The sequence below is a fragment of the Anolis sagrei genome, chromosome 3 (genome assembly GCF_037176765.1).
Source record: "Anolis sagrei isolate rAnoSag1 chromosome 3, rAnoSag1.mat, whole genome shotgun sequence".
Taxonomy (NCBI): domain Eukaryota; kingdom Metazoa; phylum Chordata; class Lepidosauria; order Squamata; family Dactyloidae; genus Anolis; species Anolis sagrei.
This window is the reverse complement of record NC_090023.1, coordinates 78,753,277-78,897,455: the sequence shown is the minus strand read 5'-3', so window position 1 is coordinate 78,897,455 and position 144,179 is coordinate 78,753,277. Positions and strand designations below refer to the sequence as shown.

Below are 144,179 nucleotides of genomic sequence, written 5' to 3'. Positions count from 1 at the left end.
CACTAAACTACAAACCCCAGAATTCCGCAGGAGGCAGAAACCAGATTTGAAGTGAATTCACTCTCTAGTGTGATGAAGTAGGAATGGAAATGGGCCCCACACCGCATCCCCAAACCGCATCATCTTGATGCTAGCTAGCTTTCTTTGTCATCTGGTGCTGGACCAGTTGTCTTGCTCCTTTGATTCTAATTGAAGAAACAGCCGCTCAGGTTACTGCAAACAGGACGATGGCAAGGTTATTGATTTTTTTTTCTATTATCCAATTTCATATGCCCGCTCAAATGGATCTTTGGAGTGGTGAAATGTTGTGATGCTTCAGATGTTGTTGGACTGAAACTCCCAATGACTCTGACCAGCATAGGCAATGAAGAGGCACAATAGTATTTACAACCCAGCGACATACCATAAAGGCACAGCAAAATGTAAATATAAAACTGGGATGGGAATTTTACAGCCCTCCAAATATTGCTTGACTGCCACTCCCAGTCTGGTTATTGTATGTAGCCATTGGTGGGGCTGGAAATCATGCAGTCTTCGAGATATACAGGACTGCAATTCACAGTTTTCTTCACCATTGGCTACATGCATTAACCAAACTGGGAGTCAAGCAATATTTGGAGGGTGGTTTTGGGGGCCCACAACCTTACGACCCTTGAGGAATCCCAGTTTTATATTTACATTTTGCTGTGCCTTTATGAAAATATCCAAAAGAAACTCTTCCCAGTTTTATATTTACATTTTGCTGTGCCTTTATGAAACTATCCAAAAGAAACTCTTCTTTCTAAGTGACAGAGTAAGCAATTTCCCCATCCACACCTGAACTAGTTAATAAATAATGGAATAATCCCTCCTAAGATGCTGGTAATGGCTGAAGGCAGTCAAAGTCCAGCAACATTTGGTGGCCTCCATGATTCCCACCCTCATTTATTAGATGCCATTACTTTAGAGAGGTGTTTGTCCTCTTTCTCTTGTTCTCTCTCTCATACACATGCGCGTGCACACAAACAAAGTGTGTGTCCTGTGGATTCTCACTCAGTAGGGGAGTGTTTTTCTGTTCTTATTTCCCTCCTTTGGGTCCGCAGTCTTTGCTCTTGCTGCGATAAGACTTGTTTTCTCCGCAAACATTCCTAGGGCTACCACCGCGCTGCTATTGCCACCCACTCCCAGTTTTGATAACATGCTTTGTGCACTCATTCGTTTTGTCTTGGAGATACTCAGAAAACATTGACACTGGTTGAACATTCAGGGGTTTTTTGTTGTTGTTATTGGTGTCTTAGAGATCATTTTTAAAGGTTCCATCTACCTTTCTTAGGAAGTAGTTGCGTATTGACATTAAACCAGAAATAGTAATCTAAGCCTTAAGATTTGCTTCTGCTTTTATTTGCAGAAGCGGTGTCCTCTGCTAAGAATGTCAAATAAATCAATCTCCCAAGGAAACATACTGCTTGTCGAATACATCTGATTCCATTCGCAAATAATGGTTGTCCAATGTCCAGTGGTTCAACAGTGCAGGAGTAGTTCCTCTACACACCCCTACTGAGTGGGAATCCACAGGACACAAACTTTGTATGTGAGTGCGTGCATGTGCACGCATGCGTGAGAGATAGAGAGAAGGGGGGAGGGAGGGTGGGCACCTTTCTAAAATAATGGCATCTAATAAATGAGGGTGGGGATCATGGAGGCCACTAAAAGTTGCTGCTTTTATTAGCGATGTCCTCTGCTAAGAATGTCAAATAAATCAGTCTCCCAAGGAAACACACAGCTTGTCAAATACATCTGATTCAATTTGCAAAGAATGGTTGTCCAATATCCAATGGTTCAACAGTGCAGGAGAAGTAGCAAAGGTTAGTTCTCTACCAGCTCCTTTTTAAAAAGTTGCATTTAAAGGCAATTGGGAGTGAGGTCATAACAAAGAAGTAAAGAGCAACCCATGGTTGTGGTATGAATGGTCTTGAAGAGTTAAGTCCAGAGCTTAGACATATTTATTTATTTATTTCAGGCATTTATACCCCATCCTTCTTGATCTCCGAGGAGGGACTCAGAACAGCTTCCAAACAGGCAGCAATTCAATGCCAAACGTGATAAACACACATAATAAATACATCCATATACATTAAAATAGTTTTAAAAATATACATTAGAACTATTTTACCAGATTAAAATTGCCATATTACAATCCAAGTAAAAAGTACCTTAGCTATTTGTGAAGCACTATTTTTCTTAATAATAAGGGAGCAATGAAATTTCGCCTCAAAACTAAATGTATCAGTAGAGTAAAGGCATTGTACTGAGATAACAAGTAATAATTTTACAAGTAATAGTGTTACACAGCACCTATTTATTTATTTATTTATTTATTTATTTATTTACAGCATTTATATTCCACCCTTCTCACCCTGAAGGGCAGATCACATACATGGCAAACATTCAAAGCTGTTAGACATACAGAACAGACAGACAGAGGTATGCGTTGGCATTTTTCCAACTTCGCTGTCCTGGAGGTTATTCCCGGGGGGGGGGGGTCTGTTGCTCCATCCTCTATGACGACAAGTCTTTTTTATCACAGACTTTCCTTCTGTTCTTTGCTCTCTGGCTTTTTTTATGGTGCCGTAAAATATCTCCTCACTTAAGTGGTGCCTAATTTCTCTACTCAAAGCTCACAGCTGTTTTGGAACTGCTTAGGTGGACAGTAAGCTATGTTGAAGGTCGGGTGCTCACCCCAACCCGGGCTTGAACTGCCAACCTTTCGGTTGGAAAAGATCTATTGCTGTTGGTGATTAACCAGTTATGCTAAAGCCCAGTTTTTCCAAACATAATAATAGAGTTCTTGAAAAATTCCAAGTTCTCTGCTTAAGAAAAGGGTAGTTAGCCCACAAAGGGCAGAGTTATCTATAGCCAGGACCTCAATGGAAAGTGTTTTGCTGCTGCTAATGGATTTGAAGTTTTACCTTTGTCCAATCTTGTGACTATACTGGCATGTGTTCATTGCATGTAATCCTGAATCTGTCGTTTGGTTAGATATTTACAGTTGTCTTCTAGATGCATGGTCCTCCGCAATCAACTCCGCTGGACTGGCCACGTTGTCCGAATGCCTAATCACCATTTCCCAAAGCAGTTACTCTACTCCGAACTCAAGAACAGAAAACAGAATGCTGAAGGACAGGAAAAGAGATTTGAATATAGGCTCAAAGCCAATCTTAAAAACTGTGGTATAGACACAGAGAACTGGGAAGCCCTGGCTCTTGAGCACTCTAACTGGAGGTCAGCTGTGACCAGCAGTGCTGTAGAATTTGAAGAGGCATGAATGGAGGGCAAAAAAGAGAAATGTACCAAGAGAAAGGTGTGTCAAGCCAACCTTAACCAGGAGGGGGGAGGGGGGGAGGGAGGAGGGAGGAGGGAGGAGGGAGGAGTGAAGGGGGGGAACTGGAAGTGGTGTGATGTCCACACTCCTCTTCCACATCTGGGCCCTTCCTGCTGGACCACTCTAGCCCTGAGGCATTGTCTTGCCTTAACCCTTTGTTGTTAGTATTCTAGATATCTAGTACCAGATTGGACGAGTAACAGTAGGAGATTCCATATTATCCGATATTTTAGTTTATCCAATGTTCTGCCAGCCCATTTATGTCAGGTAAGTGAGACTCTACTGTACAACCAAGTCCAGCATCCAGCAATGTTGTTATACTAGTTCAATTAGCAGATGTGCAATGATGTATTTTCAGAATCAACAAAAGGGTGGTATCGGATACAGATTTTCTTGTGAAAATGCTTGTAGCAACAGTTGTGCAAATTATTTTGGTAACAGTTGAATAAGCTATTGTGCCATCAATAGCCACTATAAGGCAATGGTGTAATCCAGCCTTACTGCATTAGCAAAGATTTCCGGTCCCCTAATATTACACTGGATTTATGCCAAGGAGCCTTTTGCCACTTAAGAGGCTAGCAAGTTTATTAAGGCATAAACTTTAATGGCTACATCCCACAAAACCTTATGTCACGTTAAATCAGAGATCAGAACCAATGCATTAATATTATGTTAATTACATTTCTGATATTTCAGAAAATTAAACCAGAGCATAAAGTACTATATTTTTCAAATGAAATGTTGTGTAACATTGACAGCATTTTCCTGGTGAAAATATACAACCATTATGTTGTCTAATGGCTGACATGAGGCTCCATCCAGAAGACAGGGTGAAAGCATCCTAGGATGATTTTTAGGTGAGTGTGATGAGCCTGCTAGGTCATCCCCCTGCCATGTAGATATCAGAACATTCTTGACAAATGGCCATTGAGTCTCCGCTTAAAAACCTCCAAATGGAGATCTTTAGGGCCCCATTTTAGAGTTATTACAGCATGGCCTCATATCCGCAGAGGAGACATTCTTCCATGAATACCTGAAACCATGGGTAATGGTAAACCTTATATTTTGACTACACTTGGGTGGAAAGCAAACTATAGAAGGGGTTACCTTTGAAGACTGTTTGGAAACTTCAAGTAGTCCAACAGGCAGCAGCCAGGTTGCTCACCAGAACAACATATGGGGAGCATACAACCCCCCATTGCATCAGCTCCACAGGTTGCCAGTCTGCTACCGAGCAGAATTCAAAGTGCTGGCTTTAGCCTATAACTCCCTAAATGGTTCCGATCCAGCTTACCTTTCCCCCTCTATGAGCCAACTAGAACATTAAGATCTACCGGGAAGGCCCTGCTCTCGGTCCTGCCACCTTTGAAGGTATGATTGGCGGGAACGAGGGACAGGGCCTTCTTGATGGTGGCCACTTGGCTGTGGAACTCCCTCCCCAGAGAGATCAGATTACCCCCTCCCTTCTAGATTTTAGGAAACAATTTAAAACCTGGGTATTTAAGAAGGCATGCAGTGAATTACAGAAACATGGAAATATGGAAGTAAAGATATCTTTGGGTTTGTGCAAAGCCTAAATGTTCTATGTATTGTGTGTGACTTTTGTTTTATAGTTTTATAATTTTAATGGTTTTAATCTATTAAAATTATAATGGTTTAAATCTATCTCAGGATCTGATCCCAGGTTTTCTGCTTTAAACTGGATTATATGAGTCTGCCCTTACAGATAATCTGGGATAAACAGAAAACTTGGGATCAGATCTTGGGATAAAGGGCCTGTCTGATGTCAGGCACCAACCCTCCCCTCATAATTAAGGGATAGGGATTTATAGTTCTGCAAAGGGCAAGGGCACCAGACTACACAAAAAGGGTTAAGTCTTGGCCACATTGCCAAGGCACTGACAACAACAAGGACCCCATGAGGCTTTTTTTTTTTTTGGGAAATGGCTGGATCTTGGGGCTTCTGCCCTTTCGTGAGAGATCTAGTTCGCCAAGGGCCGGACAATGGATTCTGTTGCTGCCTGACCCAGCGCTCACAACTGGGTTCCTGTTTCCTTTTTTTGTGACTCTCTGACTTATGCACTGGACTATTTATCATATCCATGACCACGAACTCTCTATTGGTGCCTGACTTGAGATACTGACAGCCTCCGTTTCCGCGGATCCTTTTCAAAGTTTATGAAGCCTCCAGTTTGTGCCATAATAAAGATCAAATATTGTAATAAACTCTATGGGGTGGGATGGGGTTCCCCTTATGAACTATGTATAAGAAAATGCCATATATGTAACCCTTGCCCTCTCGACCCTTGCCCCACAAAATACTGTGACCAGGAACTGCCTGAGGGAGAGTCTCTACATCTCCCAAGACTCACCCTTGATTAATTCACCCTGCATGGAACCATAGCCATAATGGACCCTGCCCATTCTCTGAGCATGTCTGATGGGATAAGGGGACTTATGGACGCTCGGAATAAAAAAGATTGTATTTGCATTCATATCCCCCCCCCCCCCCCAGAGCTGCATCAGCTGAAGACATTTTTCCTTTGTTTCGCTGAGCACATGGCATTCCTTTGTCTGCAGATTCCTTTCCCAGATTCCTTTGTGCTCCCTCATCCCGCCCCCATTTCTCCTGATTGGCTGTCGCAACCATGTGACAGAGGTCTCCCCATTGGATCCTACAGACCACTGGAGCTTCCTGATTGGTACAGAGGCGCCAGGGGCGGGAGGGCTGCTTCCCAGGTGTCCGCCCATCACCCAATCACAGCGGGGAACATCAGAAGAGCCGGGGCGGAAGGGTTGAACTCTGGGTTTTCAAAAATTGTATAAATATGCCTGCATCACTGTACTCCGGCATGCTTGCAGCGGAATGATTCCTGCAATGCATCTGATCTCAGCTGAATCACAATAAACCTCGGTTGCTGAAAAACTTCTTCCACTTGGATGAGGCATTATTATTTGTAATATTTTTACTCTTTGGATTGGCTCTCGCTGGCCTCACCAAGGGACCCAGAGCCCTTTAGGCGCGGTCCTCGGGCTTCTCTCTCAAGGAGACCTCACTAAAAGCAGCTCGATATCATTTGGCTTTACCACGAAGGGACTCCTGCTTGAGGTCCAGACTAAATAATAGCCTAAATTTTCAAGCAGGCACCTTGGTCCAGGAGCTTGGGCCAGGCTACTGGGAGGAACAGCTTGGGAAAAGAGGCGCCTCTCTTAATTTGGACTCTTCTTTTTGACAAAACTACAAATTCTCCCACAGCCAATTTCCTCCCAGTCTCTGATCTGGGTTCCCGGTACAAAGGAGTGCTAGGGAAGCCTTTGCCAAAGGACTTCCAGGAAGAGGGGCAACCGACGTGAAGGGGGAAGACGTCTGAAAGGGTAAGCAAAAGCAACCGTGGGCCAGGCCAAGAATTCTCAGGTGGGAGGGGTCTTGGGTTCCTTTGCCCAGCGTCGGAGTTGGACCACTGGGTGTCGGGACAGCAGGGCTCGGTAACAAATTTCCTGAGTGAGGTCTGGGAAGATCTGGCGATTTGGGTTGGGGTATCTGCAGTCCAATTTGCGTTTTGCATACCTGGAACTCTGTTGGGAGGGGAAGCGTCCTTCTCCTCGCCTGCAAGTTGCCAGGCATTGGCCACTCAGTTCTAGTGGAGGGAACTCTTGGAGGAAGGTTCATGTTGCGGTTGGCAGAATGCTTCCCCATTAACTGCTAGGTAGGCAGGGGCTGAGCTAGAAATGGGTGCTTGCGGATCCAAGCTCAAACGTCCTGTCCTCAAGGAGTCACCTTTAAGTAAGTTTCTGGTCGGATGGGGACAGGCTAGCATCATGTGCTTTAGTATAGGCCAGAAGAGTCAGGTGAGGTGTGCATGAGTGGCCCCAGAGGTTTTTGGGAGGTGTAAGCCACTTGGCCTCCTCTTGGTGGCTCTGAGCTCATTCCCTGTCCAGCCTCGGAGTTGGACCACTGGACGGGGGATTGGAGCTCCATACGTGCCGCCATGATTGGGCCAAGTGGGCAGAACTCGCTTGTGTTGCATGCTTCTTGACCAGAGCCGGAAGGGGGGTGGAGGGAGGAGATTGTGCCCAACTTTGACCATGCAAAAGGAAGGCCACAAGCCACCCCCTCCTCCCAGAGACCCCCCTCCAGACCTTTCCCCCCCTCCCTTTGAAAATTGCTTGTTCCCCTTCCATCCCATTCCCATTTCCCTTTACCCAATCTCCCTGACTCCTTCCTTCCCTTTCCAACCCCTCCATTTCCCTATTTCCTATTTATGATATGTCTGAATTTATATGCCCCTTCTACTTTTTACTGCTCCTTGAGGAAATGCACTAGGGATGCGTAGTTCTCTGAAAAAGGGGGCTTTTTTCCCTATTCTTGTTTCTTTTTGCTAAGAAGGGGGGGTGATCAATGCCTCCAAGTTTGCCTTTTCTCTCTCTCTCTTTCACTGGAAAGGAGAGGGGAGGGAGAAGGGGAATGGCTTGTACAAAAAGTGACCCCTTTGTTCCCCCCCACCCTTGAAATCTAGGAGGAGAGAGGTCTGGCCTGTGCTTGTTTTTTTTCTTTCTCCTTTTTTGTGGGAGAGCCCCCAAATGTCCATTTTGGGGGGGTTGCCTGTACCTTTTTTCCTTTGTCTCCTGTTGGCCATGCTTCCCAGGGTTTCCAAAAAGATTTCCTCCTTTCTCAACAGGAAGGGGAGGAGAAAAGGGAGGAGTCTCCCTTTCCTCCTTCCTCCCTTCCTCCCTTCCTTTGTTTGACCCCTTTGTTCCCATTTCTCCCTTGGAACCTGGAAGAAAAAGGGGCTGATCCAGATTTGTTATTTTCCCTCTCTCTCCCATTCTGGAAAATGCAAACAAAGGGAGGGGGGAGAAGGGGAGGAAGTTTCAGCCAAGACTTGTGTTCTCTGGCATGTTTCTTTCTTCTGTGTAGATGGGGGGAGGGCACATCACTCCTTCCCTTCCTCTCCCATCTCTTCTCTAGAACTACAAATCCCCACCTCACCAGAGCACCCCACTTACTTTCAAAAGCTAGATCACCCCCTTTTGCTTTCAACTTCTCTTTCTGACCACCTTTCCCCTGGCCTTGGAGGTTTCTCCTTCCCTCTTGCAAACAGATGGAATTCTACCCCTCTCACATCTTCAATCTCCCCTTCTTTTCTGCGCAACTACAAAACCCATTTTCCAGAGGCGATGATCCTTGCCTCCAAGTTTGCTGTTTTTTTCTTCTCTCTCTCCACTTCTCCCCTTTCTTTCTAAGAACCAGGCATCACAAAAAGAGTTCTTTGTGCTTATGTCTCTGAAGCCCATACCTCTTCTCTCTCTCTCTCTCCTCCCTCCCTTCCCATCTTCTAAGAAGCCAATATTCTGTGAATTCTTTCCTCTATCTCACAGGGAAATCCTGCTGCTTCCTCTTACCTCCTTCTCCTCAAACCTAAGAAAGGGATGTTCCAGAAGCATTCCCTCCTGACATTTCACCCACATCTATGGTTAAGTCTCTCTCACACACACACACAGTCCCTCCAATGCCTTTTTCCTTCCTGGCCCTTCCTCCCTCCCTTTTCCCTGAGCGCATGTATGTGAATGTTTAAATTATCCCATTAACTGCCTTAAATATGAGGAGGACGTCGAGGTCCAGGGGTCTCCTCTGCGCAGTGAAGAGACTACCAGACATCAGATCGACCTGTGGGACCCATAATCCACTCCTGCCGCTGTGGACAACTACCTGGGTGAGGTGAAAAATGGGAGGTCTATGGACTTTCCTGTGTGGCAGCTGGAACCCAGATGGCACAGGAAGATCCTAGGAGAGCAGGACCAGACCCCATGCCGCCCAGAAGAGACAGCCCCTCCTAGAGGCTGATCTGAGCCCCCACGGGGGAATGCCATCGCAGGAGGAGCAACCAGGATCCCACAGCGACCGCCATAAAGGAAGGAAGCCCTGCCCATTCCAGAAGCTGTGCAGAGGAATGGCCCAAAGGAGACCATCGAAGTCCTCACTAGGTATGGAAGTTTTCCCTTTGTTTCCCTACTAACTACCCTTGGGCTGGGAAGGGGGGTGGGGGGGCTGTAAACCTTCTTTCTGACTGTCCTAGACACTACCCCTGAGTCTCTGTGATGATGGAGAGCTGGACCTGTCTGCGGTCACCAGGAGGCGCCACACCAGAAGGAGTAGCAAGGCTGTGCCCCATCTTCTCCTTCCCCCAAGTGCCAAGGGAGGAGCCAGCGCCCCCAGGAGGCCTGAGGACCCCTGCCAGATGGGAGAGTTCCACCATGTCCCATCCTCCTCCGTTGGGGACTCACTTGGGACCCCTGAGTGCTCCGTACTGACTACCATCACTGATCCCATCATCCCCTGCCTCCACCGTCTCTACCTTCTTACTTCATTTCTTATCACTCCAAATCAAAGGACACCCTGCTACTGCTCTCTCACACCCTGTTGGGTCCTGCTGTTGCTTAGATTGGGCCTCAAAATAATCAATGGAATACAATCTAATATGTCTAGAGAGAGGCCCCGGATGCTAAAGAATTGTCGAGGCTTGGGAAAATGAACATGACCATTTTCCAGCCTCGAAGGGAGGAATGATGTCAGGCACCAACCCTCCCCTCATAATTAAGGGATAGGGATTTATAGTTCTGCAAAGGGCAAGGGCACCAGACTACACAAAAAGGGTTAAGTCTTGGCCACATTGCCAAGGCACTGACAACAACAAGGACCCCATGAGGCTTTTTTTGGGGGGGGAAATGGCTGGATCTTGGGGCTTCTGCCCTTTCGTGAGAGATCTAGTTCGCCAAGGGCCGGACAATGGATTCTGTTGCTGCCTGACCCAGCGCTCACAACTGGGTTCCTGTTTCCTTTTTTTGTGACTCTCTGACTTATGCACTGGACTATTTATCATATCCATGACCACGAACTCTCTATTGGTGCCTGACTTGAGATACTGACAGCCTCCGTTTCCGCGGATCCTTTTCAAAGTTTATGAAGCCTCCAGTTTGTGCCATAATAAAGATCAAATATTGTAATAAACTCTATGGGGTGGGATGGGGTTCCCCTTATGAACTATGTATAAGAAAATGCCATATATGTAACCCTTGCCCTCTCGACCCTTGCCCCACAAAATACTGTGACCAGGAACTGCCTGAGGGAGAGTCTCTACATCTCCCAAGACTCACCCTTGATTAATTCACCCTGCATGGAACCATAGCCATAATGGACCCTGCCCATTCTCTGAGCATGCCTGATGGGATAAGGGGACTTATGGACGCTCGGAATAAAAAAGATTGTATTTGCATTCATATCCCCCCCCCCCCCAGAGCTGCATCAGCTGAAGACATTTTTCCTTTGTTTCGCTGAGCACATGGCATTCCTTTGTCTGCAGATTCCTTTCCCAGATTCCTTTGTGCTCCCTCATCCCGCCCCCATTTCTCCTGATTGGCTGTCGCAACCATGTGACAGAGGTCTCCCCATTGGATCCTACAGACCACTGGAGCTTCCTGATTGGTACAGAGGCGCCAGGGGCGGGAGGGCTGCTTCCCAGGTGTCCGCCCATCACCCAATCACAGCGGGGAACATCAGAAGAGCCGGGGCGGAAGGGTTGAACTCTGGGTTTTCAAAAATTGTATAAATATGCCTGCATCACTGTACTCCGGCATGCTTGCAGCGGAATGATTCCTGCAATGCATCTGATCTCAGCTGAATCACAATAAACCTCGGTTGCTGAAAAACTTCTTCCACTTGGATGAGGCATTATTATTTGTAATATTTTTACTCTTTGGATTGGCTCTCGCTGGCCTCACCAAGGGACCCAGAGCCCTTTAGGCGCGGTCCTCGGGCTTCTCTCTCAAGGAGACCTCACTAAAAGCAGCTCGATATCATGTCTAGAAGGGTCCTTGGTTGTTTTGATACGTGTTGTTTTATACATGAAAGGCTTCTGGTCACTTCAAGAGTGAGAGTTCTGGTTTCTTGTTTGTTTTGTTTTGTTTTTAAATACAATACAACTGTTTGGTTCGCTCCTGACATGATAAATAAATAAATAAATACATGTAAGGCATTGAATTTTGCCAGTGATTATGTTGGGAACTGCTTTGAGTCCCCCTAGGTGTGAGAAAAACAGTATATAAGTGCAATAAATAAATACTGGAAGCCCTAAGGAGGCCCACAAACACTTCTGGATGGGGTGAGTGTTTTGGGGAGCATTGTAAGTACAACCATGAATATTGAATCTATGGATAAGGGGGTTGTAATGCCATCCACTTGAAATTCCTTGACTACATCCTATGAAATCCTGGGGTTTGCAATTTACTTAGGAACTCTCTGGGTGATAATTCTAAATAATATCATTCCTCACTCTGCAAATCCCAGGATCCTTTAGGAACTACCATGGCAGTTAAAATGGAATAAAAGTGTTATATCAGTATAGCATGATAGAACCTAATTCATTGGCTTTGCTTCCCATTGCCATGCCCCGTTTTTCATTCTATAGTGGGTTGTGGAGGATAAGCTTGCAAACAGTTTAATAGTGCAAAAAGAACCCCAGATTCATCTCATCTGAACAAATAAATACATTTTTAAAGCCAATCTACCATGGTTAGTAAATAAGATAATTTTGAGACAGGGCCAGTATTAGATTAGGACATGGGCTGGTGGAATAAGTCCTTCTTGGCTCAGGAAGCTAGCTGGTTGACCTTGGGTTAGCCAGGCTGTCTTAGTCTCACCTTCTAATCCTCACAGGTTGTTAAGAGGATAAATGAGATTAGAATGATAAAGCACCCTGGACTCAGATAAAGTGCCATAGCGATGATTAATAACAATGCAGGAACAAACCTCTCTTTTAAGAGATTATGGTATTGTATGCTTGAGTTTATCACACTGGTGTTCCTGTTATCATACGCCAAGTCATTAGGTGCCCATCCCTAGTTTGTAAATATATCTCATTTTAATTACAGTGATTTATGATTTAAATATTAATTTGCATTTGATGAGCCAGCAACACTGCAAGCCTTAAGGCACCGGCAAAAAAGAATTGTTGTTTATCGTAGGAGTTTGCAGTCCTAACTCCCATTGGACTCTGATATCACAATGTAAACAACTCCTTAACCCTTTAAGGTTTAAAAGTAAAGTTTGGATGTAACTATACAAATAACTGTTTGGGTTTAATTAGTTCCTTTTCCAGTAACTTTACAAAAGAATCAGTATAATTGTTACAGATGTAATTTTGCAAGAGGTAACTTTATTCTTTTTTACAGTTTGCTGCTGTCATATGCTTTCAAGTCATTCCTGACATGGCAATCCTAAGGCAGACCTATTATTGGGTTTTCTGGGGCCAAGAATGTGGGAGTCACTCAAGGTCACCCAGTGGATTTCCACAGCTGAATGTGGATGCAAAATCTAGTCTCCAAAATAGTAGTCCAATGCTCAGACCACTACACCTAGATCTTGGATGTACTCATGAACATAGTCATTTGATTGGGTTGTGATTCCGGCCATGAAAGCCTTCGACAATACTTAATCATTTGATTCCCTTTCCCCTTCCTTCCTTCCTTCCTTCCTTCCTTCCTTCCTTCCTTCCTTTTTTTTTTTTTTTACACAAGATGAATTGTTACTGGAGTAGGAAAGCATGTTTTTTAAAAGATATGTTTTCTTGGGATACCACACCATCATTAATTTAGCCATTTGATTCACTTTCCTCTGAGAATATGGAGTTAGAACAGGAAGATATGCCTCTAAATGAGTACTGCCATATTGCAGTCTGGATACTACAAAGGGGTGAATTTTTGTTACTGTAAAACATTCCTATCTAGGCTTTAGTCCTGTATTCTGCCGCCCCCCCCCCCCCCAAGAATATTTCAGAGAAGATGCATAAACTGTCTTTTTCTACTGTTCTGTTTCTCACTAGTTCTTCTCCATAAAGCAGTGGTTCCCAACCTGTGGTCTGTGGACCACCAGTGGTCTGCAAGAACTAAAATATGGTCCACGGTCTCACCGTTACTACACCATTGCAACAAGAGCAACTGGTCTCGCAAAACCCTCTTATAGTGCTGAGGCTTATTAAATATGGTTTTCTGTGGGTGAACAGATGGTGACTACTGGATGGCATATGTTCTGTATCAGAAACTAGAGCTAATGTGGTCTATCCAATGCAATTTTCTGAATCAGCACCCCAAAGAGCCAAACCGAATCTAAAACTGACCAAAGTCTGATTCATAAACCTTTTGGTACTAATGTTGGAGAGTGGTCCCTGGTCAAAGTGATCCCTGGTCCAAAACAGGTTGGGAACCACTGCTGTAAAGCAAGCATGCAAATAGATTGTTTGGGGACTGCTGTCTTGATAGTCCTTCCTATTTTATTTATTTATCGTGTCATCAGCAACCATTGTATTACAATTCTAACAGAGCAAAACAAACACAGAGATTAAAAAGAAAAAGAAAGAAAGAAAAAAACCACACAGATTTTGTAAATTTGGTATTTGGTTAAATGTCCTTTGACCAGTATCTGGCCACTTGGAGTGCCTCTGGGGTTGCCGCAAGAAGGTCCTCCATCGTGCATGTGGCAGGGCTCAGGGTGCATTGCAGCAGGTGGTCAGTGGTTTGTTCTTCTCCGCACTCGCATGCCGAGGATTTCACCCTGTAGCCCCATTTCTTCAGATTGGCTCTGCATCTCGTGGTGCCAGAGCGCAATCTGTTCAGCGCCTTCCAAGTCGCCCAGTCTTCTGAGTGCCTAGGGGGGAGTCTCTCATCTGGTATCACCCATGAATTGAGGTGCTGGGTTTGGGCCTGCCGTTTTTGGACTCTCGCTTGCTGGGGTGTTCCAGCGAGTGTCTCTGTAGATCTAAGAAAACTATGTCTTGATTTAAGTCGTTGACGTGCTGGCTGATACCCAAACAGGGGATGAGCTGGAAATGTCTCTGCCTTGGTCCTTTCACTATTGGCTGCTACTTCCCGGCGGAGTCCTTTCTATGCAATAGCTTGTTGTTGTTCATTCGTTCAGTCGTCTCCGACTCTTTGTGACCTCATGGACCAGCCCACGCCAGAGCTCCCTGTCGGCCATCACCACCCCCAGCTCCTTCAAGGATGCAATAGCTTACATTTGAATAAAATGTGGCAGGTTGGAGAAAGATTCCTTTTGGCAACAATGTCCTTTTATTTCTGGCATAGGACTGAGCTATATTTAAAAAAACAGCATTTGAAGTGCACCCCCTCCCTTTTGTCGTCCCCCCCCCCCCAATCATTCTTTTCATTTTTCTTCAGGACATAAGGACTCCAGGCCAGAACTTGGAAAAGTTACTTTTGAGATAACAACTGAATTCCTCAAATCTTTCAACCAGCACAGCCCCTGGCACCCAGAAATCACTGTAAAGAATGATTGCCTTTCTTATTCCTTACCACAGAGAAGAAAAGAGTCTGATATTTAAAATTTTCATTTGAAGCTGTCTTAGATTAAATCTTGTTCAGTATCCATCTTTCCAAAGACTATTCAGAGTTTTCCAACCCTGGCTGGAAATGTCAGGGGTTGATCATAGACCAACTGCATGGAAAGCAAGCATTCTTGATCACCAGTGGGGTGAATAGCACTTACATTTGGTGCTGCAGTATCTACTTTGGTTTTTAGTCTTTAAAGGAGCTTTGTTGTTTATTCGTTCAGTTGCTTCCAACTCTTCGTGACCTCATGGAGCAGCCCATGCCAGAGCTCCCTGTAAGCTGTGGCCACCCCCATCTCCTTCAAGGTCAAGCCAGTCACTTCAAGAATACCATCCATCCATCTTGCCCTTGGTCAGCCCCTCTTCCTTCTTCTTTCTTTTTTCCCCAGCATTATTCTCTTCTCCAAGCTTTCCTGCCTTCTCATCATGTGGCCAAAGTACTTCATCTTTTCTCTAATATCCTTCCCTCCAGTGAGCAGTCAGGCATTATTTCCTGAAGTAGGGACTGGTTTGATCTTCTTGCGGTCCAAGACACTCTCAAAATTTTCCTCCAACTCCACAATTCAAAAATGTCTATCTTCCTTTGCTCAGCCTTCCTTATGGTATTTGGGGAAAAGGGTTGAGCATCTCTGATAGCTCATTTAAACTTGGAACTAAAAGATCAGATTCACTACTATCCTGACATGAGAACAGCAGAAAATGAATTTAGCTGACAAAATTCAAATCATGCCAAAATGAATAATGCAACCCACCTATACTGCTGTTGGCAATCCTCTTTGTGTTCTTTACTCCCAGTTATCATTGTCACTACATAGTGGTGTTTTTTTAAAAAAATGGGCAAAATGGAAGCCATTATGGCTCAATGGTTTGTGCTGGCAATGGATTTTCTTTAAACTCTGAGGTCCCCTTTGAACTGGCCAATGTGTACAAAGTGGCCAAGATGATGTGGCTATGCAAAGAAACTTAATTAACCCTGAGTCTCAATTAAAGTACATTGATTAAAGAACTAAGCCAGCAAAAACAGATTGGAAATGAGGATTTGTTTTTTAAAAATCAAGGAGGAGGAGGAAAGAGAGAGAAAAGGAGACCCACAGAACTGAATGACTGTTACGGCTTGCTTTCACAAAAATCTGAACATTCATTTCATATCTCAGAGTAGCTTGCAAGTACTGTTTGGGCCCCACTCGTGGACAGGAGGAAGTTCTGGGCCAGTGAAAGAGAAATTATGGAAAAAAACCAGAAAAGTGATCCCCTCTTCTCTCTAGAGCAGGCATGGGCAAACTTCGGCCCTCCAGGTGTTTTGAACTTCAACTACCAGCTGTTAGGAATTGTGGGAGTTGAAGTCCAAAACACCTGAAGGGCCAAAGTTTGTCCATGCTGCTCTAGGGGATGACAGTGGGAGAAGGGAGAATATGACCAATCAGGGGAAGTATAATCTTTTGTGGGACACCTGAAATTACTCTTGTACACAAGGGAAATTGACTTATAGGAAGGTTTTCTTGTCAGTTGCTTCCAACTGGGCCGGATTATTGATAGTGGGCTTACCATAGCCTTCCTGTAAGGCTAAGAGAGTGTGACTTGTCAAATGTCACACAGTGGGGATAACGGATTCAAACAATGGTCTTGTCTGGAACTCAAAACACTGCATCACACCAGCTTTCTAAATTATCATTAGTATTCACCAGAAGTTCAGTTAGGTGAGGCAGGAGAAGAATGGGAAGAGTCCACTTTTCGTGGCAATGGGAGTCAGCTTGAATAAAATGTTATGTATGTGACTTATTTTTTTCCTTTCTCTAAAAGGGGCAGAAAAGAGGGGCTGTGTTTGGTCAAAGAAGGAGGAAACGTTGGATATGGATAGCATGCAAGAAGAACTATTCCATTTTTACCTGCAGCATTTCCTCAGCAAATTCCCATAAGCAATGCATAGCCAGCTGCGACTATGGCTTTCATGTCAGGGGAATAGTGAGTCCATACTGGGCTTTACTCTAAACTAGTGACTCTAAACTGTGCTTTACTCTAAACTAGTGGCTTTTGTTCTTTGGGTATTTTTGGACATCAACACTCAGAAGCCCCAACCAACTTATCCAATGGTCAGGAATTAGGGGAGCTGAAGTCAAAAACACCTGGAAAGAACAATGTTTGAAAACTACTTGTCTAAACATTGAAGGAGAGGAGAGAATCCAACATCTTGGATCGTCACCTTAATGTATGGGCTGAAATCTAGAGGCAACCCACTTCCCCACTTCCATTGAAGCCACTTGCCATCTACTTGTAGCTATGAAAAGTGTCCTTCTTCACCTTTCTGTGACTGGGTGTCAGGTTTATTTAAATTGTTAGGTTTTATCCCTAGACTGCACAAGTTTCTTGTGTCATCAAGTTTCCAGACCTCAATGAGTAGCTAGGCTAGAGATAGGACCAGGCTGAGGGATTCCTTTCCTCATATTCCTATGCATGTTTTCCCACAAAGAGCTTTGTCTTTACTCTTCCTGCCAGCCACTATGTTCTCCCCCTTTGATGATGAAGTAGTGGAATTTTGTGAGGGAACTTCCTCTTTAAGTTTTATTGCCCACACGGTCTCTTCACCATTTTACAGTCTCTTCTGCCTTTTCTTCCTTCAAGTAAAGATGCATTTTGCCTCTCTCTAGGAAAAATGTAGCTGCATGGATCTTTTTACTTTTTACATTCTTTAGAAGCTAATACTTAGTAAGCTAGTTAGCTCAAAGACCTTTTCTATCAAGAATATATTTCTTTTACTTCAATAAATATTTTTGAACCTAAATTTCTGACTCTGCAATTCTGATCCATCCTAAGATATGGAAGGCTATCCTAGTTTGCCACACGTAAGTTTCTGCTCGTTATGAAGTTAACTTCTGGTACTCTGCTATATTTATGGTGGAATCACCCCAACCGAGGGTTATTTTGAGCCTAACAGCTCAGATTCGCCAACAAAGGGTTATGGGCCCAGACACGTGTGTGATGAGTGAAAAGGGAAATAGCTTTAAAGGATAGGTGAAAAAGAGCAGAGAAAGTTTTCTCAAAGAGATTTTGAGTTTTGTGTTTTGGACATTCTTTTTGAACTTTGGTTTTTGAATTTTCTTGGAGCATTTTTCATTTTATTTTTGAAAGCTGAGAACCATGGAAAGGAAGCAGAAATTTCTTTGAACTCTTCCTAGATTGGAGAATGAAGGTGGTAACTACCTTAATTGGAAAAACACTTCTGAAGGTGAACTGTTGGCAGACAATAGCTGGTATAGAGAGGCTATTGCAAAACTACTGTGTATCAGTCAGATAACCAGACCTAGGCTAGAGATAGGATCACCAGCTGAGCGATTCCTTCCCCCACATTGTAAATGACAGAGACTGAGCACAGGAACAAATTTCCTCCTTCCCTGGCCCTGAATTGGGGCCTTGATCCAGTTCAGAGATCAATCATTGATCACTCCTGCCCCAAGAACCCTCCAGGTCTTGAGCTGAAAGAATGAATACATTGGAGAGAAAATTGGAGAGAATTGGAGAGAAAAAGTGAGATATAAATAAAGAGGAGGGAGGAGGAGGAGGAGAGGGAGAAGGGAGAAGGAAAAGGAGATCTGCCTTCTCCAAACAGGATGATCACGAAACACAAAACATCATCATTAAAACAAAAGAATCCTGGAGTTTTAACTCCAAGGAGGCACCCATTTACATCTGATAAAAATCACTTAAACAGCTGAGCTGGCGCTAAATTGATCCTTGAGGAGAATTTTTTTCTTTTTAACATATGCCAATAGCATTTAGCCTTTCAGCCTTCTGGTGTCAAGTATTGGTTTTTGAATCTCACTCAAGAAACTCCTGAGTGGACAGATCCTTTGGAAAGCACCTCATCATATGTGGCTTCTGTGAGCAGCCCTGTGCTCCACCTATAAATTGAAGTACACTCAGCAGAGGTGTAGGGGAGGCAAGGTTTCCAAGATTTAAAGAATGAGGATGCTTGTTTTGCTAAATCAGACAGGTCAATGACATCAGGAACCCTCTTACGCTGTGTAATTATGGTATTATGACTCCTCTTTAACTACCACAGTTCAATCCTTTGGAATCCGGGTTTTGCAATGGGGAGGTATTTCAAATTCTTAGCCAGCCAGTGCACTCTAGTTCCTCTCCCAACTACAAACTCCAGAACTCCATAGGATGCAGTCTTGGTAGTTAAAGTGGGATTATATAGCCATAATTGATATAGTGTGAAAAGCTCCCGTGTGTCGTCTCCTCCAACACCAAGCATTCCTCTGAGCTTAGATGTAATCTTCATAAGTAGCTGTAGTGGAAACTGAATGTTCTGTCTAACTGCATATTATCATGAGCAAAACCAGTTATAATGGTATCCTGGTCTTGAATAGCAATTAAAATCACGTTGTTTTTGTTAAATTCTCAAAAAGACAGAGAAGGGTAATGAATGGTCTAAGAGCAAATCAAGTCTGGGCTCTCACTAGAAGCCAACATGACCAAACTGAGGGTGCATCTAGACCAGGGGTCCTCAAACCTTTTAAACAGAGGGCCAGGTCACAGTCCCTCACTGTTGGAGGGCCGGATTATAATTTGGAAAAAGCACGAATGAATTCCTATGCACACTGCACATATCTTATTTGTAGTGCAAAACACGCATAAAAACAATACAATAATTAAAATGAAGAACAATTTTCACAAATATAAATGTATTCATATTTCAATCGGAAGTGTGGACCTGCTTTTAGCTGATGAGATAGGATTGTTGTTGTTGTTGTTGTTGTTGTTGTTGTTGTTGTGTGCTTTCAAGCCATTTCAGACTTAGGTTGTCCCTGAGTGAGGGCCGGGTAAATGACCTTGGAGGGCTGTATCTAGCCCTCGGGCCTTAGTTTGGGGACCCCTGATCTAGACTGTAGAATTAATGCAGTTTGGTACCACTTAAACTGCCATGGCTCACCAAACTGCCCCGGCTCACCAAATCTAAAGTAGATCTGATTCGTAACCCTTTAGGTACTAATGTTGGAGAGTGGTCCCAGGCCAAAGTGCTCCCTGGTCAAAGTGGTCTCTAGTCAAGTGGTCCCTCGTCAAAAAAAGATTGGGAACCACTGCTGTATAGGAAAGAACTTGTGCAATGTGTATATACCATCTGAGAACAACACATTTTCAAATATTTTGCCATGTCCTTTCTTCACTTAATTAATTACAAGAATTTATACCCTACAATCCAAGCAAATTCCCAAGGCAGCCAGAAATGAGTACACAATTTGGGAGGCTACAGCCAATCATGCCTCTAGATTAGTGTTTAAATGATTCTGTATTTTTAAATCACATATTATTTACTTTATTCTTTAAATCAACCGCACCTATTAACATAATAAAGGGAGAATAAAACATCCGTGGCTGGTATAATGTACTATGCGGCATTACTTTAGGCACTTCCTAAGGCTAGGGAGATCTTATTTGTTTAATAAGTTGCTCATGCATATGCAAATCTGCATCACTGCAACACCTTCGTCCTGTCACAGTTAATGAGTTGCAAATTAATGTGACATCAAAAGAGAAATCTATTTAGCGCCAGAATCCTGGTTCATACCTGATTCAGGGGTGTGGGTGGTTCTAGCCATTGGAAATGCATGGCTATTTCATAGTTTCTTCCACCTTTGTCATTACTGCTATGCTGTAAGCTATACTGCAAAAGATTATCAGTCATCGTTCTATGTACAATCGGGGTGGCTGATAGCTTCCATGTCAGTGGGATGATGAAACCACACTACATTTTCACCAAAGCTTGAAAGGCACTATCCAAGTTACAGACCCCTATGCCCAATTCAGTACTCTATACAGTATGACCTCCTTATCTACAGGTTCGATAGCCATGGTTTCACTTACCCATGCTCCAAAAATATTCTCACTTCCCTAGAAGTACTTGCTTCCTTCTCTAGGTCCCCCAGTGGTAAACTTCCAGCCCAAACACACCATAGAAGAGCACTGGAGGACATAGATTAGCCCACAAACCCTAGTGCTATACTTCCGGTCCAAGTATAGTCAACATATAGGGATCACTATTATCCACAGTTTCAGATATCCACAGGGTCTTGGAATGTATCCCCCACAAATGCAGGCATCATCCTGTATAGCGCCTTCACATTTGAATTCACTGCCCCATTGAAGTAGAAGCACAAGTCACCAATGCCTGGTGTGCTACAGCAACCCATTTACATGTGGGGTGAAGTAAACATACCAAGCCCAAGATCCTATGTAGTAGAGCATAGCATGAAAGTACTACATGCAGAACTTTTCTATGACTCCCTATTCACCACCCTCAGTACTCATCAGTATACTGCTGTAGCTACCACGATTTACATGCTAATTCATATGATAGAGGGGGGAGGATAGGGGAAAACATCTAGCTGTGTCGCCATGGCCAAATGTAGACAGAGGACCTTTTTAATAGAGATCCTATGGGGTCCTCCAGAGATTTTAATACATGATATTATTAGTCTGTGTCTGGCTATGACAGTGGTTCCCAACCTGTGGGTACCAGGTGTTTTGGTCTACAACTCCCAGAAATCCCAGCCAGTTTACCAGCTGTTAGGATTTCTGGAAGTTGAAGGCCAAAACACCTGGGGACCCACAGGTTGAGAACCACTGGGCTATGAGCAAATGACCAGAGATTTCTCCAGTTTTCCCATATGCTTCACCAGCACGGGAATGGTTGTGGGGAAGAACTGTCACATTGCAACAGTGACTGCAGTAGGGGGCTTTGGTCATGTGGAGGATGGAAGAGAACACCTACCTCCACAACAACAACCAAAACATATGTGGGCATAAGATGGATTTACGTCTGGGTGTGTCACCAACAGAATTCCAATCTGAAGTGGTTAGGACAGAGGTCAAGTCTCAGTTCACTATTGTCTCCATCATTTACTCTGCTTGAGCAGGAATACCAAGCAATCCATGCTATCACTGTTCATTTTATTTTGAATGTGACTTTGTTGTCCTGAATGTCCTATTTCAGGAGAAAGATCAAACAAGCAAACAAAGAAATGCTCAGTAGTCTCAGTGAATAGTAGCCACCAGGAGCTTCATCTTCCACAAATGCCAGAAATCCCTTTCTGAGGCTTTTAAAATTGGTGACCATCTCTATGTTGCACAGTTATGAATCCCACAGCTTGATTATACACTAAGTACTTTCCTCTATCATTCATAAATGTCCTACCATTCAGCTTAATTGATTGACCCTGGGTCAGTTCTGCTTCACGTTCTCCTCAGTATGAATAATTCCATATACTCTGCCATAACCCCTCACTTACTTGACTTTTTTCTAAGCTGAAATGCCCCAAACGTTGCAGTTATTCCTCATAGGGGATTAGCCCCAGCCCTTTCATAATTTTCCCCCTTTTGTACCTATAAAGTGGGGGTAGCCAACTACATGAAGTCTAGGAGTTCTTGTCCTATGGTTTAAAGCCTGTCCAGACAGGTCTCTCCTGAAAAGCTCCACAAATATGAGGAAAATGACTAGAAGTCCCACACTGAATGCGATAAATGTAATAGTTAAAAACACTTGCCCACATCAAGACTAATGTTTGTTCTTCATGGGCTGAGACCTTATAAAATAAAAAAAAAACAGCATGGTCTTTCCAATACCCAGCAGTGAAATAATCCAGAATATTTTTTCCATTTCTTTGAAGTGTTGGTATAGATAGTAACCAGCACCTTACATACTAGGAAGAACAGCAGTAGCTGGAATCAGGTTTTGGAAGTTATATGAACCCTAAACGGTTCAGGCTCTGTCTATCTTCATGATCGCATCTCTCTCTACAAACCAGCGCTAACTCTAAAATTTACTGGGGAGGCCCTTTTTTTTGCTCCCACCACCATCATTAGCACAGTTAGTGGGGACGAGGCAGAGAGCCTTCTCGGTTGTGGCCCCCGGCCTCCGGAATGCCCTCCCCAGGTAAATAAGATAGGCCCCATCCCTCTCCTCTTTTCGTATGAGCTTGAAAACCTGGTGGTTTCACCAGGCCTTTGAGAACAGCTAGTACAAGCTCCAGCCCCTGGCTACTATTTAGAATCTGGCCCTTCACCCCCACCTATTACCCCAGTCAGTTCCCCAATACACTTTGGCAATGGGCAGCTACAGGCCCCACTATCACTATTGTTGAGTTTGGTTATTGCACTTTATCCATTTCCCTGGCTTACTTTGCACTAGCCCCAGCCTGGCCATTCCAAATTGCCTAGGCCCTTTCTGAAATTCCAGCACTAACAGTTAATCTTGGCATGAAGAATAAGGTGGAATTGGTTTTAATGTATATGTGTGGTGTTGATAATTTTATGCCTATGATTTTACTTACTCTGTATCTTTTTGTGTTTTTTATTATTTGGAAACTGCCCTGAGTCCCCTAATGGAGATAAATTATTATTATTATTATTATTATTATTATTATTATTATTATTATTAGCAGTAGTAGTAGTAGTAGTAGTAGTAGTAGTAGTAGTCTTAATCTCTCAAGATTCCCCAATCAACCAGACCCATAATTACCTTGGATGGGGGGGGGGTGTCTGGAAGTTCTACCACTGTGACCATTCTGATTCTAACATTAGGTTCTAGGCACTACATAGCATGAAGTCCAAGACCAGCTCCTGCAGCTTGATTCCGTAGACAAGCATAATAGGAAACTATCAGCGGAATCTATTATTTCCCATGGCATTGGGCCTGTGAATCCATTCCAGGTTTTAGTTCGTACTTTAAAGGAGCCATTAAAGGTGCTCATCCTAGTTTTGGCACAGGTTTCAGCAACCTGGAGAGCTTCTTTTTTTCTTTTTCTTTTTAAGGAATTGAATCTTGAGTTTATCTATTGCAGTGGTTCTTAACCTGTGGGCCATGGACCACTAAACCTGGTCCGTGAGCCTCCTTTTCCTTTATTTATTATTTGTTTTATTTCTTCTCCTTTTGTGCCACCTGCCACTCCTTCCCTGTTGCTGACTATGGCATATCAGAAACTAGGGCTGATGTGGTCTATCCGATGGAATTTTCTGAATCGCCACCCCAAATAACCAAACTGAATCTAACGTTGGCCAAAAACTGATTCATAACCATTTTGATATTAACGTTGGAGAATTGTGCCTGGTCAAAGTGGTCCCTGGTTAAGTGGTTCCTGGTCAAGGTGGTCTCTGGCCAAATGGTCCCTGGTCAAAGTTGTCCCTAGTCAAGTGGTCCCTGGTCAAGTGGTTGCTGTTCAAAAAAAGGTTGGGAACCACAGATCTATTAGATACTAATCATGAAGGTCTTTTGCCCCTAAGCTGAGGGGAAACATACCTTCAGAATTCCAGACATGAAGAAACCACGGCCAAACAGGTCTTTTGCCCTTTTGCCAATTTTCTTTTGTTCACAAAGCAAAACAGGATGGTGAATTAGACCTTTAAACACGCATAGCAGCATGTTAATGTTCTAAAATATGAATTTCACCACTGATCTAAGAGTTTAAAAAAGAGTACAAGAATTCAAGTCCTCTTACAGCAGTGGTTCCCAACCTGTGGTCCATGGACCACCATTGGTCTGCAAAAACTAAAATATGGTCTGTGGCCTCATTGTTACTACACCATTGCAACGAGTGACTGGTCTCTCGAAACCTTCTTATAGTACCGAGGCTTATTAAATATGATATTCTGTGGGTGAGCAGATGCCGACTACAGGATGGCATATGTTCTGTATCAGAAACTAGCGCGGATGTGGTCTATCCAATGCAATTTTCTGAATCAGCACCCCAAATAACCTAACTGAATCTAAAGTTGACCAAAAACTGATTTGTAACCCTTTTGGTACTAATGTTGGAGATTGGTCCCTGGTCAAAGTGATCCCTGTTCAAAAAAAGGTTGAGAACCACTGCCTTACAGCATAGCCATTCAAACAGGTCCCTGGGGCTGTACCTGACCCATTTTTAGCACTAGCTGTTGGCTAGATCTGGTCTTCTTCTAAAAAAAATTTTACGTGACCAGCAGTGGTCATCACTGGCTTCTACATAATGGATAGAACGAACTCCCTTTGTTTTATTTCAGACCTTTTCAGATTGATAAGCTGTAGCCAATGGCAAGTCTAAAAGAGGTGGGCGAAGCCAATATAAATGAGCAGGGGTTAATAAGCAGGAAGAGCTAGCATAGTATAGTGATTTATGTGTTGAACTGGGACAGGGTTCGAATCTCTGCTCGCCCACTGAAACCTACTGGGCAACCATGGGTAAGTCACATTCTTTCAGTTTCAGAGACATGCAAAAAGAAACCCAGTCTGAACAATCCAGCCAAGAAATCCCCATGATAGGTTTGTCTTAGGAAAAATGGCCTCAAATTGCATACCAGTCTTGAGCTGGCCTGGCAACCGAGAGGGCAGTCTCATATTGTTGTTCATAAAACACATGAAGCCTGCTATTTTTCCCTGTACTGGAGCCTAAATCTATTTTCAATGGCCTTGGTTGCTTGCAGTTTTGTCTAGCAAACTGCCTCAGTGGAATAGTTTGGTGACGAGATATTTTTAGAAGATTAAAAATACCAACAGTTTTAATAGGAAATGACTCTGTTAAGTTAATCTTACAGGGTAGATAGATCAAAATACCTACCAGAAACACAATATTGACTATGCCCAACTGCACACAAAAACAGAAGATACGGGTTGACTTGACATAAAAACCAATCCAGCCTTGTATTGGCCACGTACTATGCACATCTATGCATGGCCCCGGTCAAGTTTACCTGTCCGAATGCATCTCCCTCTATGAACCACCATGAAGTCTAAGATCTTCTGGAGAGGCCCTGCTCTCGGTCCCGCCACCGTCACAAGTTCAATTGGCAGGGACGAGAGAGAGGGCCTTCTCAGTGATTGCCCCTCAGCTATGGAACTCCCTTCCTGGCAAAATTAGATCAGTTTCCTATTGTTGCAATAAGTCAACAATAGGAAACTTGTTCAGAAATGGTTTTAAACAACTGATTTTAAAATTAGTGATGATTGATTTTAGTGTTTACTAGCTGTACCCACCACACGTTGCTGTGGCCAAACTTTCCTCCCTCTTTCTCTCCTTCCTTCCTTCCTTCCTTCCTCCCCTTCCCTTTTTTCTTTCATTCTCTCCTTCCTTCTTTCTTTCTCTTCCTCTTCCCTTCCTTCCCCCTTTCTTTCCCTTGCTCTTTCTCTCCTTTCTTCCTTCTCTACCTATTCTTGGACTGCATCTCCCAGCAGTCCTCCTGATCTATCTCTCTCTCTCTCTCTCTCTCTCTCTCTCTCTATCTAATCTATCTTACCTATCTGGAGGATTGCTGGAAGTTGCAGTCCAGGAATAGGAAATTAGAAATATGCAGAGATTGGAATGCTCTCAAAGAAATCCAAGGAAAAGAAAGCTTGCATCTTGGAAGCAATGCATTTGGAGCATCCTCCTCTCTTAAAGGGCCTAGTCTAGGGGATTCTGGGAGCTGTAGTATGGAAGAGAGTGTGGAGTGTGGATATGCTATTGTGTGTTTTGTTTGCCAGGGGGAGTCGTTTTGTGTGTTGTGTCCAAATTTCGTGTCAATTTGTGCAGTAGTTTATGAGTTATGTTAATCTCACAAACGAACATTACATTTTATTTATATATATGTATATTTATAGTTTATTTTATGTTCCGGAACTGAATGTTTGCGGTATATATTTTGTGCTCCGCCCTGAATCTTCGGGGTGAGAAGAGTGGAATACAAATGTTTTAAATAAGTAAATAAATAAATCTATACACATCCTTAGCTGTAAACAGGAAAGGGAAATATGTAATATGCAGATTCCCTGGTATATGTGTATCTCTACATATGGAAGGAGAGATGCCAACTGAGTTTGAGGATCACGCACCAGACCAAGTTATTTCAATATTGTTTTCTCAACAGTTTTATTGCCTTTAGATTTTTTTTGCAAAATATAAATACAAAGGCAGAATTTACTTACAAAGTTAAAACACAGATCTCAAACATAAACACACAATTTGGAAAAAAGATTTAGCTTCTGTACAGTTTTAAACAACTTCAACATAGGTTAGTTTTCAATATTTTACAAGGTCCAGAAAAAATAGTTCAAAGTCTTCTTTTAAATAAAGAGCATCAAATGTTTAAACATATATATATATCTATATACAGACATATAAACAATCCACTTTTCTGTGTGAAACTATATTTCACATCTCTTAAATTAAGATATAAAAATTCACACAATTAGTCAATGCACACGGATATGGTTTTAATTTATATTACAGGCTACCAAATTATATTCAATAGCATTTGCCTGGCCACAGCAGGCGATTTTGTAAACAAAAAAGAAAAAAAATACGATGAAGTGCCTTACCCAATGGTCTCCTAAGCCAAGCCAACCATGTCACTGTAATCACATCACCTCTAACAGGTGTCTTCTGTGTCACCAGCGCTTTGAATGAAGCAAAGCCATTTTCTTTATTTAAAAAAAGGTTCCAAGTAAAAACAAATTTATACCAAAAATTTGTGTGCATTTAAAGGAATATTATATATCAATTTGTAAAAACTGAGTGACGCTTCTAAAAAAAATCTTCCAAAAGTCCACCCAACTAGAATTTTTAATATATTTATATATATATATAATATATGTATATATAGGAAAGATATCTTATTTTACAGTGCCCTTTCTTTACAGAAACAATTGCAATAAACACATATACATAAAGAAATAACTTTACAGGGAACTATACATTAAGTGGCTTGGAGCTTCACCAATGATTATCTTCTTCTGCTGCTTCTGCTTCTACTTCTTCTTCTTCTTCTTCTTCATCTGGATGTAGCACCTCAAGCGAGGATCCAAGCAAAGACTGCATCTCACTTGTGAACTCTACCAAGTCCAACAGTTCCTTGCTGTCTGGGTTGAACGCTTCCAGATCCTTTTCGCAAGAGAATAGCTGGCTCAGGGAGACCTGCTTAAAAAATTCCGCTTCTGTGATCCTGACAACCTCCACGCTTGGGAAGTTGCAGTGAAATATCCGGGGTGACATTTTCAGCCTCTTTGCTACATCCGAGAGTAATAACCAGTTCCGTGGTCTGTAGGACAAAGAAAAGAAAGAGGATCAAATTACTAATAAGACGATACAAAGGTTGCCCTCCAGATGATTACGTCAGTGCTAAGTCTGCATAACTGGAGCGGTCACATTCCATTTGCCAGATGCATGGCTATAGCTATATTTTGGCAAAAAAAACAACAACAACCTAGTCTACATGTACACACACACACCTTCCCTTTGTGAAGGCAAGCAGCCAACACTGTAAAAAAAAAACAACAACTAGTTCCAACTCACTTAACCAATGACTACGTAGTAACTGTTGCAATATAGCTATTTTAGTAGAAACTAGCAAGTGGGTTTGAGATCCAGCATGCTTTCATGACTTAGTCTTGGACTAGGATTCTGGACTAGGATTCAGGTTTGAATCCCTGCTTGGTCATGAAAGCCCACTGAGTGATTTTGGGCAAGTCATACTCTCTCAACTTCAGATTAAAGCAGTGGCAAAACCTCTCAGAAGAAATCTTAGAAAGAAGTCAGTCACTTTATAGGGAAACTTGAAAGATCATAATAACAAGAAGCAAGTGGATACGCCTACTCTCCTCTTTTGGACCTTTGGAGATCATGAACATAATGTTTAAGTGCAGCTTGAAATTGTTACTTTTTAAAGAATTTTTGAATTTCCAGAACACCCTCAAGAGCCATGCTTCCGAAGTTATTCCATTGACAGGAATAAAGGTAAAGGTTTCCCATTGACATTAAGTCTATGACATTAAGTCTAGTCATGTCCGACTCTGGGAGGTGGCGCTCATCTCCATTTCTAAGCCAAAGAGATGGTGTTATCCATAGACACCATGTAGTCATGTGCCAACATGACTACATGGAGCATCGTTACCTTCCTGCCAAAGTGATACCTATTGATCTACTAACATCTGCTAGGTTGTCAGAAGCTGGAGCTAGCAGCAGGAGCTCATCCGGCTCCCCGGATTCGAACTGCTGACCTTTTGGTCAGCAAGTTCAGCAGCTCAGTGGTTTAACCCACTGTGCCAGCAGGGGCTCCGGACAGGGATGGGAATGGTTAATTTTTAAGACACAAGAGTTAACCTTATCCTGCACTGTAAAAAACTAAACTAGTATATACAGTACATTTGAACATGTAGAGAGAAAGAGAAGAGATCTACGGTTTATGTCAGTAGATAAATACAGTGAATAAAATAAATAAATAAATAAATAAATAAAGACTGTACCCACAATTTGTTTTTTGTGTTTGAATTAAAATACTTTGCAGGGGGAAAGTAGATTTTTTATATTCAATAGAATTAAAATAAGGAGAATAAAATATTTCTACAAAATCAACAGGAAAAGAATAATTCAACAAAAATATTACCTGCCATTGGTTATATTGAAATTATTAAAAAAATATATATCTACTGGCAGTTAGTCCATTTCCCAGTACAAATTATGATAGTCCTTACCCCTGAGAGAGAGACACCTGGATGTTGAAACAGGGTAAGAGAGGCGCGTCTGAGAATTCAAACTCAAAGATATCGCTAAAGCCATCTTCATCATCACTTGGACCAGGTGGATTAGATAGGATGTCAAATCCAGACTCGCCTTTTGGCTCTTTGAAATAATAAAATATAAAAAGAATAAATGAAGGAGGCTGTAAAACACACATTGCACATCTCGCTCGACTTCTCCTCCTCTTCCACCCCAACTGCCCCATACAGAAACTCCCATGCATAATACAAAAAGGGAATGTTTACTTACCGCACACAGAGCTGCCATAAAAGTCCCAGTGTAAGCCAAGGTCATCAACATCTCGACCCTGCAGGTCAGTTAAATACTCTAGAGAGAAACAATAACAACAAACATCAAGTCAAAACCAAAAAGGGGGGGGGGGGGGGACATTTCCAGACCATCTGTTATACAAGTGTCAGAATATTTATAACTCTAAGAAGTTCTGTATGCCAAGTTCTCAAAGAATATGCCATCAATATTATTGATCGTATCAGTAGAGATCCCAGATGATGCCATTTCTCATATTATTTTCACGCCAAAATCCTTCTCCTTCTTGATTCTATTTACCTCTTCTGACCCATTTCCTGCCCTTAGCTATCTCATTCTTCGTATTTCTGAAACAGGCTCTAAACATACAAACTGTAAACCTTGGATTATTTTATATTTATACACACTAAAGTACAAAAAACAAATCATATCTATATTCATATGCTCTACATGAAACTGTCCAGCAGTGAATATTTGTATTTGAGACCGCTGGCTGGGTTCTCTCAGCTTTTGAAGTTAAATAATAATAATAATAATAATAATAATAATAATAATAATTTATCACCTGTCTCTTTGCAAATTGAGGTGTGGCACAATATATTTAAAACAGTGAAGTAAAACAAAGCACTATTGTTATTATTATTATTATTATTATTATTATTATTTATTATTATTATTGTCCTGCTACCATCTCCCAAAAGGGACTCGAGACGACTTACAAGGCATTTAAGTGCAGCATAACAAGAACGGTACATGAGTATAAACAATATCACATAAAAATTATAAAAACAACCAATATCAATACATATAAAAATAACACAATTTTAAAATACATATACCAAATACACTCAGGTAAAATGCAGCTTGACATTTACCAATTAATGCAGGTTGAAATTCACAAGTTAAAATTGACTGACTAGGCTTGTCGGAAGAGATTGGTCTTACATTGTGTCTTCAATTCTAACAGCTGATGTAGCTGCAGGATCTCTTCTGGCAGCTAAATAAAAGGTCCTTTAGCACCAAAAGTGCATGCATTCACTCCTGGCACCAAGATCATTATCTTTACAATGTCTCTCCTATTTAACATGGCTTATGGTAGTCCTGTGTATAACTATTTTACATGGTAGTCCTGTGTATAACTTTTTTAGGACTCCTAAATAGATTTAATTGATTTCGTACTTATTTTTGCCTTTTTGTTATCACTTTTGTTTCTGCAGCTTCTTTGTCAAAAGAAGTCAAACAGGAAGGAGGGAAGGATCGGTCTATTCAATAAAATGTGGTTGTTTTGTGGGGAAAAGGCTGTATTTTCAGGTATTATTTAATAAAGGCATATGGTAAGGAGCCCCTAGTGTTGCAGTGGCTTAAACCGCTGAGCTGCTGAACTTGCTGACCAAAAGGGTAGCTGTTTGAATTTGGGGAGCAGGCTAGGCTCCTGCTGTTAGGCCCAGATTTTGCCAACCTAGCAGTTTGTTAACATGCAAATGTCAGGAGATTAATAATAATAATAATAATCATCATCATCATCATCATCATTATCATCATCATCATCTTTATTTATACCCCGCCACCATCTCCCCAAAGGGGATTCAGGGCGGCTTTCATGAGGTCAGGCCCAACAGTACATTACAACAAAATAAAAGCAGAATAACAAAACAATTAAATAAATAAGAACATAAGAATGCAATAAAGCAATACAAAATAGTACAACGCAGAATCAATCCCAAAAGGGAGGGCCACATCTGTGAGATAAAATAATAAAATTCGGGATGAGATAGGGATGAAAGAAAAATATTTGTATGGGAGAAGCTCATAGGAGACAGAGTAGTGGAGGTACAAGAGATACTACCTTGGCGGGAGTGTAACAGCGCTCTATGCAGTCATATTGGACACATGACCTTGGAGGTGTTTATGGACAACGCCAACTCTTTGGCTTAGAAATGAAGATGAGCATTCTCCCTTTTGTTCTACTCTGTTCTTCACCCCAAAATCTGGCTGGCATATTACCATCTTAGTGTTTTTACCAGTGTAAAAACATAACTAATAACATTATCCTTAAAGTGCTAATTTGGAAGCAAGTCCCTGGAATTCAATGAGTTCTATCTCCCTTGGAAATGTGTTTGGGAATACAACCTAAAACCTAATAGCCAATCATTCCATAGCACAGTGCTTAAATGCTCATTACAAGCAGGTATTTCTGTTAAAAAATTACATCTCTGGATTTTATTATCATCTGAAGTGTAATGAAACTTTAGTAGAAAAAATCCCAGTAGGATAGCAACAGGCAATTGCAGCAAAGTCACACCGCACTTCCTACGCATGGATTGCAGCCTATAAAAGCTCCTGCCAAATAAATTTTGCTAGCCTTTGAGGTGCTAAAAGACCTTTTGTCAGCTGTCAGTCAAAAAACAACAACACTGCAAATATGCAGTAACTTCCATAAGGGAGGAGACAGACCATATTACCCACCTGTAAGGAATGTTTCCATAAGTTCACTGTGAGTCATTTTCACAATCGTTCTCCCTGAGTACGTAGCCAGTGTTGGGTCAGCACCGTACGAAAGTAACAATCGGAGAATTTCCAAGTGGTCATTTTCGACGGCATCATGGACAGGCCTGGAAATGGGAGAAGAGGGAAACACTTTGATTGCAAAGCTCAAATACTGCAGCAAGGCGCCATTTGTTTACATTTTGCATAGGCATGGGCAAACTTGGGCTTCTCTTCCAGGTGTTTTGGACTTCAACTCCCACCATTCCTGATCTCAGGCCCTTTCCTTTTCCCCCTCAGCCGCTTAAGCGGCTGAGGGGGAAAAGGAAGGGGCCTGAGGTCAGGAATGATGGGAGTTGAAGTCCAAAACACCTGGAAGAAAAGCCCAAGTTTGCCAATGCCTGACTTAGCACAACAAGCATTATTATTGCTTTTACTTTAAAGCATGATGAATGGCCACTATCCCAACATTTCAAAATAAGAGGTTAACTTAGGAATGAGAACTAGGCTTATATGATATAATATATATTAAATACCATGTGCCTTTAAGAGGTAGAAAGCTATTAACCATTTATCACTACTATGAGCACTTCAAGCAAGTACATCCCTCTTACTTTCTTTCTGTTTAAACAAATGCCATTTTGAACAACAATCACATTGTGGAAAAGTGGCATTTTTGGTGGTGAAGTGCATTTCTGTCTGTGTAAACAACAGCTCATATATTCACCTAAGAGTATTCACTTAGACATTTGATTTGCCAAAACATTATTTCTGAAAAAAGCAAAACAAATCGGTGCCTGAATATTTTCTAATTTGTTTGAAAGTTACAGCTTTCGCTAAGCGAACACCCTGGAACGTGAAAAAAATTATTACAAGCCTCTGCTTTGTTGACTAAAGGGGAAGGTAAACTCACAAGTGCACAATATATATATTAGTAGAAAACCTTACAAACTCCTTTTGACAACTGTAACTGTAAATGATGCTATCTGAAGGTACAATCGATGGTGTAATTTGTGTCAGTGTATCTGCATGAACATAAATATCATGCACTCAAGTCAAGGCATTGGACAACCACTCTTGATTTAATGTATTGTCGGAGGCTTTCATGGTTGGAATCACCATGTTGTTGTGAGTTTTCCAGGCTGTATGACCATGTTCCAGAAGCATTTTCTCCTGACGCTTCACCTGCATCTATGGCAGGCATCCTCAGAGGTTGTGATTTATTTTATTATTATTTTTCCTAGAGGTATCCTGATTGATGACATCAAGGTAGCACCTGCAGTTGAATTACCAAACATGGAGCCTGGCTACCTAAGTGAAAAACCTGCTCATGTTGTAGTATTTCATGTTCCACGTAGTAAGAAATTGGGAGCTCTTATGCTATCATCAGAACTGCACATCTTTTGACGGCAGCCCACTTGAGACCCAGTAAATATCCTGGTTTGCCTTTTTGTGTTCAGGATATTAGAAATAGAGAATTGTAACAAGTTGGCAGGTTGCAGGCACCACTGGGAACCTCCTTGAGCTTGGTGAGTCTCAACAGTGCACACTTGCTATGCACTGTGTTCTCAACCAGCTCCTACTGTGGCTGCTGACTTCTGTAGAGCCACGTGTTGAGAGAAAGGTGAGTAATCCATCAAGAAATCAAATAAATGCTATAGTCAAAAGCAGTAATGCAGGGAATTAAGCAGGCAACTTTAATGCCCCATGTGGATGTGTGTAAGCATTTATAGGATGTAATGAAGTGAAGTATACTGTATATTTTCTACAGGAAGTTCATATTGCACTCACACACTGCCTCGACAATTTAAAGTAGTCACCACCAAAGGAAAAATCAAGATGAGGATGGCAGAAACTATATAACTTTTAGTTCTCTCTCAACATATACCCAATATACTTGAATATACTTGAATATAAACCAGGTTTTCCAGCCCTTTTTTTATACTGAAAATGCCCCCCCCCCCCCCCGATTTATACTCGAGTCAAAGTTTTTTACATATATTTTACTCTATCTATTAAAGTATTATTACATTTACATTATTTTACTCTATTGTAAACCGCATTGAGTCGCCTGTCTGGGCTGAAATATGCGGTATAGAAATAAAGCAAATAAATAAATAAATATTGTTGTTTTTATTTTTTATTATTTTACTGTTATTATTATTATTACATTATTATATTATTTTACTCTATTATTATATTTATTATTTTACTATACTTACTCTATTATTACTGTTCTTATTACATTTCCATTATTTTACTCTATTGTTTTTATTACATTTATTATTTTACTCTTTATTATTGTTATTGCATTTATTATTTTTCTCTATTATTACATTATTTTACTCTATTTAGTATTGTTACATTATTTTACTCTATTACTATTGGAAGGATACGTAAGCACATTTACACTGAAGAAGGTTAGAGTAATCGTTTAATCAGAGTTGGACACTCTTATCTTAAATTACAGTTTTATGTAAATATTCAAAAACATTTAAGCTACTGATTCCTCAATTAATGTCATTTTATTGGTATCTATTTTTATTTTTGAATTTTACCAGTAGCTGCTGCATTTCCCACCCTCGGTTTACCCGTCAATACGTTTTCCCAGTTTTTGTAGTAAAATTAGGCGTCTCAGCTTATATTCGGGTTGACTTATACTCGGGAATATATGGTATATGCATACATATGTAGGGGAAGGTTTGATAGCCCCAATTTATGCCCCCTCCACAAAGGTGGGGGGAAATTAGGCCTAGGCTATCTCTTAAAGCCACGGCAGTGATCCCCTCCTCCTCGGCTCCCTGCCTATAGAGATCCCATCACCCTCAGGAGCAGCTGCCTCTCCTTTTTTGCTTTCCACCAGCCTTGCAACCAGCAAGAGCTACTTCCTTTCTCAGCTGCTGCTACAGGCAGGCAGCACAGGCGGCAGCTGCTCTTCAGACCTCAGAAAGCCAGTCTCTTTCACTTTCAGACTTACACACGCATATGCATACATACATACACAACAGGGCCTACCAAAAAGGCCTGGGTTTCCTGTCCCTACTGGCAGATTTATCAGAGTTAAGACAGCCAGGCGACAAGAAAGATAGAGCAGAAACTAGACACAGGAAGTTCAAAGCAGACATAGAGAAAAACTAAAGGGAGGGGCAAACACAATATTAAGAGCGGTTGGTTGTTTTGGGGAGCGGGGGTTCGACTACAGAATACCCTACCAGCAGTGATGGTTGGAGGGTCGAGGGACTCAGTTCCAAAAAGTAACTTCCAAACTCTGCACTCATTGCTGAAAAGTTTTAAAAATAACAATCCTAGAGCAAGTATGCAGCTAGCTTTTTTTTCCGTGTCAGGAGCAACTTGATAAACTGCAAGTCGCTTCTGGTGTGAGAAAATTGGATGTCTGTAAGGACATTGCCCAGGGGATGCCTGGATGTTTTACCATCCTGTGGGAGGCTTTTCTCATGTCTCCAAATGGGAAGCCGGAGCTAATAGACAGGAGCTCACCCCGCTCCCCTGATTTGAACTGCCGACCTTTCGGTCGGCAGTCCTGCTGGCACAAGGGTTTAATTCATTGCAGCTAGCTAATATTGCATCAGATCAGAGGATCACAAAGCTCTGTATAGTCCAGGGGTCCTCAAACTAAGGCCCGGGGGCCGGATACGTCCCTCCAAGGTCATTTACCCAGCCCTCGCTCAAGGTCAATGACTTGAAAGCACACAACAACAAAAACAACAACATCAACCAAAAGCATGCCCACACTTCCCACTGAAATACTAATAAGTTTATGTTTGTTAAAATTGTTCCTTCATTTTAATTATTGTATTGTTTTTAAGTGGGGTTTTTTTTTTTTTTTTGCACTATAAATAAGATATGTGCAGTGTGCATAGGAATTCATTCATGTTTGGGTTTTTTCAAATTATAATCCGGCCCTCCAACAGTTTGAGGGACTGTGACCTGACCCTCTGTTTAAAAAGTTTGAGGACCCCTGCTATACTCATTTTAATCTTTGGATTAAGACACATAAGCTACGTATCATCTCTTTTTGGTTCCTTTCATTCCCATCGGCTACCAAAATTCACAGAAGCACATGGTATCATATAGCTCTGGGAAAACACCAGCATAAGGCAGCAGAAAGGTTAAGCAACATTAAACAATCTAAAGCTGAAGGGCACAGATGTCATTCACCCCAATCCTTGTTTACTTTGCAAAATGAAGCACGTTTCAAGCTTGCAAGGAAGTTGTGTCTTTTGATCTAGAAGAAAAGTCTATGACGTGCCCCCCACTGACCTCCCTCACTACGGCTCCCAGCCAGCATGGTCAACACATCTAAGAGAGACCAGGTACAGACGATGGCATTTTGTATCTAATCTGATGCCCTCTTATTGATTACGACTTCACATATCCCTGGTATTCAAAACATATTTCATGCTGGGAGAGAAGTGGGATACAAAAAAATGCCGAGATCGAGAGATTGAGAGAGAGATTGGGAGTATTAATTTTCTTGGACTATTTATCATATGGGATAATTCAAATGACAAGAGTAATCTCTTGATCCATTTAGGTTGTTCTGATATCTCAGGGCACAGCTTCCTCTGCAAAACATGTCAAAAAGCCTCCCCGCTCTTCTAAAAACTAGTTGCTACAGGATACTATCTTGGCAGGACAAAAACCCAAAGTGTAGGTGGCAACAGCAGGATAAGACTTGGACTGAGCAAGAAAACATGTTTAAAAGGGACACTTGTGAGATCCCACTGATCAAACAACACCCAGACCTCACAACCTCTGAGGATGCCTGCTATAGATGTAGGAGAAACATCAGGAGAGAATGCTTCTGGAACATGGCCATACAGCCTGGAAAACACACAACTACCCAGTGATTCAGGCCATGAAAGCCTTTGACAATACACTGAACATCCAGATAAACAGAGAAAAGATAACATTTGATCAGGTGGGGTTGGGTGTAGGCAACTGTCCTCTAATTATGGGTGGGGAGAAGAGAAGGAGGCTTAATGAAACCCACAAAGCCTCACCCTGGCTCTCCACCCTGAGTTTACCCAATAGCCTTCTGTAAAAATTGATCTTAGGGGTCTTCACAACTCAACTGAGTGCAATCCAAGCAGTGCCAGAGAGTTTTGGCAATCAGTTATTTCACTGAATTTACACAATGGAGGCAACACTGAGACAAAGCAGCCTAAATCAGCCCTAGGAATCAGGCAGCGTGCCAGATCCCTATCTGCATATCCCCAATTGTGAGCTGGAGTCAAAATTGACAGAATAAAGGCCAGTCCAAAATGTTCAAGAATTCTTTTTCATGCTAACAACAGTGCCATGTATAGCCAATTTAGATATACTTAGTCCAATATATGGAAACAATAATGTATACTCAAGGTGAATGTGGACTGAATATATAAGCCGAGTTTTTCAGCCTTTTTTTCTAGCTGCAAAAGCCCCCCCCCCCCTTCCCGGCTTACACTCGAGTCAAAATTATTTATTATTTTACTTTGTTGTTCTTGTTGTTATTATTATTATTACATATATTATTTTACTCTATTTATTATAATAATAATAATAATAATAATAATAATAATTAAATTTACAATATTTTATTCTATTATTATTTTATTACATTATTTTACTCTATTACATTTATTATTTTATTTATTATTATTATTACATTTACATTATTTTATTCTATTATTATTTTACTATATTATTTATTTATTTATGGCTTTTACATCCTGTCCTATCTCAACCTCCGCAGATAAAAGTAATAATAGTATTATTGCTATTATTACATTTTCATAATTTTACTCTATTATTATTACATTTATTATTTTACTCTATTAGTATTGGAAGGATACATAAGCACATTTACATTTAAGAAGGTTAAAATAATGGGTTAATCAGAGTTGGAGAGTGTTTTCTTAAATTACAGTTTTATATAAATATTCAAAAACATTTAACCTACTGATGCCTCAATTAATGTGATTTTATTCCTATCGATTTTTATTTTGAAATTTACCAGTAGCTGCTGCATTTTCCACCCTCGGCTTATACTCGAGTCCCAGTTTTTGTGACAAAATTAGGTGACACGGCTTATATTCGGGTCGGCTTACACTCAAGTATATACAGTAGTTGTAACCATCCTCAGAAATGAAGTAACTAGAACAAGAGATAACGATTTCCTATCCTTCCAATGTATTCTCACACAAGACCTAAAGTATGGATTCTGGCCAATAAGCAATGATTAATATGCTACTCCTGATTAATTAAAGTTTGCTTCCATGCATGGTGTTGCAGCGATAGGCTGCTACCAAACCTTCAGGCACCTTGAGTCCCATTTTGCGAGAAATGGAGGACATAAATCAAATCACTATGCATCAATCAATCAATGAAAATACCTAATGGGCTGTCATGGAGAAGAGAAGGATTTTCTATTGTCCACAGAAGATTAGATCTAATGGTTTGGGGTTATAAGAAATCTAATAATCTCACTCTCGCTGAAAATCTACAAGCAGAGGCCAAGCAGCCACACATAGTTCTGGATTTCCTGCATTGAATATGAAGATAGGTTAAGTGGCCTACAAGGTCCTTTCCAACTCTTCAGCCCCATTCGTATACAAAAGAAGAGATGCTGATACGCTCTGCAATGCAGCAAAGAGGTAATCATTAGATCAGTGGTTCTCAACCTGTGGGTCCCCAGGTGTTTTAGCCTACAACTCCCAGAAATCCCATTCAGTTTACCAGCTGTGAGGATTTCTGGGAATTGAGGCCAAAACATCTGGGGACCCACAGGTTGAGAATCACTCATTAGATGATTCCACCCTGGTCCCTGCTACCTTTCAATCCATGTTAAAAGGGATTGGAAGATTTCCAACTCAAAAAAGTGGCTGAAAATCAGGATCTAAGGAATTCTAATTAGATGAGGGAATAATAAGTCAAACACAATGACTACATAGGGCAGTGGTTCTCAACCTGTGGGTCCCCAGATGTTTTGGCCTTCAACTCCCAGAAATCCTAACAGCTGGTAAACTGGCTGGGATTTCTGGGAGTTGTAGGCCAAAACATCTGGGACCCACAGGTTGAGAACCACTGACATAGGGGAAAATGTAAGACACCAATACAATGAGTTACCTAGAATCCCTTTGATCAACTAAGTTGGACTATAGCAATGACTAGAAGTGGGTGACTTTGACCATCGCTTCTTGTGCTTGCCATTGCCAGTGTAGAAGACTGACATTTTTCACACCAGAGCTTTGCTTTCTGTAGAGCCTGTTAGCTCCTCAATCCCTGGCTCCACAATGCCTTGGAGCCAAGGCATTATGAGAATGCTGGCTTGGAAACTGTCTATGACTTTTCCGAGCCACCTGAGAAAACCTTGGAGCTAGGCATTGTGAAACAGACACATTACTCTAATGTAAACTCTAATGGCACTATTGGGGAAGCAGCAGTACAATTACAGTTTACAACGTAACTCCACTAGAATTTTTCATATTCTGAGGGCTGAACAGATTCTCAGACATAATATCCCCATTACAAGATGTCATATTAATTTCCCCCAAAATGTTATGCACAGCTGCCAGTCACAAGATCATTGTCAGACTCATCCCAGCTCCTTTTGATGAAGAAAAACACGGGAAAGGAAAGAGGGACTTCCAGTGGCCAAAAATATGGCAATTCTGTGATGACAACTAATATGGCTTCCCATTCTTCTAATCATAGAATCATAGAGTTGGAAGAGACCTCATGGGCCATCCAGTCCAGCCCCCTGCCAAGAAGCAGGAAAATTGCATTCAAAGAACCCCCAACAGATGGCCATCCAGCCTCTGTTTAAAAGCTTCCAAAGAAGGAGCCCCCACCACATTCCGGGGCAGAGAGTTCCACTGCTGAACAGCTCTCACGGTCAGGAAGTTCTTCCTAATGTTCAGGTGGAATCTCCTTTCTTGTAGTTTGAAGTCATTGTTCCGCGTCCTGGTCTCCAGGGCAGCAGAAAACAAGCTTGCTCCCTTCCTCCCTATGACTTCCTCTCACGTATTCATACATGGCTAATCCAGAATAGAAGCATATATACACAGCACAGGTAACATCAGTGCAGACTTGAGTGAAGTGATGGCTGCTTCTGATATGTAAATTTCTTATTTTATAATAAGTGGGGGAATTTCCTAAGAACAAATGCAGCAAGTTATAATGCTACATGAAGAAAATAAGTGAGAGCAAGAAGCCAAAGTGAGAGTTGAGAGTAAGATGCCTGAAGTCCTAGGTCATTTCACTAGTCCTACATGGATAAATATATGAAATGCTTAAGATTTTTTTTTTTTCATGTCAGGAGCAACTTGAGAAACTGTAAGTTGCTTCTGGTATCTGCAAAGACGTGAATTGGCTGTCTGCAAAGACATTGCCTGGATGTGTTACCATCCTGTGGGAGGCTTCTCTCATGTCCCCGTATGGTAAGTTAAGCGATTTTTTTAACCCATTACCCCCAGTGGCATAATGGGTTAAACCCTTGTGCTGGCAGGACTATTGACTGATAGGTCAGCAGTTCTAATCCGGGAAGAGCTGGTTGAGCTTTGTCAGTTCCAGCTCCCCATGCGGGCACTTGAGAGAAACCTCCCACAAGGATGGTAAACATCAAACATCCGAGCGTCCCCTGGGCAACGTCCTTGCAGACGGCCAATTCTTTCACACCCGAAGTAACTTGCAATTTCTAAAGTTGCTCCTGTCATGAAAAAAAAAGCTAGGGCTGACAGACAGGAGCTCACCCCACACCATGGATTGGAACCATTGACCTTTGGGTCAGCAATCCTGCACAAGGGTTTAATCCATTGCACCACCGGGGTCTTAAGGTTACAGATAAGATTACAGATAAGGAGAGAGGCGGGAGAGAGAAATAGATCAGGTGAGAACTTTTAAAACTTAAGAGCCCACAAAGATAGATTAAATCGCATAGCAATTAGGAAAGGGAAAAAGGTACTAATTTTAATCCCAGTTCCTATTTAAGAATGTTTCTGAAATAGCAATGCAGCAAACAAAAATCACAATAGGCAAATCCAACCAGGGTCAAGGGATATATTGCTCCTGGGATCAAAGATGTATACTTTCCTTTTTTAAAAATGCCTTAGCAGAGAAATCCTTGATGTGTCCTTTCATGGATCTTAACTCTTTAGCAGGATATCCCCTGCAGTTATCGCAGGAAGAGGAGGAGCAACAAAGAACAAAGTGTTCTCTTATTGTGGTAGACCCAAAACAAATAGGGCTGTGGACACCAATATGGGACCCAATGACTGATTCCTGTTCCACTACAGTTGCTGCAGTCCCCAATCAAGACATCACCTTATCTGCACCTCCTTTCCTTATAAGCATGGAGAGAGACCTTTCCCACAAGGTCATTCTGTGCAACATTAACTGCTCTCCATTAACTTTGCCATTGCAAAACAGTGACTCTTGTGGAAGATCTATTTTAGACAATCCATTCCTGCACTCTGCTTAGGGAGATCTGCAATACCCTTGGCCAGAGCAGAGTTGCCCATGCATTCAAGCAGGCAGGAGGGGCCGGCTCGTTTCATTCCAGCTGAAATCTGGCTTCCTTTCGTAATAAAATGGGGAATCGTGGTCAAATCTAAGTGAAGGAGAATCTGGATAGTATAACACAGGGGCAGGGAGACTTAAGTACATGCACAGAACAGGAATATGCTTTCATAACTGTAACTAGAGTCCACCAATTATTTGTCTGTTTTCTCCTCAGGCTATTTGGATTTCAACGATCGATGTAGATTAGTTACCTTGTATCTATTATTAAACTTCCAGATGGAAGCCCACCCTAATATATGCCCTTGCAGATGGTCAGTTCTCTCACACCAGAAGCAACTTGCAGTTTTTCTAAAGTCACTCCTGACAACAACAAAAAACCATGCCTACTTATGATGATCCCATGAATTTCATAGGTTTTTCTTATCAAGGAATACTCAGAGGTGTATAGTTAAAGGCTTTCATGATCGAAATCATTGGTCTGTTGTGAGTTTTCCGGGCTGTATGGCTATGTTCCAGAAGCATTCTCTCCTGATGTTTTGCCTACATTTATGACAGGCATCCTCAAAAGCTGTTTTTGCAAGTTTCGTTTTCTGAAATATAACCTAGAGCAGTGGTTCTCAACCTTCCTCATGCCGTGACCCCTTAATACAGTCCCTCATGTTGTGGTGACCCCCAACCATAACATTATTTTCGTTGCTACTTTATAATAGTAATTTTGCTCCTGTTATGAATCATAATGTAAATATCTGATATGCAGGATGTATTTTCAGTCACTGGACCAAATTTGGCACAAATACCCAATACACCCAAATCTGAATACTGGTGGGATTGGGGGGGGGGGGGGATTGATTTTGTCATTTGGTAATGCTGGAGTTGCTGGGATTTTTAGTTCACCTTAAATCAAAGAGCCTTCTGAACTCCACCAATGATGGAATTGAATCAAACTTGGCACACAGAATTCCCGTGGCCAAGAGAAAATACTGGGAAGGTCTGGTGACCGTTGTCCTTGAGTTTTTGGAGTTGTAGTTCGCCTACATCCAGAGAGCATTGTGGACTCAAGCAATGATGGATCTGGATCAAACTTGGCACAAATACTCAATATGCCCAAATGGGAACACTGCTAAAGTTTGGAGAAAATAGATCTTGCCATTTGGGAGTTGTAATTGTTGGGATTTATAGTTCACCCACAATGAAATAGCATTCTGAACCCCACCAACGATAGAATTGGACCAAACTTTCCACACAGAACCCCTATGACCAACAGAAAATACTATGTTTTCTGATGGTCTTTGGCGACCCCTCCAACACCCCTTCGCGACCCCCTCAGGGGTCCCGACCCCCAGGTTGAGAAACACTGACCTAGAGCATCTGAGATTTGCTGACAATCTCCCATCCAAATGCTAACATGGGCTAATGCTACTCAACTTCAAAGATTAGGTGGGATCTGGTGCTTTTAGATATTTGGACAATATTATTGTAACAACATTTGACCACAATTTCCAGGGCTCCCCATTATAACGTGAGGTTTTCAGTATGCAGCCAAAGAGGTGAAGGAGCCATACAGTGAAGATATTGTGCATGAGAAATCCAGGAATTTCTCCCACTGAATTATGGAAGGACATGTTACTTCACCAGACCATATAAATATCTTGTGTTAGGTAGGGAAGGGGGTCTTTCATATCTTATTTGAGGGGGTATAGAAGGCAGCTTTGGCAGGAGCCCCCAGTGGTGCAATGGGTTAAACCCTTGTGCCTGCAGTACTGAAGACCGACAGGTCAAAGGTTCGAATTCGGGAGAGCACGAATGAGCTCCCTCTGTCGGCTCTAGCTCCCCATGCGGGAACATGAGAGAAACCTCCCACGAGGATAATAAAACATCAAAATATCAGGGTGTCCCCTGGACAGTGTCCTTGCAGACAGCCAATTCTCTCACACCAGAAGCTACTTGCAATTTCTCAAGTCGCTCCTGACACTGGGAAAAAAAGGCAACTTTGGCAAAATAAATTCCTTAGATAATCCCTTAGGGCAGATTTACATACTATAGAAAAGAGATGGCTGCCAAGCTGCTTTGGAGCCCATGTTTTGTATCAACCACATGTGGCAAATGCTGACTTGCCTCATTGTGTAAAGTGACCCTTTAAAATGCAGCCCTGGTAGACTGACTACTAAGGTTAAAAAATCCCACACAGTGGGGTGCCTCTCCCTCCAGAGGATTTTTTTATTTAGTTAGATAGAGGGAAGGAACAAACACTCTAGATGCTTTTGTAGACCTGATGAGGTGATAATGACAAAGTGGTCAGAAGTTTCTAGTAGGTTTTGTTTTTCTAGGAAGCCTTCTCACACTGACTGACATTTTATGCAAGGGACAATAATGAAACGACTATTGGCTTACAGGCATGTTGATTTTAAGTCTTTGGGCTGCTAGATTTGGTGATAAGATATACAATATTCCAAGGAGAAGAATCCTATGGACATTCCCAATTTAGCACAGTATTTTTCAGATAAGGAAATTACAAACAACAACTAAAATGTGTTGTTGAAGGCTTTCATGGCTGGAATCACTGGATTGCTGTGAGTTTTCCGGGCTGTATGGCCATGTTCCAGAAGCATTCGCTCCTGATGTTTCACCCACATCTATGGCAGGCATCCTCACAACTTCTTTTAAAATGTATAAAGGTAAAAGGTGGATGTATGGACTTTTGCAACCATTTAATAAATCTGCATGAAACCTTCCAATAATGTATGTAAATATTTTCCTTTTATAAGTAGGAAGGTGCAGAATAATTGAAATGTATCAACTATGCATGCAGTACATGTAACATAAAGGAAACAATGAAAGGATATCAGTGCCCACAACAATATACAGAGGAGTGATAAAGGATTTCTTTATGATCTGGCAACAAAAACCCTGACAAATGGAGACCGTGACCTGTGAATGTTTTCCACTAAAATCAGCAAAAGAAGTGCTATGTTAAGCATACATGGTATTCAAGGATGGCATTGGATTCCTTTAAAAAACACAGTACACATAATATATGAAATTAGCAAGGGAGCCTCAACTTCTCTAAGGACAGAATTTGAGAGTCTAGACCAGAGCTAGGAACCATTTACTACATTTCCCAGAATCCCAGTGGACCCTCCTGGCTAAAGGATTCTGGGAGTTATAGTACGAAATGATAACTCTCTTCTGAGCTCTGCTCTAGACCTCGGCTTCTGGAGAAATATGCCACTTCTTTTTAAATGATTTCAAACCTGCTGGCACCTTTAACCCAGCTGCGTGTTGTAATGTGGTACAAAAAGCAAAGGCCGTTTTGTCATAGTAAACAGAGTGCTGCTAACCTAGTTCCATCCTGAGCGCTGCAGTTAACGTCGGCTCCATATTCGAGGAGATGTCGCACAATGCTCAGCCAGCCTCTGGCACAGGCCTCATGCAGGGCACAATAACCAGCATTGTCACGATGATTTACATCACAGACTTTGTTTTCCAAACAATATAGAACCACTTCCTGGAAAAGAGAAGCAAGAGAAAACAGACCAAGTTGTTTGTTGCTGTGGAGACATGCATACCTTTACTTCTAACATGCTGGGAATACCCCTCTGATTGGGCTATTAACAAGTTATAAAGGGAAGAAAGAAGACACCATCTAGCTATCATCTCAGCCCAAGGACTCAAAACTTTGAAAAACAAAACCAGCCATTAGTGAAAAGGAAGAGCAGCATATCCCAAACAGTGCTGGCTCTCAATACATTTAACTTCCCAGATTCCAACAAAACATACAATTTAGATTGAGTTGCAGCTCATCTTCAGACCATAATTATTTTTGCAGATTAACAAAAGGAAACAAAGTGGACACATACTTTAGAGCTGCTATTATCATCCTTAATTTGTTCTCTGTGAAAAGTTAAGTCCCAAGAGTGTCTCTCACAGCACTTCTTGTAGACCAGTGGTTCTCAACCTTCCTAATGCCATGACCCTTTAATGTTATGGTGACTCCCCAACCATAAAATTATTTTTGTTGCTACTCCATAACTGTCATTTTGCTACTGTTATGGATTGTAATGTAAATATTTGATATGCAGGATGTATTTTCATTCATTGGACCAAACTTGGCATAAATACCCGATACACTCAAATACACTGGATCAAGACCCTCCCTATTTTGTAAACATCAGGATCTGGAGACACTTGTGGGAGTTTCAGTAAAAAAAAAACTGTCCCCATGCTCTGACAAACATCACAAGATATGATGAATACAAATGATTATTTTGGCAGTTTCCCTGCCTTTGCTCCATATCCATGGTAACACCTGCAAAGGCCAAAAAAAAAAAAAACACACAGCACTGGGATGCCGCATTGTCCTGGGAAATGTTTGTGCACATTCGAGCGCATGGTAGGAATTCATCATAACGAAATATGCATTTCACCAAGAAGCTGTGTGGAACAGTCTCCTTGCTATGGTGGCATTTCTCCAATATTTCCAACCTGCTTCATGGAGGATTCTTTAAGCACCAAGATCATGGCCTTAGACTTTTTACAATGCTTTGGCACTACTGGGGACCTTCATACACAATCCAAATGGCAAGCAAATGTGCAATTTCTTATTTTTCATAACTGAAATCTTGGATGGACACAGGCCCATCCTATCTCCTAGCTCACAGATCTGGGGTAGTTAATAGAACCCCCTCTTATTTCATAGAATCATAGAGTTGGAAGAGACCTCATGGGCCATCCAGTCCAACTCCCTGCCAAGAAGCAGGAAAATCACATTCAAAGCACCCCCGACAGATGGCCATCTGTTTAAAAGCCCCCCAAGAAGGAGCCTCCACCACACTCTGGGGCAGAGAGTTCCACTGCTGAACAGCTCTCACAGTTAGGAAGTTCTTCCTAATGTTCAGGTGGAATCTCCTTTCCTATAGTTTGAAGCCATTGTTATTTGCCCTGAATGGCTGAACAAATGCAGAGAAAAGATGTGATATAAATGCAGAGAACCTCCACATATGGCGATTTCCTCTCTGAGACAAAAGCAGATAAAGGGAACATAGAAGAAAGAGTTGTGAGACACCTTAAGATTTTATTACAGTGTAACGCACAAAGTGCATTTCCCCGGGCCAGCCAACTTATCCTTTCAGTTCCAAATCTGCTGGAAAGCCCACTATAATTGGGAGCCTTCGCATATCTGACCAAAGGAGTTGGTAGCTAGGATACAGCATGAAACTGCTTGCTTAGCAGGCCTTTACTAACCAGGTTAAAGTGGACGGCGACAAATGAATGAACCGGCAGTCTAAGCAAAAGAAAGGAACCCAGTCACATGCCTGCGATTAAGTATATCAGACACACTGTGAACAAGGCTTGCCTTTTCAAAAGCTAGAGTGGGAATCATGCGGCTGTTCAGATGCTCCTGGATGTCAGCTCCTAACCTTCCTTCCTCCTTCCTTCATACCTGCAGACCAACAATATCTTCTGACTTAAAGCTTCTCCCAGAAAGTAGGAAATACACAGAAAATCCACAAAAGGTACCGGCACCCATGCTGTCCACCAGCACTTAGAAAAGTGCTTTTCTGGACAAAAGAATCCCCAGGTGGCACGACTTGTAGAGAAGCCCACAAAGGTTCTGAGAGCTGTAGACCAAAAAAAGTCATTCTTCCGAGCTCTAGTTTTTATTTACTACTCTAGACTGTAGCACTCTGGAGAAAGTAGACCACAGGAAAATACACAGGCTACAAACAAGCTAGGGGAAAACCTATGGAAGTAACTTTTGATCCCCCAAAAGGAGTTTTGAACCTAGGAAGCTAAATTTGGGCTGAGCCAATCCATCTGGCATAGATTGTACAGAACACACATGAGTGCATATGTTTCTTCTTGGATGGCGCACAAGGCATTACTTCCTAGCCCTGTGCACAACATCATGAACTCCCTGCCCTACAACTGTGGAAGAGAGGCCATTGCCGCTCCTGCTTATTGGTGGGGCGTGGAGAGACTGGGAGATAACTCCACCGTAGCTATAAGGAGAAGGGATAAGACAGTGTACTCCATATCTGTGAGTGCATTTCCTTCCCTCTCCAAGCTGAGTTGAGCCGGTTGGGTGAATATCTGAATTGCCTCGCTGCTCTCCCCTGTGGTTACTGGTAATCAGCAACTGCAGCATTGGCCCTTCCTAGGGTTCAACAACTGGTGCAGAAAGATTTTAGATGGAGAACAAAAGATGATAATCCCTTGGGACCCATCCCCCCCCCCAAATTCATATATGGGAGGGAAGGAAAGCGACGAAATTGCACATTTTGCTCCACTTGCTTGATATGGGATTATTGCATGGTCTGCTATGCAATCTGGGTGCTTCCAGATGTTTAGTCTGAACACTTCCACTATTTCTGACCATGCTGAGCCAAAACATGTGGCCAAAGTATCTAGAAGAGCCAGGTTTGGGAGAGGCTTGACTACTCCCCTGGGAAGACCATCTAACAAAAGTCATTTCCTCCCAGCCTACTTTCAATCCTCTCATATGTGTTATTGAAGGCTTCCAAAGCCAGAATCACTGGGTTGCTGTGAGTTTTCCAGACTGTATGGCCATGTTCCAGAAGCATTATTTCCTAATGCTTCATCCACATCTATGGTAGGCATCTTCAGAGGCAACCTCACAACCTCCGAGTATGCCTGCCATAGATGTGAGTGAAACGTCCGGAGATAATGCTTTTGGAACATGGACATATAGCCCGGAAAACTCACAGCAACTCATAGTTTGCATTTGAATTTAAAAAAGAAAAAAAAGGTCCAATGGACAATATAGAAGTTGCCTATCTTTGAATGGCTGAATGTGTGTAGGTCAGAAATTGCTATGGTTTCTCCTCTGTGGTGCATATTCTTGCTTAGTTTCCATTCATTGGACTTGCACGGAAGCCCCTGGTGGACTGCACCCATTCTGCAAACATCTTCTGCCCACAGAACTGGAGAAGTTCCCAGTGGATTTTATCCAATGTCATTAACCACGAAATGTAACAATGTAGAATTTTATGGTTAATTAATTAAATGCCTCATTAAGTCTTTAAACATGATTTATTCAATTCATAGAATTTTCAGTCCTCTCAGTAGAATTCCAGAACATGTGGCTGAAAGCACATGACTATCAAAGGCTATGAAAGTGGAGATCTCTTTGGGGGCAAGGGGATCATTTGCACAGGACAATTTAGATCTGGATTTCAGGAAGAAAGAGAGCCAATGTGAGGTTTGCTATGACTCTAGGGCTCAAATCCTCACTTAGTCATGGAAACGCACTGGTGACCTTGGGTGGGTCACATTCTCTTGGCCTCAGAGGAAGGCAAAAATAAATCCATTCTGAACAAATCTTGCCAAGAAAACTCCCTAATAGGCTCACCTTCCAGTCGAAATGGCTTGAAGGCACACAATATCATGGAGAAGTAACTGGCAAACCCAGTTCAAAAACATCCTAAGACAGTGGTTCCCAGATGTTTTGGCCTTCAACTCCCAGAAATCCTAACAACTAGTCAACTGGATGGGATTTCTGGGAGTTGTAGGCCAAAACATCGGGAGACCCATGGGTTGAGAACCACTGTCCAAAACATCTAGATCAGTGGTTCTCCATCTGTGGGTTCCCAGATGTTTTGGTCATCAACTCCCAGAAATCTTAACAGCTGGTCAACTGGCTGGGATTTCTGGGAGTTGTAGGTCAAAACACCTGGAGCCCACAGGTTGAGAACCACTGATCTAGATGATTGCATTGACTTTGATGCCTACTGGCCAAGCACCATCCTACAACCAGTCACAATCCTACAACAACTGGATGGCTGCACAATTCCCTCTCCCACATACACACAAAAAGATGCATTTACTTTGATGCCTACAGGCCAGATCACATTCACGCTACAGCTGACCTCCCACATTTGCAGGGTTTCCTTTTTTAAGGATTTCTTCATTTGCAGATTTGATTAAAATGTTCCTACTAGGAATCTTCGTCCTGTGCAACTCTATAGTCAACTCTCACCAGATGTTGACCACAGAGTCATGCTGAAGGACCTAGAGATTTTTAGAGAGATCACCTCACTCGCAATCTCTAAGTCATTCAATGCAGTTTCCTGGTCAATTTCTGGCAGATGTTGACCACAGAACCATGCTGGAGAACCTAGAGCATTTCTTTTTATTAGTTTTTCACTTTCACACGGGTCTTGTGTGCCAAACTCAACAAAAGTGGAGGGTTGTATGTCCTTTCATGCACCTACGCAGTTTACTTGAGACTATTTGTCTGAAATGTCTACCCTAAATTTGCACCAGCCAATTCTCAATGCTTTTTGACAAAGTGCAAATGTCGTGGCTCGGTGGCAGAGAGGAGGCAGGTTAAGCCACTTCTAAATCTCATCTTCAGGAAGAGACCAAAGATGCATTGAAAGTGTGTGTCTGCGTGAGAAAAAGGGCGGATGTGGCGAGGTCTCGGCTTGCTGCTTGGGTACGTGTGGCAGGCTGCCTTTGTAGATCCGCAGCTCCTGAGCCTGGACCCACAGAGCACCATTCTCTACCCGAGCCAGCAAAGAAAATCGCTGAAAGAATAATGTGCCTAAAGTCTCTTTACAACGCCAGAGACTTTCCTGTCACAGTGATTTACATCACAGGCCTTGTTTTCCAAACAATGCAGAACCACTTCCTGGAGAAAGACGGGGAAGGGTGGGGAGAAGAAACTGTTTGTTGCTATGGAGACACCTTTAACATCAGAAGCTGTCACTTAAAGAAAACAGGAGGGAGGGGCATGCTTGATCTGGAAACATTTCGCTTTAACATTGAGGAAAAGGGAGGGGGGGGGGGAAGGAGACCAAGTCTAGCAAAATTCCCTTTAAGTATTTGAAAATAAGAAAGCCTAAGGTGAATAGTTTGTGGCCAGAATACCTTACGTGCCCCCCTAATTCTCCACCATGAAAGACTATAAAGCATTCTGCAAGACAGACCCCATTCCTCTGGGGAAACCTTGAAGGAAACCTCAGATTTCCTGTCTATAATCCTACCCACACTTTCTTTCTCTTGCTCCCTTTCTCTCTCTCTTTCTCTCTCTCTTCGCGCACACCTCACTCACAGATCCATGGATGTTTTGGCCATGCTTTCTGTACTGCACAGAGGGCCCTGCCGAGAGGCTGGCTGCATTAATCAGGGAGCTGCGGTCCCAAAAAGTTATTTTTCCAAGCTCTGGTTTAAATACACACAACTGCACCCATCACATCTTGTTTATCCCTGTGTCTGCGCAATGAAAGGAAAGAAACATTTCTAGTGGAAACACTGTCCAAGTTTTGTTTGGCCTATATTTTTAATTTGCGCTTCATGAACAAACAGGCAGATCTTAATGCTGTACAGTTCATCCTTTAAGACTCTGCTTTGTGATGTAGTTCTCGGTTCACAAGATGACCGTTATAGGAGCACAATGTATATGCTAGAGAAAGTTGTGTACAGAAACAGATGTCAATTTGTGTCATCATGGGCTTTTAAAATAAATTCACAGCATGACGAAATTGAACAGGTACAGGAGCGACTTGAGAAACTGCAAGTTGCTTCTGGTATGAGAGACTTGGCTGTCTGCAAGGACGTTGCCCAGGGGACACCCAGATGTTTGATGTTTTACCATCCTTGTGGGAGGCTTCTCTCATGTCCCCGCATGGGGAGCTGGGGCTGACAGAGGGAGCTCATCCATACTCTCCCCGGATTCAAACCTCTGACCTGTCGGTCTTCAGTCCTGCCAGCACAAGCGTTTAACCCATTGTGCCACCGGAGGCTCCTATAGCTATATTGATAAATTTCTAGATATATACATATCTATACTATAATACAGGGTTAGTCAAAATGCATAGGCCAATAAGCCATTCAATTGAATGGCTTATTGGCCTATGCATTTTGACTAACCCTGTATATCTATAATATATATATACTATTATATATAGAGAGATAGATAGATAGATATTGATATATTGCTATATCTATAGCTATATCTAGGAGCCACCAGGGGCTCTTATAGATATCTTGATATAATTCTCTCTCTCTCCCTCTCCCCCCCCCCCCTCTCTCTCTCTATATATATATACACATATAATATTGATATACCACTAGGAATTTATTTTTTTGTCATGTCAGGAGCGACTTGAGAAACTGCAAGTCGCTTCTGGTATGAGAGAATTGGCCGTCTCCAAGGACTTTGCCCAGGGGACACCCAGATGATTTGATGTTTTTATCATCCTTGTGGGAGGCTTCTCTCATGTCCCCGCATGAGGAGCTGGAGCTGATAGAGGGAGCTCATCCGCCTCTCCTCAGATTCGAACCTGCGACCTGTCAGTCTTCAGTCCTGCCAGAACAGGGCTTTAACTCACTGCGCCACCGGGGGCTCATAGCACTAGATATAGATAGATAGATAGATATGAACCTTTATCTTTACTTTACTTAGATATATTGATAGAAATATATATATATATTGCTGATTATGAGGAAAGGAAACACAGGACGGAGATGGACTGATTTGCCCCTTCTAATTCCCTAGGTAAAGGTAAAGGTAGTCCCCTGACATTAAGTCCAGTCATGTCTGACTCTGGGGTGTGGTGCTCATCTCCATTTCTAAGCCGAAGAGCCAGCGTTGTCCGTAGAACCTCCAAGGTCATGTGGCCGGCATGACTGCATGGAGCGCTGTTACCTTCCCACCAGAGCGGTACCTATTGATCTACTCACATTTGCATTCTAATTCCCTAGGTACATTTAAATCATGATGGAAAGTATGCACATATTTATCACTTCTTTCAATGCTTGTTCTTTTTCCTTTGCGCTGTGCATTCAGTGCAGCTAGGAGGAATTTTAATTTGGTTTTTGTCGCTGTTTGTCGCTGTTTGCTCTAGAAAATGGCCTTCAGCATTGTCCTTATTTGTTTTCACCGAAGGTCCATGGAATACAGTTTGAATTAATTAAGCCACGCAGCACCCTATGGAAGTCGGAGGCAAGGTTCCCACTGGCGTGTGGCAGCCAGCTGCGCACTTGAGAGCGAAAGCACAAAAGTTCAGGAGCGGAGGGGCGGCCGACACCCCCGGCTTATGTGGGGACACGGTTGCTTTGGCTACGTAAGAATTGGCGCTCTGAAAATGCATTCACGTTTGTATTAAAGAGGGTGACTCAGCCCTGCACATTCGACAGCCAAGAGAGGAGGGACCCGGGCAGAAGAGAAGCGGGCAAGGAGGCTGAAAGGAAGTCTGTAGCTCACCCTCCTTCCTCCGTCCCAGCCACCCACCCAACGCTCTCCTCCCTGGGCATGACATCATCTGCCCAAGTTGGCTTAGAAAGCTGTCTCCTGCCACAGTCTTCCTCGCCACCATGCCAACAGAAGCAAAGGAAGGTTGTAGGAAACCCTCCATGCACCTTTCTGCCTGCCACGATGTTCCATACTGCCTCACAACAGGCATATTGTCAGGCTCAAAGGAGCCATAGGCAAGAAGAGGCGAACACTGTCCAAGTTGATGCTTTCCTCCCCACTCCCCATACACAGAGCACAGTTCTCGCTGCTCTTTTTCACTCTCCTGGTTGCTCTTTCCTCCCCACACCCCCATAAGCTCACCAGATGTCAAACAAGGGGTTCTCTTCCAAAATATTTTATTGCATTCATGTGGCTAGTAACATTCAGAACAAATCTCCAGGTTTGGTCACTTTCATTTCCCTTTACTGACCATGGATTTTGTGCCTTGGCAGCTGATATCAGAGCACGAACATATCCACGTTTGGGCTGACTTCTCTCTCAACCCCCTTCCCCATCCCTAAACTGTTCCTGGTGGTTCTTTGGGGATCCCTTAATGGACCTTGCATGCTAAACATACACTTTGCTGAATTCTAGCCCTACAGCACAACTGCCTTTGCTGTTATCACTGCAGGGAAACAAGACAAAATGCTTAAACAAGCTTAGGACAAAAAGACAACGATCCTTTTACCCATCATTCTGTCCTCACAGCTGGCCCTGATGTTACACTGTTCCCTCACTACTTTGTGGTTCGCTTTTTGCAGACTCGCTGTTTCGCAGGGAAAGAGGAGAGGGAGGAGGAGGAGGAGGAGGGCTTGCTTCCTTTCCTTCCTTATAGGTTAGTCCATACTTCCTGTATATGTTAAACCATACTAGAATAGTCCAAATGAATCAACAAGCTGAGTCAAACCACAGTTGACCCCCATGGAGTGGAGCCGCAGTGGCACAATGAGTTAAACCCTTATGCCGGCTGAACTGCTGACCTGAAGGTTGGAGGTTCAAATCCATGAGACAGGGTGAGCTCCCATCTGTCAGCTCCAGCTTCCCTTGTGGGGACATGAAAGAAGCTTCCCACAGGATGGTAACATATCCGAGCATCCCCTGGGCAACGTCCTTGCAGACAGCCAATTCTCTCACACAAGAAATGACTTGTAGTTTCTCAAGTCGCTCCACACACACACACACACATACACACATGGAAAACTGGGAAGAGCCAGGAAGCCTTGTTAAACTGTTAGGAAATCTTGCTTGATCTAAACTCTATAGTCTAACATCTTAGCAATTTTATACATATGAGATACTGATTGGATGCCTTGCTGGTCTACAACAGAACTATTATGGCTATATTATGAAGTAGTTTGTGTTCCCACATAAGGAGTGCTCTCTCTAACACACTTTTTGGCTAGACTTTTACTTTTCCCCGTCTGATAAAATGTACCAGTTTTTCACTAATAAAAAAATCCAATTACATAGCTAAAGAAAAAGGAGTAAGATGCTGTCCAAAGCCCATTAAATCTACAGCCTGGGGCACATTCTTCACTGAGGTTTGCATCTATGCTCTGCTACACAAGAAGCCAAATACACCATATATTGCCAATCATTTGGATCACAATCTGCTATTCTGGTTAGTTCCATAAGAAAAGCCTCAGTACACTGAAACTAGCTTTGAATCTAATCAAGAAAATTAAGGTGTAATAAGTTGGTTGTCTCATGATTAAAATCTTAGAGCTGATCAGCTCACATTTTTTATATTTCCATAATGCTTTGCTTTTGACTAAGGTAAACATAAAGATTTCCCCTGACATTAAGTCTAGCCATGTTCAACCCTGGGGGTGGTGCTCATCTCCATTTCTAAGCTGAAGAGCCGGCACTGTCCATAGATCCCTCCAAGGTCATGTGGTCAGCATGACTGCATGGAGCACCGTTACTTTCCCAGAGAAGCAGTTCCTATTGATCTTCTCACATTTGCATGTTTTTGAACTGCTAGGTTGGCAGAAGCTGGAGCTAACAATGGGAGCTCACCCTGCTCCCCAGATTCAAACCACCAACATTTCAGTCAGCAAGATCAGCAGCTCAGTGGTTTAACCTGCTGCGCCACCAGGACATTAAGTAAGCAGCACAAAATCTATTTTTTTCTTAATTTTTCCCCTTTTGTTTTCTGCCACAAGCCGAAATGAACAAAACGTTTCCACTACAACAACTTGTGTTGGGATTTTTATGAGGCAAAAATGAATCATTTTCACAAGCAGCGTCCAATGTCTAAAAATGTATGTAGTCTCCCAAAAAAACAATATCTGGCAACAGACACCTCTATTTCAAAAGCCATGATTGCAAAGTGACTTTTCTAATACAGTCCATCTGGGTCAGCTGTGTGGATAATTATTTAAACCAGTAGTTCCCAACCTGTGATCCATGGACCTCCAGTGGTCCACAAGAACTAAAATATGGTCCACAGTCTCACAGTTATAGTGCCGAGGCTTATTAAATATGGTTTTCTGTGGGCGAGCAGATGCTGACTCCTGGATGGCATATGTTCTGTATCAGAAACCAGAGCTGATGTGGTCTATCCAATGCAGTTTTCTGAATCAGCACCCCAAATAACCAAAACGAATCTAAAGTTGACCAAAAACTGATTCGTAACCTTTTTGGTACTAATGTTGGAGAATGGTCCCTGGTCAAAAAAAGATTGGGAACCACTGGTTTAAACCTTGCAAAGACAGTCCATTGCCCACTGAGATCTATTGACCCTAGATGTTTACCAACTATAAACTGCATTCTGTATTTTGCTAACATAGGAGCAACACTCCAAACACATTGAAAATGCAATGTTTAAAAGCAAACTGAAAACAAAGCATATTTGTACGTTTCCACTGTCCAAGCCATGCAAGTCATTAACCCTCCTTCATAAATACTTGTCTTTGCTCCATAGCAGTGTATGTATGCCCACCCTCCACATATCCTGGGCTACTTATTCAGGACTCCAGGCTGGCCAAGGGCATCATACTCTGAATTCTTATTGGCCATGACAGGCATCTATTCAGGTTGAAGGTTATTAAATTACAGGAGTTTATATGGTTTCTCTCCTCACCCCACTCAGAAAATATACTAATTGCACGCTTGATTGAAGAAACAGAACAGAGAGCCTCAAGATATTCCACCATGTGGAGAATGGGCACAAAGAGAGACTCTAAACATGTGTACAATTAAAATCATATGTGACACCAAGCATCTCCCCATATTCCAATTCAAAATAGAGAACTTAAGAAAGAAAGAAAGAAAGAAAGAAAGAAAGAAAGAAAGAACAATGCTTGCCTCGTATCCCAGTCGAGCTGCCCTTTGCAGAAGAGTTTCCCCAGCATTCTTATTGACAATAAGCCTTCGGGCTTCCGGCGGCATGGGACGGCTTGGCGTAGTCTCCTGAGGGGTGCTTCCAGTCTGCAGCTGCGAGGGTTGAAGAGACAGGCAATAATGAGGGATTCTGCTCCTGCTGCTGCTCCTGCTATTACCGCTGCTGCAGGCGATCGTACAAGGCCCGCTCATGTGATTTGACTGGTGAAGAGTCCCCATCTGAAAGAGCCTCTGGTCGCCTCCAGATTCCCCTCATTAAGTATGACCTGTCACAATCATTACACACCTCCACCCTTAAGAATTCACTGAAAATCTTTCAACCTTTTGCTCATTCCGTTGAAAGGCATCTTCTGGATTTGCTCCACTTAAAACTTTGAGGTCAAAACCCTCAAAGAACAGAGTGACAATTATAATAATATAAAACTTTATTTATACCCCGCCACTATCTCCCCAAGGGACTCGGAGTGGCTTACATGAGGCCAAACCCAACAACACATCAAAAACAACAAGCAGTAATCAAATAACAAGCAATAAACAAAATAAACAATACAATTAATATAACTCACAAGTAAACAATAAACACAAGAATTTAAAAACCTATGCCTGGGCCAAATGTAATAGTTAAAATTTTAAAAATAAATGCTGGACATGAACAGAGGATGTCTCTATTTGGAGGGTTTTAAATCAAAAGTAAAGTAAATATTGTTAACTACGCAAGAAGACACATTAAGAATTCAAATTGGCTCTCTTTACCAAAACTAATGTTAGTAGCCACCAGAGTGGAAATAAAAATACCTTCTCCTCTGCGCTCTCGATATCTGTAATGTCATCCCCCGTCAGCGATGACCTCCTTCTCCTCTCCTGCAGTGCCAAATGTTTTGTTTTACACTGACGCTTCCCTGGTGGTTTCTCGCAGTCACCGTGTTTCTGCAGCAGGGATGCAGTTTGGAAATCCTCTTCTTCGTCTGTGCACAGCACATCTGTCTTCCAGTTTTCTTTAATTTTCTGCTGCTTGGCAGCCAACCTTGAAGCTGGAGTACAGCTTGGATGAATTTGCCTTTTGCTGTTTGTATTGGGGGATGAAAGATTCTTCATATGCGGAGATGCCGGGAATAGCGGAATACCTAGATGGGAGGAAAGGAATTGCACATTGCACGGTATGCTTAAAGACACATACACACACACTATCGTAATGCAAGGCCTTCCTTTGTTAAAAAATATATACAACTATTATATTTGCATTGCATTTGCATAAGAATTCTATATTCTGTATAAGTGTTAACCCACTAAATGGGTTCACATACTACCACCACCACCCCTTGCTTTCCCCAGCCTCGAGATATTTTGGACTTTAGTTCACAACAGCATTCACCAGTATGGCAAATGGTGAGGAATTAAAGCAAGCTTTCATCAAAAACCCTGATGTCTAAGAATGGTACACAGTCACACAAAGCACTTCACCATCTGGACACAGTGGCAACGTAGATGAGGAATCACTCACTCCATGTATTACTTTCTGTGGATGCAAATGAGAAAAGTGGCTTCCTTACCTTTAACCTTATTCTACAAAAACAGAAATACACTGTGTTGCCGAAGCTTTTCATGGCCGGAATCACTAGGTTGCTGTGAGTTTTCCGGGCTGTATGGCAGTGTTGCAAAAGCATTCTCTCCTGGCGCTTCGCCCACATCTATGGCAAGCATACCTCTGAGGATGCTTGCCATAGATGTGGGTGAAACATCAAGAGAGAATGCTTCTGGAACATGGCCGCGCAGCCTGGAAAACTCACAGCAACCCAGAAATACACTGCTTTTTCAGGAAGAGAAGTGCCCTTTTTGTTTTGGGAAGCCTGTTTTTGCTTTTCTGGGCAGCAGCAGGACACAAAATTGTAAAGGCAAAGAAATGACTTCCAAAAGGCAGCAATGGTGTTCAAGACCTTAGTTCCTATTTCTGCCTTTTAGAAGTCTCCCTTTGGACACCAAAAAGTAGCATGCTTCTTGCAGCACAAATGGGCGCATAGATCCAGATGGCTATTTCTTGGGGTTGTATGGCTTTCTACCAATCCTGCCTCTTCTCTCTAGTACTTCACAAGTGCCTAAATTTCAGTAGCTGCTGTCTTGCAAGGATGCCATGTACTTAATCCAACTGGAATCTAAATACATTGACCCTGCATGACCATTTTAGCTTCTGCAAAACACCAAAATATACTCTCGTAGTTAAGGTTCATTACACTTTTGTAATACCCTTGTGGCCATGCTTGAGCAGGGGAAATCATGAAAAAAATGTGGCAAGAGTACAAAGATTTTAATAATGGGTTTGTTAATTCAGTTATTTTGTGGATTAAAAACTAGCAAAAATTAAACTTCATTTGAATCTAAAGGGATCAATAGATCCACTTATCTATTGAATGAATGACTAAATGGCATTTTAAATAAAGAGAGTTTTAGAACCTGAATAGTATCAGGTCAAATCAAGATTGCTTCAAGTTCTAAAAGATGAAACAACAAACAAATGGGTTGGAAACAGTGTCTAGACCAGACAAGAGCAAACTTCAGCCCTCCAGATGATTTGGACTTCAACTCCCACAATTCCTAACAGACTGTAGGCTGTTAGAAATTGTGGGAGTTGAAGTCCAAAACACCTGGAGGGCCAAGATTTGTCCATGCCTGGTCTAGACCCATAGCATTTGGATCTGTCTGCCTAAGAAGAAAGTCTCTTTTTCTCTCTCCACAAAAACTGAGGAGCTTCTTGGAGAAGATGGTCAACCCTTTGGTTTGTCGGCCAACTCTTTTGGCTCAAACTAGTGTCAACCACATTGTCTAGAACTCTGAAGCTTTAGTAGAGAGAAATACATTCTTGGCCTTTTCATTGGAATATTTACCTCAGACCTCTTTGAGATATGGATGTAAAGCAGATCTGACCTCAGATTTTGGGGGCCCAGGTCTCCTTAATACTGACTGTTCTCCTGAATGCCTAGTGGCCATGTGAGCCATCTAGATCACTGGTTCTCAACCTGTGGGTTCCCAGGTGTTTTGGCCTTCAACTCACAGAAATCCTAACAGCTGGTAAACTGGCTGGGCTTTCTGGGAGTTGTAGGCCAAAACACAGGTTGAGAACCACTGACCTAGGGCAATAGCCCTACTGCAGCCACTAGCCTGAGCTTCCTGCACTACAGAACGCTTCCATGTAAGCCTTCAAGCATGGACGAAGCTGCTCATCTCCCCCAAGGCTTACCAGTGGCAGTGTAACGATTGAACATTTGATCTATTCCCAAAGGCAGGTTCCAAAAAACCTTTCCTAAAGGCCTGCTCCCACATTGGAAACAAATGATAGTGATATCAATGTTGCCCCATGTTACCTTATAATTGTTAATAAGTACTGCAGAACGTTGCACAATTTTTGCGGCTGAACAGAAGGCCTTAGCTATTCTCAATTTGACATGCAAAATGTAAATGACTGGAAATATTTGTCACTTCTCCCCGCAGAAAAAGAATGGAACACGAGGCACCTCCTTTCACCGCAAGCCAGCTCCAAAAAATGCGCGCACACAGCGAGCCCAAGTTCATAAGCAGCCTATTCTCGTAAGCACTGAAGATTCAGAATTCTTCATACATTGCCTAATTTACTCCGATTTAGTAGCCCATTTTACATACACATTAAAAGTGAAAGCCATTCCCAAAGAGTAAGAATGCTATACATACATATAAACACACATACATCTAGCATGTGGCTTTAAAAGATAATTAACACCACACAAAAAAAGTTGGCAAAGCAAGCACAAGTGAAGTTTAATAGTGGCACTTTAAGTGTTTCCATAACAATAAAAAAATTTATACTAGATATAATATAATACTTGTACCCGAAAGAAAACTACGAGCAACCTCTTAGCACGGGTGGCGGCATGCGTCACTAAGTAATGCTAGAATGTCCCTAGTAATCTCTGCATACCTTGTTCATTGTCACTGGTTTTGAGGGACTCTTCAGACCAACTTCTATTGCTTTTGACCTCTGACCTTTTCTTGGTGTGCCTTTCTTCTGTGCAGTCTTTGACCTTTGCAGTGGCCTCGGGCTGAACAGCCTCAGCTAAATCTTTCCTGCTTTGCCGGCCCAACTTGCCGGGTGGGGATCTCTCTGGTGACACCTGCTGCTCCCATAGTTCCCTAAGATGCTGCAGGTGACGCTGCTTTTTGGGATGGAGCCCTGTTAATTCAATGCACACCTTCAGGTTGGTCACCTCATTACAATTGGGCTCTTCTAAGTGGTTAGAGGAATTGTTTGTCATTTCCCTCTCAGGCCAGTCATCTAATGGAAAAATAACTAAAAATTAATCAAAAGGCCCTCAACTCGAAACAAAAGCTATAGTTCACTTGTGGGGGCAGATTTATTTTTTTCTGCTTCACCACCACACTATGCATTTAATAAAAAAGCAATTAGCTCAGTTAGGGGGTTGCATGCACTAGAGCCATTTGCATTGTCCAACGATTACGTTGTCCAATGACTGTTAAGGTAAACCCAAGCATCATTCAGGTGAGTACTTAGGATTCGCACAATCAAGGTCATAAACAGACTTAGGTTAATTTAAAGAGTGGATTCATTTCACAAGCCATGCCTGAAGGGTTGCCAACTGGGTCTGGTTACCTTGGGATATCTTCTGGTTTTTTGCTTTGGGTGCAAATTCGTCTTCCAGCTCCTCTATCGCGTTTTCTTTCACGCTTCCATCATTCTGCATTTGCTCACCAGAATGTTTTCGTTTTCTGTCCAGATGTGGGCAAGGTGCTTGGCTGACATCTTCCGTGAGCTGGTCACTTGCCTTTTCGTGGATAGCAAGTCCCTCCGGACAAATGTCTGCTGGAGAAAATTTGTCCTCTTGAGCCTCAAGCCTGTGCTCTTGGGCACTCTCTGGATTACTGAAGTCGCCTGTAAAAGAACAAAGAGAAACAACATCCCACATTGGTTGCGCAAGAATCAATTGATTGATCTCTTGATAAAAGTTGTTGCCAAACTTTTATGTTTTCTGACACACATCAAATACATATCTAAGATACAGCTTCTTAAAAGGGAAGCTATTTAAAAAGATGCAAGCAAAAGCGAACAGGAAAAGCAAGTCATCAGAAATATTCCAACATTTTTCTAGGAGGTAGTTGTTGTGTGCTTTCAAGTCATTTCTGACTTATGACAACCAAAGGTGAATCTATCACAGGGTTTTCTCCACAAGGTTCATTCAGAGTGCATTTACCTTGGCCCTCCTCTGAGGCTGTGAACATATGACTTGCCCAAAGTCAACTAGTGGGCTTCCATAACTAGACAGGGTATTGAACCCTAGTTTCTGAAGTCATGCTCAGAACCACTACACTGCATTTGCTAGGCAAATTAATTCCAGATCATCTCCTCAATGTCACAAAATAACTAATAGTTCTAATAAAATTACCTCAGATTTGGCCCACTTGTGATGCCAATGCAAACCCAGTGGATGACTGCCACTCTGACTACTTTCTTCAGAATGAGTAGTTTTCCAGGATGTTTATGAAAGGTCTTCCATTTAACGCGCCCCCCCCCCCCCTGAAAATTGGCTTCAAGCTATTTTGAAAGTGTTGTCCATATCCATGCACAGATCTGGGGAAATAATCTGGACATGCTAGTTATGGGACTCTCTGAATTGTAGCCCAAAAATATAGTTTTTTAATCTCTGCACACATGTGGAGGGATTACTAGCATAGTTAGAACATAGTTAGTCCGCTGTGGCACAGTGGGTTAAACCGCCGAGTTGCTGAACTTGCTGACCAAAAGGCCAGCAGTTCAAATCCAAGAAGCGGGGTGAGCTCCCGCTGTTAGCCCTAGCTTCTGCCAATGTAGCAGTTCAAAACATGCAAATGTGAGTAGATCAATAGGTACCACTTTGGTGAGAAGGTAACGGCACTCCATGCAGTTATGCTGGCCACATGACCTTGGAGATGTCTACGGATAACGCCGGCTCTTTGGCTTAGAAATGGAGATGAGCACCAACCCCCTGAGTCGAACTCGACTAGACTTAATGTCAGGGGAAACCTTTACTTTACTTTAGAACATTGTACTCAAAACTCCTTTCAAAATTATATAGGTTTCTTATTTTACATAGCTACAACACCCACGTGCAGGCTTTGAAATCCTGAACATTTTGTATCTTAAAGATTATTCTTAACCTTAACCCTAACCAAGAACATATCCCATACAGCAAAGGGTACTTTAGCTTCTCTTGTTGGTTCATAGATGCATCCTTCAACAGTAAAAGCTCCAGTTTAACAACGCATAAGAAGAAACCTCATCTTAAACCTGAAATGTATGCACTCCTTTATTTAAGGGAAAATGTCTCTTTTGCTTAAACTTCTGACTCCTTCCTATATGCTTTCTCTCTTGAGTTTTTTTTTCTTTTGCTGTGTTGTTTTGAAGACTGCAGCTGAACTTTCTCCCCTTGCATATCTGCCTCTTGTCTTCTTTCTTTGTCCCATCTCCCCCACACATTCCTCTTCTCATTTATCCCATCAATCTTATCACCTCCTAACTTCCTCCTCTTCCATTTGCTCACAGGGCTAATCTTCTTCAACATACTTCTTAAAATGTTTGGCTGATACCTGCTAGTTCCAAAGGCAGGCTTAGAAGAGTTTTAAACTCAGCAAGGGACGCTTTTCAAAAAGGGAAACAAATGTTAAACTGAGTCTATTTCCGCAAGCAGCTGAATTCATGATGAAACTTATTGGTATTAAAAAAAAACAAAGAATCTGCATCATCTTTAATGTTAATGCAATTAGTCTGATTGCTATGTAGATTATGACCTAAATGGAAAAGCTAGCCCTGAGTAGACCAGCTAATTTACTAGGTGTTGAGTTATCATTCAGTAATTGATTTAATGGATCAACTTTAGCTAGGAATAGCAACTGGATTTAAGCCAATATTTATCCGACTGCCCTGACTGTTTCTCTTTTTTTTAATTCCATCACAATATTGTCAGTTGTGCTAGGACAGCATACATACAGATCTGTATTTGACATGTGTTTGGATTATGGGGTACACAGGGGTGGGGGAGCCAGAACAATAATGTTTGGATGAGTTCATTATGATCTATCATCCAAACCAATGTTGTAAACTCAATTGGAGGCTAAGATCGTTGGGGAAGGCCCTGCTTTCGGTCCCCACCTGGCGAAACTGGTGGGGACGGGAGACAGGGCCTTCTCAGTGGTGGCCCCTCGTCTATGGAACTCCCTCCCCAGTGAAATTAAATCAGCCCTCTCCATACTGGCCTTAAGGAAAGAAAACCTAAAACTTGGCTTTGGGATCAGGCCTTTGGCCAGTAATGGGAGCAGTGCAATAGGAGATTATAAATTAACATTGACCTGGATTATGTGATTGTAAATTGTTGTTTTAATGTGCTGTTTTTACTGAATGGATTTTAATGTTTTAATGTTTTGTTTATTAACCAATGATATGTGTATATGCGGCATCTAATTGTTGCCTTTGTAAGGCCACCCTGAGTTCCCTTCTGGGTCGAGAAAGGTAGGATATAAGTGCGGTAAATAATAATAATAATAATAATAATAATAATAATAATAATAATACATTACACAGTCCTGGACGCTTGGGAAGTGCTTGACTTGTGATTTTGTGATATGAATTCCAGCATATATATCTCATTTGCTGTGACATACTGTGTTTTTGTGTCAGTAAATAATAAAACTTTGTTTTTATACTATCCTCTCTCCCCCAATCTTTGTAAATAAATCAATAAATCTTTGTTTTAGTTCTAGGTGATTCTAAAACGCAAGATGTTTTCAATAAGAGATTATGGAAATAAAGCCCTTTGACTGAAAAACTTTGACTTAGGTAAATAAACATAGTAAGGGGTGCATAACAGTTAGCTGGGTCAAATCTGCAATCTGCCTATCAATACATAGCTACATGCAAAGTTTTGACCTACTGGACTCACGCTAATAGATCTGACTATTTAACTAAAACACGAAAGTCCTCATCCATCATGTAAGACTCCCAAGTAACCCACATTTGTTCCAGTGGGGCCTTGAACCAAAGTTCAAGTAAACTTCAAATGGATTAAACTCAAGGTTGCTAACCTGTTTTTGACCTAAACCTTTTCTGAAAAGGAAATAAAAAAACTGCTGAATAAATGTTCTGCCATCTCCTCCCCTTGTTAACTGTTTGAGTGTCTACACAACAGTGGGTTGAATCATATCTGTAATCTAGATCCAAATCCACATCTAAGACAATTCATACACAGAGCCCCAACACAACAGGTTTTAGTACCATGCCTTTGCAGCATAATCAAAACAAAATGCAGAAGTAAAAAAGAGCCGGGAGAAAGAGATGGGGATGAGGCAGAGCGGGTAGGGTAGGGTCCAATAAATCGTTCAATCTGAATCAGGACTAGGAGAAACACTTGATCGATGTGCATAAGAACCAAACAAAGACAAACATGCAAAACCACACAGGACCAAACATAAGCCAGCCACACATCGCACAAGATGGATTGCTGCACTGTGATTCCACTAACTAGAAGTATCAGTGACATTTTATATTATTCTATCACAAATGCTAGGAGCCCCCAGTGGCGCAATGGTTTCAAACCCTTGTGCTGGCAGGACTGAAAACAGGTCGGAGGTTTGAATCCAGGGAGAGCGCGGATGAGCTCCCTCTGTCAGCTCCAGCTCTCCATGCGGGGACATGAGAGAAGCCTCCCACAAGGATGGTAAAACATGCAAAACACGTGCCCCCCCCCCCTTGGGCAACATCCTTGCAGATGGCCAATTCTCTCACATCAGAAGCAACCTGCAGCTTCTGAAGACACTCCTGACACGGAAAAAGAAAATATCAAATGCTGCTGGGGGGAGAAGGAGAGACCACCACTAAGTTCTCTTATCACTTTCCTGCAGAATTTGGAGAAGGTACTTTTTAAAACTACATACTGGTTGGAGATTCTCGGAGCTATAGCCAAAAAGAATAATGCTGCCAAACTGTGTTTTAACTGCCAGAACCATTCAGACAGGAATGCCAGCAGGAAACAGGAACATCCCACTCACACATGCACACACCCGGCACATACACAAGTATTCGGAATTTCCTAAAGATCTACACAGAAAGGAAACCCTGACTTCACAAAATTGTGCAATCGAGCAACAATCAATCTGCTGTAGCTGCAAGTTTTGTGCAAGCTTTTTATTTAATTACAGCCATGCTGAATAAGATGCTTTCTGGCCTTTCTTGAATTAGCGCCTCCAAGTCGAACAACATTTATTCTCGTCCCGATCTTCCTGGTCCAACCACACCATGATAATGCACAATCTAAACACAACCTTGCATTCCACTGCAAAAACAAAAATAGTCCTTCAAGTACTGTTTGTTGTCCACAGTTCACTGATATATGGATGAGTTTTAACTTTGCCTCATTATACGTAAACAGGAAATGGGAATCTTCATTTTTGTGCTACAGCACTTTATCTTGTGCAAATTTGACAACAAAGGCACATTTTAATCTCTTCTTCAGTATGTTTTTCAGTTCTTACCTTGACACCCTCTTTAGGAAATGCTTTCGCACTATCTCAAAAAAGCTGAGCAAAGGAGGCACAAATCACTCTCTGCTACTCACAACTAAGACCATGAACAATGAACCTAGATTGCAAACCTACACAAGTTTACTCCGATCAACAGGAACTATGTCTAAATGAGACTTGCATCTGAATAAAATTGCAGAAACATCTAATTCTTTGGGTTGTTGTAGGTTTTTTCGGGCTATATGGCCATGTTTTAGAGGCATTCTCTCCTGACATTTCACCTGCATCTATGGCAAGCATCCTCAGAGGTAGTGAGGTAGAGGGAATTCCTAGCCAAAGATATATCAATATTAGTCTCTTTTAGCATGAAAAGACATAAAATAATTAATTTGCACTAAAGAGATAGCCATATTAAAGCAGACCAAACATTAATATCTCTTTGAATACATTGACAACAAAGCAGCTATACATTAACTACCATTATTTTTACTGATTTTACTGATTAAATGTCAAAGGACATTTAATAAGATGCAAAGTTTTCAAACTTTGTGGGTTTTTAAAAAAAAATGTAATACAATTATTTGGTTCGCTCCTGATACGATAAATAAATAAATACTGATTTTGAAATCCCCTGAATAGGATGAAAGGTGTTTCCCTCTATATCTCATTTTGCATTTTCAGTTGGAGGGAAACAAACTACTGTATATCCTCGAGTATAAGACTAGTTTTTCAGTCCTTTTTTTAGGCTGAAAAAGTCTCCTCCGGCATACTCGAGTCAATGTAATTTATTATTTTACTTTGTTGTTATTATTCTTATTATTACATTTATTATTTTATTATTGTTGTTATTATTACATTTATTATTTTACTCTATTATTGTTATTGTTAAATTTATTACTTTACTGTATTGTTATTATTACATTTGTTATTTTACTCTATTATTACTGTTATTACATTCCATTACTTTACTCTATTTATTATTATTGGAGGACATGTAAGCACATTTACATTGAAGAAGGTTAGAATAATGGTTTAATCAGAATTGGACAGTCTTATCTTGAATTACAGTTTTATGTAAATATTCAAAAACATTTAACCTACTGATGCCTAAATTAATATAATATTATTGGTATCTATTTTTATTTTGAAATTTACCAGTAGCTGCGGCGTTTCCCACCCTCGGCTTATATTCGAGTCAATCCATTTTCCCAGTTTTTTGATGTAAAATTAGGTGCCTCGGCTTGTATTCGGGTCGGCTTATACTTGAGTATATACGGGATCTAGTACACAGTGCTCTTCAACTAAAATATCATTAAAATGTCTTCAAAAAACTTTCCCCCTTATCAATGAGTTCGTTTTTTAAATTAAGCCAAAATCAAAAGAATTATTGCTGCCTTTGGAAAGTTTTTCTCCTTCTCATCCTCTTCCTAATCCTAATCTGCTTGGGTTCACTGAAGTATGAAGGTGGGATAAAAATAAAAACAGTAAAATGAATTGACTCCTATGTCTCTTGCTGGCATTGCATGGAATAGCACTGCACGACCTGTGTCACTTCACTGGAACCATGCCACCGCTTAAGCCCCTTGCTTGGTGGCATAGAAATAATTGATTATTAAGGATGAAACCACAAAGACTTTGGTGAACCCTTGGTGGCTAAACCAATTAACAATCGCTGCCTGTGTACAGCTCATTTCACCTTTGCATCAGATGAAGGAGTCAGACGTGGCATAAATAAGCTGGAAATTGCCAGTAGGCCTTCCAGCCCGTCCCTTACGGCATTAGGTATGCTTGAGAGTGCACTTGAGGAGGCCGCCAGCTGCATCTGCACCGCGTCTTGTGTGCTTGAATGATGCTCTGCCCATGTGCAACCGTTCCATCTGTACTCCGCGAGACCAGGAACAAAACTTGCTTTCACACTCCTCTAAATTCACAGTAGTCCTAACTATTCTTAGGGAGAGGGGAGAGAAGTCTCAGTAGTAGCTTCAGACATGCATCTTTCTCTATATCCCTCTCCTCATCCTTACTTTTCTTCCATATAGGCAGCTTCATCCATAGCTACAGAGAAGCTGGGGCTAACAACAGGAGTTCACCCCCCCCCCCATATTCGAACCACCAACCTTTCGTTCAGCAGTTTAACCCGCTGCACCACTGGGGGCTTCAGCAAAACCCCTACTGAAAACAAGGGGTAACAGTGCCGTTTAACAACCACTTGAATCCCACACAGTAGTACCTACACATTCATGCATGTGGAAGAATGCATGAAGTGAGTTTCAATGTACAAAAAAGCAACATCTGCAGTTAACCCACTTCACTGCACTGAGGAGTAAAGTATCATTTAGCAATAAGTCTTCTGCTTCTGCTTTCCTTGACCAGCCCTTCCTCAATTCGTGGCCCAAAGTCAATTCTTTTTCCCTACATGAGATGAGGATGAAAACTCGTTTACTTAGCACATCTGTCTTTGCTTTGTCTTGTTGATATTGGGGAAAGGGCCTCAGTAACATTCCATCTGATGTCAGGCTGATAAGACAGACAGAACTGCTCCCTTTCCCAAAATGGCTAGTTGATGGGAAAAAACCGAAGGATAACGTCTTGTTTTACAAAATAATTGCACACACACATCCATCTTAATCACCATGAATGCTACAGGGCCTGACCATAACAAACAGAATGCTTTCAAGGACACCAAGAAACTTAACAACATACAATTCCCACTCTGTCCTATATCACCTACTATTAGCAAACTCACTCTCCGAATGCCTTTAGGTAAGCATATTCACCAACAACACACACAGGATTGGTATCATTTAACATGGGAACATATCAGTGTTTTCAAATGTAGCAGAATATCTGGGGGGGGGGATTAAAATCCCCCCTCCAAATATCAGAGCCCAATGAGGATTGACCATGTGGCCAAAAACATGGAGTATCTGTGGTAAGGGAAGGGGCCACAGGGGAAGGAGGAAAAGAATAGAGCTACAGAAACTGAAATAATGTGGGAAAGTGCTACAGCTGAGACCTTGAGCACAGCAATATCTTGTGATTCACCATTTAAGCCACTTGTATGGTTCTCAAGATGGCTCATAAGAAGTGACACTGAAGAACAGAACTACTACCGCCATGGCAAAAGAATGTTTGTCCACATCCAAACAAACATTTATTTTCTTTGGGATGGTAGCTGTCCATTTCTAAGCCCAATAGCCGGCGTTGTCCATAGACGCCTCCGAGGTCATGTGGTCAGAATGACTGCATGGAGCACTGTTACCTTCCCGCCAGAGTAGTACCTATTGAGCTACTCACATTTGCATGTTGTCGAACTGCTAGGTTGGCAGAAGCTGGGGCTAACAGCAGAAGCTCACCCCGCTCCCCGAATTTGAACCACTGACCTTTTGGTGAGCAAGTTCTGCAGTTTAACCCGCTGCACCATCGGGGGCCCATTAAGTTAATCCCTAACTAAATTTAAATCAGGGGTGGACACTGGCCCCATCTACATGGCTATATAATGGAGTTTCATAATGCAGCTTAGCTGCCTAGAACTACATTATGAGTCTATACTGCCATAGAATGCAGCTCAATGCAGTATGACAGGATCACTATCTTGCTGCAGCTCCCAGCATTTCTTCCCATACAGTTGGATGGGAGATTCAGTTCAACAAAAGCTGGAGATCCACTCAGCGTTTCTCAACCTTCCTAATACCGCAACCCCTTAATACAGTTCCTCATGTTGTGGTGCCCCACAACCATAATATTATTTTTGTTGCTACTTTATAACTATAATTTTACTACTGTGATGAATTGTAATGTAAGTATTTTATATCTATTTTCATTCACTGGATCAAATTTGGCACAAATACCCAAAACACCCGAATTTGAATACTGGTGGGGTAGGGATGGGGGGTTGATTTTGTCATTTGGGAGTTGTAGTTGCTGGGGTTTATAGTTCACCTACAATCAAAGAGCATTCTGAACCCTAAAAATGACAGAATTGAGCCAAACTTCCCACACAGAACCTTTTGACCAATAGAAAATACTGTGTTTTCTGGTGGTCTTTGGCAACCCCTCTGAGAAACGCTGCTATAAAGCCAGTGCTTACAGCCCTTATCCTTTATGAAAGAAAGAGCTGCTTGCCACACATTATTGTACTTCATGCTAGAGATCGCTAAAATACAGAGACTTTCTGCAAAAAACAAAATCAACAATCTTAACAGTCACACACATCAAAGAATTAAGTGGAATAGTTTACGTTTGTATTAGGCAATTCAATCATCCATCACCTGTCTTAATTTTTGCCTGTCTATGACAATACTCTGTAATTTTCTCAGGGACAACACACCAAGGGCACACACAACTTTTGGCTGCAAAACAACAATGAGCTACAGATAGCAAACAACATTACCATTTATTTTTTTTTGCCTACTGACAAGGAAAAAAAGCTTTATATGCTTTAAAGATTTGTTGTGGCACTGCCATGCTTTGCTCCAAACCGATGGAGGAGGCATGCAACACTTCAAAATGCATTTTAAAAATGGCTTACATCTGTCATTGTCATTTTGCCCAGCCATGGCATCTTCCAAAGTGACAGACTTGGGTTTCTTTTCATTGTTTCCTTTGAAGTTTTCCCAGTCTGCTTGGCTGAATCGGCAGACCTCCGGGTCTTTGGTCGCTCCGTGGCCTTCTCTCTCTTTCATCTCCAACTCTGAGAAGCGCATCATGGCCCGCTAGAAAGAAAATTGATATGAACAAACAAGATCTCACAGGAAGGCCTACTTCATTTTACCTTACCTTCTATGAAAGTAATTCCAAAAGGGAAAAGGTTCTGTTCAAAACCAAGGACCCAAATCCAATTACTAGCCCCAACTAGAGCAAATTCACTGAAGCAATGGGATTTAAATTGAGGGTCGGCTTCTCATCAACTAAGGGGTCAACTCTAGTTGGACTAACAATTGGACTTAAGCGACAATTGGATATCTATAAAATCATACAACATATTTTAAAATCTCAGTGTTGAACATACAAGGGTACACTGTATACACAAATGTACATACACATATATATACATATACACACACACACAGTTCTTCCATATATAAATGTAAATGGCACATTATATATTTAAAATTGTTGTATTTGGGGGGGGGGGGTAAAACAAACAAAACAAAAACAAAAAAATACCACACAATGAATAAAGACAACCATGGCCCACAACTTCCCTCTGTGTAATTTGAAATGAAATTTTTAACTCAAAGGTTTATGCAAGATTCTAGTAATAAAAATTTGAAGAACTGACCTCACAGTAAGCAGCAGGTAGACATAAAATACTGTCCTCTTGTAATCCTTCCATCTATGTAATTAAAATGGGCACTCAATGGATCATTTAGATAATTTCATCCATTTTTATAAGCATCAACTAAGTCTTTTCTTAACAATGCAAAACAATTTGGCTTAACTCGCCTTCCCACAAAATGCTAAAATAGCCTACAATACTTGCCATCATTCAACATCTAATTCACTTTAACTTCCTATCCTCTATGCTATCTTTTCTTTTCGGTTTGCTGCAAAAGTTGCACTAAAATAGCTTGCTAAAATTATCCTCTTTTATCAAATGCCACATATGATAGATTACTTGTTATCATTTTGGCCAAATGCAGGTAAACGACTGCAAACTATCTTTCCCTCTTGTAAATAAACAGGTCATGCATTCTTCATCTCCCCCTTAATTATTACATATTATGCTTAGGAAATTAAGGCATTTAAATACTAGTTAACTACATATAATTAATCGATCAATGTTCAACTATCTCTGACTTCATAATACAACCAAAATATTTTTAAGTACTATAGCTAGTTGTGTCAAAGTAGTCTGACACTTCTACAGGTTGAGTATCCCTTATCCAGAAATTTGAAATAATCCGAAATCCAAACGGCCCACATCAGTATCTGAGATAATGACATCTTTGGATTCTGATGGTTCAATATAAAAAAAAGTTTGTTTTATGTACAAAATTACTGAAAACATTGTGCATAAAACTACATTGGGCTACGTGTATAAGGTACCGCATATACTCAAGTATAAGCTAAGTTTTTCAGCCCTTTCTTAGGCTGAAAAAGCCCCCCTTGGCTTATACTCGAGTCAAGGTTATTTCTTATTTTACTCTAGTTTTTATTTTTTTATTTATTTATTTATTTGGGGTTCTTTTATCCCGCCCTTCTCACCCCAAAGGGATGAGAAGTAATAATGTACATTATTTTACTCTATTATAAAATGTAAAGAGTAAAATAATATACATTATTTTACTCTATTATTACTGTTATCATTACATTTTCATTATTTTACTCTACTATTATTTTTTACATTTATTATTTTACTCTATTTCTTATTATTATATTTATTTTACTTTAGTATTATTACATTTATTACTTTACTCTATTTCTTATTATATTTATTTTACTTTAGTATTGTTATTACATTTATTATTTTACTTTAGTATTGTTATTATATTTATTATTTTACTTTAGTATTGTTATTATATTTATTATTTTACTCTATTATTACTGTTATTATTACATTTCCATTATTTTACTCTATTATTATAATTACATTTATTATTTTATTCTCTTTATTATGATTGGAAGGATATGTAAGCACATTTATATTGAAGAAAGTTAGAATAATCAGAGTTGGACAGTTTTATCTTAAATTGCAGTTTTATTTAAATTTTCAAAAACATTTCACCTACTGATGCCTCAGTTAATGTAATTTTATTGGTATCTATTTTTATTTTGAAATTTATAAGTAGCTGCTGCATTTCCCACCCTCGACTTATACTCGAGTCAATACGGTTTCCCATTTTTTTGTGGTCAAATTAGGTGCATTGGCTTATACTGGAGTAAATACGGTATATATGAAACAGAAATGAATGTCATATTTCGACTTGGTTCCCATTTGCAAGATATCTCATTAAGTATATTCAAGTATTACAACATTAAAAAGTGAAAAACAGAAGACTTCTAGCCCCAAGCATTTTGGATAAGGGAAACTCAACCTGCACATACATTCCCAAACCTGCCAAATATAATTCTCAACTGCAACCTTATCATACAAGAACGCTTCAGTAGTTAACTCTCAGTGACTCACCTGCAGGGCCCGCTGTTCTCGACTCAGCTGGGTAGAATCTGCATACAGTTCAGTTGTAACGCACTTGAATCGGTCACCTACGTAACCGGCAGAGTTTGCAATTCTCTTTGCCACTTTGGATGGCTTAGGCTTCACAAGTTTGCCATCGTTAGATTCTGTGCCCTCGGTCCCCTCTTTGGCATACGTCTGGTTGACTTCAATGCTCGGCTGTGCATTTCCAATGCAAAGTGGTTTATTGTCATCGGGCATTTTGCAAAAAGACATCGCCAGGCCATCAGTCCCATGCACAGGCTCCAAGAAGACAGAGGAAGGGGGCACCGGCACTCTCTCTCTGTTCTGGCTAATTGACATGTCCTCTTTTCTTAAGTTGAACATTGCTGTGTGTGGGCTCTGGGCTTGCTTAAAGTTGTAGACTTCGTGGAAATTATTTCTCCCACATTCTTCTCTGGTCACAATAAAATCTCTGGGCTGAAAGGCCTGCTCTACCTTGTGCTTTATGGGCTCGCTTGCTTGAGTGCCGCTTTCAGCGGGAAAACTGGGTTTTATTATCATGTTTGTTTCACCTTTCACGTCCTGCTCTTCTCTCAGCTCTGCAAACGTGTGCTTGTCACTTTTGGCAGGATTCTTACTATGACCTGAAATCTGTTGTGGTTTTGCATTTCTGTCTGTAGCTGGTACCTCAAATTGTAGCTTAGTGCTGGTTTCCAGCACCTCCGGCAATCTGCTTCTTAAAATAGGATCCTCATAACGGAGCCTTTCATGTGATCGAGATCTCCTTTCCGATTTGTCATCTTTCAGCTCCAAAGCTGTTGTGTGTGGCAACAGCATTGGGTGCACCATCCCTATGCCTAATGTATCCTGATAGGTCACAAACTCACCTCTGCTCGTTGGCAGGCTGTATGGGATTGTAGGTTTGGGGGCCAGATGACCAGGGAAAAGGCTGCCGTTTGGTAAGAGAATGGGGTGAGGATATACGGGTGCTTTTCCGTGCAGAGACAAAGGGCCTATAGCTAAGCCTTCGGGAACAGGATATGGGAGATAGCTCCTCTGGTAGGGCAACGGTGGAGACCGGAATGCATCGTTAGGAGGAAAAAAGATGGACGTTGGTGTTGGTGTGAGTGTGCTCTCGCTTGCTTTGAAGACAGGTTCTTGATTGTTGCATTTAGCTGCCTTACTACTGTGCTTGGAAGATGGCGTCGCTAGAGGCTGCCCAACATGTTGGATGACAGACGCAGCAGTGGTCTCGACGGAGCTGCTCGTTTTAGGGCAATCCACATTGGCATTCGGGGCCGGAGAAGCGGATGCTGGCCGACCCCCGGTTGATACAGACCCTGAAACGTTACTGACAACTGCTTCTGTCCCTCCCATCCTGGGACACGAAGAGCTTCGCTGTTGTGGCGTCCCCCAGTCCAATGCTTTGTTTTTCAATGGCATGTTTTTTGCACTGCTATTGTCTTCACTCGGAGCTGGGCCGGGAACCACCCAGGAGGAAGGTGCGGTGCTAATTATTTCAGGTCTATAGACAGGACAGCAGTTTCCAGGAGAAATGGTTTCTTTGGGAAGATCACTTCCAGGTAAAACCAGTCCGCTTCCAGCCCTGCTATGAACTAACACAGTCGGTGTCATTTTCTTAATGTGATCCAGTTTGGCTGTCTCTGCATCCACAACCTTAGATGACAAATCCAGTGGTTTGTCTATAACATCTTTGGTAACAGTTTGTTGTTTCTCTAACAATGGAGGGGATCTGCTCTCCTTCCTATCATGACTGGTTTTCCTTGCATGCACGGTGGGTTGCTGCGAAATGTCAGCCGTCTCGTGTGTTTTGGGGGCCTTCCCAGTAGAGACCCTGGAAGGAAAGTCACTGCTTACATTCATGTATGGCTTTGGGAGCACAACTGAAGAAGGAGACGTCGAAATCCTAGAGAGGTGCTTATGGAACTCTGAGTAAGCATCTCCAGGCTGCGGCTGCAAATGAACTCTCGGCGAGGGTCGTGGCGAATGGGACAGGAGACCCGCAGGCTCTGTGGGCATGCTGTTAGCGGCCGGCTTGGCAGATGGAAGCCGAGGCGGCTTGCTGTTCTGGATATGTGGGTAGGCGTGAGAGTCCACAGGATTCCCAGGACTGACTCCCATCTTCCAAGACAAGCTTTTCTCTGGACAGTGTCCCAAAGGAGGAAGTACGGGGGCTGCTGCTGCGGCGGAGAGCCTCAAAGGTGAAGCCAAGGAAGATGGAATGTGAGGAGTGACGTAATGAGAAGGTGGCAGGTACAAAAAACGCTCGCCATTGGTACAGACAGGGGAGTACGCCAGGTGCTGCGGCAAGCTGTAGCTGGATTGCTGAGGTAGCAAGGTCTTATACATGTTCAGCGAATACTTATTTGGTGATTCAAGAAAAGGATAAATAGCACCCTCCATGTAAGGACTTACCCAGGGTAACCTTAGGTAACTAGCACCATTGACATTGAGAGGACTTGGTTTGTCGCTAGAGGTTCTGTCCAAGCCCAAGGTTTCCCCGGCAGGCGGAACAGAACTCTTTTGTATTCCAGGTGGTGTTTTGTATATAGCGCTGAAGCCATTTGGGGGCTTTCCAGCCACATTTTCAATTGTTTCAGTAGGATTCGTCTTGAACTGTAACTCTGGATTTCTTTCAGGAGCAAATCCAAGGCCAGCAATTGCACTTGCAGCATCTCGAGGCTTGTCTGAGCCAAGTCCACATAAGCTGGGAAAGACAATACTACCAGGGACTCTGAGTCCTTCCCGCATAAGTCCAGTCCGGTCCATGCTCAGAGCAGCAAGACTGTCAATGCGATGCACGCCTGTTGCATCCACCTCGGTAGAAGAAGAAAGATGTTACTTTGGCATCTAGTCCAAGTACAACTCTATACATTTTGAAATGACTAGAAACAACAAAAAGTGAACACATTTTTTCATTATTAGCAAGAGGTGTGGGGTGATTAAACAGATGCACGCAAAGGAGTACAGGAAATCAAACATTTAAAAGTATAGGCTGCTTTATGCTTGGGTGTAAAGGGTCTGTCAGCTGCCAAATTAGATTTTTCAGGAGCCCCCGGTAGGGCAATGGGTTAACCCACTGTGTTGGCTGAACCACTGACCGAAAGGTCGATGGTTCAAATCCAGAGATCGAGGTGAGCTCTCATATGTCAGCTCCAACTTCCCATGCGGAGACATGAAAGAAGCCTCCCATAGGGTGGTAAAACAACCGGGCGTCCCTTGGGTCAATTCGCTCACACCAGAAGCAACTTGCAATTTTTCAAATTGCTCCTGAAAAAAAAATAGATTTTTTTTAAAAAACTAACATTATTAATTTGATTCGCATCTAGAATCTTCTATATCAAGAAAAATATCTACATTGGTTTTCTCTTTAAAGGCTCTTAGCCTTTGGTCTTCCAGATGCTTTGGACTTCAGCTCCCAGAATTCCTGACTATTGCCCAAAAATTCTGGTTGGGACGTATGAGAATTAAATATTTAGAAGATCAATACCAATTTAAACAGCGGTTTCTTAATAATACAGACCCACTCTCCATGTCTACGGATTCAACCACCGTAATTAGAAAACATGGGTTCTTTTTTTTTATTTCCCAAAAGCATACCCTGATTTTGCCATATAATATAAGGAGCACCATTTTATTACACTATTGTCTCTACTGGAATTGGGGCATCCATGGATTTTGGTATGCATCGGGTCACTGTAACCAAACCACAGTAGATGCCAAAGGCCCACAAGGCAACACACACTCCCATTAAAATAAATAGACTTCAACAATTACATCCTTTTCTACTGCAATTCTTTTATGGTTATGTTCCCAGCAGAAATCTCAGGTGCACACTTGTATATGCCACATACCCATATTTCAAAAATATTGTAAATCAGAGATAATGCCCCTATTACTTCTATTCCACAGCTAATTAGTAATATTTAGACCACAATTCTATGCACATTTCCCTCGTCATAAGTTCCACTGAACTCAGTAGGGCATTTGTCTAGATACGTGTATATAGATTTGCACAATTAGTAACTCCAAAGGCCATCTTCTCCACAGAGGGCCTCAATTACTGCTTTCCCCATATGTAAACAGAATTGTTTAGAGGACAAAAAAGATCACGCCTGTAATAGCACTACTCCTTTGGTCTCTTATGTACTTAATATGTTGCCTTCTGACTAAAATGAGATAAAGTAAACTACTCACTCCAGGAAAAATGCATATGACAGAACAAGGGTGGGCAACTACACGCAGGGGGGCAATTTTCACCCACGTCCGTCCCCAAACAAGTTACATAAACTAAAATGTTTCTTACCACGCTATGGTTCAGGTGATTTTCCTCTCTTAATTCCAGCCTGTTTTTTGAAGCGTCTCCATCATTAACTGGAATTTTTCTATTTTTTAAAAGAAAGACACACAAAAAAGTAAAGACATAAACACTTCCCTGCAAAGTTTTGACTGAACTGTTTTATTAGTACAGCCTAGCTGATAAAGGTGATGGCTCGAATCCAGTTGGTGTCAGAGACACGTAAGTTTTCTTACTCATGGTTGTACTTTTTAGGTTGCTGCACAACTGATGTATTCCATGTCGAAGCCTTTCATGGCTGAAATCACTGGGTTGCTATGAGTTTTCCGGGCTGTATGGCCGTGTTCTAGAAGCATTCTTTCCTGACGTTTCACCCATATATATGCCAAGCATCCTCACAACTTCAGAGGATGCTTGTAATAGATGTGGGTGAAACATCAGGAGAGACTGCTTCTGAACATGGCCATACAGCCTGGAAAACTCACAACAAACCACAGTTTATATACTTTGTATGGGAGTCCAAAGGACTTGTACCATATGGATGCCTGTCATAGATACAGGTGAAATGTCAGGAGAGACTGCTTCTCGAACATGGCCATACAGCCGGGAAAACTCACAACAAACCACCTTTTATATACTTTGTATGGGAGTCCAGAGGACTTACGCCATATGGATGCCTGCCAGAGATACAGGCGAAATGTCAGGAGAAAATGCTTCTGGAACATAGTCATACAGCTGGGAAAACTCACAACAAACCACAGTTTATATACTTTGTATGGGAGTCCAAAGGCCTTATGCCATATGAATGCCTGCCATAGATACAGGCGAAATGTCAGGAGAGAATGCTTCTGGAACATGGCCATTCAGCCCGGAAAACTCACAACAAACCACTGCATCTGCAACCCAGTGATGTATTCATGGTTGCATATGAAGAGGTTTGAAAGTGCAACCATTTCACACATATTTGCACATTCTTGGATGGATCCCACATATTTATTGTGGTCATCAATGCACCACTGCATTCACTAAGATTGCAGAAGTGATCTTTGTGAGATTCGACAATAAAGCAAATGCAGTGATAGATGTAATGTCAATTGTACAATATCAGAGATACAAAGCAGTATGTAAATCACGGCCTTATAGCCCCTTACTTATAGCTAGCAAAAAAAAGTGTGTGGTGCCTTTAAATCTCTCCACGACATACATATATATAGCGTCCCTACTTCGTGGATTTTCACTTTTTGCGGGTGGTCCTGGAACATAACACCCACAATAAGTGAGGGAACACTGTACAGGAAAACAACGTTATGTCGTATTTCACATTCCTGTATTCTTAAGACACTCCAAAAATGTAGGAAGAGGATTAACACATACTTCTAATATCATACACATGTCAACTGCTCAGTGCTGAAGAGGGAGCCACACATCTGTGACTTGGTTGCGTTGCAGCTCTGGGACTTGTTATCACAGAAAACACCGATAAAGAATGCACCTTAGTGCCAAGCTTGCAAATCCCAGGGACACAATTGCTGACATGCAGCAGAAGGGAAGTTTCATCATTCCCCAGAAGGGCAAGCTCCACTCCTATTATATTTAAAGTGGCACTATCAACTTTCAAGATGAAAGCATCTCCCACGCTTTGGTCCAGCTCTCATATTTTATTGTTCCAACTACCTGCAAAATGCAGCTGAAGGAAACAGAAAAATAGCATCCTGCTCACATGCATCCCCTTTCTTCCCTTTTCTCTCCGTTTTGGTTGTCAGGCATGTTCAGTACGGGATTCGAGAGGTAGATAGTTGCTGCTTATCCTGACTCTTCTAGGCAGGAACATGCAGCTATGGGAGGAAGAACTAAAGCTTGCTCACTTTGTTTATTCCAGATACACTACTACAAATTAACAGTGAAGGTCTGTGTTTCTCCAGCCTTCTGTCACCATCCTCCCATTGCAGATGCTGCTAAAAACTTCTAGCTGGACAGAGAACAAGGATAAAAAGTGGAGCTAGGGACACATAAAAAAGGCTTTGTAAAAAGGAAGGCTTTATTAACAGAGGTATGCCTCTGTGTCAGTGGTTCTCAACCTGTGGATCCCCAGGTGTTGTGGCCTACAACTCCCAGAAATCCCAGCCAGTTTACCAGCTCTTAGGATTTCTAGGAGTTGAAGGCCAAAACATCTGGGGACCCACAGGTTGAGAACCACTGCTCTATGTAATTGTAACCATGGTCTCGCTAAATTGAATAGGGCTTAAACAAACAACTAACTTGATCTGTTGATTTCAATGGAACCTAATCATGGTAACGGTAAAGGTTTCCTCTTGACATTAAGTCTAGTTGTGCCTGACTCAGGGGAGTGGCGCTCATCACCATTTCTAAGCCCATGAGTCGGCATTGTCCATAGACATCTCCAAGGTCATGTGGCCGGCATGCAGTTACCTTCCTGCCAAGGCAGTACCTATTGATCTACTCACATTTGCATGTTTTCGAAATGCTAGGTTGGCAGAAGCTAGGGCTAACAGTGGGATCTTACCCCGCTCCCCGGATTCAAAAAATCAACCCATCGGCAAGTTCAGCGGTTTAACCCGCTGTGCCACTGGGGGCTCTCCATGGCTAAGGCCAAATTGTCACATTTATCATAGTATAACAAATAGTATTACAAATTTTAACTGCTGGGCAAATTATTTCTCTCACTTTGCAGATCATACCACGTGGAAACTCACACTAATTCAAAAGGAACACAATGCCAGGTTTTAGTACCCTATTTCTCACAAATATAATGAACTCCAGTAGCAATGTAAAGGCATATGCTTGGTAATATCAGAGAGGCATACATTTAGATCAGAGAGACTTGCACACATACGTTTGTGTGCATAGACAAAACAGAGAAACAGGTGACTCTGGGAAGTAAATTTTTGAAATAGTAGGTCCCCATGCAAAAAGGCGAGAGGAAGGCAAAAGGAAAGCAATTTCACTCTCCAGAAACAGACCTTTCAGTTTAACTTAAAGCTTAAATATTTACCTGTCTTCATTAATGCCACACATGCGGACCCTCTCATTGCTCATCCAACTATGAACGTTGCTATACAGGGGGGTTGCAGAAAGCATGACGTCACCTTAAAACAGCAGCCTTCCTTCACAAGTATTTAAAATCTGTTTGAAAACAAGAAAAAAAGGGAATTGAGAAGACTAGTTTAGGAGGAAGCAGGAAAATCACAAGGAGAATCATGAGCCCCCTCATTTGATAATTAATGATAATTAATAAGGAACACAAGATTGGTATGGGGTTTGAGATACTGAGTTAAAACACAGACCAAGAGTGCTGATAGATCAGATAACATGGGGCCTTTTCCCCAGCACACTTCCTTATCCCATGCAATGGAAAGATCAACCGTTACTCAATTTCAACCTCTACTTGCATTGAGTTTCATTAGAAATGGAAACAATTATGTATCAATGATCAAGAGTCCCTTGTCTTGTACTCAGGTAACAGACACTTCCTGGACTCTCCAGCAGAATACACCTTAGCAATGTCTTTAATGTTTTAAGTTTGGAGTGATGTGTTGGACCCTATTAAGGTGGTATACACTTTATAACACAATTCAGCTGCTCATAAGGACTTCATGCAGGACTCTGGTGTAAGATCTCCAACTGAACTAAACACAACCTGTCATAATTGGTGTCCCCCTTTATAGAAGGGCTGGACAAAGTAAGGTCTCAAAGGACCATTTGCTGATCCTCAAAGCTTCCGGATTCCCTGGACAATCCTTTTTCTGCCCAATCACCCTGAAAAGGCCTGTTCCGGGAATCTTTTCGATAAGATACAGACGTCTAACATCCAACCTTCACTCACTCAATTTATCCAACCAGGAAGGCCTTCTAGCCACTTCTGTAGCCCATGAGACCCCAGAAGAAACTGGGCCCTGGATCCCCCGCAGTTGCCCACCCTAGTATTGTTGTAACACATTTCCCAACCAGTGGTCTACAAGAACTAAAATATGGTCCACAGCCTCACCGTTACTACACCATTGCAGCTGCTGGTCTCATGAAACCCTCTTATAGAGCCAAGGCTTATTAAATATGGTTTTCTGTGGGCAAGCAGACAGTGACTACTGGATGGCATATGTTCTATATCAGAAACCAGAGCTGATGTGGTCTATCCAATGTAGTTTTCTGAATCAGCAACTCAAATAAACAAACGGAATCTAAAGTTGATCAAAAACTGATTCGTAACCCTTTTGGTACTATTGTTGGAGAGTGGTCCCTGGTCAAAAAAAGATTGGGAACCACTTTGCCGCCCTAATGATTTCAGAATACACGACAGGCTCCAGGAAACTTTTTACTGAAGGAAGAAATACAAAACTTCCTTTGCATATCTCAAGGTTTTTTCTTCTTCTTAAAGACTTAGAAGAAAATAAATTGCTTCCTCTGTGATTAGCATCGGCCCTCCACGTTTGCCAGGTTTATGTTTGTGAATTTGATTATTCATAGATTTGATTAGAATGTTTTCTCCAGGCATTTCACAGAGTGTCACTGGAGGACATACGAGATTCCCAGAGATAATGCTCCTCTAGAAATCCCTAGGTCCTCCAATGTAATTCTATGTTCAACATTTGGCAGAGGGTTGTTTCAGAGGACTTCCTAGAGACGTGTTCTCTCAGGTGAAAAAGGTGATATTTTTATTCCCATTTTTTTTTTTCATTTTTGCAGGGGTCCTGTGCCCTTAACTCCAGAAAATGCAAAGAACTGACTGTACTGACCACCGTGAAGTTTCTTTTCCCCATGCAAGAAAACATACCACCTTAAGTACTAATTTTTTTTTTTGTCATGTCAGGAGTGACTTGAGAAACTGCAAGTCGCTTCTGGTGTGAGAGAATTGGCCGTCTGCAAGGACGCTGCCCAGGGGACACCCAGATGAATTGATGTTTTTATGATCCTTGTGGGAGGCTTCTCTCATGTCCCCGCATGAGGAGCTGGAGCTGATAGAGGGAGCTCATCCACTTCTCCCCGGATTCGAACCTGCGACCTGTCGGTCTTCAGTCCTGCCGGCACAGGGGTTTAACCCACTGTGCCACCGGGAGCTCCTTTTGGTACTAACATTGTAGAATGGCTCCATGGTCCAAGTGGTCCCTGGTCAATAAAAGGTTGGGAACCACTGCTCTATACTGACTGCTTAGCTCATTGTGAAACTGACAGAGAAGGAAACAATTTCACTGTGCAGATGATTACATGTAAAATCCTAGAACCAGTTCCAGGATCCTCAGAATCCGTGGTTTCATGGAAGAATTGGGAAAGAATTGGGATTTTTTTCCAAAACCCCTCCACAATACACATTTGAGGTTCGGTGCGCTCGTCCCTTAATTGGTTTCACCCTGCAATTGGTTTATACTTAGGTCAGCTGATGCACATTGATTTCATCCAACATTCGTAGCATGATTCATCAAAACCAGTGGTGCCCAACCTGTGGTGCTCCAGGCGTTTGGGACTCCCACGCCAAGAAGCTTAGCCAACTTATCCAATGGTCAGGAGCTGAAGTCCAAAACACTTGGAGGGCCAAAGGTTGTGAACCAGTGATAGAAAAACAGTGCTGCCTCCTGAACGCATTTTGTAGCCAGCATAGATGTGCCTAGACAAGAGAAAGAGAGAGAAATCTTTCCCAATGTATTAATTTTAAGGAAAACGAGGTGCCCATTTGCGTTTTCTGAAGGAGACCTTCCAAAGGCTCCAGCCTTCTCCAAGAAAATAAAGCAAAACTTGGAAGCGCTCTGGAGGTTCGGAATGCCATTGGCACACAAGAGGCTCTAATTTTAAACCCAGCAGCCACAATTTCGTTTTCCTGGAGCCGGAGTCCGCATCCCGGCCCTGAAAGGGGTTAAAAATAGTAAGTAGGTTGGTAATCTTGCTCTCCTCCCTGGCTGGCCCCAGCCTTCCCCCCTCCCACCCCCATTTGATTAAGTAACCAAACCCTGGTGGCTTTTACCACTGGAGCTGCTGTTGTTCCTGCGCTGCCGCTCTGAGTGCTTTCAGTAATTCAATGACGCCTGCTCACTCCAGGGAAAGAAATCATTAGCGGGCTCACTGGAGAAGCATTAGCAGTCCGAAAGGATCGGCGCTGCGTGCAATGGGGGCGGAGGGGGGATGCTGGGGGGGGGTGCAGGTGAAAGGCAGGCCGGATTTTCGCATCCAGCCCCAGAAGGGCCTCCTCGCCCGGCCTTTTTTTATTCCCTCCCCAAACGAGCCCATCTCCACCCGCATTAAATTCTAGTTTGCTGCATGAGTGAAGTGTCAGGACAAGCTGCGTTTTATTAACACGATTATCGCGGCGCATGATTTATTCCAGGGCTGGATTTTAATTGCTCTTTGGAGGTTCAGTCGTTTCTTTTGACTGAGCTTCAGCCTGCATCCCCGCTGTTAAATGCCGGGTTAATAAGTAGGGGGAGCCTTTAATGCACACAGGATACCCCCTTCAACCCTTCCTCTCGCCAAAAAAATAAATAAAAGGAGATTGAAGGAGGGAGAGGGAGGGAAGCACATGCCAAACACAGAAGCCTTTGCAAAAGGCAAGGACCAGAGGTGCTGTCCAGGGCACATCTCCACCAGGCATGGGCAGACTTGGGGCCTCCACATGTTTTGGACTTCAACTCCCACCATTCCTAACAGCCTCAGGCCCTTTCCTTTTCCCGCTTAAGCGGCTGAGTAGGAAAAGGAAAGGGCCTGAGGCTGTTAGGAATGGTGGGAGTTGAAGTCCAAAACACATGGAGGCCCCAAGTCTGCCCATGTCTGATCTACACTGTATAATCAAAGCAGTCTGGCCCTGCTAACTGCTAGGCCACAATGCTATGGAATCATGGCACTTCCAATTTCACAAAGGCTTTGGCTTTCTCTGGCCAAGAGTGCACCGAACTACAACTCCCACGATTCCATAGCCATTAAAGTGGAGCCAGACTGCCTTCATTCTACAGTGTAAACTTGTCCTTTTCACACCCTCACTCGTAAACATAGCTATCCCTGAAAATGCTATCCGGATTTCAACTATATCATCACACTAGAGAAAAAATATTATTTATTTATTATTTCAAATATTTGTACCCCACCCTTCTCTACCCCTGAAGGGGGACTCACGAGTGGCTTACAACCGGCAACAATTCGATGCGCCATATATACAACAGTAGACAATAAATTAGATTTTAAAATCATTTAAAATAGTACAAATAGTCCGAGTTCAACAATCAACAACTTAATCTAAAGCCAATCCACAGTCCATTTTCCATTGAATTGTCATCATTTTTTATTGTCAACCTGCTATCCAAATACCTGGTCCCATAGCCACGTCTTCAATTTTTTCCTAAAGGAAAGGAGGGAAGTAGTTGACCTAATTTCGCTGGGGAGCGAGTTCCACAAGTGGGGGGACACTGCCGAGAAGGCCCTGTCCCTCATCCCACCAAGTGCATTTGCTACGAAGGTGGGATTGAGAGCAGGGCCTCCCTGGAAGATCATAAATTTCGAGTTGGGACGTAACGGGAGATACGTTCGGACAAGTAAGCCGGGCCAGAACAGTATAGGGCACCAAAAATCCACTTAAAATCCGGTGTCTGCCTCCTGCAAAATTCTGGGGTTTGTAGTTTAGTGAGGTTGTTAAAGGCTCCTCCCTAAACTACAAACCCCAGAATTCTGCAGGAGGCAGAAACCGGATTTTAAGTGGATTTTTTTCTCTCTCGTGTGATGAAGTAGTTGGGTTGAAATCAAGAGACTTTTCACATTCTAGTGATATTTGGGCCCCATCTACACTGACCATTCAATGCAGCTTAAAGCTACCTTCCAACTGTGGTGGCCAGACAACAAAAGTGCAGAAAACAAAGCCCTTAAGGAGCATCAGTGCTCTGTGGTTTGTGTCATCACCATCCAGGTCTCCAGCAGGATTTCCTCCATAATGGTCTGCACAGAGAAATCACTTTAGTCAATATCATTTTGAAACTGCTTTACATAGTCAGTGTAGATGTGCCCAAAAGTCAGGTTAGGACTGGGTAGTAGTGGCTGGTTGGAGAGCAGCAGCAGTAGTTGTGACATGGGCCTGGACTTTACACATACACACAAAGAGAAAAACACTGTTCTCATGTGCCAGCTACAAAAACTGAAAAGTCCAGCACATACAAATTAACCCAACCTAGGTAGGGCATGCCTATAGTGACCATTTAGATCTGTGTGAAATTGGAAGAGAAGGAAACGACTTCATTGTGTGGATTATTACATGTGAAGTCCTGGAATCAGTTCAAGGCCTGGGGGTGTTTTATACACTGCAGAGGCTGAACTCTAATGAGTCCCAGTGCTTTGAATGTGTTTTTCCTGCTTCTTGGTCATGGAGAAATTGGGTGTGTTTTTCCACTTTCCTCCCACTGCAATGCACATGTGTGGGTTGCTAGAGCACTTGCAATGTGGTCTCACCTTGCAATATGGTTTACACCTAGGTGCACTGATGCGCACTACTCTTTCGGAGCGCCCCCTACTTTGCTTATCTCTATTTAATAATAATGCATATACCTGTGCTGTCAAGCTGTCTTCAAACTGCATTCAGTGGTCAGTGCAGATATGCCCTTACTTAAGATGGGAAAAGGGAGGGACCTCCAGAAGCCTTGTACCTCACACAAGGCTTCTGGAGATGCACCTACACACTGTAGAATGAATGCATTTTGGTACCACTAGAATGGCTATGCCTCAAGCCAATGGAATCATGGGAGTTATATTTATTTATTATTTACTTATTTCCGGTATTTCTACCCTGTCCTCTACCCCCTAGGGGGGACTCAGGACGGCTTTCAACAGGCACCGATATGATGCCGATACATGACAATCACAATAATACAATCACAATTGAACATAATTCATAATTAAAACAGTACATAAGCAGTAATTAAAAACAGTAAAAAGCAGTAAGAACAGTCTCATTAGTTATAGCTTGGGGAAGCACTTTGGCAGAAAAGGCTAAAGACCAATGGGCTAAACCCTTGTGACGACAGGACTGCTGACTGAAAGGTCGGTGATTTGAATCTAGGGAGTGGGATGAGCTCCTGTCTGTCAGCTCCAGCTTCTCATGTGGAGACATGAGAGAAGTCTCCCACAGGATGGTTAACACATTAGGGCATCCCCTAGGCAACGTCTCTGCAGACAGCCAATTCTCTCACACCAGAAGCGACTTGCAGTTTCTCAAATCGCTCCTGACACAAAAAATAAAAAAGCTCATATGTTTCCATAGCATTGAACCTTGGCAGTTCAAATGGTATCAAACAGCATTAATTCCACCGCAAAGATGCTTCCTAGGAGATCCCAGAAATCCCTTTTTACAGGACCCCAACATGAAATGGCAGGGCTCTCTGCTCTCTCCTCCTTGCACATCATACTCACGAAGTAGGCCCAAAGTGCTTGGAGAAACAGAGAAAGGAAGGCACCCTTCACCCCCACCTCGCCTTCCTTCCTTTCAACCCACTCCCAGCCTGCCTTCCCACCACCATAGAAGTTAAGAGGAAATATGACACTATCATTCTAAAGGAATTCTTCCGCTGGGAAGACGGGTTTCGCAGAACAGATTTACTGTTTTCCAGATGCTGGGCTCGTAATGTTTTCGCGAGAGCACCGCCACCGCAGCCTGGAGAATGATTTAGAGTTTTACATCCAGGCCTCCGCTCCCAGGAATGAATAGCACGGACACAAAGGCCACTGCGATAGGGAGGACGCCACATGGGGGGGGGGCAATCTCCTCATCTTTTCTTTCCCTCCTTCCTTCCTTCTTTCCCTCCCTCTTTTAAAAAGGAATGGAGAACTGCGCTCTCATGAATCTCTCTGTTGGAAAATGTCTCTGTGCCCACCAGCTCAGAGTTCAGCCTACAGGAAGGTGACAATCCTGCTGCAACTCTATGGGAGGGGTCCCTCCTGGCCTCCCACTGGGCTTAGGCGAGGAAAGCCACTTCCTAGATGTAAAGGTCAGCTGCTGCTGAAATCTAAAGGTCAAAGACAAGCCTAGAGTGCATCTATGAGGGTAGAATGAAAAGTAATGCCTCCACCTTCGTTACTTGGGTTTGAATGGGAATATTTTAATAAATCAAACGCAGAAATAATCCTTAGAATGTGCTCTTTTAACTACCACTATTCACTTTTCCACATAATCACCAGACAATTGGATACATTTCTGCCAATGATGAACAAGTTTTCTAAATCTGTCACAGAAAAAGTCGACACTGTTTCCGCAACCCATTGTGCACAGATCTTCCGATAGCCAAGCAAAGCAATAATGCACCCACACATTCTTGTGAAATGCCGATTATGCTTGAAATCTATCTCACTCAGAGATAAATCAACCTGTCAACCTTTTGCTTTTGAAACTTGGTGGTTGCTGTCACAGGACGTCCAACTCTTGGTTTGACACGCAAGTCAGATGTTCCCACCTCAACATGTTTAAACTTACTTGCCCAACAACGCACAGTACTCACATCAACACAATCACCATAAACAGCTTGCATTCTCTGATGAATCTCCTTTGGGGTGACACTTTCTGCTGTCAAGAATTCAATGGCTGCATGTTGCTTAAGTTGCATTGACTGACCATCTGTGCAGGGTTCCATACTTCTCAGTTTAACAACACAACCATTCAATGCTAATGCTTCCTGCCAAAATGGAACTGTAGAGGAGAGTCTACTGAATAAGTCAGTACCTGCCACATACCAGTACTGCCATCTGTTGAGGAATTATGAAGGTGGAGGCATTACTTTTCATTCAACTCTCATATACCAGGCATGTGGAAACTTTGATCTTTACTCTAGGTGTTTTGGACTTCAACTCCCACAATTCCTGGCTCAGGCCCTTTCCTGAGGGGGAAAAGGAAAGGGCCTGAGCCAGGAATTGTGGGAGTTGAAGTCCAAAACACCTAGAGAGAAGGTCAAAGTTTCCACATGCCTGGTCTATACTATAGAACTAATGCTGTTTTGCATCACTTCGCTGCCTTGGCTCAATGCTATGGAACCCTGGGAGTTGTACCTTGGCGAGGCCCCAGTACTCTTTGGCACTAGACGCCTGGGAAAACCACAACTCCCATATTTCATTCCCCTTAGCACTCAACCAATGCAGTTCAAGCAGGCGTCAAAGTGCATCAATGCTACAGTGCAGATACGTTTGGTGTTATCTTGTTGCAGATAAAGGGCCCCAGTCCTCTTGCCAATGCCCTTACAGTGGGGGGAGCCAGGACACGAGGCCAGAGGCGAGGATTGGTCTTCCAGAGGCCTTTCTGGGAAGCCTGGATGGGTGGGGCAGCCAAGCCGGTTTTCGGGGCTTGTGCAATGAAGGCGCCGCCAGAGAGAAAGCAAGAGAGCCCGGCCTTGGCAAAGCGGGCAAGGCCAGACGTTCAGGGTCCTGCTTGTTTCTGTCTTTCCAGCAGGACGCATGCATACGTTATTTATAATCGCCGCCGCCCTGATGAACTTTTTGTGAACTGTTTAAAAGTAGAGGTCTGTTGAACAAACAGCGGCGCCACTGCCAGCCCTAATTTCATTGCAACCAGCAACATGCTTTTAACCCTTGAAGGAAGGGATCCACCAAAGCAGAATGAGTGCACTTTGACATCGCTTGAACTGCCACGGTTCAAAACTCATTGCGGTTTTTAGAAGGTCTTTAGCCTCCTCTGCCTAAGTGCTGGTATCTTGCAGAACTGTAAGTCCCAGGGCTCCTTGGCAATGGGCCAGGGCTGTTAGTAGTGTCAAACAGCATTCATTCTAGAACAAGCATGGGCAAACTTGGGTCCTCCAGGTGTTTAGGACTTCAACTCCCACCATTCCAAACAGCCTCAGGCTCTTTCCTTTCCCCCCTTAGGGTCAAAGAGGGAAAGGAGGAAAAAGAAAGGGCCTAAGACTGTTAGGAACGGTGGAAGTTGGTCCAAAACACCTGGAGAGCTCAAGTTTGCCCATACCTGTCCAAACTGTCTTTGAGGGATACTCTCACCTCTGCAGAAGTCTACCTTACACCATGCAGCTGTGGACAAGCCTACATAGGGAGCACCAAATGCAGCATGGCCCAAACATGAATCAAGGAACATGAAACTAATTCAACTATAGCAGAGCACCTGATGAACCAACCTGGACACAGCATATTATTTGAAAACACAGATATGCTGGACCACTCTAACAACCACTATGTCAGGCTTCACAGAGAAGCCACTGAAATCCACAAGCAACAGAAAGAAGGAAACCATGAAAATTGCCAAAATCTGGCTACCAGTATTTTAAAAACTCTAAAATCAGGACAGTAAATAAAAAGCAACACTCAAAAAACAGGGCAATTCCAGACAACAATCAATCAGGGCCAGCTAGCACCTCCCAACAAGAGATTCCCTCAGGCAACAATCAGGTGGGCTTTGATGCCGCAAGGCCATTAAATGCTAATCAAGCTGGCCAATTGCAACATTCACACTTGCCTCAAACAGACAAAGAGTTTTTTCTCCCACCCTGGACATTCCACAGATATATCAACCCCACTTGCCAAGTTTCCAACAGACCGTACAATCTCTGAGGATGTCTGCCATAGATGCAGGCGAAACGTCAGGAGAGAATGCTTCTGGAACATGGCCATACAGCCCGGAAAACTCCCAGCCACTCAGTGATTCGACAAAACATTGTCTTTGGGGTACTGATCAGCCATGATGAAAGGCACAGGGGTTGCTTTGCAATTAAAACTTAAAAACACTCTTGGCAACTGGCCCCAATCCCCATTGCCAAGTTTAGGGTCTTTCCCACTGGTTTTGAAATATTTCCCAAAGATCCACTGGGCCTCTAAAAACCTGGTGTTTTGATGGCATATACCGCAGTCTGTTGGATTTTGGCCTGCAATCTAAAACGCTCCCTGAAGTCACCAACACCACTATATATACAAGTTTCCTCCTTCCATGAATGTAGGGTCCCTCCTAGATCTATATTTATTTTCTATATTTATATCCCACTCTCTCTCACCCCAAAGGGAACGTAAAGCGGCTTACAATATGGTAACATTCAATGCTGTACATACAATCAGATAAAATAAGATACATCATATACAAAAAAAATATAAAGCATATAAAACTGCTAAAGCCATGGTACCTATTCCAAAAGTCGTTGTTTGTGTTGCTAGTTGTGCCAGTTCCATATTGCGCTATCCAAATGCCTGATCCCACAACCAGGTCTTCATTCTTTTCCTGAAAGCCAGGAAGGAGGGGGCCAGGCTAATATCACTGGGGAAGGAGTTCCACAGCTGAGGGGCCACCACAAAGAAGGCCCTGTCTCTTGTCCCCACCAATCACGCCTGCGAAGGAGGTGGGACCGAGAGCAGGGCCTTCGTCACAGATTTTAACTCTCTAACTGGTTCATAGGGAGAGATACGTCCGGATAGGTAAATTGGACCAGAGCCATTTAGAGCTCTATAGGCTAAAGCCAGCACTTTGAATTGTGCTCGGTAGCAGACCAGCAGCCAGTGGAACTGACATAACAGGGGAGTTATACGCTCCCTATACTCACTCCGATGAGCAACCTGGCTGCCACCTTTTGGACTACTTGGAACAGTCTTCAAAGGCAGCCCCACATAAAGCGCATTGCAGTAGTCTATTCGAGATGTAACGAAAGCATGGACCACCGTGGCCAAGTCTGACTTCCCAAGGTACGGGCGCAACTGGCACACAAGTTTTAATTATGCGAAAGCTCCGCTGACCACCGCCGAAATGTGGGGTTCAAGGCTCAGCAACAAGTCCCAAGCTGCAAACCTGTGTCTTCAGAAGGAGTGTAACCCCCTCCAGCACAGGCTGTAACCCCTATACCCTGTTCGGCCTATACCACAGGTGATTTATATAAGTTGAGTATTCCTTATCCAAAGTGGTTGGAACATAAAGTATTTTGGATTTCCTAACATCTGTATTTGCATATGCGGACATTATGAAAAAAACACCTTAGGAATGGGAACAAAGTCTAAACAGGAAATTCATTCCTGTCTCATGAATACCTGAGGTCAGAGATCTCCAAACATTTCATGTTGATGACACATTTAGACACACACCATTTTGCAACACTGCAGGTTCGGTTTTACTAGCGAGACAAAGGTAAAACCGACCCCTTATCACAGATATGGACAGAGACCTCAATCGGAATAACAAAATATCTAAGAAACACAACCTATTTCATGAAAACCTTTCATTTATATTTTTAAAAATATGATTGTTTAGATCACGCAGACTCAGAGATTAGATTCACATGACACACCTACACACTGCAGACAACACACTAAAATGTGTCGCAACACAGTTTGGAAAGCTCTGCCTTACTATTGCCTGAAAATCATTTTATACAAAATCTTACAAAAGTTTCTACACATCACACCATCCAAATGCAAAAGTGAAGCTATCTCAGCTATTCATGTGGATGTGTTGTTTAAGGCTTTCATGGCCAGAATCACTGTATTGCTGTGAATTTTCCGGGCTGTATGGATATGTTCCAGAAGCATTCTCTCCTGAAGTTCTGCCCACATCTATGGAAAGCATCCTCAAAGGTTGAGGGGTCTGTGAAAACTAGGAAAATGGGGTTTATATATCTATGGTGGGTGTCCAGGGTGGGAGAAAGAACTATTGTCTGCTTGAGACAAGTGCGAATGTTGCAATTGGCCAGCTTGAGTAGCATCAAATGGCCTTGCAGCTTCGAAGCCTGGCTGTTTTCTGCCTGGGGGAATCTGTTGGGAGGTGTTAACTGGCACTGGGAGCCCCTCGTGGTGCCGGCAGGACTGATGACCAAGAGGTCAGAAGTTCGAATCTGGGGAGAGCAGGTTGAGCTCCCTCTGTCAGCTTCAGCTCCCCATGCGGGGTCATGAGAGAAGCCTCCCACAAGGATTGGGTTGGTGGTTAAGAGGTGGGGAAAGACAGCGGGGGGAGGACTGGGCCTGGATGAAAAGTATCTGGGCGTCACGAAACGCGTTTGCCTCTCGCCTCAAACCCTTTTTGCGGGGAGTCGCTTGAGCTTCCGCCTCGATACAAACACGCGGGAAAGGAGGGGGAGCCATTGAAGTATTGCAGCCTCTCTCTCTCAACCCCCCACCCCTTCCTCCCCCCTTTTCCGAGCCCCTGGGTCTGACTGCGCGAGGAGGGGTGGCCCCGGGCTGCAAAAGCCAGGGCTCGGATGGCAAAGAGGCCACGGGATTTCCTTTCCCGGAGGTGCCTGGCTGACAAAGCCGTCAAGCTCGGGCTCCTCTCTCAGGAAGGAAAGAGAGGAGAGAGAGGGAGAGAGAGAGAAGCACGGCAGGGTTTCGCTGCGAGAGGAGGGAGGGAAGCGGAGGAGGGAGAGAGGGAAGCGGCTGCGTGCAAAAAGAAAGAAAAGCAAGGCGCTTGCAAGCGGCAACCTGCTCCGCCGCGTCTGCAGCCGAGCGCCTCCCTCCCCCCCCCCCCCCTCTCTCTCTCCCTTCTCCCTCTCTCTGCAGCCAGGCCTCTCGGGTTTCAGGGCAGACTGCAAGGAAGCCTCCCCGGCTCTCGGCCTGTCTGGCTGAACACCCAGTTCCGGGCCCCGCTGCTTCAGCCGGGCGACACACAAGTGAAGCCATTGGAGCCTCTCCTCCTCCTCCTCCTCTCCCCCTTCTTTTCGAGGGTCTCCCGACTTTTGGCACAAAGTTTTTGCTCTTACAAACACGACCAACCGGGTTCCCCAGCCAAAGGAAAAGAAGGAAAGGAGATCGGGGAAAGAAGGCAGAGAAGCCTCGCTTTGCTCTCGCCTCCAAAGGGAAGAAGAAAGGGGGTTCAGGGGACGCCATCCGCCGCCTCCGCGCGCCGTCTTTGGATCTCATCACACAAGAGAATGAATCCACTTTACATGTCTCATCACACCAGAGGGGAAAAAAACCATTTACATTCCGGTTTCTGCATCTTGCAGAATTCTGGGGTTTGTAGTTTAGGGAGGGGCCTTCAACAACCTCCCTAAACTACAAACCCCAGAATTCTGCAGGAGGCAGACGCCAGATTTAAAGTGGATTTTTTCCTCGAGTGATGAAGTGATAAATGCAGGCTCTTCACAATGGGGGGGGGGGGGAGAAAACTACTTAATTAGATGGATCCACTTTAAATCCAGTTGCTGCCTCCTGCGGAATTCTATGGCTTGTAGTTTAGGGAGGAGCCTTTAACAGCCTCACAACAACTACAAACTCCAAAATTCTGCAGGAGGCCGAAACAGGATTCAACCACTTCATCACACTAAAGAAAAAAATCCATTTAAAATCCAGTTTCTGCCTCCTGCGGAATTCTGGGGTTTGTAGTTTAGGGAGGCTGTTAAAGGCTCCTCCCTAAACTATAAACCCCAGATTTCTGCAGGAGGTAGAAACCGGATTTACCACTTCATCACACTAAATAAAAACTCCACGTAAAATCCGGCTTCTGTCTCCTGCAGAATTCTGGGGTTTGTAGTTTAGGGAAGCTGTTAAAGGCTCTTCCCTTAACTACAAACCCCAGAATTCTGCAGGAAGCAGCAACCGGATTTTAAGTGGATCCATTCTCTAGTGTGATAAAGTAGTTTTCTCTTTCCCCCTCTCTCTTGTGAAGACGCCCTTGGATGAGGCTCCAGAGCGTAGAGAAAAGGTGAAAGGAAAAGAGGAGGCGGGGGAAGGAAGGAAGCAGCAGCAGCCAGGAAAGAGAGAGGTTGAGAAAGAGAGAAACGGGTTGCAAGCGAACGAGCGTGCGCACCCGAGTTCCCTTTTGGCGCCTTTCCTCTTTCCACCTCCGGCTCCTTTCGGGCGCCTCGCCAGTTTCCACTGCATCAACCACAGAGCCGCCGTGTCAAGCTACAAACGACGGGAGCAAGTGGCGCGGAGCGAAGCAGGCCGCCAAGAAACCACCAAAGGATGGGCCGGGGGGGGGAGGGAGGAAAGAAGGAGGGAGGGAGGGAGGGCGGCTTTCCCCTTTCCTCCTCTCCCGACCTCGGCCACCTTCCCCTGTTCCAGAACATGCCAAGAAAGGTGGGGAGGCCTCTCTTCTGCGAACGCGCTTTGACGAAGGTGCGCGGAGATCAGGCCGCCCACTCGTGACTCACGAGTCGTGAGGAGCCTGGCAGGCGCTCTCTCCCGTCTGCCCTCCTTCCCTCCCTCCCAGGCGCGAGACGCTGCCTTCCCTGCTCCAAACTCTTGCAAAAGTGTCTCCATTTGCAGCCAGTCTCGCTTTCTTTCAGCCCCGCCGCATCACAACAAACCCGAGGAGGTTGGACCCAGGCGGAGGGAAATCTAGGCCAAACGCCATTGGGACACTCTGTCCTTTGCTGCAACTCACTTGGCGTCTCGAGGCTCTTCCACACAGCTCGATCACGCGGGGCCCTTCCACGCAGCCCTATATCCCAGAATATCAAGGCAGAAAAGCGCCCACATTATCTGAGTGTGCTTAGATAACCCAGTTCAAAGCAGATAATGGGGGATTTTCTGCCTTGATATTCTGGGATATAGGGCTGCGTGGAAGGGCCTCCACAATGTCTGCTTTGAGCTGGGTTATCTTGAGTCCACACTGCAATAGAATCCAGTTCAGAGTGGATTTTGTACAGCTATGTGAAAGGGGCCTCATAAAAGCGGGATACAACCGAATAATTAAAGTTCCGGCTGCGGCCCAGTGTTGCAACACCTTCCCATCCAAGCCCACATTTCCTCTGAGGCCCCTTCCACACAGCTGAATAAAAACCCACATTTTCTGCTTTAAACTGGAATATATGGCAGTGTGGACTCAGATCACCCAGGGTTCTTCCACACAGCCCTAAATCCCACAATGTCTACTTTGAACTGGGTTATCTGAGTCCACACTCTGGGCCCTTCCACACAGCCCTATATCCTTGAATATCAAGGCTGGAAATCCCACATTATCGGAGTGTAGATTCAGATAAAAGTAGATATTGTGGGATTTCCTGCGTTTTTTATTCTGGGATATAGGACTGTGTGGAAGGCCCCTGAGGCTGAGAGAATGTCACTGGGTGAGCTTCCACAGCAGAGGAAGGGAGAGCGAATAGGAGCCCTGCTTTGCAGAGGCCTAGGGCGCATCTACGCTGTGAAATGGGTGCAGTTTGACGCTACTTGAACTGCCAGGGCTCAATGGGAGTAGCTTAGCCAGGCCTTCCGCCTTCTATGCCATAGGGCGCTGGTTCCTCACCAAACTACAAGTCCCCAGGGTCCCATAATCATTGAGCCATGGCAGTTGTGGTTCACCTTAGCACAAAGCCTTCCCAAAACCAAGTGAGGCCTTCATCACACTAGAGAATGGATCCACTTTAAATCCTGTTTCTTCCTCCTGCAAAATTCTGGGGCTTGTAGTTTAGGGAGGGGCTTTTAAACTGCTTTGCCAAGCAGGTTCTGGGCCTTTAACAGCCTCACTAAACTACAAATCCCAAAATTCTGCAGGAGGTGTAAACCGATTTAAAGTGAATCTATGCTTTAGTGTGATGAGGCTGAAAGTGGCTCATAAACCCCAGGGCCCTTCTACACAGCCCTACATCCCAGGATATTAAGGCAGAAAATCCCACATTATCTGAGTGTGGACTCAGATAACCCAATTCAAACCAGATATTGTGGGATATTTCTGGGATATAGGGCTGTGTGGGAGGGCCGCCAAAACATGGCGTGTGAGAGGGGAAGGCAAAAGGTCAGACTTCACAACTTCCCCCAGGCAGGAAGCAGCCGGGCTTTGAAGCTGCAAGGCTATTCAATGCTAATCATGCTGGCCAATTGCAATATTCACACCTGCCTCAAGCAGACAAAAGAGTTTTTTCCTCCCACTGTGGGCATTCCACAGATCTATAAACCCCACTTGCCGAGCTTCCAACAGACCTCACAACCTCTGAGGATGCATGCCATAGACGCAGGTGAAACGTCAGGAGAGAATGCTTCTAGAACATGGCCATATAGTCCGAAAAACCAACAACAACCCAGCAAAAGGTTGTGTTTGCGAGGCGGCGTTCGAGGAATGGAAAGCCCCCTCCCCGCTTCTCCGGCGTGGGTTGGGCCCCATGGGAGGATGGGCACGGAGTCACTGACCTTTCGCCGCGGCGGGTGGCCTTTCGCTGTGACCATAGCGCGAACTAGAAAGCCCGGAGAGCTTGCCAGCGGATTTGAAACGCAGCTCGGGCTCACGCCTTAGGAGCGCGGCGCCGCTGAAACTTGGCCAAGCGACGCAGGGAAAGAGGGAGGGAGGGAATGGGAAGCGGAGGGGGCTCTTTCCCCTTCCTCTTTCCGCCTTCACCGGCACGCATTGTCCGTTGCCTTCCCCGGGAGGCTTCCGGCGCCGCCGCCGTCACGCGCCACGGGAGGCCCGGAGTTTCCTTCCCAAGTCGAGAAAGGAAACAACCACAAAAGAAACCTATAAGGCAAGCTGCAGGCTGAGATTTAAAGGGAAGGGAGGGAGGGAAGGAGGGAAAGAGTGGAGCAGGGAAGCGGCTTCCTCCCCAAAGACCGCGAGGATTTATCCTCAGCCCTGGCGCGAGCGGGAGGCGAACAGTTAAGGGGGAAGGACGCCCAAACACCCACCCGGCCACCGGCCTTTGCAAAGAATCCCTCGCAGCTCCGAAGGGCTTCCCCTGCTCCTCCTTGGATCTCGAGGGAGTCTCCCCCCACCCCTCGCGCTGCTTTGACCTTTGGGCCTTTCTCCCCCCCCCACCCACTTCAAGGATCAAATCGTGGTTTCTCCTTTCTCTCCCGCTCCCCCCATTTCGCAAAGCTCGCCGTGAATGCCTCCCTCTCTCCCTCCCTCCTGGGCGCCTCTCCCGCTCCGTGTGTGTTGCTTTCCTCCGCAAAGAAGAGCCTCCGTATGCACGATATTTTCAGATGTATTATGTACTACTACTACTATTATGTATTATTATAGATGTATCATTATGCACTGCAGATCCACGCTTTACTGGGTTGTTGTGTGTTTTTCCAGGCTGTATGGCCATGTTCCAGAAGCACTCTCTCCTGACGTTTTGCCTGCATCTATGGCAAGCATCCTCAGAGCTTGTGAAGTCTCTTGAAAACTCAGCAAGTTGGGTCTATATATCTGTGGAATGTCCAGAGTGGGAGAAAAAACTTGTCTGTTTGTTGCAATTGGCCACCTTGATTAGCATTGACAGCTGCAAAGCCTGGCTGCTTCCTGCCTGGGAGGAATCTGTTGGGAGGTATTAACGGGCCCTGATTGTTTCTTGTCTGGAATTTCCCTGTTTTTGAAGCAGGTGTAAATGTTTCAATTGGCCACCTTGATTAGCATTGAATGGCCTTGCAGCTTCAAAGCCTGTCTGCTTCCTGCCTGATGGAATCTGTTGGGAGGTATTAACGGGCCCCGATTGTTTCTTGTCTGGAATTTCCCTGTTTTTGAATTGGGTGTAAATGTTGCAATTGGCCACCTTGATCAGCACTGAATGGCCTTGCAGCTTCAAAGTCTGTCTGCTTCCTGCTGGGGGAATCTGTTGGGAGGTATTAACGGGCCCTGATTGTTTATTGTCTGGAATTTCCCTGTTTTTGAAGTAGGTGTAAATGTTGCAGTTGGCCAGCTTGATTAGCATTGAATGGCCTTGCAGCTTCAAAGCCTGGCTGCTTCCTGCCTGGGGGAATCTGTTGGGAGGTATAAGCGGCTGAGGCTGTTCAGAATGGTGGGAGTTGGAGTCCAAAACACCCGGAGGGCCCAAATTTCCCCATGCCTGTTGTAAACGAACCCAGGGTTATGTCTCAAGCGTAAACTAGGTTATATTTCAGAAGAATGTATGTATATTTCTGGACACTCGGCCTTCCTTGCCTATGAACACGCTCGGAAAGCCAGAAGTTCATGTGAAATAAAACATTTAAATAGAATCCCGTGTAGACCGCTGGTTTTGGGAAATACCCCGTTTGGGGTGCACTCCTCCAAGGCAGCAGCAACAACAACAACAACAACAGGAGGGGAAGCGCTGCTTTGGCTCGCTTTCTGTCTCCCTCCCTGCTGCCTTTCCTCCGGATCAAAGGCGCCCTCCCTCCCCGCTCCCTCCGCCTTTGATCTCCGGGGCCAGGCGCGCCATTTTAGGCGAGCGGCGGCTCGGCAAGCGAGGCTTCCTCCTCCTCCTCCTCCTCCTCCTCGGCTGCTTTGAGAGACAACAAGAGGCAGGCGGCGAGGAGGAGGAGGAGGAGGCGGGAGCAGAGAGCAGAGAGATTCGCCCTGCAGACACAGCTCCGCTGGCTTCCCAGCCATCAAGACGCGCGGCTCCTTTTCCGGAGTCGGAGGAGAAAGCAGGGCAAATGCACCACCCGAGGACTCGGGCCACTTGTAGGCCTCTTCGCCGCCTGCCCCCATCTGCACTGACTGCTTCATGCCCTTGATGGAAGCCAGCCTCAAACTGCGCGGCCACAGACAACAACAAACTCCCACAAAAGCAAGCACGCGAAAGCAAGCAAGCAAGCAGCCCAGTTCGTGTCGTCAACCATCCGGGCCTCAAAGTGGTTCCAGCACTGTATTGTCGTAGGCTTTCGTGGCCGGAAATCGTTGGGTTGTTGTGTGTTTTCCGGGCTGTGTGGCCAAGTTCCAGAAGCAATCTCTCCTGACATTTCTCCTGCATCTATGGCAACCACCATGTCAGACTACACAGTGAAGCTACTGAAATCCACAAGCATGTGGACAATTTCAACAGAAAGAACAAAATCTGGCTACCAGTATTATAAAAACTCTAAAATCAGGCAGTAAATAGAGAGCAACACTTAAAAAGGGGGGGGGGGATTCCGGACAGGAAACAATCAGGGCTAGCTAACACCTCCCAACAAAGGTTTCCTCCAAACAGGAAACAGTCTTCGGAACTTCAAGGCCATTCAGTGCTAATCAAGGTGGCCAATTTCAACATTCACACTTGCCTCAAGCAGACAAGAGTATTAATCGGGAGAGTAAATAAAGAGCAACACTCAAAAAAATATATAGCGGAATTCAAAACAAGAATCAATCAGGACAACTAACACCTCCCAACAAAAGATTCCTCCAGGCAGCAATCTGCCAGGCTTTGGAGCTGCAAGGCTATTCAGTGCTAATCAAGCTGGCCAATTGCAACATTTACACTTGCCTCAAATAGACAAGAGGTTTTTTCCTCCCACCCTGGACATTCCACAGATATATAAACCCCACTGACCTAGTTTTCACAGACCTCACAAGCTCTGAGGATGCCTGCTATAGATGTGGGTGAAATGTCAGGAGAGAATGCTTCTGGAATATGGCCCTACATGCCGGAAAACTCACAACAACCCACTGTTGAGCCAGTTAATACCTCCCAACAGATCCCCCCAGGCAGGAAGCAGCCAGGCTTTGAAGCTGCAAAGCCATTCAATGCTAAACAAGGTGCCCAATTTAAATATTCACATCTGCCTCAAACAGACAGGAATTCTTTCTCCCACTTTGGACATCCCACAGATATATAAACCTCACTTGCCTGGTTTCCAACAGACCTCACAACTTCTGAGGATGTCTGCCATAGATGCAGGTGAAAGGTCAGGAGAGAGTGCTTCTGGAACATGGCCATACAGCCCGGAAAACACACAACAACCCAGGTTCCAGCACTTCCTGTATATCTGTTCCTCTGCACATACCGAAACCCCTGCCTTTGAAACCGTATCCAATAGTCAGTGTAGTTGGAGCCCCTGAATAGTTGGAACCCCAGAAGGTCATACAGTTTGGGCTGGATCTATGCTGCCATATAATGCAGTTTGGGACTGCACAAAATGATCAGTTTAGGCCCATATAAGGCATTATAATATCCTTTGATCCAGGGAGTGAAGTTGGTGGATGTGAACCCTCACCCACCCAACTTCCCTGGACTCGAATAGGCCCCACCCACACTGCCATATAAAATCCAGATTATCTGCTCTGAATTTAAAAGAGTCTTCCCGGCCATCCAAGTTCAAAGCAGATCACCTGGATCTGACATGGCAGTCTAGATGGGGCCTAAGGTCACTTCCAGAAAGGCCCTATATCCCAGGATCTGATCCCTGGTTTTCTGTTTATCCCAGATTATCTGGCAGTCTGGACTCATAATCCAGGTTAAAGCAGAAAATCTGCGATCAGATCCTGGGATAGAGGGCCTGTCTGAAAGAGGCCCCGTTGCAGTTTGTTGAGGCCCTGGCACTCTTGACTGGCTCAGAGGCTGAATCTATAGTGCCTTTTAATGCAGTTTCAGAATGCAGATAGAGGGCCTCCTCACAGGGGGAAAAATCCACTTAAAATCCGGTTTTCTCCTCACACTAGAGAATGAATCCACTTTAAATCCGGTTGCTGCTTCCTGCAAAATTCTGGAGTTTGTAGTTTAGGGAGGAGTCTTTAACAGCCTCACTAAACTACAAAACCCAGAATTCTGCAGGATGCAGAAACCGGATTTTAAGTGGATTTTTTTGTAGTGTGATGAACTATCTTGAACTGCATTATATGGCAGTGTAGACCCAGACCATGCAAAACTACAACTCCTATGAGTCCATAGCATTATTATTCTTAATAACTTTATTTCAATCCCACCTTTCTTTCTCCCCATTGAGGGGCTCCTTGAGCTGCTGACGCGGTGTCGATCTGCATTCATGCCACACAGTGCAGGTACACCCAAGGACTTGAGTGATGGATCCTGGCCTCCTCCCTCCTTCCCCCTCCGCCCTAATTAAAGCGACGGGTGTTCCAGCATTTAGGACGTAGAGTGAGAGAAAAGGAAGAACCCACGCAGGAGATGTGCACCCAAGTTGTACAGAGATGCGACACGTAGGGAGAGATGTGTATAAATAGGCCCCAAAGGGAGAGCTGAATGAAGCGGGGGAATCCAACGCCCTCCGCACCGAAGGCCGAGGCAGGCACTGACAGCCGGGGTGTGTGCATGTGTATGTGATGTGTGTGTATATGTGTGCCTGGGCCTGGAGGTGCTTCTCCATCCACGCGCGTGTCTCTCCCGCCGCCCTGTCCCCACCCGCCCTGGCTCCTCTGCCTCTCCGAGGATCCACCGGGGAAAACGAGGGGGATATTGATCACGGGCGAGTTGATTTGGCTTAATTGCGGCTGACAGGGCCTGTGGTTTCCTCATTTACGGCGCAACGGCATCGGAGGGGCTGATGGATGGGCCTCCCGCTCCCTCGCCTTCCTCGCGCTCACCAAACAGCCCACGCACGCAGCCACCTCCACGAGGAGGAGTCCCTCGGGAGGAGGGGGAGAAGGAGGGGGAGGAGGAGGGGAAGGGGAAGGAGAGAGCCAAAAGCAGCAGCAGCAGCTTCTCATTATTCAGCAAATGGCCGGCGCGCCGACAACGAGCTCCGTTCAGCTGGGTTGGGAGCGCTCCGCCGAGCTTAACTAGCCTTAAATCCTCTCGCTCCCCCCGCAGGACCGTCTGCCTGGCTTCTGCCTGCGTCGTTGACGGCAAGCGTCGGCCCCTCCGCCTCCCCCCATTTGCCTTCTTTCCTCCTCCTTGCTTGCTTTCTTTCCTTCCTTCCCCCGCCAGCCACCAGATTGGTCCGGGAGTTAAGCATTCGCAAATGGAGACGATTTTAAACAAGGAGGGAGGGAGGGAGGGAAGCGTTGGGGGCTCTTCTTGGATGGCGTTTGAAGCCCTGCAAAGAGACGCCGCTCGCGGGGATTTACTCGGGAGGAGCAAAGGAAGGACGCGACGGGAAAAGCAGCTTAAAGGCGCAATCCGGCGCAGCGGAGCCGGGGATTAAGCGCCAGCGGGTCGTCCTCCTGCCCTGAGGCTTCCACTGGGAGGGAGGGGAGTAGGGAAGGAGAGAGGGGCGGGCAGGAAACCCCCGTTACCTCCTCGTTACTTTCCCGTTACCTTCCCGTTACTTTCCCCGTTCAACCCTGTCACCTTCGCCTCCGAAGCCACCGTGTGCTTCAAATAAGGCATTGCCTTTCGGAAACAGAGCGATAGGCTTTAATACGTATCTTAACCCTCTCCATCTGGGAACGTGGCGTTGGAGGTGAACTATAAACACACACAAAGGCGTCCTGCCGACCTCGCAAACGCGGGAGGTCCCTTTCATAAGAAGAAAACACAAAAAAAGAACCCTTTTCCTTTCCCCCACGTTTGGCGGAGCTCATATTTCCGGAGCTTCCCACTCCTTTAGCTGTTTTCATCCGCAGGCGTGTAACGCATCGGTGGCGTTGTTGGGTGCCTTCCAAGTCATTTCTGACTTCTGGGGAACCCTATCGCTGCCGAGGTTTGTTCAGTGGGAGTTTGCCCTTGCCTTCCTCGGAGGCTGAGAGAGCGTGACTCGCCTAAGGTCACCCAATGGGGATTTGAACCCTAGCTCAGCATGGCAACCGCTAACCCACCTGCAGTGCCCTCCTCTCTGAAATAAACCCCACTGAGATCTATGGGACTTAGCCCTAGGTGGTAAGAGCAGGCCTAGGCAAACATCGGCCCTCCAGGTGTTTTGGACTTCAATTCCCACAATTCCTCAGAAGCTCAGGAAGGTGTACTGTGTCTCTCTGTCTCCGTGATGGGCATTCCCAGTGTTAGTTCTTCTCCGTATTGTGGAGAAGTACCCTATTTCTTGGGGCTTTACTTCACAAGTCTTGAATTTTTGGGGCCTCTCGCCTTAAGGTTCTTTGTCTCGAAAAAGCCCTTGGTGTGACTTCTCAGGCAGCTTCAGGTCAACCATTTACTGAGCCACAAAAGTCTAAGTTTGCTTCAGTTCCATCAAATTCTGCCTACACCAGTGGTTCTCAACCTGTGGGTTCCCAGATGTTTTAGCCTTCAACTGCCAGAAATCCTAGGTAAAGGTAAAGGTTTTCCCCTGACATTATGTCCAGTCGTGTCCGACTGGGGGTTGGTGCTCATCTCTATTTCTAAGCCAAAGAGCCTGCGATGTCCACAGACACCTCCAAGGTCATGTGGCCGGCATAACTGCATAGAACCCCGTTAAGGTACCTATTGATCTACTCACATCTGCATGTTTTCAAACTGCTAGGTTGGCAGAAGCTGGGGCTAACAGTGGGAGCTCACCCCGCTCCCTGGATTCGAGCCTGCGACCTGACCATCAGCAAGTTCAGCAGCTCAGTGGTTTAACCCAATGCGCCACCGGGGGCTCCCCCAGAAATCCTAACAGCTGGTAAACTGGCTGGGATTTCTGGGAGTTGTTGACAAAACCACCTGGGGGCCCACAAGTTGAGAACCACTGGCCTACACCACTGTATTGATCGTTTACTCCCATCACTTCCACATATAATTCTACTTTCTCTAGACCAGTGGTTCTCAACCTGTGAGTCCCCAGGTGTTTTGGCCTACAACTCCCAGAAATCCCAGCCAGTTTACCAGCTGTTAGGATTTCTGGGAGTTAAAGGCCAAAACACCTGGGGACCCAAAGGCTGAGAACCACTGGTCTAGCCCTCCTTCATCACCAATTGTTGAAGGTCCATCTAGTCACCCAGTACAGGTTTGTCACTTAAGCAGACTGGAGGAACTGATAACCAGTGGCTGGGGGAGAAAAGGAAAGGGCCTGAGGCTGTGAGGAATGGTGGGAGTTGAAGTTCAAAACACTTGGGGTGAAGGCCGAAGTTTGTTCATGCTTGATCTAACGCTAGAGAGAAACTTAGTCCCCGCTTGATGAATTCCCAAACAGCCGTGGACTTTCCAACCTCTTGCCTACTGACAACAACAAACCTTGTTCATCTGCGAGGCCCCACGCGAGCCACAAAAGCGTGCGAGCCTTGAAACCACGCTTCCCTCGCTCCGTTGGGCCGCGCGGTGCGTTTAGGGAGGCCAAACCTGACTCAGAGGCTGCTTAAAACTGCGAGCGAGAGGCAGGGAAGGAGAAGGGGAATCCCGGTCACGGGTGGAAATGGAAGAAGCAAGGCAGTCGTAAGCGAAAGGCGCCCTCCCCTCGGGGCCTCGCCGCCCACGACGCTTCGTGGCTCGTGGGGAGTGTTGCCAAATCCTCGGGGTGCAGGAGCAGCAGACAGAGAGACAGACAGGCAAGGCAGCCTTTCCATCTTGGAGAGGAGGGGGCTGTGAGCAGGGAAGCCGCTGCGGTGCAGATGGGCGGCGATGGGTTTTGCTGCTGCTCCTGCTGCTGCTGGGAGCCTTAATTACTGGCTCTTGATCCGTGGGACTCCGACACGACACCGCCAAGGTTAAAATGCCCGGAACAGCTCGGAGCAGATGTGAGCGAGTTGGCAGACGCGCAAATGAGGTCTGCCTCCAAGCACGATAACAAGTGACTAATACATTGCATATCGCTGAAAGAAAATGATTTCCCCCTCTCATTTGCATGAGCTCTTTCTCCCCAGCCCGCACCCCCCCCCTTTGGAGAGAGAGAGAGAGGAAAAGAAAGCAAGCACCCAAGCCTTCCCTTTTCCCTTTCTCCCTCCTTTGCCAGCCTTCCCTTCCCTTCCCCTCTCCCTCCTTTGCCAAGCCACTTCCTCGGAGGCATCACACGCAAAAAAAAAAAAAAATGATAATAACACAACACCGGGTGACTTGAAGAGATTTGCGGAAGCAGGAAAAGATTTGCCCAGGGTTCTTGGCGAGGTTGCCCTGTTTATCTTTCCGCCTCTGCTCCGAGGCAAAAGGGAGTTTCGCAAGCCAGGAAAAAAAAATGGCAGGCGTCACGTTAAAGCCCGATTTATAGCCCTGGTGCTTCATGAATGACTGCTGGGAGGGGGGGGAGGGGGGGGCTTCCACCACCAGGAGGGACCGGAGAGTGACAGATCCGCCTCCCGAGAGTGACAAGGAATAACATGTCGATGTACATATGCCAGTTGCCCCTTAAACAAATCCGCCTCGCCCAAGAAGAAATTAAATTCACGCGCCGGGAGAAATATATGGCTGGAATTTTAACGAGACCCACTCCACGCACGGAAGGTATCTTATGACGACGGATTTCTTCTTCTTCTTACCACTACTATTTCCCAAGCACTGAAAAGAGGCCCATTAAGAGTTAAACAGAGGCTATTCTTTGAAACGGATCCGGACGAGAGACAGGGCCTTCTCAGCGGTGGCCCCTCGGCTATGGAACGCCCTCCCTAAGGAGATTAGCTCAGCTCCCTCGCTCTTAAGGTTTTGGAAACAAGTTAACAAATGCAGAGTAGCTGACATAGGAAATGGAATCACTTGACAATGGAATTGGACAATATTTTAACTAGGACACACTAATGTTGTTGCTTTTATTGTTTCTATTGTGGTTTTATATTATTTTAATGTTTAATTTGTTTTTGATATGTGTGCTGATTTGTTGTAAACAGCCCTGAGTCTCCGATAGGCTGAGAAAAGCGGTATACAAGTATAGCAAATAAATAAATACAGCAAGCCCATGGAGTGCACTTCAATTGGTCAATGGGACCAATTCTCCCAAATCTATTGGCAAACTCTTCCCCCGCTTAAAACTGGTTTGCTGTTCCTTTGGAAACGAATCAGGGCCTTCTGGCACGTGACATTCTCCATCCCTTTTCCATTTCCCAGACTTCTGGTTCAGTTTCCACACTGGAAATTAAGTGGAGTGTGATAGATAGATCTACAACACCCAAGGAGAAGAAGCTGCTGGAGAATAGGTTCAGACATGACAGAGAAACAGGGGAAGGGAGTGCATGAGTCACATTTCCTGAGGAATGTCCAAAGCAGGAAACTGCACACACACCACAAGATGCACCAGAGACAGATGCTGGGACAGTTCTTGCATTTCTGTGCAGGAAGAGATAGGGACTTTCTCTCCAAATATGACTAGAAATATGAAAGGCCCTGAGTTGTTGTAAGTCTTTCAGGCTGTATGGCCATGTTCTAGAAGCATTCTCTCCTGACGTTTTGCCTGCATCTATGGCAGGTATCCTCAGAACTCACAACTTCTGAGGATGCCTGCCATAGATGCAAGTAAAACGTCAGGAGAGAATGCTTCTAGAACATGGCCATACAGCCCAAAAAACCCACAACAACCCATGAAAGCCTCCGACAATACAATGAAAGGCCCTGCTTGGCTGGAATGCCTGAAGGAGGGGTGAGAATCAGGCTGACATCTTGGTGTCCTTGGATCTCCAAATCCCAGCAGCCCTGACCAGCAGAGCCAGTGATGAAGATGATTGGGTGTTGCAGTCCAGTGTCCTCTGAAGGCCTAAATGATTGCCACCACTGCTCTGAATCCACCATGAATCATTTGGAGGAATGCCCTGGTTCTCTCTCTCTCTCCAACTGGAAAATGTGCAGATGCTACAGTTTGGCCTGAAGAATCTTTTTTTTTCCCTCCTCAGCCTTAGAGGAGCCATTCTGTAGAGAGCTAATCTGTAATATTCAGGATGCCTATTTATTTATGTATTTATTTACCACACTTATCTCCTGCCCTTCTCACCCCAGGGGGAATTAGGGTGGCTTACTTAATTGGCATTATTCCATGCCCAAACAACAACAGCAATTAAAAGCAATTAAAGAACAATATTAAACAATATTAAACAACATATGTAAAAATTAGACTGCTATTGTGCTAGATCCAAAGCCAGATAATCAAATAATCATATTCATCAATCCAGCATCAATTGCAACTGTATTGCACAGATAATTATGCTGAGCCAAACGCTTGCTCCAAAGTCAAGTTTTCACTTGTTTGCAAAATGACAGGAGAGAAGGGGTAAACTGAATCCTACTAGGGAGGGAGTTCCACACCTGAGGGGCCACCGCTGAGAAGGCCCTGTCTTTTGTCGCCACCAGTCAAGCCTACGAAGGAGGTGGAACCAAGAGCAGGGCCTTCCCAGAAGATCTACACCTTTTCCAACCTGCTTTATACCTTTGGAGCTGTGGCACAACTGAGTGCATCTTGAAGAGTGCTGTCTCAAGATGTTTTGATACCTGAAACACAACTCATCTCCCCCCACCCCCAATTCCGGATGTGAAACCTGCAATGGCTGTAGGCTTATTGGGAGAAACAGCATTAGGAAGCCTGTCCTCTAACAAACAAGAATGAAAGTGAAGTGGGGGGGGGGGGGGGAGAGAGAGAGAGACTTTCTGAGAAATCCCTCTGCCAAGTGGTAGGTTAAGACTTGCTTGTGGACTGGGTATGTAATCAAAAGATCATTCCAGGCAACTCATTCTAATTCTAGCAGAAGATGCAATCCTGTACAACATGAAGCAAATTAAATAACACTGCAGACAAACTCCTTAAAGCAGGCATGGGCAAACTTTGGCCCTCCAGATGTTTTAGACTTTAACTCCCCAAAATCTCAGCCATCTTACCGGCTGTTAGGAATCACTGAAATTTAAGTCCAAAACATCTAGAGGGCTGAAGTTTGCCCATGCCTGCCTTAAGTAAACATCATAGAAGACCCCTTTATATAGTTAGATATTGCATTTCCAGTGCCTATGTGTAGCTGGACAGAGAAGATCTGGTGCTAGAAGAGATGCTGTAGACCAGTGGTTCCCAATCTGTGGTCCGTGGACCACCAGTGGTCCGTAAAAACTAAAATATGGTTCATGGCCTCACTGTTACTACACATTTGCAACAAGACCGATTGGTCTTGTGAAACCCACTTATAGTGCCGAGCTTATTAAATATGGTTTTCTGTGGGTGAGCAGATGGCAACGACTGGATGGGCATATCTTCTGTATCAGAAACTAGAGCTGATGTGGTCTATGCAATGCAATTTTCTGAATCAGCACCCCAAATAACCAAACTGACTCTAAAGTTGACCAAAAACTGATTCGTAACCCTTTTGATACTAATGTTGGAGAGTGGTTCCTGGTCAAAGTGGACCTGAGTCAAAAAAAGGTTGGGAACCACTGCTGTGGTAAAAACATAATGCATCCTAGAACCAATGAAGCCCAAACTCTCCCTAGAAGTCAAGATTACCAAACTGAGACTGTCATATTTTGGACATATCGTAAAACATAACTCACAGAAAAGACAATTACACTTCCTAAGGTAGAAGACAATGGGGGGGGGGGGGGGAGACCACATTAGATATACTAAATCAAGGAAGCCATTGAATCAGCAAGACCTGAGCGTATCAGTTGATGATAGGGTCACTTGGAGGTCTCTCATTTATGTCACTCTGTGGGAGGCTTCTCTCATGTCTCCAAATGAGAAGCTGGAGCTGACAGATGGGAGTTCACCAGATTCAAACCACTGACCTTTCGGTCAGCAGTCCTACCAGCACAAGGGTTTAACCCATTGCGCCACCTGGGGCTCCTAATTGACTAGGTAAACAGGTGTGAATTTTTGTAAGTATAATTCTCATTTGTTTTCAGCAAGGTGCCTGTAAACAAGAGAGTCATTGTGTTATTGTGCTTTGAGATGTACTAGGACTCTGGTAAACTACGGTAAACCCATTAGATAACCCTGAGTAAGTCACACCCTCTCAGAAAAAGGTGAGGGCAAACCTCCTCTGAACAAAGCTTGCCAAGAAAACTATCATAATCAGTTCATATATGTTAGTTCATATGAGTTGACCATAAAGCAGAAAGGCATTCAACAACTTGCAAACAAGCATTATGTGTATTTTTAACAGATAAACAAGCCAAAAAAATTTTTTTTCAAGATAATAAAGCATTTCAGAAAAATAGAGCACTGAAAGTTTTGTATGTGTCCATGCCAACAGTGGTATCTTGATAGTGGGATATCCAAAAGCTAGAGCAGAATCCAAGCCATGACCACATTCCATTTTCTTTCTTTTTTATGTTTAATTTATTTTATTTTATTTTTGGCTCACTTTTGTGCTGAAAGCAAGAGCTCATTCAGAAAGAAAGCCAACACAGGAAGAAACATGCAAAGGTTCAGTCTATTGTCAAAGTGGTTCTGCTCCATCTGCTCCACAGATTTATCAGGATTTATCGCAATTTGTTGCAAACTTTCTCATACAATAATTAAAACAATATAAGATGCACACTTTGTTTGATAAGTAAACTACTGGTAAGTGCTGATACACACTTTACAAGGTCTTCTCTACCAAATCATGCCAATCCAAGATTCCACAGCATTAAGACATTCAAGAAAAAGTAGTGTCAAACCACATTATTCCTAGTGTATTGTGATGATATACTGGAGCAAGTTAACAAAGGACTCTTGTGCTAGGGTGAAGCATTCCTACATCCAAAAATAATGTTAAAATGCATTAACTTAACCTCAAATAATTCCCCCCTTAATAAACCTGTTTCATAAAACCATTGTTTGCCTGAAATCATCCAATTTCTACTGCTTTTACTTGAGAATATCCTAAAGGTATCTGATTCTGTATTGTCTTGGAAGCAAAGCAAGGCCAGCCTTGGTTAGTACTTGGATGAGAGATTGCCAGATCCTATGAGCTATAATTCAGAAAGCAGTGGCAAAATTACTTCTGAGCATTCCTCGCCTAAGAACACACTCAGGAAATTTAAGTCTAGAGGCTACTTCAAATCAAATACACACTCCCTGAGGAAAACTTGATTTGAAAATATGGAATCTGATCGCGATGTTCCTATACATAAATTCTGTTAAAACATCTATCGGTGACCTGGTATCTCCAGCTAATAGAGGGCAGTGACTCAGGTCTACCAGCTTTCTTTCCAGAAGGACATATTCTGAGTTTGGTGGGGAGGGGCAGGGGGAGGAAAAACAAGCTGCCTCAGTGCTTAATATCAAACAGACCTCTTCCTGGGAAGAACCCAATGGCACCAAGTTCAGAAACACTTCTGAGTCCTGGGACCACAGTTTGGCTTTAACTGTTTTGTGCCTGAATCCAGGCCAGAGTGGAGAGTCACACATGTAGAGTGCATTTGGAAGGAGAGCAAAAGGCTTTCAGGTATGAAGTTGCTAACACTTCAGCATTTTCTGGCACTTCAAACAGGTCAAGATCCTCCAAGAAGGCCCTTCTCTTGCCTCAAGCACCCTTGGAGCACATTTGATGGAGATACTAAGCAGGGACTTCTCAATGGCTGCTCCTAGGTTGTAGAACTCCCTGGTAATGGAGACTTGGGGTGCATCTACACTATAGAAATGCAATTTGCCACATCTATTGCAGGGGGGAATCCTGGTATTCATAGTATGGTGAGGTACCAGTATGCTTTGGAATCACTGCTATGATTCAATTGCAGTAAGTCATGACAGTTAAAGTGGTGTCAAACTGCATCAGTTCTACAGTTTAGATGCACCCTAGGCTGTCTCCCTTCCTTCTGCTGCCAAGATCTTTTGTGAGCTGGTTGCCTTTTGGACTGTATTTGTACTAGGGAAAGAGTTCTTAATGACGGCCTCTGTCTCGGCCTCTGTCTCATTTCGTTGTCCCCATTATACCTGATACTCTCATTTTTCAAGCATTTGCTAAGACATCCACTGATGACCCTGTGGGCTCTATTTTCTAGGTATTTCACCTCTTTTGTTATAGTCAAATTTGATCTGGATTAATTGTTGTTACTTCCTGAAGAGGCTGCAGTGGGGGGGGGGGGGGAGCTTGGGAAACTTCCCTTCTAGACTACAACTCCCAGAATACCCATCCAGCTGAGTAGGTGAGTCTGGGCACTTTAGTCCAAAAAGTAACTTTTGAAAAACAGTATTCATCCTTGAAGTCAGGGGCCTGCTCTAGTATCCTTTGCACTCCATGTGCAACTAAGTGGTGCGTAAGTAAAGAGGGTGAGACAACCCAAACCTTAAAAAGTCAGAACTGGTCCACATCTGTTCCTCACTCCCCTCCTTCCAGGGAGAGATAAAGAGACAGACTTTGAATAGGGTGCAATCTACGGGTCCCTTCTGCACTGCCATATAATCCAGTTCGAAGGAGATAATCTGGATTTTATATGGCAGTGTAGAAAGGGACTCCATTGTTCAAGGAATGGACTTAACATCACTTTAAGGTCACTGGCTCAATTCTATGGAATCAAGAGAGTTGCCTTCCTGCCAAAGTGTGATCAGGCCTCCTCAAACTACAAATCCCACAGCATTCAGCCAGGGCAGTTAAAGTGGTGTCCAACTACATCCATTCTACAATGTAGATTCCCCTTGAGTAGAAGTTCTAGAAACCAATTTTCTCCCTAAGGATCCCTGGAAGTTCCTGCCTCAGGCCAACCAGTGCTTCTGCAAAGTAGTATAGAATCATAAAATCATGGAGTTGAAAGAGACCACAAGGGACAGCCTGTCATGAAAGAAAATACAATCAAAGCACTCTTGACTGATGGCCATCCAGCCCCTACTTCAAGGTCTTCAAGGTAGTATATTCCACTCTTTGGGGCCCTTCCACACAGCCCTATATCCCAGAATATAAAGGCAGAAAATCCCACATTGTTTGAGTGTGGATTCAGATAACCCAGTTCAAAGCTGATATTGTGGGATTTTCTGCCTTGATATTCTGGGATATAGGGCTGTGTGGAAGGGCCCTGGGTGGAATCTCTTTCCCTGTCATTTGAACCCATTACTTCCTGCCCTGGTCTCTAGAGCAGGACCAAACCAGCTTGTCCTCTCCTCAATGGGGCAACCTTTTAAATAAAGTAAACACAACCCAGTCCTCTCACAGGACTCTAGAGCAGACACGAGCAAACTTCCCGGCTGTTCGGAATTGTGGGAGTATATTTATTTCGTATCAAAAGCATTGCTCTTCGATACCATATTTGCAGAATGAATAATACTAATTGGGTTGGTTTGTTTGGACAAGAAGAGTAAAATACAAGGATTGACTGATAAAAAAATAGGAGGAGCACAGGCGGTTAAATATCTTTTGACCAAAAACGGGCAACAGCAAGGGCATTGTCTGTAGCCTCCACCAATTCTTCCTCCCTACATGAGGCAGGGCATAATGGACAAGCATACAGATGCGGAGTTGTCTGTTCTGCTCCAGTCACACAAGGTGTGGGGTTCTTTTGTGGACGTTGAAGAAGTCCAAAACACCTGGAGGGCCAAAGTTTGCCCATGCCTGCTCAAGCCCTTTGGAAACACGCTGTGGGAGAGGGAAAAGGACCCTCCCCTGCCCAGTTAAAGGTGCCAGGCCTAAGCCTGTTCAATTCCCTCTACGCCACCCTAAACAAAAAATAAAACCCATGGCAGGAAGTCTTTGAAGTCACCTCTGGGAAGGCCCTGTGCGCTAAGGAGGAGAGGAGGCAGCCTTTGTCGGAAGGCTCCGAAGCTTTCTTTGCAAGAGCCGGAGCGAAGCGCCATCCCTGCTCACCCCCTCCCTCGCCACACACACACGCACACGCACACACAGAGCCCCCCTCCCTCCCCCTGCTCGCCATAGTGAGAGCTTTGTGTAAAAGCCGGAGAGGCGCGGGCTGCTCGCGCTCCAACAGCTGTCACATTATTTGCACTCGCCGTAAACAGCCTTCAACCAACGTCCCCCCCCCCCCCTTTGCCAACCCCTCCGCTCCCTGCGGGCGCTTCTTTTCCCCCGCCTGCCTCCCCCCACCCACCCACCCCCATCGTTAAACCCAGACTAACAATCCCCAGTTAGAGATCAAACCAACAACAGCAGCATTGTGTCTGCCTTCGTCGCTGGAGCATCGCTCCTGCAGCTGGTTGACTCGGAACAAGGCGCTCCCTCTCTCTCCCCGGACGCCGCCCGCCTCCCCCCAGGAGCCATTTGTATCAGCCGGCCTTGCCCTGCCCTGCCCCCCCCCCACCCTCCCCAGGACTCCCCCTCGCCAAGGAAGGGGCTTTTTGAACATTACTCCCCGCATACGGTCCCTGGCCTAAGCCTGGCTTGACTTTGGGGTTGCCGTCGCTTTCATTTCCTCTCCGAAAAGCCCGAGGCCTCCTTCACCATGGCTCCGACTATACACTGAATGCAGGATAGATTCAAATGTCCACAAAAGCGCGTGAAAGAAAGCCCTTCTCTATTGACATCAGACTTCTGCGTAATAACCCCGCTCCCTATGTAATCCTCTACACCAGGCATCCGCAAACTGAGGCCCTCCAACTGTTTGGGTTTTGGAGAGTGACCACACACTTCTTTCTTGTCCTTTCTCCCATGATGTTGTCCTCATATTGCATTTCCCCCCATTTTTTGGATGGCCTGTCCCCACTGTTCCATCCACTACGAGTTCCTCCCTTACATATATCTTTTTCATTCTTATCTCATCTAGTGTTTTATTATTTTATGTCATACATCTGGCCCGCCCATTGTGTTCGATTTTTCACTTTGTTATTTCGTACTGTTTTTATTTGACTCTTATGTTTTACTTATTTTATTTTATTGTGATGATATTTTGTTGTTCTGTATTATTTTGCTGTTATGTATTACCGAGCTTGGCCTCATGTAAGCCACCCAGAGTTTGTGGGACATGGTGGTGGGGTATAAATAAAGTTTATTATTATTATTATTATTATTATTATTATTATTATTATTATTATTAGGGCCTCCAACTCCCAGAAGCCCTAACGAGCTTGTTCAATTGTCAGGAATTCTGGGAGTTGAAGGCCCAAACAGCTGGAGGATCGCAGTTGAGGGTGCCCGCTCTACACAAAGGAACCACTTTTCAATACTGTATTCAAGGGTCAGCATAAGGTGGGGTCGACATCAGGCCTCCAACTGGATCCAGGGTTTACAAACCACCTTCTTCATTACTGGTTTCAAACTGACCTAAGTGGTCAGTTGAAGAAATCCCCCCCCACCCCCACACACACACACACAAACATTCTCCAGCACTCTTCAGTGCAGATTTCCAGATGTGGCCTTAGGGGCCTTGGTTCCCCTCCCCTCCCTCTGAGAGGAAGGCTAAAGACTTCTGAAGGCTTTCTTGGCCGCAATCACTGGGTTGCTGTGAATTTTCCGGGCTGTATGGCCCTGTTCCAAAACCATTCTGTCTTGACGTTTTGCCCACATCTATGGCAGGCATCCTCAGAAATGTGAAGTCTGTTGAAAACTAGGCAAGTGGGGTTTATATATCTGTCCAGGTTAGGAGAAAGAACTTGTTTGAGGCAAGTGTGAATGTTGCAATTGATCACCTTGATTAGTATTTAATGGACTTGCAGATTCAAACCCTGGCTGGTTGCTGCTGGGGGAATCCTTTGTTGGGAGGTACTAGCTGGCCCTGATTGTTTCCTGTTTGGAATTCCCCTGTTTTCAAAGTGTTGTGTTTTTTTTTATCACTGTCCTGATTTTACAATGAAAATGAACAAAATCTTGCCACCAGTATTTTAAAAAACACTCTAAAATCAGGACAGTAAATTTTTTAAAAAAACACTCAGAACAGGCTTCCCTCAGGCAGGACACAGTCTGGTTTTGAATCTGCAAATCCATTAAATGTTAATCGTGGTGGTCAATTGTAACATTTCCTCAAACAGACAAAAAGTTCTTTCTCCCAACCTGGACTTTCCACAAATATACCAACCCCACTTGCCTGGTTTCCAACAGACGTCACAACCTCTGAGGGTGCAGGCCATAGATGTGGGTGAAACGTCAGGAGGGAATGCTTCTGGAACACGGCAGAAAACACAGCAACCCACTTTGTGGAGCTTTTAGGCTTCTCGGGCTTTTATTTATTTATTATTTATTTACCATATTTATATACCTCCACATACTCAGCCTGCCTGCATAGCATGCCTCTATAAGTTACAACTAAAGGCCTACAACCGTGTCCAATCAACCTGGACCATCACCTTGCCTTCAGCGACCTCAAGAAACGAAGCGAAGTGTTGGGGTGGGGAAGGAACGACTGCCCTGCCAGCCTAGCAACAACTTGGGAGCCCAGCTAGCTGCCTTTCATTTTAATCGGTTGCCAATCATCCGGAATCTTCCAATACTTTCTCCGTCCTGGGTCCAGAAAGGAGCATTCATTTTGCACGGAGGCTTGGGGAGTTTTCCTTTCCCTTCCCTTCCTCCTTGACCTGCTGGGTTTTATTCTGGAACAGCGACAAGAGTCGTTAATCCAGATTAAACGAGACAGGGGCGCAATCAGCTTCTCGCTCCCCGCCCACCCGGCCGGGCCTGCAGCAGCCTCCTGTGCAGCCCATCCAAATTTCCTCGGAAATAAATCCCTTTGTGCGCAAGCAAGCGCGCTTTGATCTGAATCCAAGAGGACTGGCTCGGCTCGCCAGATTCCTCCCCAGGAGGTTTGCCCAGGAGGGAAAAGCAGCTCCCATCCGCTTCTAGGATGCCTGCGGGTGGGCTGCCTCAAGCCCCGAGTGTTTAGGATGCCGCGAATAAGTGGGTCTCGAACAATGTAGCCCTCCTACCATGGAAACGGCCTACTTTCCTCCTCCTTTTAGGTGAAGAACAAGGCAATCGCTCCAATCCTAGGGTTACTCTTGACTAGAGGAGGCCTTTTTCATCAATGGGATTTACCTACCTATTGAGTCACCACTCAACAATTCCTTCCCTGGGTCTACTCTCACAGCCAACAAGATTCCAGCCCACATAAAGCGGGATTAGAGTCGGAAGAAGGAGGCGTGAAAATTGGAGGACGGAAGATCAACCATTTCAGATATGCAGAGGCACCACACTGCCAGCAGAAGAAAATAGCAAAGGCTTGGAACAGATACTGGAGGAAGTGCCTAGGCTGTTTTGCAGCTGGCCATGAAGAAAACAAAAATAATGACCATGGGCGATTTACATAAGTTTAAACTAGACAATGAAGACTTTGAAAGAGTCAGACATTAGTTATACCTTGACTCACTCATCAATCAAAACACAGACTGCAGCCAAGAAGTCAGAAAAGGGCTGGGACTTGGAAGAGCAGGTATAAAGGGAGGAGACAAGATCCTGAAGTGTAAAGGTATAGCATTGGGTACCAATCTCAGTCTTGCTCATGCCATGGTGATTCTGATTTCAGAGTATGGGTGTGGAAGCTGGGCTTGAAATGGAGACCAGAGTTGGAGTAGCTGCCAAAAAGACAGATAAATAGGCCCTAAAGCAGTGGTTTATGGAGATATGACCAAAGTAGGACAGCTTCATGTTAGTCACCTTCTAGGGGGAGTTCAGAATTGTTTTGCTTTAGGGCAGTGGTTCTCAACCTGTGGGTCCCCAGGTGTTTTGGCCTACAACTCCCAGAAATCCCAGCCAGTTTACCAGCTGTTAAGAATTGTGGGAGACCAAGACCAAAATATCTGGAGGAGCACCATTTGAGAAGCTCTGAACTAAATAGAAACACTACCACAGTTCTCAACTTGAGGTGGGTGGGACATGGATAGAGCTGAGATCTTCCAACATTGATGTTCCAAACTTTAACATGTGCCTAAGGCCAATGAAAATGATGGGTATATGGCAGTGGTACCCAACCTATGAGCCCCCAGATATTTTGGCCTATAACTCCCAGAAATCCCAACCATATAACCCAGATTTCTGGGAGTTGTAGGCCAAAACATCTGTGTTGAGAACCACTGCCCTAAAGCAAAACAATTCTGAACTCCCCCTAGAAGGTGACTAACATGAGGCTGTCCTGCTTTGATCAAATCTCCATTCCAGATGAATGGCCCCAACCAAGGACAAGCCTCCAGTAGGACTGTTGCTGAGGAGAGGGCAAATTCAAGGTCTCCTATTCATGGGGTCATCATGAAGTGGGCTTCTGGGGCAATTAACATCAAACCTGGAATATGAATAGGAACAGCTGGACTGATGGTTTGCTCTTTTGAACCAAACAGCTGGCCAAGTTTGGACTTTGCAGCTTAAAAAAAACCTGTTGGGCTGGAATTTGATGCAGACTGCTGCCATGGACTCAGCACACAAGTAACCATTCACATACCCAGGACTCCAGTTTTGCACTGGGATTTTTTCATTGTCTTTGGGTGAGCTATATCTGGGGAGGGGAGATCTAACAAGTAACCTCTCTCCACAGCCTTATTTTTATTTTCTTCTGCCCTCTTGTCACTATTTTACTGAAATATTGAAAAGATAGGCTATTAAAGGCAATCCCAGTCAGAAACATTTCAAAGAAAGGGATGTTTTGTTTGACAGGAGGCAGCTTTAGTGGTTACCTGCCTTCAAATCCACTCCAGCCCTTGGCAGCCCTATCCTTGGCAAGATCTATTAGTAGGGATTTGCCATTGCTTTCCTCTGAAGCCTGAGGGGGTGTGATTTGCCAAGGACACCAATGACTGAGCAGAGATTTGAACCTTGGACCTTGAGAATCCTAGGATTTCATTATCTTTCCACTATAGGTACCCATTGGGTGGCCTTGGGCAAGTTAAACCCACCCACCCTCCTCTCTCCCTCTCTCCTCCTTCTCTCTCTCTCTCTCTCTCCTTCTTCCTTTCGTTCTTTCTTTCCCAACCTAAAACAGCCTTTTTAACTGCTGAAAACAAAGTCCTCCAAATCCTCCTGAGGGCCCTTTCACGCAGCCGTATAACCCTGAATATCAAGGCAGAAAAACCCACAATATCTGCTTTGAACTGGGTTATCTGAGTCCACACTGCCATACATCCCAGGTCAAAGCAGAAAATGTGGGATTTTCTTCAGCTGTGTGGAAGGGGCCTGAACAAATCTTGCCAAGAAAACCCCACTGATAAGGTTGTCATTAGTTGGAAAGGGCTTGAAGGCCCACACAAACAATACACTTGCAGGAGAGCAGAACCCAATTCCCTATGTACTGATGTATGGGATAACGACAGCAATCATATATGATATACTCTCCTTCAAAGGAAGTCCAATTGCAGGAAGGAAGCCTAGAATCTGGCTGGTGCTGTGGCTTCTGTGGGCAACCACCTTCTCCATTGCCAAGGAAACACTGGCCAAACCACATTTTGGTGCCTCAAAGGTTAGCCCTGTTTTTGGGTATCTTTGACCCACTGGTTCCAAAAATGGCACCAGTTTTCCCCTATGGCCTCTAGTTTTTGAGATACAGAACAAATGGCATCTACCAGTCTGCCTGTCCATAGGAAACCATCATCACTATATCTTAAAAAATAGAGCTGATGAGGCCTAGCCAATGAAATTTTCTGAATCAGTGCCCTAAACAGACTCAGGAACAGGCCTAAAACCAAAACACTCAGGGCCCTTCCACCCAGCCCTATATGCCAGAATATCAAGGCAGAAAATCCCACATTATCTGAGTGTGGACTCAGGTAGCCCAGTTCAAAGCAGATATTGTGGGATTTTTCTGCCTTGATATTCTGGGATATAGGGCTGCGTGGAAGGGCCCCAATAATTTTTTTGGGGTTGTTGTAGGTTTTTCGGGCTGTATGGCCATGTTCTAGAAGCATTTTCTCCTGACGTTTTCACACCTAGCTCCTAGCTCCAACACACCTAGCTCCAACAGACAAGGTTGGACCTTCCACAGATATACAATCCCAATTTTCCTAGTTTCTAATAGACTTCACAACCTCTGAGGATGCCTGCCACAGATGCAGGCGAAATGTCAGGAGAAAATGCTTCCAGAACATGGCCATACTGCCCGAAAAACCTACAACAACCCAGTGATTCCGACCATGAAAGCCTTCGACAATATATATTTTTGTTTTTTGTTTGTTATGCTGTGAAATCGGTGTGGGGCTTCTTTCTATGGAAGCTACAGCATTCTTTGTTGCGTGACTCCAAGTCATTTCTGACTGAGGGATTTTCTTGGGGAGCTTGATTTATTCCGAAGGGATTTGTCATTGTCTTCTGCGGCTGAGAGTGTGACTCGCCCAAGGGGCTTCTCTCGTGGCCCAGGAGGGATTCATAACTCGGGTTTGGGAGTTATCATCCAAGGTTCAACTCCCTGCGACGACACCATGCTTGCTTGCTGGCTGGCTGTGACACAAGATTCCTCCCAGCCCACCACTCCCCCTAAATGGCCCCAGCCGGTAGGTTTCCGGCCACGTCCTGCCGAGCAAACAGCTGCCTTTGGGGTCTTTGGGGGAGCGAGAGCCGCCAAAGGGGGAAAGGTTCCTCCCGCGCTGCTCGGAGACTGCAACTTCCGAGCCAAATTCCCCGATAAGCCATTGCGAAGAGAATTGAGGAGGGGGAAGGGGGGGTCACAAACACTGCCTCGCCTGCCTGCTTGCTGGGGGAGGGAGGAAGGGGGGACCATTGATAACCCAATAACGCGAAGCGGCGCAATCTTGCAAGGGAGACGCCGCGATTGCTGCCTCCTGAAAAGCACAAAGGCTTTTAGAGGAAGGGGGGGGGGAGGGGAGGGGATGAAGGAGCCCGATCGCGCTCGTGTTTCAGGGCGGCTGTCCTCCAGGGAGCCCAGAACCGAGCGCAGCTTCAATCAAACGCTGACTTCTCCTTCGGGAGCTCAGCAGGAAACCTGATCTCACAAGTCGATGCCTGCCTCCATTTAGACGGGCAGGGGACGCCTCCCCCCACCACTTCGCTTTCTCTCTCTCTCTCTCTCCCCCACTCCGCTACCCACAACCAAGCTTTTCAGAACAGCGATTTGGGTATGAAAGAGCAGCTCTCATCTCGCCTCAACCAGACTGAAACGCGCGATCCAGTCAAGATCGGAGCTCCTTCTCTCAAGCGCCTTTCAAGAGCCACGCGGGGCAAGGAAGCCACGCATGGAAGACTCCACCTGCACTCACTGTTTCATGCAGTTCCAAGCTAGCTTCAAACTGCAGTGGCCAGGCAACACATTTCCACAAAACCGCATGGAAGAAAGCCCTTAATGTATTGTCGAAGGCTTCCACGGCCGGAAGCACTGGATTGCTGTAAGTTTTTCGGGGCTGTATGGCCATGTCCCAGAAGCATTCTCTCCTGACCTTTCGCCTGCATCTATAACAGGCATCCTCAGAGGTTGTGAGGTCTGGTTGTGAGGATCGCACAACCTCTGAGGATGCCTACCATAGATGCAGGCGAAACATCAGGAGAGAATGCTTCTGGAACATGGCCATACAGCCCCGAAAACTCACAACAATCCAGAAAGTCCTTACTTTATATCACTGTTCTCTGTAATCACCACCGGAACCTCAAATTGGTTCCAGAATTCCCTATGTAGCCATCTCCACAGCGAAGCTACTTTCTTCCAGACTGATTTGAAACTGCATTAAATGGCCAGTGTAGATGTACCCGAAGTTTGACAAGAACCACAACCAGCACTGAAGCTGTCTTTCCAAGTGCAGGGAAGAACCTCTCATCTCACGTGGCAAGAGACAATGGCTGTATCCACGCTGCCAAATCATACAGCCTAAACTGCATTATATAGTCAGTGAAGACCCATATAATGGGGTCCAGACTGTAGAATCAATGCAGTTTGACATCACATTGACTCTTAGAAGCCCTCCAAGCAGATATAAATCAAAGTCCTTTCCGTGGAACTTGAAGGCGAGGGTTTTCTCCCAGCGCAGGGAGAGAAAGAGGGCCGAAGGAGATCAATGTGATGGGGACCCTCTTGGGAAGACCCACAGCAAGACCCGAGTGGGGCTGCATACAAGCCGCCCAGAAAAGAAGCAGCCGGCGAGGCGAAGGCGAGGACGGGAAGCGAGAGTGGCGGGGAGAAGGGGGAAGTCAGCCACTTCCTGCTGGGAGGGTCTCTCCCCTCGAAGGAGAAGGAGGCTTCACAACCCGACGGGGCCTTTTTTCCCCCCTTGGCAACCCAACTCGCTCTCTCGGGTGCCTTTTTGGAAACAAAGCAACAAGGGAAAACACGATCCCACGACTGCCTTCAAAGCACTGCGGACGAGGGGAGGCTGGGGGAGGGGGGCTTCCTCATCTGGCCTCAGACAATCGCCCGGCCACAAGGAAAGAAAGCAGAAGGCCCGGAGGTGCCACGGGACTCTTTTGTGGCTGCATTTCTGCAACAGACCCATACTTCTGCTTTGGCGTGGAAAGACATTTCTGGGGCACTCATGCCTCCCAACCCACCTCCCTCTATCCTACCCACAAAGTGCCTTCTCCATGGGCCTAGTGTGGACATGGGCAAACCTGGCCCCTCCAGGTGTTTTGGACTCCAACTCCCACCATTCCTCACAGCCTCAGGCCCCTTCCTTTCTCCCCTCAGCTGCTTTGTCTGATCAAGCCTGAAGCAGTAACAATCAACCAAGAAAGATATATTTGGGATCCTGGGTAACAAATAAAATAACCCTGATCAGTGAGGGGTAAAGATCCATTTGCCCTGCAGACCTTCCCTCTTGAGACACTGACTTCTGTCCTTAATGTCACACATACACATTTAGAGTATCACAATACAATTCTGATCATCTCATCTCAGTAAGGATACCATCAGGACAATTCAATGATCAATAGATTAACATAAATCCTTTACTAACAAAGTCTGAAGTGTATTTTTCATTTCAAGGGAAAGATAACTAAAATGAGGATGAACATGACAGAGGTTTATAAACTTACAACTAGTATGGAAAGATGTAATTCAGAAACAAATACCAGGTAGGTGTTTTCCACTGCAACTCCCATAATTCCTTATTACTGAGTTGGATTTCTGGGAAAAGAAAGGGAATGTGGCAGCACTTCTAATATGACCTGGTTTTTATTTTCAGAAGAGGTTTTGTGGCTATAAACCAGGCATGGGCAAACTTGGGTCCTCCCAGTGTTTTGGACTTCAACTCCCACAATTCCTCACAGCCTCAGGCCAGAGGCTGCGAGGAATTGTGGGAGTTGAAGCCCAAAACACCGGGAGGGCCCAAGTTTGCCCATACCTGATATAAACCCACTTTTCGCATGTGGTACAGAGTGAAAATAAATATTGAGATATAAAGCATATTCAAAGGTAACCAAAGAAATTGATTGGTGATTGATTCAGGCCTGACAAAAAGAAGCACTCTTTTCCAAAACATCCAGTTAATGTATAGAATCGACTGTCACAGAATGTACCAGTGGCTGCTGGCTTGATGACTTTTGAAAAGGATTCAGCAAATGTGTGGAAGCTAGAATGGGGTTTTGCCATGACAGCTAAATGAATTAAGGCAGTCTATCTCTGAATATCTGGTATTCAGCATTCCTGCTTGTATGTGACTCAATAACATCTGTCTGTCTCAGAACTTGGGAAAGTTCCTTTTTTGAATCAAAGGCCCTACAATTCTCCTCTGGGCAAACTTGGCTAATTCTGAGAGGTTTAATTCAAAAAAGGAAGAATTATCTATATAAATAAAAATGTAATGTTCATTTGTGGGATTAACATAACTCAAAAACTACTGGACGAATTGCTGCCAAATTTGGCCACAAGACACCTACTAACCCAAGGAGCGACCAACACTAATAATTTGATTTTTGTCATTTGGGAGTTGTAGTTGCTGGGATTTATAGTTCACCTACAATTGAAGAGCATTCTGAACTCCACCAATGATGGAATTGAACCAAATGTGGCACACAGGACTCCTATGACCAACAGAAAACACTAGAAAGGTTTGGTGGGCATTGACCTTGAATTTGGGAGTTGTCGTTCACCTACATCCAGAGAGCACTGTGGACTCAAACCTGTTCCATGTGCCCAAATACAAACACAGATGGAGTTTGGGGGAAATAGACCTTGACATTTGGGAGCTGTAGGTGCTGGGATTTATAGTTCATCTACAACCAAAGAGCATTCTGAACCCCACAAACGACAGAATTGGGACAAACTTCCCACACAGAACCCCCATGACTCAACAGAAAATATTTAATGCCATCCAATCCTACTCCCTTCACCAGGGCAAGAAAACGTAATCAAAGCCCTCCCTACAAAGAGCCATCCAGCCATAGATATAGATAGCTATATATGATTCTCTCACACACAGAGAGATATAGTATCATAGATTTGAAAAGGACTCCTAAAGAAGAAGAATGATATGCTGCATGTTCCAGAGTAGGCAAACCAGGCAATCTACACATCAACTCTGACAAAAAAAAACCTAACAAGAAATACTGTTTACCCACAAGCATAAAGAAATTACATATATTAGAAACCAACACTTTCTCATTACTTTATTTTCTAGATCTCCAGACTGGGCCACAGCAACACGGGGCAGGGGACAGCTAGTAGAATCATAGAATCGTAGAGTTGGAAGAGACCTCATGGACCATCCAGTCCAACCCCAAGCCTAAATTGCCATGCCCTATCAAAGAGGGCTACTACTATGGCTTGAGCAATGCTTAGCAGGCCCTATCAATAATTTAATACTTCAATTTCTATGAGGCTGGATTCCATGGTGCATCATCTGAGCTATCCCTTGCAGAACCTATTCAGGGAAATGTTATAAGACGCTCTTCCAAAAATGCTTGGATAGCCATTATAGTACAGCCAAAGGATGCAAGAAGCTGCAAGGCCATTGCATGCTACTCAAGGTGGCCAATTGCAATATTGGCACTTGCTTCAAACAGACAGGGGTTCTTTCTCCCACCCTGGACATTCCACAGATATGCAAACCTCACTTGCCTAGTTTCCAATAAACCTCACAAGCTCTGGATGCTTGCCATAGATGTGGGCAAAACATCAGGAGAGAATGCTTCTGGAACATACAGAAGCATTCAACCCAGAAAACTCACAGTAACCCAGTGATTCGGGCCATGAAAGTCTTTGACAACAAAGGATACTTAGTGGGAAACACTAAAGATTTCAATGGGACTTCTTTCCAAAGAAATGTTCACTGGATTGCAAATATGACCTACTTCCAGGGAAACAAGATTTCCCCCCTTCTGTCTTTAGTGACATCACCAAAGTCTTCGGAAAGGCATAAGCAAGATTGTCTTTCTGTAAGGCTGCAATTCACTTCCTTGATGGAAGGCAAAGTCTTAAAGCACCAAAATAGACAACATCCGCTTATTTCTGTCCCCCTCCCCCTCCTTACCATAAGAGGCACAAAGTAAAAAAAAAAATAGTCAGAAGTCAACGAACCAACAGAAACAAGCACTACAAACACGCTGGACCACTCTAACAGCCGCCATGTTAGACTACACAGAGAAGCCATTGAAACCCACAAGCATGTGGATAATTTCAACAAAAAGGAGGAAACCATGAAAATGAACAAAATATGGCTACCAGTATTTTAAAAAACTCTAAAATCGGGACAGTAAATAAAGAGGGGAGGGGGTTCAGACAGGAAACAATCAGGGTCAGCTAACACCTCCCAACAAAGGATTCCTCCAAACAGGAATCAGTTAGTCTTCAGAGCTTTGAGGCCATTCAGTGCTAATCAAGGTGGCCAATTTCAACATTCACACTTGCCTCAAGCAGACAAGAGTTCTTTCTCCCACCTTGGACATTCTACAGATATATAAACCTCACTTGCCTAGTTTCCAACAGACTTCACAACCTCCAAGGATGCCTGCCAAAGAAGTGGGTGAGATTTCAGGAGAGAATGCTTCTGAAACATGGCCAAACAACATGGGAAACTCACAGTTATCCAGCCTTTGACAACACAAAACACCAAGGTCTTCTAAAATAGAAGCACCTCAATATGTCTTTGCTGAAACTTCCAGTCCTCCCATTTTTGCAGGTTTATTCAACTAAGGTGATCAGTCCAGATAACCGGATTTCAGAATAAATGTTTCCGCACAGCTGTGACATGGTGGAAGGGTGAGACACTAAAAAGGAGTCTTATATTAGCTGTGTTTGTGTTGGTCACTTTCCCTGCCTCTTTTCTTGGGGAACCCAAACTCTCTTTAAATGCTGAATCGACATTTAAAGTTACTGCAACACTAAAATTGCAGTATTGAAGGAAAATTTCACTTGGAGCAGGCAGAATTTGTATTGGGGGCCACCTAATACCTAATCCTATGTAAATAATACTCTGGGGAGTCTAGACCAGCCATGGGCAAATTTGGGCCCTCCAAGTGTTTTGGACTTCAGCTGTCACAATTCCTCACAGTCTCAGCCCCCTTCCCTTTCCCCCTCAGCTGCTGTTTATTAGTTCCTCCAGTCTGCTTAGGTGTCAAATGGAACCTGTACTGGGTGACTAGATTGACCTGCAGCAATTGGTGATGAAGGAGGACTAGAGACAGTAGAATTATATGTGGAAGTTATGGGGGTAAATGACCAATACAATGGTGTAGGCCAGTGATTCTCAACTTGTGGGTCCCTAGGTGTTTTTGCCTACAACTCCCAGAAATCCCAGCCAATTTACCAGTGGCAAAGTGGGTTAAACCAGTGAGCTGCTGAACTTGCCTATGGACAGGTCGCAGGTTCAAATCCAGGGAGTTGGGTGAGCTCCCACTATTAGCCCCAGCTTCTGCTAACCTAGCAGTTCGAAAACATGCAAAGGTGGGTAGATCAATAGGTACCTTAACAGGGCTCCATGCACTCATGCTGGCCACATGACCTTTAAGATGCCTATGGACAACACCATCTCTTTGGCTTAGAAATGGAGATGAGCACCAACCCCAAGAGTCTGACATGACTGGACATAATGTCAGGGGAAAACCTTTACCTAGGATTTCTGAGAGTTGAAGGCCAAAACATCTGGGAACCCACAGGTTGAGGACCATTGGTATAGGCAGAATTTGATGGAACTGAAGCAAACTTAGATTTTTGTGGCTCAGTAAATGGTTGACCTGAAGCTGCCTGAGAAGTCACACTAAGGGCTTTTTCTGAGACAAAAAACCTTAAGCGACTGAGGGGGACAGGGCCTGAGGCTGTGAGGAATGGTGGGATTTGAAGTCCAAAATACCTGGATGGTCCAAGTTTGCCCATACTTGGTCTAGAAGAACCCAGGGTCACAAAGGCAGTCCTAGGGCTTCGAAAGGCTACCCAAATGAAGGCTATGTTGCAATACATTGTGTACTTGGACACAGTTGCAGACTAGGACCCTTTGCCAACAAAAGAGCTTCTGGCACAAAGGTCCACATCCCTGTTGGTTCCTTTCCTACCTCCTTCCTTCAGAGAGCTGCGCACACCACAATCTGGAAGGAAGTGTGCTTCCTTCCTGAACCTTTCCCAACTGAGACTAAATAAAGGCGAGGCCAAGTGCCAGGAATGCTTCCCTCTTGAAGGAGAGATGTGCCGCAGAGAGGAACGTGCAGCACACCCCCCCCCCTTTCTCTCTCTCACAGACACAACCCCTTTCCCTGAATCGGCCTATACTATAGCCTACGACACTCTCTCCGCAGAGGCCAGTTTCCAGGGAAGCAGCAGCGGGATTCTGTGCCTTCGCCTTCCCTTAATTGCTTCTTGCATGAAGACCTTGTCCTTGCTTCCCTCCGTTTCCTCGCTTCGCGCCCGCCCCACTTGGCATGAGGGACTGCGTCTCCTTGAAGGGTGGGAGCCCTTATAAGGAGGGCTGGCAGGCCTGGAGTGGGCTTGTGGGGGGGGGGCAAGTCCCCCTTTCCTTTCCGGAGGTGTAGGGTGACTATTCAAAGCCAGCAAGAAGCCTTCCACTTCCTCCTCCAAGTTTCACAGGCCTAAAAATAGACCCCGAGCAGCCCGGGAGTGAGTGCAGCCGGTCTTTTCCGTTGGTACCTTTCTCTCGTGTGAGCTTCCGGTGTGTAATTTTACCCTCCCTCTCCCCCTCTCTCTCAATCTCTCCCTCCCCCTCTCCTTCTCCTTTTTGGCATGCAAATCAATATGGCAATTACCATCTAAAAGCTCGCCCAGCCCCAGGTCAATGTAAATTGATCATTGTCCGCCTCCTTCCAAATCACACCGGGAGCCTGGGGTGCATAATTAGATTATGCCGGGACCTGTCTTGCAGATCACCCAAACCCATTTCACGCCGTCCCAAGGAGGGCCTCGTCGGGAAGGTGCCCCAAACAATGGCCGCCTTCCCCTCCTCGTCCTGGCCAGGCCTTTCAGCCCTCGAGGTTGAGCTCCCCCTCCACAATGGGTTGCAGCAATAGGAAACAACAGGAAGAGAGCTCTTCTATGTCATTGCAAGGCCCCAAGAAATATAATCTTGGGTTGCTGTGAGTTTCCCGGCCGTATGCCCATGTTTCAGAAGCATTCTCTCCTGGGGTTTTGCCCACATCTATGGCAGGAATCCTCTGAAGTTGTGAGGTATATTGGAAATGAAGCATGGGGGATATATATACGGTATATCCCCAAAGGCTTTCGTGGCCTGAATCATGGGTTGTTGTCAGTTTTCCGGGCTGTATGGCCATGTTCCATTCTCTCCGGACGCTTCGCTTGCATCTATGGCACACCTCACATCTGCTGATGCCTGCCACAGATGCAGGCAAAACGTCAGGAGAGAATGCTTCCGGAACATGGCCACAACAACCCAGAGGTTTATATATTTGTGGAAGATCCAAGGTGGGAGAAAGAACTCTTGTCTGTTGGAGGCAAGTGTAAATGTTCTCCTGACGTTTCGCCCGCATCTATGGCAGGCATTCTCAGAGGTTGCGTGGCAGATTGGAAACTAAGCAAGGGAGGTTTATACATTTGTGGAAGGTCCAAGGTGGGAGAAAGAACTCTTGTTTGCTTGCGGTAAGTGTGAATGTTGCAATTGGCCGCCTTGATTAGCACTGCAAAGCCTTGCAGCTTCAAGGCCTGGCTGATTCCTGCATGGGGGAATTCTTTGTTGGGAGGTGTTAGCTGGCCCTGATTGTTTCAAGTCTAGAATTCCCGTGTTGTTCTTTCCTGTCCTAATTTTTGAGTTTTTCTTTAAAAAAATATTGGTAGCCAGATTTTGTTTATTTTCTTGATCATCACCCCATCACATTGCGCAGAAGTCTTATGAAAGAGTGCATTGTTGTGAGTTTTCCGGGCTGTATGGCTATGTTCCAGAAGCATTCTCTCCTGACGTTTCGCCTACATCTATGGAAAGCATCCCCAGAGGTTGCGAGGTCATAGATGCAGGCGAAACGTCAGGAGAGAATGCTTCTGGAACATGACATAGATGTATGTTTTTGTATTGTCGAAGGCTTTTATGGCCGGAATCACTGTGGTGTTGTGAGTTTTCCGGACTGTGTGCCCATGTTCCAGAAGCATTCTCTCCTGACGTTTCGCCCGCATCTATGACCTCACAACCTCTGCAGATGCCTGCCATAGATATAGGAGAAATGCCAGGAGATAATGCTTCTGGAACATGGCCATACAGCCCGGAAAACGCACAACAACCCAGTGATTCCGGCCATGAAAGCCTTTGACAATACCTTAATAAAGGTTTTTATGAGAAATTTATTTATTTTTTTTGAAAGGAGAGAAAGCGGAGAGTGCTTTGCCTCGCTAGCGAGGAAGGAGAAGAAGAAAAAGAAAATGAAGATCCAGCCAAAGAAGATAGATGGAAGGGGGGCAAGGCAGCCTTGGTTCGGTGCCCGCAACTCCTCCGTTTAGAGAGGCGCCAGCACATGCCGAAGGGACCCTGGCGAAACATTCATTAACTTCTGCCTGGAAAGATCGCCCCAGCGGCTCGCTAAAAGTTCAGGGCCTCGACAGCTGAGCAGGGGAGGAAGAGGAGGGAGGGAGGGAGAGAAGGGGGCTGAGGAAAAGCGAGGTCGATGCCGCGTAATTCTCGCTTATCAGCCTGGCTCGGGGAAAGGACACAAGGATTAAACGCGGGCGGCGCGGCTCAGCGAGCGAGAGAGAGAGCGGGGAACTCCCCCCTCGTCTCCCCGCCTAGCCTGCAAAGGAGGCCTCGGCGCCCCGTTTCTCTTCCTCCTCCCTGTCTGTCCCCCTTTCCTTCCTTCCTTTTCTCCCTCCCCCCCGTCTCTCGGCGAGAGGAAATCGGGGTTTGCCTGGCTCTCTGGAAAGGAGCCGCTTGCTCGCTCTCTCTCGCTCTCTCTCTCTGCAAGTGGCTGGGTTGCTGAAAGAGATGGCGCAGGGAAGCGTCCCCCTCCCCGCCCCTGCTTGTTGTTGTCTTTCGTGTGCGTGGCTCTCCAGCCAGGCTTGGCAGTGGGTCCTCGCAGCTCGGGGTCCCAGCTGTTGCCAAGCGGCAGGAGGAGAGAAATCCCGCTCCGAAAGGGCCAACCACCGGGCTGGCAAGGGGAAAAGACCCGTTTTCCCTGATCTCATAGGTTTCAAAAGATCCCAGATCCGTTAAGCCATGTGGACCAAACAAACATAAACATTTTATACATACATACTTTGACTTATATCTATCTATCTATCTAATCTATAAAGTAGGAAGAGACTCATGAAAGGGCCAATCCAGTCCAAGCCTCTGCCCTGAATGGAGAAAATGGACACCTCCAGCCCTGAGTGGAGATGCTTCAGAACACCTTTAGCAACCCTTAGGTTTATATGATATTTTTTAATTTTTTCATACCTCTATGGATGATAAATATAATCAGCAGGGCATTAAACTTTTAGAATTTATGGCGTTTCGCTTGCATCTATGGCTGGCATCCCTGCAGGTGAAACGTCAGGAGAGAATGCTTCTGGAACATGGCCATACAGCCTGGAAAACTCACAACAAGCCACAGCTTATATACTTTGTAAAGGAATCCAAAGGACTTATGCCATATGGATGCCTGCCATAGATACAGGCAATATGTCAGGAGAGAATGCTTCTGGAACATGGCCATACAGACCGGAAAATTCACAACAAACCACAGCTTATAGACTTTGCAGGGGAGTCCAAAGGACTTATGCCATATGGATACCTGCAAAGAGGCTGGTGAAATGTCAGGAGAAAATGCTTCTGGAGCATGACCATAGAGCCGGGAAAATACACAACAAACCACAGCTTATATACTTTGCATAGGAGTTCAAATTACTTATCCAGAGGTTATTACACCTATCTGAGTAAAAGAACCAGCAGTGCCATTGATCACATATTATCACCAAGGCTGTATCCTGTAATGCACAGAAAGTGACCATTTTCCTTTAGTAATGTAGTTAGGTCCAATTCTTGAACAGGCCGAATTGACCAGAACAGAAAACTTAACTGGAGAATGGTTGGGAGAATGGAGGGTGAAGTGGTTGATTGATCTAAGTAGTTCTATCAAAGAGAAATTCCACAGTAACTATATGATGAGCATACATCAACAACTCTGTGACAGGTCAACAAACCCAGTGGAAGGTATCTGGGGTGCGGAAACAAGCATGAAAAGGCAGGAACTGGAAAATCCCACATGAAAATCTCACTTCACCTAGGACCTATGGCCTTGAGCAAAACACTTTATGACCAAGTTTCTTGAAGGAATACCTAGAACAGTGATTGTCAAACTCTAGTCCCCCAGGTGTTTTGGAGTACAACTCCCAGAAGCCTTGGCCAATGATCAGGGATTCTGGGAGCTGAAACTCCAAAATGTCTGGGAAACCAGAGTTTGGGGTTCACTGACCTATTAGAACAGGCATGGACAAACTTCGCCCTTACACCAGCTGTTAGGAATTGTGGGAGTTGAAGTCCAAAACTCCTGGAGGGCTGAAGTTTGCCCATGTCTATACTCCAAGCACTTTGGTTTTTCAAAAGAACTGAACAGGTTATGTCTCCCTTGCAGAAACATATTGGACTTCATGGTACAAGACTTCCTCCTTCATATTAAAACAGAAAAAATATTTCAACTTCCCTGAAAACATACCCAGTCATTACAGCATGGTGTAGTAGTTGGACTGTTGGTTATGGAAACCCACTAGTTGACCTTGGGAAGTCACACTTTCAGCCTCCCCCTCCACAAACACATTCTTCCAAGGGTCAGGATATAAGTCAGAAGGCACACAGCTGCAGCAACAACAACAACAACAACTGCTCTGAGGGAAAAAAGAAGGAGGACATGTAGTCCTCAGAGCTTAACACACCCACTAAAACACTGAGATAGCACTTTAGGACTTTGGTCTTAACCATACAACTCACACCTTCTCTCCAAAACTCTAGGGGTCCTGTCACTCTAGTGTTATCGTAAGTATCTGTATGTGAGTTGAGAGGTTCCTGTTCAAAATGATAGTCTGAACACTGCATATTACAACAGCCAAGAGTTTAGTGAAACCTTGAGGTCAAACAAGCTGGCCAATTGCAACAGTCACACTTTCCTCCAACAGACAAAAGTTCTTTCCCCCCACTCTGGACATTCCACAGATATATAAACCCCACTTGCCTAGTTTCCAACAGACCTTACAACCTCGAAGGATGCCTGCCATAAATGTGGGCAAAATGTCAGGAGAGAATGCTTCTTGAACATGGCCATACAGCTTGGGAAACTCACAGCAACCCAAGCATTGGTCCACTGTGCACCAAGGGGTCATTTGTGATGGACGGGAGGAATCTAACTAAAATATATCCAAAAAAACACAAAAACCCAACAACAAAGACCCATGTTCCTCTTTAAGTTACCCCTACATTATTTGCTATTAATATTGCAGAGCCTAGGCAACAGAGCAAAACTACAATAACAACCAATTTTCAGTAGCAAGTAGGTTTTTTAATTATACATCAGAGCTTTAAAAAATGAGCCATGTGCTGCATTTTAAATTTCTATTGTTATGTCATTTGACTTATTTTATAAATTATTATAGTTTAACAAGATAGTTTAATTGTGGTTCTTTAGCTTTTGTATTATTAGCTTTTTAATTGTATTTGATTCTCAACTTTGTGGTAAGGTGACTTGGGCTCCCTGTTAGGAGAAAGATGAAATACAAAAAACTCAGTCAGACCTAATTTCCTTTTTTTAGTCCTTACTAGGGGAAAAAAAATCTAGTCATAGAATCATAGAGTTAGAAGAGACCTTGTGGGTCATCCATTCTAGCCCCTTGCCAAGCAGGAAAATTACATTCAAACTATGAGGGGAGGGGTTTCAAGTCCTACTTGATCCCCCTTCCCTATGACTTCCCCTCACATATTTATACATGGCTATCATGCCTCCTCTCAGTCTTCTTTTCTGCAGGCAAAACATGCCCAGCTCTTTAGGCTACTTCTCATAGGGCTTGTTCTCCAGACCCTTGATCATTTTAGTTGCCCTTCTCTGGATATATTCCAGCTTGTCAACATCTCCCTTCAATTGTGGTACCCAGAATTGGACATAATATTCCAGGTGTGGTCTGACCAAGGCAGAATAGAGGGATAGCATGACTTTTCTGGATCTAGAAACTAGACTTCTATTTATGTAGGCCCAAATCCCATTGGCTTTTTTGCCCCATATGACATTGTTGGCTCAAGTTTAACTTGCTGTCCATGAGGACTCCAAGATCTTTTTCATAGTACTGTTAAAATTTATCCATATGTTGACTCAACATTCAACAATATACTGAATGGGTCTCCTTTAGTTCAGACTAACCACCATGATCATTATAACCAACAGCACAAGAAAGCTATCTATCCACAGAGTAGATCAGTTAGACTTGACCAGTGAGGCCCCCTTTGGAATAATGCTTTAATATGGGGGATATTTTCAGATCCCAATGAGAACTCGAGCATATTTGCTAGTTCTTGAGAAGACCCAATGTCCACAGGCTCAAGGACATTCCACAATAAAATGCAACATTGCGCAGGTCCCATAAGACCTGAACACTGAGCCAGAAAGCTCAATGTTCACACGAGATGGAATGTTTGTTCTGGATTGCTTTCAGCTCTCCTTTGGGAAGGGTGTAAATAACATAAACCCGAACGTTTTTGTTGGAGCAATTTTGTCTATATGTTTTTTTTAATGTCCATGGCAAGTGACTGAGACTATGGGATAGTCTTTATTGGTGACTAGCTGTCCCCTGCCACATGTTGCTGTGGCCCAGCCTCATTATCTGGAAAATAAAGTAATGAGAAAGTGTTGGTTTCTAATATATGTAATTTCCTTATGCTTGTGGGTAAAAAGTATTTTTTTGCTGTTTCTTTGTCAGTGTTGATGTAGAGGTTGTCTGGTTTGCATACTCTGGAACATGCAACATATAATTGTCCTTCTTTAGGGGTCCCTTTCACATCTATGATACTATCTGTGTGTGTGTGTGTGAATCATGTGTATCTATCTATATCTATGGCTGGATGGCTCTTTGTCAGGAGGACTTTGATTACGTTTTCTTGGACTGGATGGCCTTAAGTATTTTCTGTTGGTCATGGGCTTCTGTGTAGGAACTTTGCCCCAATTCTGTCGTTAGTGGGGTTCAGAATGTTCTTTGATTGTAGGTGAACTATCAATCCCAGTAACTACAACTCCCAAATGTTAAGATCGATTTCCCCCAAATTCCATCTGTGTGCATATTTGGGCATATGGAACATTCCTGCCAAGTTTGGTCCAGATCCATCATTTTTTGAGTCCACAGTGCTCTCAGAATGTATGTGAACTGCAACTCCTAAACTCAAGGTCAATACCCACCAAACCCTTCTAGTGTTTTCTGTTGTTCATGGGAGTCCTGTGTGCCAAGTTTGGTTCAATTCCATCATTTGTGGAGTTCAGAATGCTCTTTGATTGTAGGTGAACTATCAATCCCAGTAACTACAAATCCCAAATGTCAAGGTCTATTTCTCCCAAACTCCATCTGTGTGCATATTTGGGCATATGGAATATTCGTGCCAAGTTTGGTCCAGATCCATCATTTTTTGAGTCCATAGTGCTCTCCGGGTGTAGGTGAACTACAACTCCCAAACTCAAGGTCAATGCCCACCAAACCCTTCTAATGTTTTCTGTTGGTAGTGGGAGTCCTGTGTGCCAAGTTTGGATCAATTCCATCATTTGTGGAGTTCAGAATGCTCTTTGATTGTAGGTGAACTATAAATCCCAGTAACTACAGCTCCCAAATGACAAAATCAATTGTGGGAGTTGGAGTCCAAAACACCTGGAGGGCCCAAGTTTGCCCATTCCAGCTTTAAAGGGACTTATGTGAGAATTCTGCAATGAAACTCCATTTACAGAGAGTAAAAATAAGGCCTATATTTCTGGATGAGGGTCAAAGGTGCCTTTGACTCTTTGTAATTTGGTTTCCAACAGACTAAAATCTCCATCCCTTTGGAAATCCCCTATCAAAATATAATCCAGCCAGCCAAATGCTGCTCCGTCTGGAGCTTGTGGGGCTGCATCTGTACATCGATGGCGTGTGTTTTGAACACAGACAAGGCCTCAGTTGACATCGAGAATTGGCCTTGCCTCTGGGGCTTCCAGAAACCAGAACACTCCTTGCATCATATCCCAGCGTCCAAGTGCAGCTGCCTTTTTCAAACCCCCCATTCTGCTCAATGGGGCAAAGACAGACAAAGCTACAGCGACAGAAAGGAAGACAAAAACAACAACAAAAAAAACCCCAACCCTTTTCCGAAACATAGAGGCTGAGATGAAGAAAGACTGCCAGCCCGACCTGCCTTTCTCTCCCCCCCCCTTGCCATATGACACCTACCACGAAGCCAATCCCAGGGCCCATTACGCGTTAATTACTACCACCTCTGCTCCATATAGTTAGAGCCGAGCGCCTGCCAAGCTCGGGATGCAATTCGCAGAAATGAAAAGCACCGATTAGAGCAGCGAGGGTTGAAAGAAGAGTGGGAAAAAGGATCCCCACCTATTTCTTAGTGGCTGGGGTTTGCCGGAAAACACCTCGATTGTAAACACAGGAGGAGGGAGAAGAAGTCCTGCTGAGGAGGAAGCGGGGCCCTCCTGGAGAACCACATCTACAACCAATGACTGGCACTGAATTCCACCTACGGGAGAGGAAACCAATTTGAATCTCAACTACAAAAGACATCCTCTGCAGCGGAATAGGCTGCCTCGAAGTGTGGTGGAGTCTCCTTCTTTGGAGGTTTTTTAATAGGCTGTGTGGCCATCCACCCGGGGTGTTTGGTAGTGTGCTCCTGTGTGGCAGAATGGGGCTGGACTGGGTGGCCCTTGGAGTCTCGTCCAACACAGTGGTTCTATTCCATAAGTGATGCAAGTCCCCTTCATTCCCATGGGCCTTTCCTAATGAGGAAAGCCATCTTGTGAGTGCTGCAACTAGGAGTATGGGAAGTCGTAGAATCCTATTATTATTATTATTATTATTATTATTATTATTATTAGATACATAACAAGATTGGTGAATGTTTTGGCGAATAATGCGTGCAGATCACATTGCAGCTGACAGATCGTAATTTTGTTAGCACGGATTGTTTTTAAGTGCAGGCCAAGGTCTTTAAGCACTGCACCCAGTGTGCCGAATAATTGTTGTTATTATATTATTATTATTATTATTATTATTATTATTATTATTGGATACATAACAAGATTAGTACACAGCAAAGAAGATCACTATGCTGGCTTTTGTATTTGATCACATGTCTGACACTTCCCAAGTATCCAGGACTGTGATGCGTGCAGATCCAAATTAGGCCCTTTTGCAGCTGACAGATCGTAATTTTGTCAGCACGGATTGTTTTTAAGTGCAGGCCAAGGTCTTTAGGCACTGCACCCAGTGTGCCGAATTGTTGTTGTTGTTTGATACCTAACAAGATTAGAACACATCAAACAAGATCACTAGCCTGGCTTTTGTATTGGATCACAATTCGGACACTTCCCAAATGTCTAGGATTGTGTGATGCATCTACGAATAATGCGGATCAGAGTAGGATGGCCTTTTGCAGCTGACAGATCGTAATTTTGTCAGCACGGATTGTTTTTAGGTTCAGGCCAAGGTCTTTAGGCACTGCACCCAGTGTGCCGAATTATTATTATTATTATTGTTATTATTATTATTATTAGAGACATAACAAGATTAGTACACAGCAAACAAGATCACTATGCCGGCTACTAATCTTGTTATGTTTCTAATAATAATAATAATAATAATAATAATAATAATAATAATGTCTGTGTATAACCCGCTTTTTCTCTCCAGAAGGAGACTGAAAGAGTTGGAAGGAACCATAAGAGCCATCCAGCCCAACCTCCTGTCATGGAGGAGCACGCAAAGCACTCCCGACAGATGACCGCTCAACCTCTGTTTAAAAACCTCCAGAGAGGCGGCTTTGAGGATTCAATGCCACCTTTCTGGAGGTTTTTAAACCTCCGCTGGCCCACAGAAATCTGGTGAGTGACCTTGAGCAAGTCACACTCTCGCAGCTGAGGAAATGACAAACGTCGCCTTGATACATCTTGCCAAGAGACCCCCAGTGATGGGCTCGTCATTGTGTCGCCATGAGACGCATGCAACGAGGAGGACAACTCCAGTCCCAACCTGCGATAGCTTTCGGCATGTAGGTCGGAGGTATACCCTCTCTTTCCCCCTCCCAGGGCCGGGCTTCGTCGCCCGCCTGCTCTCCAACGAAGCCTCTAGGGTTCGCCAATGGCGCTTCTCCGGCTTCAGAGCCAAGTTTTTGGCAAACGCCGCCGCGCCGCCGCAAGGAAGCGATGCTTGATTAGATCCCCGGGTCCCCCTCCTTCCCTTCCCTTCCCTTCCTTTCCTCTCCTCGACGCCCCCTCCTTCCCTCCCTCCCTCCTTCCTTCCCTCCCTCCCTCCCGCCCGCTTTTCTCCTCGCTCTTTTCCTAGGTGTATATATTTAGCCAGCAGACACCCAGAGGGTTTTAAAAAGACTCCGCGTTCCCTCCTCCCACAATCATGCAGCAAACACGTTCAAGAGCGGCTTGCAGCAGGGAAGCCGCGGAGCCTCTCTCTCCTTCGGCGCGGCTGATTACAGCCCCGAAACGGACGGCGACGTGTAATTTCAGCCCGGGCTTGATTTTCCAGGGGGCCCACTTAGCCGAGGGGAAGAGGAGGAGGGAGGGAGGCAGAGGGGGAGAGGGAGAGAGAGGGGGCCGAGAGCAGAGCCTCTCTTTCTTTCTTTCTCTCTCTCTCTCTCTCTCTCTCTCCCCGTCCCTATTAGCTATGCAGCCAATCTATCATTTCCGGCGGTGCTTCCATCTAATTACCGATGTATTTAGATGTGACGTGCAAAAGCGAGAGAGAGAAAAGAAGCAGGAGAGGAAGAAGCCCAAGTGCCGAGAGCCGCCCGCTTGGCCGCCTCCGCCTCCTCCTCCTTCTCTCGTCGGGAAGCTTTCCAGAAAGCGAGGGCTGGGGCTCTCGCAGCCTAAGCTCTCCAGACAAAGAGGCAGGGGCTGAGCGAGCGAGTCAGCGGCGCTGCTGCTGCGGGCAAATCCGACGCAAATGAGCTTTCCTGGGAGGGAGAGAGAGGGGGGGGAGGGGCGGCCTCCCGGGTCTGGAAGAAGACAGGGAAGCGGGGGGGGGGGGAGTCCCGAAAGCCAGGGCTCCCCTTATCTCCCCCTTGCAGAGCCCTGTCCGGGACATTTGTCAAGGCGAAATACGACGATGGGAGGGCAAGCCAGTCCCGTTTGGACACCTATCTTTGAAGGAATGGGGAAAGGAAGGAGGAGGCTCAACCCTGCTCCTAAAGGCCGTGTCCTGGCCCAATTCTCGCCAATTCTTCGCTCCGGCGGTTTTGTCCTTGGGCGCCGTCTCTCCCTTCTTCCCCTCCCGCTCCCGCTCCCACCCGCGGGACGGAGAGAGTGACCCACGCCTCTCCAACTCCCTGTCCCCTCCTTCCTTCCTTCCTGGCTGCTCGCCCGGTGCTCCTTCCTGCTCCGCTGCGCTCGGCTGGCGCGGCCCCAACAGGACACGGGGTTCAGCGCGCTCGCTCCGTGGAAGGAGGAGTTCCCAAACAAGAGGGAAACTTCTGGGAACAGAGGGCTCTGGCACGGGGTGAGGTGGGACGCGGTGGAGAGCCCCCACCCCCACCCCCACCCCCACCCCGCCCACCGCCTTTTCCTGGGGGGAAGGGAAGGGAGGGGTCAAAAAGATCCAACATCCAAGAAATCGAGTCCCTTTCCGCGCAAATATATATAAACATACAACAATATACATACAGTGGGTTGTTGTGAGTTTTCCGGGCCGTATGGCCATGTTCCAGAAGCATTCTCTCCTGACGTTTCGCCTGCATCTATGGCAGGCATCCTCAGAGCTTGTGAGGATGCCAGCCATAGATGCAGGCGAAACGTCAGGAGAGAATGCTTCTTGGACATTTATTTATTTATTTCGCATATTTGTATCTCGGAGGGGAACTCAGGGCGGCTATATAGATCGGAAAAGTCACAACAACCCAGTGATTCCGGCCATAAAAGCCTTCCACAATACAAGAGACATACATCTATGTCTCCGACCTGCGAAGGGTTAACCAAGACTCATTCGAAGGGACCTTATCTCTGGGTGACCTTTTCCTCGCAATTCTCCTTGTCCCCCTCCCCTCTCTCCTTTTCAGGCTCCGGTTCTTTCGCTCGCAGGGAGTCTGAACGGCTGTCTAGACCGATCTATCACAGGCGGGCGAAACAAAACCAGGGAAAAGAGGGACCCCCCCCCCTTTCCCTCTCCGCTTCCCTCGCTGTTGCTCACCTCCGAGGCCAGGAAGGGAAGGGGGAAGGAGCCCACGGTCCGCGAGCAGAGCAGCCACCAGGAAGGCAAGGCAGACCTCTCTTCTCCTCCCCTCCCCCTCTCTCCCCGCAACCAGGCCACCTTCATGGCTGACAAATGGGATTTGGTCTGCCCTTTTGAGCGCACGCCAAAGGCGCCCCACACGTTTCGTGTGCCACTCACTGCTGCACTGGGAGAAAGCCTGGATTCCCCCAAAGAGGGGGTGATGATGATGGTGGAGAAAAGTGGGAAGGGGGAGGGAAAGAGGGGGTTAGGAGCCCAAATGGTGGCCCCGGGGATCCTCTCTCCGCCCAGCCCGGGCTTTCTGGCTCTGACCTGACCCCACTTCGCACCAAAGTCGCTTCCGGTCCCTGCGTGGGAGAGGCAATTCCGGCTAAGAATTAATGGAGCATCCCTCCGAATGGCCATCCCGAGAGCAACGCTCTTGCGTGGCCCAAATGGGAAGCCAACGTCGAGGCAGGAGGCAAGACGGGGATTTGTGGGGGGAAGGAAGGAAGGGGAGAGGGAGAGAGATTAAACCCTTGCTTTATAATCCCACGAAAAGCAATTAAGATTGTCTGGATCGGAGGAGAGAGAGAGAGAAAAAAAAGGACAAAACCCACCCGCTTCTGCGGAGCAACCCCCTCCTTCCCCTCCCCCAGGAGCCAACTCACAAAGGCAAAACAACCGGCGAAAGATTAAAGGGAGCAGACCATCCTCTCCGTCTGCTTTACTCCGGAGTTAAGCAGCAACAAGCTGCTCCAAGCCTGGAGTTGTATAAACACCGCTTTCCATCCCGAGGCGTCTGCCGCAGCCCACGGGCGACCGACCAGCAGCCAAGAGACAGAAAGAGATAAAGAGAGAGAGAAACTCGACGCAGCGGCCGCGGAAAGGCGACGCCAAGAGCCACGCGTGCCAATGTGGGGCAAAGGAGGAAACTCGAGGGGAAGGGGGAGGGCAGTTAACCTCTTTTAGCGGCCCCATAGCAAGTCAGCCAACTTTTAAAGGGAGCTCCGTGTCATCCCCTCCCGCAGAAGGGGGGGGGGGAGGAAGGGAGAAATGCCCGCCGCTTATCTTTGTCAACCCAGAGTTTTCGTGGGACTTTGTCTAAGGCGGCCCTTTGGCTTTGGGCCTCTTTCCCGGAAAAAAAGTTCAGAAAAGCTTGACATCCTTCCTGTGGAAGCAGAACGAGCCCACCCGCCCTTTGGTCGCAGGTCCCTCCGGAGAGAAGACTGGCACTTGAGGGAATGCCACGGATTCGGTGGGAAGGGGTGTTTTGTTTTGTTTTTGTTTGCTGTTCTGCTTTTTGGTGCCTTGAGAGACTCAGAGGAGAGTCCCCTTCGGACTCAGAAGAACCTATTTCATTACTTGGGAGGGGGGCCCTGCTTTCCTCTCCATAGCTTCCCCCCACTAGTTCTACCCCACCCGTATCAAGGCTTATGTGAGTCTAAATCGCAACTCCTCGAAACCTGAAGGCGAAGAATGGAAGCACTCCCCAAGGAAGGAAGGAATATGCGGCGAGCCTCAAAGGTTGCGCTCCAGCGACCCTCAAAAGGGCGAGGTGTTTAGTAAACAGACTCGGCCATCCGGTTCCGGGAGGAGGCAAGTGGCCAGCCTTCCCTTCCCTTCCCGACCGCCCCCTCCCCAACTAAGCCAGATCCAAGGTGCAAAGGAGGCGTTAAATCCCACTGCCGGGCCCCCTCCGGCACCAACTCTTTGGGCTGGAACCAGCAGCTCTTGGAACGGAGCTGCCTTTCTCTGTCCCCACTCCCTCCCCCTCAGCCGCCCACCCGGGACCGTTTCCACGAGGCAAACACACACGCAGCAGCCCGCTTCCTGCCGCCCACTCCGATCTGCCGTGGCCTCGAAAACAACCCCGGAGACAAAACCTCCCTCCCTCCATCTCCGCAGTCCTTTCCACACGCCCCCGACACGCGTGGATCCCCGCCGAAGCCTTTCTTTTCCTCCCCCGCCATCCGTTTTACCTCAAAGGCTTCGCCGGTCCCTTCCCGGCCCTCATCTCTTTGACCTCTGCTGCCCAAAGGTGAGCCCAAAGGGCGAGGCGTCGCCAGGAGGGGCCGCCCACGATCCCGCCGCGCGCGGACACTTCACCTTTCCCTCTCTCTCCCCGATCCCCTTGGGAGCCAGAAGGGGGGCTTTCGGGGAGAGAAAAGGAAGAGAGTCGCCTCCTCCTCCGCGACAGGCACCTTCCTCTTTCCGCGTCTTCTCCTCAATCCAAGTAGCACACGGCTTCGCGACGCAACCGTCTCCAAACTTCAAGCCCGACAACACACCCGCCCCCGACCCACCCAACACAAGTCAATCCTGACCTCGGACTCGACTCCCTTCCGCCTTCCTCCTCCTCCTCCTCAATTCGGGTCGCAATCCTGTCTCCCCGACAGAGAGAAAGGCAGGCAAACCCGGACGAAGACTGCCGCTCTGGCGTCCTCGCGGTGGGTGTCCTTTGCACACACGCGTGCGCGCGCACACACACAGAGAGACACACACATACGCACACACAGGCGTATTTCTCTCTCCCCCCCTTCCCCCCACCCGCCAGATCCGAAAAAGATCTAGGGAACCCCACCAAAAGGCATCCAACAAGGAAGGGTTGGGCTCTCTTTCGTTCCCAGTTTCGGGAGTTCGGCGTCTCAGAGAGTTCAACGAGAAGGGCACTGACCTGGATCCCTTGGCTCTCGGGCGGAGAAAGAAGGCGGGGGGGGGGGGGAGTCCGAGGCTTCCTGTATGTAGCGCGTCCCCTTCTTCTTCCTCCTCCTCTGTCTACGGTGGGCGAGAAAAAGTTTGCCGATCTCCTGAGGCGAGACGCTGGGTCTGCCTCCGCCGTCCGTCTGAGGCTTGACGCCGCTTGATGCCGGTGGGGTGGCAAAGGGAGGGAAGGGGCCCTCGGTGGGGTGGGAAGAGGCGAATGGGGCGGTGGAGGCAGGGGTCAGCGCCCCAGCGGGCTCCGCTTTGGCAGCAGCGCCATGTTCCTGCGGGGCTCCGGGCTCGACGGCTCTCTCTCGACCGCGAAGGCGCCTACATGCTCCTGCCTCTCCCTCGTCCCCTTCGGAGAGCCCTCCTCTGAGCAAAGGGCTGCGTGTTTGTGGGGGGAGTGGAGGGGAGGAGATGGCTGGGCTCTAGGGATTGAATCCGCCGGGGAAGCCGCTCTTCCTCACCTTGCCGCTTGGGAGACCGGGCTCCGTCTGCTGCACGTTGCCCCCCCCTCCGCCCCTGGCTCGTCTCTTCCTCCTCCTCCTCTTCCCCGCCCCTTTTGCTTTCCCCTCCCCCTCGGGCTCCGCGGAGGGAGGGAGGAGGGAGACGTCGCCAGCAGAGAGAGGCAGCAGCAGCAGAAGCGACGCCGAAACAGCCAGCCTCTCTTCCTCTCTCTCTCTCTCTCTCTTTCCTCCTCACTCGCTTCTCTCCCTTTTAAAAAGACTCTCCTCTTTCTCTCCTTGAGTCCCCCTTCCTCCTCCTCTTCCTCTCCTTCTTCTTCTCTCTCTCTTTCTCGTCCCAAAAGAGAGACAAACACACACCCGCCGCCGACGTCCTTCCCCCTCGCCTCGCCCTGCCTGAGGGCGTCCTGAGGAGACTCCGCTCTCCTTTTGACCAGGAGAGAGAGGGGGGAGGGGAGGGAGAGATGGTTGAAAAGGAAAGTCTCCTCCCGCCTGACCGCCCTTCCCCCCCTTTCGCTCCAGACCCTGCTCCGCTCTCTCGCTACCCAGAAGGCCAGTGGAGAGCCGCAATTACCATAAAGCTCCTCTCCCTTCGCTCCACCAAGCTGTCAAAGCCCGGCAGCCGAGGAGGAGGAAGAGGAGGAGGAGGAGGAGGAGGAGGAGGCAGTGGCAGCAGCAGCAGCGTGAAGACCTTCTTGACATGAGAGGCGCCCACCCAGCTCCCCCCCCCCCGCCCCCACTTTGCGGAAGGGCTGCGCTTCGCTCCCTCGTGGAGTCTGGGCTCCAATCCCTTCCCTCCTAAGAGTCTTTTATTTATTTATTTATTTATTTATTTATTTATTTGCTGCATTTGTTGACCGCCGTTCTCAGCCCTAGGGCGACTCACGGCGGTGTACAACATATAAAAGACAATTTACAATAAAGCAATAACAAAAGAAATCAACATATCATTAATACACAATAATATAATTACACTAAAAATCCGCTCCGTCTTATCATCCGTCTTTTAAAGTCCTCACCTTTTCTAGGGCAGGGGGGCGAAAGGAAGGACTCCTCTGCTCATTGCCTTTTCTGACTTACGGAGGCCTCAGAGTTTCTCTAGGGCTGAGAGTGTGCGACTCGCCCAAAATGGGTTCCCAAAGTGCAGCAGGGAATCGAAACCTAGGCCCCTTTCACACAGCTGAAAAAAAATCCCACATTATCCGCTTTAAACTAGGATATATAGCTGCGTGGACTAAGGGCCCTTCCAGACAGGCCCTATATCCCTAGATTTGATCCCTGTCTGAAAAGACCCTCAGAAAACGGTTCTAAACCGATATTGTGGGATTTTCTGCCTTGATATTCTATGTTATAGGGCTGTGTGAATGGGCCCTGTGTCCACACTCAGATATTGTGGGATTTTCTGCCTTGAGATTCTGGGTTATAGGGCTGTGTGGAAGGAGCCCTAGGGCCCTTGACTTGTCCACGCTGGACAAGTCAAAACAGATAATGTGGGATTTTCTGCCTTGATATTCTGGGATATAGGGCTGTGTGGAAGGGCCCTACCTCCTCAAAGCCCATAAGACACTACGCCACGCTGCCCATGGACGCTTCCATTATTCTGTTCCCCGCGTGGACTCCAGACAGGAAATTATTCAGGATGTATGTATTGTCGAATGCTTTCATGGCTGGAATCTCTGGGTTGTGTTGTGAGTTTTCTAGGCTGTATGGCCATATTCCAGAAGCATTCTCTCCTGACCTTTCGCCTGCATCTATGGCAGGCACCAGGCCCGTAGCCAGGATTTCGATTTCGGGGGGGGGGGGGGGGGGCTGAGTTTGTTTCGGCAGGGGGCTGAGTCTGAGTGAAAGAGGGTCCACCCTAGCAAACCTTTTGTATCGTTACCCCAATATCCCCATGCATATGGGATATATTGAGTATGGTGATCAGATCATGATATGAATAAACATAACAGTTTAAATAATGCACCAGTAAGGCCTTTTCGCGGACCACCATGAGAATTTGGGGGGGGGGGGAGCTGAAGCCCCTCAAGCCCCCCCCCCCCCCCGCTACATGCCTGGCAGGCACCCTCAGAGGTTGTGATGTCCCAGGTGGAATGTCAGGAGATAAGGCTTCTGGAACATAGCCATACAGCCCAGAAAACTCTCAACAACCTCAACAACCTATTCAGGATATGCCTCCTTTCCATCCCCTTTGGCCTGTACTCCCCCCGCAGATTTTCCTTTAGGCTCCTTCCACACAGCTGAATAAAACCCCACATTATCTGATTTGAACTGGAATATATGGCAGTGTGGACTGGGATAACCCGTGTGGAAGAGCCCTGAGAAGCCCCAGTTTCGGGAGTTCGGAGACGCCGATCCCCCTCCCGCCCCCTCCTCTTAATGGGCGCCCCATTGACATCCACAGCTCGACAGAGTGGGTTGCTGTTTCCTCCTTCACCCCCCCCCCCCCCAATCCACTTTGCAACCTTATCTGCTCTTTCTTCCCGGGGGAGAAATGCCCTTTAACCCTCCTTTTTGAGGGGGAGGGTTGAGATAACCCTGCGGTGGGCCTCCTCCCCTCCCAACCTGTATTCTAAGCCTCCCTCCGAAACATCCGCTTCCCCTTTATCTCCTCTTTCCAGAAACGCACAAACCGTCGCTTTCCTCCAACGTTCCCGTTTTTTATTTTGGGTTTATCGCCCCCCTGCACCCTCCGCTCCGCCCCCTCCCCCCCCCCCCGTTCCGTTTTGGATTGTTGTTGTTGTTGTTCTTTTAATCCCCGCGGGGTTTTCTCCTTCCTCTCCGCCACCCCCACCTTTCATCCCGCCCCTCGGGTGTCATGGAAAACATGCGTTTCTCAACAGCAGCCAGGCACTTTCTGGAGAAAGCAGCGCGGCTTCCCTTTTTCTGGGTGCCTGAAAGGCAGGCAACGCGTGGCGTGCTGCCTCGGCTCGGCGAGTCTCGGCTCTCTCCGCATTGCTATTGACTCGCTGGGGAGTTCTCGGCCTGCCTCTGGATTTCCTCATCGCTGGCGCAGCCCTCATCATCTCCCTTAT

The 144,179-nt window shown here is 44.9% G+C and overlaps 1 protein-coding gene across 9 annotated transcripts; it reads right to left on the bottom strand.

Annotated features, from left to right (window-relative positions):
• Window positions 1-26,608: 26,608 nt before the first annotated feature.
• Window positions 26,609-141,208, bottom strand: BCOR (BCL6 corepressor). 9 transcript variants are annotated; one of them, XM_060770178.2, is made up of 15 exons: window positions 140,652-141,207; window positions 80,143-80,273; window positions 77,139-77,217; window positions 72,821-75,649; window positions 70,973-71,026; window positions 70,220-70,403; window positions 60,794-61,072; window positions 60,104-60,457; window positions 56,953-57,281; window positions 56,122-56,250; window positions 44,894-45,060; window positions 32,016-32,161; window positions 29,532-29,609; window positions 29,237-29,384; window positions 26,609-27,804 (listed from the first exon to the last, which is right to left on the bottom strand). In XM_060770178.2, the coding sequence occupies exons 2-15, from the start codon at window positions 80,226-80,228 to the stop codon at window positions 27,480-27,482; spliced, it is 5,187 nt and encodes a 1,728-aa protein (XP_060626161.2). In that variant the 5' UTR covers window positions 80,229-80,273; window positions 140,652-141,207; the 3' UTR covers window positions 26,609-27,479. The 9 variants fall into 9 exon arrangements, with proteins under 9 accessions (XP_060626161.2, XP_060626167.2, XP_060626162.2 ...); XM_060770184.2 differs by having other exon boundaries at window positions 60,104-60,355; XM_060770179.2 differs by lacking the exon at window positions 140,652-141,207 and adding an exon at window positions 140,302-140,439.
• Window positions 141,209-144,179: the final 2,971 nt, after the last annotated feature.

What these genes read in the sequence shown, in the direction of transcription:
- BCOR (XM_060770178.2), bottom strand. Translation starts at nt 80,228, where the DNA reads ATGCTTTCTGCAACCCCCCTGTATAGCAACGTTCATAGTTGGATGAGC. An exon ending in TACCTGCTGCTTACTGTGAG is followed by an intron (nt 70,404 to 70,972) that starts GTCAGTTCTTCA and finishes TTTTCTTTCTAG; the next exon opens with CGGGCCATGATGCGCTTCTC. An exon ending in AACCAGTGACAATGAACAAG is followed by an intron (nt 57,282 to 60,103) that starts GTATGCAGAGAT and finishes CCTCCCATCTAG; the next exon opens with GTATTCCGCTATTCCCGGCA.